This window comes from Acinonyx jubatus, chromosome C1, assembly GCF_027475565.1.
Source record: "Acinonyx jubatus isolate Ajub_Pintada_27869175 chromosome C1, VMU_Ajub_asm_v1.0, whole genome shotgun sequence".
Lineage (NCBI taxonomy): Eukaryota > Metazoa > Chordata > Mammalia > Carnivora > Felidae > Acinonyx > Acinonyx jubatus.
The window spans coordinates 4,303,787-4,431,207 of NC_069381.1; the positions used below are offsets into that span (position 1 = coordinate 4,303,787).

The 127,421-nt window shown below is 48.8% G+C and overlaps 3 protein-coding genes and 1 long non-coding RNA gene across 8 annotated transcripts; 3 read left to right on the forward strand and 1 right to left on the reverse strand.

The window, feature by feature from the left end:
• Positions 1 to 5,334: 5,334 nt before the first annotated feature.
• On the forward strand, positions 5,335 to 11,273 carry PHF13 (PHD finger protein 13). The gene is made up of 4 exons (XM_027060547.2): positions 5,335 to 5,688; positions 8,093 to 8,194; positions 9,458 to 9,992; positions 10,509 to 11,273. Exons 1-4 carry the CDS (start codon positions 5,650 to 5,652, stop codon positions 10,733 to 10,735), a joined length of 903 nt encoding a protein of 300 aa, XP_026916348.1. The 5' UTR covers positions 5,335 to 5,649; the 3' UTR covers positions 10,736 to 11,273.
• A 2,866-nt stretch (positions 11,274 to 14,139) lies between these two features.
• Positions 14,140 to 21,817, forward strand: THAP3 (THAP domain containing 3). Of its 4 annotated transcripts, none has more exons than XM_053206383.1 (5): positions 14,140 to 14,271; positions 17,260 to 17,452; positions 20,544 to 20,630; positions 20,969 to 21,067; positions 21,340 to 21,817. In XM_053206383.1, the coding sequence occupies exons 1-5, from the start codon at positions 14,198 to 14,200 to the stop codon at positions 21,598 to 21,600; spliced, it is 714 nt and encodes a 237-aa protein (XP_053062358.1). In that variant the 5' UTR covers positions 14,140 to 14,197; the 3' UTR covers positions 21,601 to 21,817. The 4 variants fall into 4 exon arrangements, with proteins under 4 accessions (XP_053062358.1, XP_026916349.1, XP_026916351.1 ...); XM_027060548.2 differs by having other exon boundaries at positions 20,544 to 20,606; XM_027060550.2 differs by having other exon boundaries at positions 20,544 to 20,606; positions 21,469 to 21,817.
• A 1,225-nt stretch (positions 21,818 to 23,042) lies between these two features.
• On the reverse strand, positions 23,043 to 93,481 carry DNAJC11 (DnaJ heat shock protein family (Hsp40) member C11). Its single transcript, XM_027060545.2, has 16 exons — positions 93,325 to 93,481; positions 69,186 to 69,315; positions 65,952 to 66,025; positions 59,267 to 59,368; positions 41,649 to 41,777; positions 40,551 to 40,673; positions 39,534 to 39,607; positions 36,239 to 36,428; positions 35,558 to 35,643; positions 35,193 to 35,309; positions 27,918 to 28,073; positions 26,797 to 26,866; positions 26,234 to 26,291; positions 25,958 to 26,100; positions 24,969 to 25,098; positions 23,043 to 24,574 (listed from the first exon to the last, which is right to left on the reverse strand). Exons 1-16 carry the CDS (start codon positions 93,394 to 93,396, stop codon positions 24,549 to 24,551), a joined length of 1,680 nt encoding a protein of 559 aa, XP_026916346.1. The 5' UTR covers positions 93,397 to 93,481; the 3' UTR covers positions 23,043 to 24,548.
• On the forward strand, positions 92,120 to 111,826 carry LOC113599567 (uncharacterized). Of its 2 annotated transcripts, XR_008291816.1 has the most exons (3): positions 92,120 to 92,964; positions 107,552 to 109,477; positions 111,540 to 111,826. It is a non-coding gene; the product is annotated as an uncharacterized LOC113599567 (long non-coding RNA). The 2 variants fall into 2 exon arrangements; XR_008291815.1 differs by lacking the exon at positions 92,120 to 92,964 and having other exon boundaries at positions 107,419 to 109,477.
• Positions 111,827 to 127,421: the final 15,595 nt, after the last annotated feature.

Sequence of the window (127,421 nt, forward strand, 5' to 3'; positions counted from 1 at the left end):
AGTCCTGAAGAAATAATGACGCATATATTTATTGGAATAAGATATTCGTGCTACTGTGTCGAGCAAAAAATCCGATTACCCGTAGTATGGCCCAGTTTGTTGTCTGTGTTCATATGCCCACAAAGCAATTGTGAAGGTAACATATTCTGAGGTGGCAAGGTTTCATTGTTTGTGCTTGCCTGGGTTTTTCTCTTTCTGTACTAGGTAGACATACTCTGTTTGGTGAGATAATAGTTGAAAATACAATTAAGAATTCAGTTCTTGAGAAAAAAAGGTATATTATTAATATCCTGGACCTAAAAGGGGAGCATTCGAAGCCATGTGTACATATCTAAGGCAACATAGGAATGTGGTTAGAAAATAAAGGAACAGATTTAGACCCATCAGCTGTGTTTGGAAATTTGAATCACCCACTAACCCAGGCATGCTATCTAGTTCCTTTTCTCACTCATCTGATCAACCATAAGAGTTCAAGATGGGGGTGGGGAGGCACCTGGGTGGTTCAGTTGGTTAATAGACTCTGTTTTGGCTCAGGTCATGATCCCAAGGTTGTGGGATGGAGCCCCGTGTTGGGCTCCACGCTGAGTGTGGAAACTGCTAAACAATCTCTTTCTGCCCCTCTCCCCTGCTGGCTCTCTTGAAATTAATTTTTTTAAATGTTTATTTATTATTATTTTTAACATTTATTTATTTTTGAGACAGAGAGAGATAGAGCATGAATGGGGGAGGGTCAGAGAGAGAGGGAGACACAGAATCTGAAACACGCTCCAGGCTCTGAGCTGTCAGCACAGAGCCCGACATGGGGCTCGAACCCACAAACTGCGAGATCGTGACCTGAGCTGAAGTCGGATACTTAGCCAACTGAGCCACCCAGGTGCCCAATGCTTATTTATTATTGAGAGACAGAGAGAGACAGAGCATGAGCATGGGAGGTGCAGAGAGAGGAGACACAGAAGCCGAAGCAGGCTCCAGGCTCTGAGCTGTCAGCACAGAGCCCGACGTGGGGCTCGAACTCACAAACTGGGAGACCATGACCTGAGCCAAAGTCAGATGCTTAACCGACTGAGCCACCCAGGGGCCCCTCTCTCGAAATTAATAAAAAAAAAAAAAAAAGTTCAAGATGGGAAAGTGAGAAATTCATTCACGTAAGTATGACAATATATGATCGAGCCAGCAAATCCTTCCAATGTCATTCCACATCTGGGCACGGTAGAAACACTAGTGTTCAGTGAGAAAGGTGTTAACTCTAGTCAACAACCCATAGTTTGGGGGGAAATGTTTGTATTTCAAGATTAAACTTCTGGAGGGAGGCTGCTGAGGCAGGGGACACAGAAAAAAAAATTAAATTTCAACCATGAAAGTTTTTAAAATTTACCTCTTCCAATATCATGAAAATGGTCTTTGTCTGAGAAAGTAATATGATTTAACAAATAATGGTACCATTTCATTTCTAAAAATTTAAACTATGCAATTTTGATATTTAAATTCTAATTTTAGGCAGACAGGACAAGAGGTCATGGAGATCATTTTATAAAAGCCGGTTATCCTGGGTTTTTTTTTCCTTCGAGAACATTTAGAAGCACATACTTACACATTTATACCATTAAAAAGAGAGTATGCCTTTTCTCCTATTGTACACCCAATTCTTTACTGATTCTGAACCATCTCAAGTGTGATTTGTAATGAACTTACTAAACTTTCCTTTAAGGAACGCTATAATATTCTCTATTTATTAAGTACGTTATTATAAGTAAATGAGATACAGTAGGTAAAAACGTTTATTTTTATTATTAGTTTTTTAATGTTTATTTTTGAGAGAGAGAGAGAAAGAGAGAGGATGCCTATGAGTTGGGGAGGGGTAAGAGAGAGAGGGAGACACAGAATCTGAAGCAGGCTCCAGGCTCTGAGCTGTCAGCACAGAGCCCCACACGGGGCTCAAACTCTCGAAACCTGAGATCATGACCTGAGCTGAAGTCAGAGGCTTAGCCAGCTGAGCCACCCAGGTGCCCCTGTAGGCAAAAACTTACAAACAATATCCGGCACAGTGTTAGCTATGAATCCTTGTATGAGAAGTTCATTTGACTTATTTGTGCATAAGTTATTTCCCTCGCTATATAAAGAGGTGACAATACATGGTATAAAAATTATTTATTAATGACTTAAAAGATTATTCACATGTATATATTCATACAGTGGTCAAGGTACTAAAAGTTAAAAACAAGATGATTTTGAGGAAGTTTTACTTTTTTTTTGGTCTCTTGGGGATGGAAATCAGAAAAATCAGAAAACGGGATGGGAAAGATCCACACGAATTCCTAAGAATATTCTATTAAAGCTGAACCACCAAAAAGTCATTTTGGGAGAAAGAAACCTCTGGTTATGTTCATACCCACACTCAGGTACTGAGTTAGAATGGTAGGCAGAAAGCTTTCCAGAATGTTCCCTAAATGAATGTGGTATAGCCGTGAGATTTAGAAAGGTGAAGCTATATTTGGTAACCCAATTAAAATAACTACATTCTCAAGTTACTTACTGGGAAACTATGGTATTCTTAGTATTTTAAAACTTGTCACAACCTGTGCTAACGTTGGCTTTTTTCTTCCTCTTTTCCAAATAACTGTAATAATCAGCAGGTATAATAATAATTTTTTTTCCCCTAAAGGCAGAAAACAAGGAATCACAGTCTCCTAGTATCTGGCTACTGTGGCTAATGCTCTTGCATTAATCCTTGAATTCCAAATTTGCCCCCTGGAGCCCAGGAATAGTACCAGGACACCTGAGAAATAAACTAGACAAACCAACTACATTACTTCAGTGTTTGTGCTTGCCTGTATTTTCTGCCTTTCTGTACTAAATACACATAATCTGTGTATTGATGAGATAATACAAGTGCATATTATGCTACTGACTTTGGGTCAATTATTGGTATTATAATCCTTCCTTGAGTCTAGGGAAGGGAAGGTAAATATTCACGTCTAAACCTCCTCCAGAGGGCTAAACTTCTAAGAGGAATCAAAGGAAGGAGACCAAGAAGGTCCTCCAGGAAGTTTTTGGGAGTGGCAGGCGGGGAAACAAGCAGACATCAGGCAGTACTGGTCATATCTGTGTACCAAGAACTACTGTTTGTTAATAAGTTATTCAAGAAGTATCTATCGAACACCTATTCTGAGCAAGAATGATCCCTGTTACATGACACAATTCAGGTTTGGAATTTTCTTTCCTTAATATGTGTGAGTGATTCCATTCAATATAGATCCCTGAATTCTAGGCTTTTGTTATCAAGTCCATTATTATTACCAACAAGTTCTTCACTTCAATTTCTTAACAGGAGGAGGATTTAATTAACATTTACTCTATGAATTTACTATGGGAATAATTAGCAGTTAAAAAAATTCCCTTTTCGTTTACTTGGACTTCACCTCCAATTAATACTCTTTTTGGCATTTACACTTTTAAACCAACAAAAGAATAATATCCCTTCCTGGCCCTTTTTAAAAATTTTTAGGTGTTTATATTTGAGAGAGAGAGAGTGGGGAGGGGCAGAAAGCAAGGGAGACAGAGAATCCCAGGCAGGCTCCATGCTGTCAGTGCAGAGCCCCATGCAGGGCTCCAACTAAAAATGGTGAGATGGTGACCCGAGCGGAAATCAACAGTCAGACTGAGCCACCCAGGAGCCCCGGTCTTTTCTTATTCAGGCAAAACAGGTTGCTGCTGGTAATCTGACCCTGGGCAACACTGGCTAACCTCAGGACATTTGCTCTGGCCATAGTGATCAGTTAGCATTCTAAATCCTGCTAAATCACCTGAATGTGACAACTGGGTAAGAAGCTGTTGATGATGTTTCCACAGGCCAAGTTCAACGTCTGTTTTTAATCTAACTTCCTAGATCACCTCATTTTGTTATGGCCGCTGTGGCTCTCTCCAATCCGGGAAGACATTGCTGAAATTACATTAAAAAATAACAGCAAAAATAGTAAACTATCATTTTTTGAGAAAGGAACTGCGATAAAAATTTTAGAATTTAGGAAACTGTGGTTCAGAAAAGCATTTCTAAGACAAACCCTGGTCCTTTAACTACTAGTTTCCTTCGAAATTATTTTAACAATCTCAATAGTGATAGTCAACCAACATAGCATTCACTCCCGCAGAAATAACCTGCAAGAGATTCTTCCAATCATCTTTTTCGATTTAGTGAGTCAAGGAGTCGTTTTTGTGATTCAAATTAAAAATTTTATGTCACTCCTCTTTAACACAGTTCCTTTGTCTTCGAAGCTACCAAACATTTATTGAATCATCTATAGGCTTTTTTCTTTTAAACGCTTATCAAAAATGTTCAAGAACGATCAGGCCTCCTCTGGTAATTTTATCAGAGCGGTTAATTTTCAACTAAGTGTTCAATGTCAATCAACCTTCAACATATAAAGTTGTAAAATACTCAGCGGTCCAGCGTTTAAACACCGCAAACTTCTCAATTAAATATCAATAAAATCAATGTCAATACCAAACATCTTTACTAGGTTTCTCCCTCACCCACTGTTGTAATCCTGTGAGAATATATTCAGAAGATAATGCCATTAAAGTAAGAAAGCAGGGGCAGTCCCAAGATGAGGCAGAGAGAAAAAAGAAAAAAAAATCTAATTTAAGGCTAACATCTTCCAAAACATCGATGATGCTAGCACAGTTTCTAAAAACGCAGTAACTCGGCACCCCAAAGTGGATCCTACAGATACCAGGAGGTCCTCGGTCCCGCCGCCCCAGGACCCGTGGGACAGGAGGAGTGGGCCAGAATACCCCCACCGCGAAAACAAGTTCGCACCGCCGACCCGAGCCCAGGGGCGGCCGCGACGTCAGCGCCTGTCGCCCCCGCCGCCCCCAGTCCCGCCCGGGCCGCGGGGACCACGGTCCCACAAAGGGGCCCGAACCCCAAGTCCCAAAGGAGACGCCAGTCGCCGCCCCCGCCCTCCTGGTCCAAAGCCGTCAGCCCCGCCCCCACCCGCCGAGGCGACCCCCGCCCCCGCGGAGACCGCGGCGCTACCGCTCGCACCGCCCCTCCCCCACCGCCGAGCCGGAGCAAGCCTCCGCACCTCCCCCGCTCCGGAGCCTCAGGTCCCGGAGACACCGCCCCCAGAAACGGGGCAGTCGCCGCGGAGCTCTATGGGGCTTGTAGTCCGCGAGGAGGCCTTTGTGCGCCTTAGAGGCGGAGCTGGGACCACTACTTCCACAGTGCCCCGCGCCCGCCCCCGCGCCTTTGGCTTCCCGTCGCCCACAGACTACATCTCCCGACAGCCCTCGCGGCTCTCCCGCCCTCCCTCCCGAGACACGAGCCGAACTGGGCGTCAGGTCGGGGAGCGGGTCGGGTTCCCGCTCGCCGCCGCCACCGCCCCCCGCAGCGACTCTCCCGCCTCTCCCGCCGCGCCGGCCGCAGGAGCTGCATCGCCAACTCTGCTCGGCCGTGGAGCCGCCGGCCCGGGAGCACAGAGCCCGGGACGCAACACGCCGAACCCCTCATCACCTCCAGCCGGGGCGACCCCTCCCGGGTCCGCCCTCGTTCTGCGCTGCCGCCGGAGCCCCCAGCCCTGAGCGGCTCCGCGGCCCGGCGCCCGCACCCCGGCCCCTGCACTCCCGTAGCCGCCGCCCCCCACCCTGAACATGGACTCCGACTCTTGCGCCGCCGCCTTCCACCCGGAGGTGAGTGAGGGCTGCGTCCGGATCGCCCCTGACCACCCCCACTCCAGTCCTGGCGCTCCCCGCAGCCGGACCCCCGCCGGCCCAGCGCCGCCCTCCCCTCCCCCGGCCTTCCCTCGTCGCCCCCTTGGGCGCTCAACCCCGCCCCCCACTCGGGCCCGCGCCCGGTCCTCCCAGCCGGCCCTCGCCTCGGCGTCCCTCCCGCGGGCGTCCGCGTCTTCCCGGCGCCCGCTTCCCTCGGGTCGCCGCGCCCACCCCTCCCCGGCCTCGCGTAGCTCCGGGACCTGTCTGCGCCCCCGGCCCCTCCCCGCCGGCTTGGCTTACTCCTTCCCCGCCCCCGGGGACTCGGTCCCAGCCGCCGCCTCGCGTTCCCGCTTCTCGGACGAGCCCCCTCCCCCCCTCCCGGAGGGGCTCGTGGTCCCCCTCGGACCGGGACTCCGCTCCGCGCGCCCCCGCCTGCTCCCTTAATCCCCAGGGCCCGGTAGTCCGCGCCCCGCCCCCTGACTCCCGCGCGGCCCCCGCCCCCTCCGGCTCCGGGGGCCTACTCCTGCCGGGTCCCCACCCCCGCAAACACCCGAATCGAGCCCCCCACCCTCCGCGCGCTCTCCTCCCCCTCCGGGGCCCCCGCCCCCCGGCCGCGGGCTCTCTCGCCCCGCCCCGGCTCCCCCTCCTTCCGGGGATCGGCCCTCGGTTCTCCCGGGCGGCCCCTCCGGCGCCCCCGCCTCGGTCCCCTCTCGCTCCCGATGTCCGCCGGGCTCGGGTGCGGGTCCCGGCTCGAGCGGGTGGGGGAGGCGGCGGCGGGCGCGTTGGCTCGCCGCGCCGCCGCCTTGGGGGTTCGCGGGGCCCACCAGCCCCGGACCCCGAATCCTGCCCGGCCTCCCGCGCCCCCTCCCCCGCGGGATGGGCCCCGCACCTTCCGGGGCCGAGTGTCGGCGGGGGGCGGCTTCCGCGGAGGGCGGGGAGGGGGCCGCACCGCCATCTGCTTTTCCTAAAGGCGGCGGGGCGGCGAGGCGGGCGGGCGCGGTGGGGGCGGCGCGGGTCCCTCCGCCCCGGGCCCGAGGGCGCCGCCGCCTTGCGCTCCGCGTCCAGGCCCCTGACCCACTTTTGCGCGTTCCCCGCCGAAATAAAAGTTCGCCCCGAGAGTTTGAGGGCCGAGGGCCGCGGCCCTCCCACCGTGGCCGGAGCGCGGGCGGTCAGTGCTTCCCGGGGATGGGGGCAGGGTCTCTGCGCCGCAGGAAATGCCGGGTACCTCTCTGAGGCCGGTGCTCCGCCGACCTGCGCGCCCCTCGGGTCCCAGCGGCGGGGGGGGGGGGGGGGGGCGGGGGGGAGGAGGGGGTCTGCTAGAACCAAGTTGAAAAAATAAGCGGAGCCTTTGGAAGGAAACCTGCGGGCGGCGCGCCGGTGCCGCGCCGCTTTCTGGGCCCACCGTCCTGGGGAGGGGCTGGGCTGGGTCCAGGAACCCACCCCCCAGCTTTCTGTCCCGCTTTCACCCTAGCAGGGTAGGGGGTCCCTGGGTTCTGGAAATGGGAGCTGAGCACGTAAGGATGGGGTTGGGATGGGTGCTAAAATGCCTGAAGGAAATCTCGGTAAATAAGCTAGCCGAATAAACCAAAATTAAGGAGAGTTGTTTTGCTTTTTAGCAAATAAAGGTTCGTTCTCCCCGAGCTGCTCTTTTTCGGGAGAAAACCCCTTTTTGTTAAGGACGTTTCTAGATTGAATGGAGACAGGACACACAAGCCAAAATCCTCTAGTATTTCATCCAGTATTTCTTCTTCCTGCAAGTTAAGCCTAGGAACAACGTTCCTGGTTTAATTTCTGAGTCGGGGAGCATTTGGGTGCTGGCCCCCTGGACGCTGGGTGTTGCAGCAGCGGAGGGCCGAGCGGAAGTGGCCTCTCCTGGAGGAGAGCGCCCAGGAGGAGGAGGAGTTCCTCCCTGGCTGGGGAGGGGTCAGACCTGAGTTGAGTTCTGAAGGGTAAGAAGTAGTTGACTTTGAAATCACTTAAAAATATTTGGATTACAGCTGCAGCTGGAGTTTATTTTCAAAATGGAAAATCTGTAGCAAAAACACAGTTATTAGAGCTCCTGATAGGTCTGCAGACAGTGATAATGTTGGAAAATGCCACAGGAGCACAAGAAATAGATTCTTGCGCATGTTGTTATCTGCCCACCAGTGCCCCAGTGTTTGCCCTTGGCAAAACACCACAATACCCTTCTTTCAGCCTCCTGAGTACAGTGCTATTTCTCGGACCCAAACCTACCTTATCTTGTTTCTGGAGTGTTTGTAAATCTAACCGTGTATTTTCAAGTGGTTGACGAGAACATCTCCAGCTGGCTTAGTTTTGTTTCTGTGGTTCCATCTCCAAGTGCCTACTTTCAAACACACCCCGTTTTCTCGCCTGCTAACAGGAGTGCTCCCCCAGTTACAAGAGGCGCAGGACTGTGGAGGATTTCAACAAATTCTGCACCTTTGTCTTGGCCTATGCTGGCTACATTCCTTATCCGAAGGAGGTAATCTTCAGGGCCACCCTTCTTGCTGGCAGTGAAGCCAGTGGCAGGGTGGGGGTCTGGAACGGGTGGGGTGGGGGGACTTCAGACGGCTGTCAGGTAGAAATCTTTCTAGGAAACTTAGACCTGTCTGGGAGGTGGTTTCTAAAACTCAGATAGAAAACATAGGCTTGTCTAAAAATGGTTTAATAAACTTTAAGCGTTTGCTTGCAAATAACATGTTTCCTGTCCGCCCGCTCTGAATGTCCGGTGCAGATGCAGTGCCTACAGTGGCCGGGCGGCGTTCTTGGTCTTTATGATCTATGAGACAGGTGCTGTTATTTATCCCCATTTTAAAGACGAAGACGCTGGGGCACTCCTCGCCCTGGGTTCCAGGCTAATTACAGTGGCAGAGCCTGGGGTTCAGCCGGACGGTTAGGCCCGGTCTACACTGTTCTGGTGAGCAGCTCTCCACTTGCTTTGCACACCATGTTACAGTGTCTTCAGGGACTTGTGGCCCAAATCCCCTGTGTTTTAAGGGATTTCTTTTCTCCTTGCTAAGTAACTAACGGGCAGGACTGAGGACCACCATGGTCATAGTGTTGAAGCTTGTATTATACAGGTGTCAAAAGAAAGGAAAGTTTATTAAGAGGTCAGAGTCCAGCATTGGCTTATGACTTCTGTTTGCCGTGGACGTGGATAAGTGTGTCTTTTGTACCACGCAGAATGTTGCCACTGTTTGTAAATAAAATGCTTGACTGGTCTGAAGGAACCACAGAGATTAGCTCATGGCTTTGGAGCTATGATTACCTACTTTGATTTTGCAGTATTTGGGGGGATGTCTCCAGTTTTGAAGAAGAGTGTCAGGAAACTCCCAAAACTAATTTAAATTCACTTAATTAAAAAAAAAATACACCCCTTGGGAGGACAAACAGACAGGAGGTATTACAATCGGGGAAAGATAAGGGGCTTTCAGAGGGTGTCCTTGGCACTTTTCTAGATACTTGTTGGGCATCGAATGAGTTCCTGGCTCTGGTCCAGGGGCTGAGGGTTCAGCAAGAGAAGGTTTTCCTCCTCGGGGGTTAACATTCTATCTGGAAGGTCACGGTAGAGTGCTCATGACACCATTCCTAAAGAGTACTGCCTGTGAGAGCCGAGAAGGTCACGGTTCTGATAGCCCTGGTCTGTAGGCCTGACCGGCTGCGGACACTCTGCCTGTGGCTAGCTCTTGTTGCCGGGGACCGGCCGAAACACTCGGACCCCACGCCTGTGCTTCTGTCCTTTCAGGAGCTCCCTTTGAGGAGCAGCCCCAGCCCTGCCAACAGCACCGCTGGTACCATCGACAGTGACGGCTGGGACGCTGGTTTCACCGACATGGCGTCCGCGGTACCCTTGCCGGTCTCTGACCGCTGCTTTGGCCACCTGCAGCCGAGCCTCCTGCAGCGAGCCAAGCCCAGTAACTTCTTGCTGGACAGAAAGAAAACGGACAAGCTGAAGAAGAAGAAGAAGAGGAAGCGGAGGGACAGTGATGTGCCTGTGAAGGAGGGGTACATGGGGAGCTTGCTGAAGCTGGAAGCCGCTGACCCCTATGTAGAGACCCCCACAAGTCCCACCCTGCAGGATATCCCCCAGGCTCCCGGCGACCCCTGCTCGGGCTGGGACTCTGACACTCCTTCCAGCGGATCTTGTGTCACAGTGTCACCTGATCAGGTCAAAGAAATAAAGACTGAAGGCAAACGGACTATTGTCCGGCAGGGAAAGCAGGTGGTGTTCCGGGACGAGGACAGCACCGGCAATGATGAGGACATAATGGTGGATTCGGGTGAGTGGTCCCCGGAGGAGTGCCACGCGAGTGGCTGGTGGTCCGAAGAGCAGGGGGTGTAGGCAGCAGTTTTGGAACGGTCCCTTCCTGGCAGTGGGACAGCAGAGTGTGCCCCGCCATCTCTAGGGGAGGAAGGGAGAAGAAGGTGGACACTGAGGTGTTTAGGAAGTGGTGGGGGAGGGGGTGATTGCGGCTGGAGACAGCTGAGATTCCGGGACAGGCCTCCAAATACAAAAATAAGCTAGCTTCTAAGTCCACCTCTCGTGGCTAATTCCTGGTGCCACACATTTCAGTGGCTTCGTTCACGCATTTGCTCCGCTTTCAGAGAGGGGAGCACTTCCGAGGGCCCTGCCCGTCTGATAGCCCTGCCCTTAGTGCAAGTTGAAGTCCGTGCATTTGGTGAAGATCGGGCTTTACTGCAGCTCAGCTGCCTGGACCCACTGGAGGAGCGGGTGGGATGGGGAGAGGTCACAGGAAGGTTCTTCCCCTCCCCTTACATGTGTCTCCCCTTTTCAGATGACGACTCCTGGGACCTCGTCACCTGCTTCTGCATGAAACCGTTCGCCGGCCGCCCTATGATTGAGTGTAACGAGTGCCACACCTGGATTCACCTGTCCTGTGCGAAAATCCGGAAATCCAATGTTCCGGAAGTGTTTGTCTGCCAGAAGTGCCGGGACTCCAAGTTCGACATCCGCCGCTCCAACCGTTCTCGGATGGGCTCACGGAAACTGTTTCTGGACTGACTGTCGGTGCGCGAGGAGACCACGGGCGAGGAATCGGAAGGGACGATGGGCTTTTTGGCCCGTCTCTTAGTTGAGCACAGAACTCTCAGCTCTGGTGTGGGTAGACCCCTGCCATTCAGGTGCCTAAGCAAAAGGACAGGCTGTCCAAGGTATACCCTGTATATAGCCAGTGACTGAATAAAATCCTCGTTGGCCAAAGCTGCTGCCAGAGCCGTGTTCTCTGCAGTGGAGGTGGACTCAACACTCAAGTACAGTGGGTTTGGTTCAGCTGAAAAGGAGGGTACGTGGTAGTGGTGAACCCTTGCTGTCATTTTGTTAACAAGCTCCCTCCGCTGGGAACGGGTGCGAGCTGTTACCCGCTTCCGCTGTCTCGGGAGAGGAGATGTTCGGTTTCCCGGGCCTGTTAGTGAACAGCCATACGTGTAAGCTTTCTCTCGAGTGTAAGTCTTTGACCATAAGTGTCTGTACAGCAACCATCAAGCTGCCCCAACCTTCGTGGTCTGCCCTCTCTCCCTGCTGTGGTTGCTGCTGTCCCCCCCTCACCCCCCCCCACCCCCACCCCCACTGCTGGCTGCCAGCTAGAGTCCTCTGGTCTTGCTCTGGGAGGAGCCCCGGGGTGGAGGCCAGCTAACGATCCCTAGGTTTCCTTCTGTTTGTTAAAAGGGACAGTATGTGGCCACTTCTCGGTGGAAAAGGGGTTGGTTGGGGGGGTTGAGGTGGCCCGTGTTCATAACTCAGTTTCCTGTTTTGCACGATGTAAAAAACCTGTCTTTTTGCACGATATAGCCAAAAGTATTGGCAGTTTTCTGCCTGGGTGCCCTTTTCAGTTGGTGGATGAGGTCCTGGGGTGCCCGGCAAGCTGTTCTCCAGCGAGAGGGCCCTTGGATCCGGTCCTCCTCTTTCCCTCACCTTACTCCAGTAGCAGCAGGAAGGTTAGGCAGTCACTGGGGAATGGTGTTCCTCTACATAATGAGGTAAGGAAAACTTGGGGGGAGGCCTCTCCTGTGGTTGATTCTCAGTATGCTCTCACACAGGCTGGCCCGCTGGTTTCACGGGGCAAGGTTAGGATTTGAAGTCTTTTTTTTTTTTTTTTTTTTTTGGTTTGAATTGGTGTGTGAGTGATAGGGTAACATTGGTCTCCAGGAATATACCATTGGACGGTGCAGACCTCCTTAGATCTGAATCAGGACCCTGGACTGGGGAGACTCCTGTGCAGGCCAGCTCTGGAGAAGCCAGGGAGTTTGCGCCTGCAGCTCCACAGGGCTCTGCTCAAGGGCAGGGGACACGGGTGGCTCTGGGGCCTGGAGGGAGAGGAAGGCTTCCGCTTTCTCCGAAGTTGACAGTGCTCTTGAGCAGTTCAAACACTCTTCTCAAAAATTTTTTTTTTTTTTGTAAATGGATGGGTGTGTTTTCATACACATTGTTTCTTGTGAAGCATGAAAAGGGAAGGATGCCCAGCTTGGTGGGTCATACTTACATTTACAGTGGGGGTGGACCCCCCCAGTCTCTCTGTGGGGGGGGGGGGGTTGTCTCCATGTGGCACCCTTGTGTGGGGCCACCACGGACGGGGACTCTATTTGTATTCTCTCCCTTAGGCACAGTGGGGGGAGGTTGAACTCGAATTGGCTAATCAGAGCCCATTTTCTGTGCTAGTATCTTTCATGCTTCACCAGCCAACTGCCTTTTGTTTTGTTTTGTATTCTGTTGCGCATATTAACACAGAAATAGAAATAGTTTCTGAAACCTAGTTTATTGTGAAGATCCCCAAGGGGGAAGTTCTGCTGTAGAGAAAAATGGTGAGAAGCGGGCTTAGAACCAACCTTCTCCCCAGACAACTGTCTGGCTCTGATGAGGGCAAACGTCCAGGAAAAGTCGGAGAGGAATTTGCCAAAGATCTGCCCCATGACATTGCCTGTCCAGTGTCTTCACCATGAGAATAGCCAAAGTTCCAAAGTGGTTTTTTTTCTTTTTTTAAAACTCCACAAACTTTTAAAAGTGCATTTAAGAATATGTGTGATTTTACAGTGGGACTACCAGCCTGGGCGATTGCTGTATTGCTTTTAGAAGGTTCAATGCCTGGTGACGCCTCTGGAAGGTACTTAATACTCATTTTGATCTGTTTCCTTCGTTTCCTTTTTGTTCTTTTAACAGATCGATCTATCCCTGTGGGTGGTGTCTAGGAAGTCAAGACACCTTGGTTTTTGTGTTAGGTTGAGCTGGGCAGCTGCAATCAGCTTTATGCAAATTAGGCATGGCCCATCTAGGGGCTCCTGGTTGGTGGCTGATAAAGGGAGGGGAGGGAAAGATGTCACCCCAAAAGTAAGCCCCTCGCATTGGCATTGGCCAGGCCAGACACTTAACATCGTTTACATGGTTCTGTGTAATTATAAAGTTTATGTGTATAAAGCGAAGCTGTTTCTGTGAAACTGTATATTTTGTAAATAAATATATTGCTACTTTGAGGTTCCTGACTAGCTTCAGGTGTTTGTTTTCTGTGCTGAAGGGCGTAGCTGTGGCTGACCCCCGCCCCCCCCCCCCAACGGTGATCACACAGAGACTTGGGGAGATGAAGCCTGAGTTTGGTTTGGCAGGACGAAAAGTGCCCACAATGCTTCATATACCTCTCTAGTAAATTCTCCAGAAACAAACCGCAGTGTGAATAGCTTTCACCGTTTCATCACACTGTGTGCATCAGCCTGAATCCCCGTGAGTGGCTACCTGCTTTGTAAAAACTGCAGCCTCCCGTGAGGTTATGCAAGTGGGTTTGCAGTCTCCCAGGGGTGCTCGTCCTGCCCCTTTACGCTCTGGGGTCCCCATAGCCTGCTCCTTCTGTCCGCTGTGTCTGCCTACCTCTAACCTGAGACCCAACTGGTGGTCAACTAGTACCTCCAGTGACTTTTGAGCAGCCCAAATCTACGTTATTAACACCTGTTAAAACCTTAGAAATGCTGGCCAGCTTGGGCCGCGAGCCCTTCTCTGGTTTCCAGGTGTCCAAGGCTGTTTGGTGGGTGTGTCTTGATTCTTCAAAGCAAGGACCACGGGCTTTTTCGCGAATGGGTGGAACTTGCACCCGCGGCGCTTTTGGGGTGTCGGGCCTGAGCTGGGTCCGGGCGCACCCCCTTGACGGGGCACCCCGGAGCCCACCTGACTCTAGCGAGGCGGGCGGCAGAGAGAGCTCGCGAGGCGGGCCCAGGAGCCGAACAGAGGCAGGCCTGCCTCCGCCTCCCGGCGGTCCCGCCCCGCTCCCTGGCTCCACCCCGTCCACAGCCCAGCTCTCGTCCGCGGGCCCGGCAGTGCCCTGCAGGCCCCGCCTCGCCACGGTCCCCTCACTGCCCGCCGGCTCCGCCCCGCCCCGCCCGCAGGCCAGGCTTCGCCCCGCAGGCCCCGCCCCGCCCTCTGGCTCCGCCCCGCAGGCCCGACGCCGCCATCTTTGTTAGGGGCACCTGGGTCTGGTGTTTGGAGATGCCGAAGTCGTGCGCGGCCCGGCAGTGCTGCAACCGCTACAGCAGCCGCAGGAAGCAGCTCACCTTCCACCGGTGAGGGGCGGGGGCGCCGTGGGGCGCGGGGGCCCGGCCGCCGACACCCCTCGCCCGTCCGACCGGCCGCGACCCCCCGCCGGAGCCCAAGGCCTGGCGCGCTGGGCGGGGACGCCGGAGCCTCTGCCCGGCAGCCGGAGAGGCCCGAGGGCGTGTAGCGGGGCCCTTCGCAGAGGGGCCGGCGGCCCGGGGACCGGCGGGGTCACCGGCGGCCCTGTGCCGCCTTAGCCGGCCTCGGCGCGTGGGGAGACTGTCGGAGAGGCTGAGCAACCTGTCGGAGAGGCGCATCGGGAAGGTCTCGAGCAGAGGGGTCCGGCGTGGGCCGCCCCTCCCCAGGCCGCGCCCCGCAGCCCCTAGCACCCTCTGCAGTTCTGGTGCCTGTCGTCCCCGGGACTTGGTCTTGTTCGCGGGTGCATCCTGGAGCTTAGGTGCTCAGTGTGTACTGGCTGAATGCATTTCCAAATGAATGAGTGATGGTGACGGCCATCGGGTTTGCCTTGAGCTGGCCCCTTCTTAGCCCTGGCCAGACCTCCTGTCGTGAAGGGAGGGTGGCGTGCAGGAGTGAGAACGCTCCAGGGTGTCGGGGGAGTGGGGTCTGTCGCCGCGCTCGCAGCATGTCGGGCCTGGTGGGGTACCGGCTCTCTGCCCAAGAGAGCTCAGGTTCCAGCCACTGCCCGTGTTTGTGCTGCCTTTCGAGCACGACCCCGGGGCCAGCTGGGCACACTCTGCCCCCACTTCCTTTCCTATTATCATTTTCCTTTTCAAAGTAAATCTTTTTATTGAAGCGTAACATCTACAGAAAAGCGCACAAATCGTCTGCAGTCCGGCCCTTTCCACGAAGTGAACGTGGCGTCACTGCTGTGATTCATAATCTCACCAGCCCCTAGGGAACCCCCAGCCGCACCCCCTCCCTCCCCTCCTTCCCTCTCATCCCCAGGGGTGACCCATATCCTGCCATCTGTCAGCGTGGGGCGCTTTGGGCTGTTTTGAACTTCACACGTGGACTCCACTGTGCTTTTCTTGTGTCTCCTGCTCTGCCCGCCGCTGGCTGTGAGCCGCCCGCATGGAGCGCGGTGCCTTCCTCTCCGTCTGGAGCAGCGCTCCGCTGAACGAATATACCAGAATTGACCTGTTCTACAATGAAGGGCATTTGGGTGCCTCCGGTTTTTGGCCATTTCAAGCACGTCACCGTAGACGTTGCCGGGACAGGTCTTCCCCGTGCCCGTATCTGTTCCTTTCAGCCGGGCTTACGCCGGAGTGGACTTGCTCCGATTCTCTCTCCAACTCATTCAGGCTCTTGCCGCGGCCACTCCCACAAAAGTGCCCTGCCAGGTCCCCAGTAGCCCTTGGTGGCGGCCATCCTCATCTGCAGCATTTGGCCCAGCTGACCGCAGACCCCCGTGACACTCTCCCACTTGGCTTCTAGGGCACCCCATGACCTCTTCCTCTGTCACAGTGTCCCTTCTCAGACTCCTTTGCTGGGTCCTCCTCGTTTCCAACACTAGCCTTGGAGCCCTTCGGGGTGAGGGCCGTGGTCTTGTACCCTCCCCATTCCCTCTTACTCCCCAGGGCTCCGATCTCTCCCAGGCTTATGGCTTTACCACCCTTTACATGGGGATGGCCCCCACATTGACATACACCTTCTGACACGTGTCCCCCACCACTCCAGCGGGGACATGTAAGAGGTGCCTCACGTTTAACAGTTAACATAGAGAACCAAAATTCTGGTCCCCCAAACCTGCCCCCTCCCCCTCTACAGTACCTCCCTCTCCCATCTTAATCCATGAAACTCCTTCCTTCTCTTTTATTTTATGGCCCACAGGCAACCTTTGCCACACAGCTTTCAAAATACATCCCAGCTCTGCCTGCCTGTCACCCCTCTGCTGACATCCTGGTCCCGGTCACCAGGTGCCCTCCCTCTGCCATCACCGTCTGCCCACAGCCCCCACCCCCCTCCCACCAACTGCCCGCCTGCCAGCCAAGCCTGCCTCTGACCACAGCCCCATCCCGGTGCCTTTGCTCTTAGCCCTTCCCTCAGATATCCACGGGCTCATGCTCCTGCTTCCTTCCGCTTCTGCTCAAAGGCCGCACGGTGAGGACCTTCCCAGGGCTGGGTGGCCGCTGTGTTACATTCAGACCTTATCCTTTTTTTTTAAGTTGATTTTGAGGCGGAGTGAGGGGCAGAGAGTGAGAGGGAGAGAGAGAATCCCAGCCGAGCTCTGTTCAGCACAGAGACAGATGCGGGGCTCGAACTCATGAACCGTGAGATCATGCCCTCAGCCAGAATCAAGAGTCACATGCTGAACCGACTGAGCCACGCAGGTGCCCCTCGACCTAGTCCTTTCCTTCCGAGTGGCCAGCCGGGGCCTGAGAGCTGTGGTCAAGGCCCCGGGGGCTGTGCCGCTGCCGCTCAGGGCCCCCTCCGCGCCGGCTGAGAGCTCTGGCCAGGGCACGGAGGGCGGCCGCAGGTGCAGCGGCGGAGGGGGTCAGGGGCTGTGTGGGCAGAGACTTAGAGAGAGAGGGACTGGGGCACGCTCACGAACAGCATCACCTCACGTCTTAGGAAGCCTTCCTGACCACTTCCTACTCTTTATTCCTACACAGTCCAGATCTGTTTGGTTTACCGTCTGTTTTCCTATTCTCGAAGGTTGGCTCTATGAGGGTGGGACTGTCGTATTCATTCTTCCCTCCCAGTGCCCGGGGCAGGGCCGCACGTGGTAGGCTCCTGAGGGAGCTCACATGGGCTCACCCTGCAAGTATACCGTCAGAAGGTTTTCTGGCCACGTTCATGGCCCCAGGTTTCCTAATGATGCCATAACCGGCCCTGACAGAAACCTCCAGAAATTGGATGTGGATTAACAGAGTGAGATTATGGGATTTTCCAAGCTGTCTGCTAAAATACCTCGTGGGATTTTTCAGAGTTCAGAAGTCTACAGGGCCCACATCAGCTTTGCAAGTTCCTTCCTGTCTCCCTCCTTTGCCTCCTAGGTTCCCGTTCAGCCGCCCGGAGCTGCTGAAGGAATGGGTGCTGAACATTGGCCGGGGCAACTTCAAGCCCAAGCAGCACACGGTCATCTGCTCCGAGCACTTCCGACCTGAGTGCTTCAGCACCTTTGGAAACCGCAAAAACCTGAAGCAGAATGCCGTGCCCACAGTGTTTGCCTTTCAGGACGCCGCGCAGGTGAGCACACGGGGGACGGCCCAGCACGCGGGGTGGGGGCGTTTGTAGGGACAGCAAAGGTGGAGGCTGAGAACGAGCGAGCACAGTGCTGTCAGGCCTCCAGGGTTCAGAGCCCAGGGGCCCCACTGGCCGTGACCTTTGCTTTAGGTAATTTGCAGTTTGGAGCCCCTTTAAAAATGGATCACGCTTGGGGCGCCTGGGTGGCCGAGTTGGTCAGGCGTCCGCCTTCGGCTCAGGTCGTGATCTCATGACCTGTGGGTTTGAGCCCCCACATCGGGCTCTGCAGTGAGCGTGGAGCCTGCCTGGGATTCTCTCTCTCCCTCTCTCTCTGCCCCTCCCCCGCTCTTGCTTTCTTTCTCTCAAAAATAAATAAAAACTTAAAAACAAATATATATATATATATATTTGCGACCAGAAGCTGTTGAAGCAGCTGACTGGTGGGTGTGCCAAAAAGCTTGGTCCTCGATGTGTTTCACGTGTGCTGGGCTTGAGGCTGCACGGTGAGGACCTTCCCAGGGCTGGGTGGCCGCTGTGTTACATTCAGACCTCACCCTTTTGTTGTTTTTTTTTTTTAAGTTGATTTTGAGGCGGGGCGAGGGGCAGAGAGTGAGAGGGAGAGAGAGAATCCCAGCCGGGCTCTGTTCAGCACAGAGACAGATGCGGGGCTCGAACTCATGAACCGTGAGATCATGCCCTCAGCCAGAATCAAGAGTCAGATGCTGAACCGACTGAGCCACGCAGGTGCCCCTCGACCTAGTCCTTTCCTTCCGAGTGGCCAGACAGAGTGGCCAGACGGGGCCTGAGAGCTGTGGTCAAGGCCCCGGGGGCAGTGCCGCTGCCACTCAGGGGCCCCCCCGCGCCGGCTGAGAGCTCTGGCCAGGGCACCGACGGTGGCCACAGATGCAGTGGCGGAGGGGGTCAGGGGCTGTGTGGGTGGAGACGTAGAGAGAGAGGGACTGGGGGGCACGCTCACGAACAGCATCAGCTCGGGCCGGTCGGGGGGTGGCAGGGGCCGGATGGTGCCGGGCCTGGATAGACCGTGGCTTGTTGGGGGAGGCGAGTGGGGACGCGGCTGTGGCAGGCCCCCTCCGGCCGGGGCCTGTGGTGTCGCAGGGAGGTGCAGGTGGTCGCGAGAGCACGTGGACTCTGCAGACCCAGGAGGTGGGGCGGGGGGAGGGCAGCGCTTGCCGAGCCCCTGGAGGGTGGGGCTCCCGGGTGAGGCGGGCCCTGTGCACCCGGAGTTTGATTTCCCGGCGAGACACCGAAGGGCCGTGCCTGGTGGCGCGGGACGTGCAGGTTCGGCTCAGGAGAGAGCTCGCGGACCTTGGGACGTCGCGGCCACGAGGGGGATTATACTGAACTTCGTAAATCCCAGAGGTGTCCCGGAGTGTGGGCCGCACAGCGGGCACCTGTGTGAACCGGGAAGGCAGGGTTGTGGCGGAGCAGAGCCGAGGCCGACCCACCCAACCGCTACGCGTGCAGCGGCTGCTCCTGGGAGGGAGAGGGAAGGGAGTTACGGGGTGAGGACGCGTGAGCCCGTGTGCGGCCGTGAGCCCGGCAAGCCCCGCGTCGGGGCCTCTGCCCTCACGTGCCCTGGAGGGACCTCCAGCCGCCGTGTCCGTTGCCCCCACTGGCCTTCCTTCCCTTTGGGCCGGCTCCCTCGGGCACCACCATCAGCTGCCGCACTCGGCTGAGGGCAGGGATTTGTTTCACCAAGACTATGGCCTGAACAGACTAGGTTTTCTTCCTTCCTTCCTTCCTTCCTTCCTTCCTTCCTTCCTTCCTTCCTTCCTTCCTTCCTTCCTTCCTTCCTTCCTCTCTTTCTCTCTCTCTCTCTCTCTCTCTCTCTCTCTCTTTCTTTCAAGTTTATTTTGAGAGAGAGCGAGAGCGCGAGCTGGCATGAGCGGGGGGTGGGGGTGGGGAGGGAATCCCAAGCAGGCCCCGGGCTCATCACGGAGCTGACGCGGGGCTCGAACTCACGAACCCCGAGGTCATGACCTGAGCCAAAACGAAGAGGCAGACACTTAACCGACTGGGCCACCCAGGCGCCCCACAAAGCAGGTTCTCCATGCGTGTCTGTTTTTTTTGTTATTTCAGCATGGAAGGCCGTTTATTTTTGTTTGATATATATTCAATTTTGACTGGTAAGAACACTTAACGTGTGATCTACTCTCTTGACAGACGTAAAAAAAATTTTTTTTTTAACGTTTATTTAATTTTGAGACAGAGAGAGAGCACAAGCAGGGGGAGGTGCAGAGAGAGAGGGAGACATAGAATCCAAAGGAGGTGCCAGGCTCCGAGGTGTCAGCACAGAGCCCCATGTGGGGCTCGAACCCACGAAGCATGAGATCACAACCTGAGCTGAAGTCGGACGCTTAACCGACTGGGCCACCCAGGCGCCCCTTGGACAAACTTTTGAATGTACAACAGAGTACTGTTAACCACGGCACGATGTTTGTGCAGCAGAGTCCAGAATTTCGTCATTTTGCTTGACCCAAACTTTGTGCCCTCTGATCCGTCACCTTCTCCGTCAGTGCGTGTCGCTGATGGGAGTTTGACAGCTTCGCACGCGTTTGTGGTAAAAGGTTTGCCCCTGAAGTGACATTACAGTTTAAAGCTCGGGGGACGTCTGTGAGCCTGCCCCTGGGTGCTGTCCGTGCCTGGGGCCGGAAGCTAGCGTGGGCAGCTGGTTCTGGCCCCGTGGCCGGTGGCTCGGCTCCGTGGACGCCCCGGGACTGGCCGCAGGCCCTGAGTGGGATGTTGTCTCCTACGTGGCTGCCACTCAATGAGCCAAATGTGAGTCACCTACTACCACGCGCCTAGCATGTCAGGCCCTGGGGTGACACGTAGGAATTCGGTCTGTGGCTTCACGGGGCCTGTCCATGGGCCTCTGACCTAAGATTCGGGGAGAGAGAGAGACAGAGGTGGTGATGACAGCTGGGCCGGGTTCAGAGCGTCGTTTGAACACTCAGGGCTGGCTGAGCAGTGGGGACAGATGCACGCGGCCGGGCACCCGGTGGGGTTCTCGGGGTCTCCTCGGCCTCCCAGGAGCAGAGTCCGGGGCCTGTGTCCACTGCTCTGTCTCTTGCAGCTGGTGAGGGAGAACACGGACCCGGCCGGTGGGGGTACAGATGCGGACCCGGAGAAGGAGGAGGTGAGTCCGCGCTGGCACCCCCAAGTCAGGACCCCGGCCTCGACGGGGACACTGCGCGGCAGCACCTGCCCCGGGGCTGGCCTGCAGGGGTCTGTCCGCGCACTCCGCAGAAGCCAGGGTTGAGGATTCCAGGTTTTCCTAGAAAAGGGGAGGCGGAGCCTCCCGGGCCTCCTTCCTGTCTCACTGCGAGCATGGCGAGCATGTCGGCGTGGCTCGTGCCCGATTTCCGAGGGTCCGAGTCCAGGCCCCGAGGGGCAGGCTGGCTGTTAACTGTTTGCACCGGTCCCCTGGCCGCGGCCGTCCCCCGGGACGGCGTGAGGGGATCCCGGGTGTGCTGCCCGCTTCCGCCCTGCTGTCCCTAGGTGGTCTCCGAGGCGGGGCCCGCGGAGTGTGGCCTGGGGAGGAAGACGGACGCCGCCCTCGAAGCGCTGCCCCCGCACGCCGGCGGCCCCGTAGAACAGGTAAGATGCGGGGCCCGGGTACGAAGGCAGCGGGTGGTCGCTCGGGCTCCGCACGGGGGTGGGGGCTCCCTTCAAACAGAACGAAGCAATCCGGTGCCCAAGTGGGAGCCCCACAGCCCGTGGCCCCGATCTCGGACCCTCCGAGTAGAACGGGCAGGTGGGGACGTCAGGGGTGCTGTGGCATCAAGGGCCGGGCTGGGCCGTGTCCCCGCCCGCCACGCCCCGGCTCTCGGCCCTGGGCCCCGCCTCGCCTTCACGCGCTGTGTCCTCAGGTCTCGCCGCAGAGACCGCAGGGAAGCCGGGCGCCTGGTCAGCCGGCCAGCCCCGCACAGCCGTCCGATCACAGCTACGCCCTTTTGGACTTAGATGCCCTAAAAAAAAAACTCTTCCTGACTCTGAAGGAAAACGAGAAGCTCCGAAAACGCTTGAAGGCTCAGAGGCTGGTGATACAGAGGATGTCCAGCCGCCTCCGCGCCCACAGAGCGGGCCAGCTGGGACTCCAGGCCAGGCCGCCGCCAGAGCAGCAGAGCTGAGCCGCACGGCCAGGCTTTCCTGTCGGAGCCTCTCTGGGGGGGGTGGGACGGTGGCTCTGGGGCGCTGGCCGCGGACCTTTCAGTCCTGCCGCTGACAGGCAAAGGGACAGTGAGGCGTGCCGGGTCAAGCCCAGGTGAGGAGCCCGGGCCACCTCAGGGGAAGTTTAGTGGCATCAGCCCCAGGACAGGGCGGGACCGTGATCAAGAGGAGCTCGGTGCTCCCTTTCGACAAAAGCTTGGGCGGGGTCTTCAGAGCCACTGCATGGGGCGCCCCGGCTGGGGAGGAAGTGCACTTCCTGGCGGGGCAGCTGGGCCCAGGCCCTGGGTCACCTGGAGGACGGCGGCTGGAGCGAGATCAGGCGTGCCTCCTTCCCCCCTTCCCCGGCCCAGTCTGAGCGAAAGACCTAATAAAGCGTCTTCCTACGCCACCGGTTTTCCTTCTTTACTTGAAAACCAGTGTAGGAGTTCTGTTTCTCGAGAGCCTGGGTTACACCGTTTGCTTTCACAGTCGACCTGCATCAGTACCTGCTTTCGCTAACCTAAAGAGGGAGGAGGAGGATTTCCACTCTCGCGAGAAAAGGCGAAAAGCAGAACTAGCAACCGGTGTTGGTTCTGCACCGGGCACTGCCGGGCCGGGCCCCTTCCCCGGGAGCGAAGCTTGGCTTCGAGCCGCCGAGCGCCCAGCTGTCTGCGAGCCTCTGTGCTTCAGCTCGATTTTATGTGTCCTGTCCGTTAGTAAGATGTGGCCTAAAGTATCTGAAAAACCTGGGATGGTTTTTTTGGACTTGGGAATGCTCAGAACGTTTCCATACAAACGAACAGTAATTGCCTCTTCGCTTTATGCCACTGTGGCTTAAGGAAGGTTTCACAGGAGGGCTCTGTTCAGAGCGGTGGGAAGAGATCTGGAGGTGCTAGCTGGAGGCCCTCTCTCCTCCCGTCCTTTGTGGCTGCTGAGAAGACTGACTTCGTGTTTCCCGTTGAAGCGCAGGAAGGGCAGGGCATGACCACCTTTGGCTATCAAAAAAGGTGACTTTAATAAAAACAAAACCAAACAAAAACAACAAACGGGAAAACGATCCTAAGTGATGTCCTGACTCCCGTTTCTTGGGCAAATGTCTAATGTGTAAAACTGAATCATGGCTTCAAGTTCGGCCTCACGGTTAAAAAACTAGTTAAAGGGGTACCTGGGTGGCTCAGCAGGTTAAGCATCCAACTCTTGATTTTGGTTCAGGTCATGATCTCATGGTTTGTGGGATTTTTCCCTCTTGCTCTCTCTCTGCCCCTCCCCGGCTCTTTCTTTCAAAACAAAAAAAGAACTGTTAAAAATGTGGTTTAAATAGCAAAGAATAAAGGATGGAATGAGGCCTTGGGGGGGGGGGGGGAACACTTACTTTATTTTGCCCATCCCTGAAAATGAACACACAAGATGCATTAAAACACTATCCCGTTTTCAGGAAAGATTTATTACGATAAGAGAGCGCCTTCCGTACAGTCCGTTTCAAACAAAATTGCGAGAATCGGTGCCCTGACGAGCCACCTGCCGCGGAGGGAGCGCACGGCCGCGCCCCAAAGTCCGATGTTTCACACCACGCTTATTGCACGATTTACATTCAGAGCAGCAGCAGCTCAGAGGAAAACTTTTTGAAAGAGAGATAAATATTACAGAATTGGACAACCTGAACTGTTTTTGAAAACTGGAGGAGAGGGGTGTTAGCGATTACTCCGGTACCGGCGCTGGGGAGTGAAGCCTGACTTCAGCGACAGCTACAGGGGGGCTGTCACGGCCACCACCGTCCAGGGGGGGCTCTTTGCTCAGCGGTGACTCTTGGTCAACACTCCGGGCTGTTCAGGAGCATCCCGGCTCGTAAGTATTCTGCATCCACAGAGCGAACCGAGTGAGGGAAGAGGACCCAGGGGGGCGGACACCGGACCCCCGTGAGGTGGTGTGGGAGCAGCAGCGCCACCTGCTGGCCGTGAGTGAGAGAGCAAGCGAGGCCCGCCTGGCTCTCCCTGCGCTTGGGATTTGGCACGTACCTGGGCCAGGGTCTCCGCCCGGGCTCCCCCTCTCCTCCTGGCTCCGGGTGCTCCAGTGTGGGGGGCAAAGGCAGGTCAGGCTGAGCCGTGGGGGGCGGGGAGGGGGGGGCAGGCTGAGAGGGATGGCGGATGGCTTAGCTCGCACCTGCCTCTCTCCACAAGGACACGGGTGGCTCCTGGGAGGAAGTGACCTGTGACAGGGATGGACCCTGGGACCGGGGGTTATACCGCTCTGTCCCAAGCCACCTGCCAGTGGAATGATTCGAGAAGTTCTGGGAGGGGGGAAAAAAGACACTAATTTCCAAAACCATTCGTTCTGAGATAAAAAGCAGATTTATAAACCCACACAATCCTCTCCAGATTCACTGAATAATATTTCAGCAGGAAAAAGTGGTTTTGGGGAAGTTGACCGGACAGACGCTCACTCGTTCTGGAGGCCTCTGCTCATGAGACTCATGAGAACACCTTCCTTCTTTTCCATTTTGTTTTCCATGCTCTGTGGATTTTAGGAAAAGTAGTTCACAGTCCTATGTGTGAGGCAGGACATTTCATAAATACCTCAAGACAGACTGAGAGCTACTGGGTGGCTGCAGTCAGCCCTCGGGCTCAGGAACCTGGGGATGGGCTGGGGTGGGGGCCGAGGGCCCTTCCCTCCGGGGACATGATCCTTGGGAAAACAGCCACAGGCCACGCTGCGGCTCTGGTCCAGGTGGGGCTGCCCGAGTCCTACCTACAGCACCCATGCAAGCGGGGTGTCTGTGTGTCCCTCCACATAATTGATACGGTACCACCTTCTATAGGAGTAATATAAAATAAACACATCTGATGTCTGGGTTTTTTCCCTGCTTCCGAATTTGTAGACTCCCGGGAAAAGATTTTTTGCAGCCTCTTGGAAATCTGGTTTCTCAAGCAGTTTATCCGTCTGTATCAATCCTGTGAGCTGTAAGAGACAAACTGAATGTATCAAAAGGCAACTGTCCCCACGCCCTCCTTCCACTGGGGGCTCTGCCATCCGCTGCCCAGAGGCCGCCTGGCCTCCGGCTGAGCAGCGTGCAAGGCGCTCGACAATCAACCGGTTCCGGAGCACAGGAGCAGCCGGGTTTGCTTCCTACCCGGCCACCCAGGCTGCAGCTTCCAGGCCACGGGCTCACTCAGACCCCCCCCGGGAAGGGCCGCCACCCCTCCGCCGGGCAGCGCGTCCCGGGCTCTGACAAGTCATCGCTCCCAGGCGGATAACAGAGGGAAGGTGGCTGTCATCCACCTCGATGTCCCGGTCCCCATCAGTGGCTGAGGGCCTCTCCCTGGCCCGCGCCGGCCAAGGCGCAGCTACTCACACTGCTTTGGTATCCTAAGCGCCTCGCCGTCTGGCGCCATGACCTGGTGCAGGACGCCGCGGAACTGGTAAAGCACTTTGAGGTTCTTCTCCTCACCTACACACGGGTCATAGAACCCGGGCAGCCCGGCCTGTAACAGACACAGTCTCACTCGAGTTGACTTGAGGTGGTCATTTAAAACCCAGCACCGTGAGGGGCGCCTGGGTGGGCGCAGTCGGTTAAGCGTCCGACTTCAGCCAGGTCACGATCTCGCGGTCCTTGAGTTCGAGCCCCGCGTCAGGCTCCGGGCTGATGGCTCAGAGCCCGGAGCCTGTTTCCGATTCCGTGTCTCCCTCTCTCTCTGCCCCTCCCCCGTTCATGCTCTGTCTCTCTCTGTCCCAAAAATAAATAAACGTTGAAAAAAAAAAAATTTAAAACCCAGCACCGCGGCTGTCCGCTGCCACCTGAAGGCGCAGTGTGGACGGGCCTGGACTTTCCCTCAGGAGCCACCCACGCAAGAGGCAAACTTTGGTGCCTGAGAATGTCAGAAAGCAGCCTACGTGGGCCTAGACTTTTCTCTCAACACAGACCCCCCCGTCCCACGCTAGCTCTCCCGTCTGGCCGGAGCTAACTGCATTTTAATTTGCCTTTACTGTCCCCGCCCCGGGCTCCAGGGTGAGTGTCAAACGTGCCACAGGAGAGCTCACGCTCTTTCTGGAGAAAGGCAAGGGGCATGCAGAACGTAGGCATGAAGGCAGGACGTAGATTTTGTTCACTGCTCTACCTGCCACACAGTAGGTGCTCCATAAACACTAATAGACACTTGCTGCCTGAACGAACGAAGGAATTAGCTCCAGTGTAAACAGAACCTGGGCGCGGGCCGCACCCCACACAGCAAGTGCCAGCAGCATGAGGGATTCCGCTGCGATGGAACGGCCGCTCCGAGGCGCCAGGCTGTGCCCCCTCCCCAAAGGCCCTTCCTGACCGAACCCCGTGGGCGCGTGCTGTACCTTGGAGGCCTCCGTGAGGATGAGCTTCGAGTCCTTCACCAGGCACTGGAGGGGCACAGTCACGTCGATCACCTTCACCTTCTCACTCTTCTTGCTCTTGTCGTTGACGAATTTGCCGTACCAGGCGTTGACGATGATGAGCCCTGGGGACGGGCTCAGTCTGAGCAGAGGCAGGTCTCGGCCGGGCACCCCTCGCACAGCCGGACCGTGAGAACACGGTGCTCCTTCGAGACCCCCGGCGCCCACCCTGCCCCGAGAGAGGCCACGCCTTCTCACCCATTCTGGACTCCTCCGCCTCAATTATTCTTCGGACAGATTCTTGCATCAACCGGACCTGCAAAGAACAAGGATGGCCACCGTCAGGGCCCTCCCCGGGCCCTGCGTCCCTGTGCAGAGCTATAGTCCCGGGCCTGGCTGCGCTTCAGCCCCTCCTCTGCTCTCGGAGAACCCGACGGTACCCCTACACTTAGGCTGGGAGTCTCTGTGAGGTCACATAGAAACAATTCACGTACAGGGAAGAAAAGGAAGACAGTACCTTCCAGTTCTTAGAAAACCTTGTTATGCCTTTTGAGGGTAAGTGCATCTAATCTGTAGGACAGGGACTGAAGTTCCCGGCAGTGCGTCCCATAAGCAATACAGAGACTAAAATGACCAGTGAAGCCGTTGGCCCTGGAGGCCCACACGCAGAGCGTGAGGTGATCCCGGAGCCCGGGTCCCAGGCGTGCGGGCCGGCAAAGGGAGCGGGGCCCGCAGCGCGGTCTGCTCTGTGCGGCAGCGCGGCGACATCCGGAGGCCCCTGGAGCAGGAGGACTTCCGGCTCGTGTCTCTACGGCACTTACGGCAGCTTCCGCCTCTTGTTTCTTCTGGAGAATGTCAGTGGCTGTGCTTTCCCTTTGCTTTTCCAACTCCCTCAAGTGAGAAAAACACAAGGCACATGTTAGCGTGGAGGGAGGCAGGAGAGCCCCTGGCTGGCCCGGCGCCCAGCGAACAGTCGGAGATCTTCCTGCACGCCTCGTTCCGGAGCCTTAGAAAATATTTCCAAGACAGTCTCAGGCAAGTCTGTTCATTTTAGGCCTCTGCAGCTTCCCCTTCTTTCGTCCCTGGACGGCTCTGCCCGCCCTCCGCACCGGAGCGCCCGGGAAGCCCACTGCTGTGTGAAGAGGCCCCCACCCGACAAGAATCTCAGCACAGTGAGCGGCCAGAGAGGCGAGGGCCACGGGGGATGCCGCCTTCTGGACTGGTACGTAACGCTCTGGGCGGGACAATACTTACTGCTTTGGATACAAAATATACTTTCTTGCAGCAAAGCACAGGGACTCGGGGTAGCATATACCCGTCCCCTCAGAAGACTGGACCCCGCATGATCTTTGCTCGAGGAGCCTCCTGGGGAATCAGGGCCCCGAACTCCAGTGATTCAAACGCTAAGAGGGGCCCCACAGAGGAGAATCTCTAAGCTCAATGACTTACTACCCCAGACTGGTGTAAGTTACGAGTCTACACCACCTCTCAGACTGGGTGTAATGTTCCAGTGGGTTATCTACAAGCAACTGCAAAACAAATGAACGTTCCTGTAACTTCAGAGACTCTGGTCAACGCGCGCCTATATGTAAGAACGCAAACCCACTCCTCCTGAACTCAGCGCCACGAAAAGATGGGGACCGGTGGCTCTGTCTCCTGTGCTGGTGGTGCACAGTGTGCACAATTTTGTAAACCAGTTTCCCTTCCTGGAAGTAGGAAGGAGGAGCGATGGGCCCGCGGCAGCAGTACCGCCGTGAGAAGAGCCTGCACTGAGCACTTACTACGGACCGGACACCATGCTGGGCCTTTACACGGATTAGTTAATGGAATTTTCCTAATAACCCTCTGAGTAGGTTCTAGTATCATCATCTCCGTCTAAAAGGCAGGAAAACCGAAGCACAGAGCTGTCTACGGACGTGCCCGTGACATGCTCTGAACTCACTTCTCTTTTTGAGCCCTGAGGTACGGCTTGATGACCAGGCGGTGAAGAGCGAAGTAGACCACGAGTGGCCCCACGGTGGCATAGAACACGGCGCTGGGAAGGAGCTGGTCCGTCAAATGAATAGGGAAGAAGTAGGTCTGACTGGCCCTGTTTAACCTGAAAACAAAAACAAAACAGAACGCCCAGGAGGAGTCACGTTTCCAGGGCAGGGTTACGGAGACCGCAGTCACGGAAAGAGACGCACTGAACACCACCAGTTATGAGGAACCCGGAGCCCACTGGCTTCGTGAGCGACACACCTTCTGCTCTCGATTCCAAAGCGCAGTTGCTGGATTTGCAGTCTGTGACGGAAGAAAGGTCACACTACCTGCTAACCTCAAGGGCAAAGCAACGACAACCACGTGACCAGAGTGAAGGTGGCCCGAGAAGACGGGAGCGCGCACCTCCAGGGGTCCTGGAGGCAGGGTCATCTCAGCCCTCAATTTATCGAAGTGACAGAAGCGTGTGAAGATTTCCAAAGGTGGCAAGTTCAAGAGCTTCCGCGTCCAGTAACGGTCAAGTAGCGCCTCTGGGAGCAGTCACCCCACAGGGAACCCCTGCAAACTCCGGCCACTAACAAGATCTCTGGGCAGAGCGGTGGGGACACAGGACCCTGAAAGTCTAGAGCGAGGAAGAGCACTGGGAAATTTCCCGGTTTTCGTTAACAGCTTTTAGCCTGAGGACAGGTCTCGGCGGGCTACCGGTGGCCAGGTAACATTGGAAAGAACTCGGTGGTTCTAGGAGATTGCAGACCCAGCGCTCAGAGTTTGGAGGCAACCACAGCAGATGGGAAGAGGGGCCCTCCAACAAGGGGAATCAGAGATGGGGAACCCCACATTCTTGGTATATATGTGGCACAAACCCCCAGCGGTCCCTGGTCTATCCATGGCCTTAGCGGACAGTGAAATAATTGTGCTGGCCTAGCTGCTGCCACACAGGTGAGTCCCAGTTTGCAGTCTGACTTCAGCCAAATTAATTACCTTAAAAAGGAAAAATTAACGCTTCTCTGGGAATCATAACAGACTACAGAGTCTCTACCATGTACTGTTCACAATACCCACAGTATATTTGTATTTGTTTTTAATGTTTTAATTAATTTTTAAAATTTTATTTATTTATTTTTAATTTATTTTTAAGAGACACAGACAGGGACAGACAGAGCGTGAGTTGGGGAGGGGCAGAGAGAGAGGGAGACACAGAATCTGAATCAGGCTCCAGGCTCTGAGCTGTCAGCACAGGGCCCGACGCGGGGCTTGAACCGACGAACCGTGAGATCATGACCTGAGCTGAAGTTGGCCGCTTGACTGACTGAGCCACCCAGGCGGCCCTACCCACAATAATATAAACCACTCTATACATCTAGATACACAAGAGAAAGAGATAATGAACTGAGACCAAACCCAGACGACCCAGATGCTGGAACTAGCAGATAAGTATTTTATTGTTTTAAAATGTTGTTTATTTTTGAGGGAGAGGCAGTAGGCAAGCAGGGGAGGGGCAGAGAGTGAGAGGGAGACATGGGATCCGAAGCAGGCTCTGGGGTCTGAGCTGTCAGCACAGAACCCGACGTGGGGCTCAAACTCACGAACCATGAGATCACGACCTGAGCCGAAGTTGGATGCTTAACCGACTAAGCCCCCCAGGTGCCCCTGGATAAGGATTTTAGAGAGCAGCTTCTTTATGCTCAAAGACAATATTCAGTGCATGGCCTGAACAGCAGACTGGAGAGGACAGACATCTGTGAACTTGTAGACAGATCAACAGAAATTATCCAATACAAAGAACAAAGAGAAAAAAAAAAATACTGAAGACTAATGGGCAGAGCCTCAAAAGGTTTAGAGTTTAAGTAATTAGGGTCCCAGAAAGAGAGTGGGGCAGGAATAAATATTTGAAGAATTAATGGCCTAAAAGTTCCAAATTTCATGTAGGAATAAATTTACAGATGCAAGAGGTTTAGCAAACCGCAAGCAGCATAAATATAGCAAAAACACATGTAGGTACATTTTAGGTGTGGACTGTTGAGGAACAAAAGTGAAAAACAAACAACAAAAAAACAGAACAGAAAGGTGAACAGCCAGAAAAAAAAAAAAAAAAAAAGACCTCACATGCAGGGGGATAATGATTCAGATGACCACTGATGTGTCATCAGAAAGAATGGAGGCCAGAAACCAGTAGAATAACATCTTCAGAGCACTGAAAGAACAAATCTGTTAAGGGACAACATCCTTCGGAAGAAACGCAACTCCAGAATTGACGAAGAACAGGCAAAAAAAAAAAAAACGCAAAAAAAAAAAAAAGAGACCAAACAACCCGAAAACAGACAAAAGATCTGAATGAAGACTTTGCTTAAAAGAAAAAGAAAAAAAAAAAAGGACGGATGGCAAACAAGCACCTGGAGATGCCCAGCGTCATGGGCGTCAGGCAGACACTCATACACCTGCTGCAGCAGCGAGTGCTCGCAAGGCGAGCGGCCCAGGCGGCGAGGGTGCGGAGCAGCCGGAGCACGCGTGCGCGCTCGCTCTCGCTCTCTCTCTCTCTCCCCCCCGTCTCTCTTTCTCTCTCTCACTCTCATGGCAGGCCACTGCTGGGGAAGTAACACGAAGCCACCACCTGGAAAGTAGCTGGCTACTTTCTCACCAAGTGGAACACACACCTACTTTCGGCTCAGTGGGTGTGCTCCAAGGTGTTCACCCAAGAGAGATGGAACCTTCTGTTCACACAAAACCTGCATCTGAAGGTCCGCTGGCTTTATTTGCAGTTGGTAAAAATTGGAAACAAATGAAATATGTTTATTAAAAAAAAACCCTTTTTTTAATGTTTGTTAATATTTGAGAGAGACGGAGTATGAGCGGGGGAGGGGCAGAGAGAGAGGGAGACCTTGAATCTGAAGCAGGCTCCAGGCTCCAGGTGTTAGCACGGAGCCCCATGCAGGGCTCGAACTCACGAACTATGAGATCATGACCTGAGCTGAAGTTGGATGCGTAACCGACTGAGGAACCCAGGCGCCCCCAAATGAAGTATCTTTAAACTGATAAGCAGATAAACTGTGGTACATCAACAATGTCATTCCAAACAGCGATAAAAATAAAGGACACACTACTGACGTATGCAACAGGAAGGGCAGGGGCGCCTGGGTGGCTCAGCTAGTTAAGTGTCTGACTCTTGGTTTTGGCTCAGGTCACGATCTCACGGTTCTTGAGTTCGAGCCCCGCACTGGGCTCCATGCTGACGGGACAGACCCTGTTTGGGATTTCTCTCTTTCTCTCTGCCCCTCACTGGCTTGCTCTCTTTCTCTCTCTCTCTCAAAAAGTAAATAAACATTTGGGGCGCCTGGGTGGCTCAGTCGGTTAAGCATCCGACTTCAGCTCAGGTCATGATCTCGCGGTCCATGAGTTCGACCCCGTGTTGGGCTCTGGGCTGATGGCTCAGAGCCTGGAGCCTGCTTCCGATTCTGTGTCTCCCTCTCTCTCTGCCCCTCCCCTATTCATGCTCTGTCTCTCTCTGTCTCAAAAATAAATAAACGTTAAAAAAAAAAATTATAAAAAAATAAAAATAAAGAAAAAAAAAGTAAATAAACATTAAAGAAAAAAAGAGAGAGGGATTCATTAAAAAAACAAACAGGACAATGTCAAAAGTACTATACTCACGGAAGAAGCACAAAATGCTTCACACTGTATGAATCCAATCATATGACATTTTGAAAAAGGCGAAAATACAGGGAGTGGAAACAGAGCAGTGGTTGCCAGGGCCTGGGAGACCACACAAAGACCAAGAGGCAATTTCTGGACACGATGGAAATGTTCTAGGTCTTGACTGTGATGGTGGTTCCAAAGAGCGCTGCTCGAGATAAAATACACAAAGCCAAAACTGACTGGGGAAGAAACCGAGGATTCCACACTCATAGCAGGACATTTTAACACTTTCTTAGCACCTGATAGAAATCTGCCCAAATCCGTGAAGTCCTAGAACTTCTGATTTCTGGTGAATGTTGTCAACCCCCCTGACCCATGGGTATTTAAAGAATGCCGCATCCAACTACAACAGAATACACGTTCTCTTCGAGTGCACATGATCACCAAGGTCAATTACATGGTGGGGCATGAAACAAGTCTCCATATATTTAAAATGACTGGAACCATACACAATATTCTCTGACCAGAACATTCTCTGACCAAAATAAGATTAAATTGAAATCACTAATCGGATATACAAGAAAAACCCAAATATTTAGAAATTAAGCAATACATTTCTAAAAGTAAAATTAGAAAACAGTTTGAACTGAATGATAATGATACAGCATATCCAAATTTGTGGCATGGAGCAAAGCAGTGTGTGAAGCCTCAAAAGTTTATATTAGAAAAGAAGGAAGATGTCAAATTAGTAACGTAAGGCTGGGCTTTAAAAAGCCGGAAAAAGCAGCAATGTGAAACCAAAATACGTAGAAGGAAGAATAAAGAATAAAGAAATAGAAAACAGAAGCTGGTTCTTTGAAAGTTAAGTGCCCCGGCCAGACTGGTTACAAAAAAGGTAGAAAGAACACAAATTACCAATGTGAGGAATGAAGGCTCATCTACGGAGAACTACAGACATTAAAAGGATAAGGGCATATTATGAGCAACTTCATGCTAAGAAATCCACCGGGTGAATTCACCGACAAATTCTGAAAAACACAGTGACAAAGCTGACATGAGATGAAAGAGAAAACTGGAAAAGCCCCGGATTTATTAAAGGTACTGAATCCATTCTCAGAAACCTCCCTACAAAGAACCTTCAGTCTCTGCTCATTCCACTAGTGAATTCTAGGAAACCTAAGGAATAAATCATTCTTACACAAGCCCTCCCGGAAAACAGAGGAAGAAGGAACACTTCCTAAGTGAAGTGTGACACTTCCTAAGTAAAGTGAAGGAACACTTCATTTTATCAGGCTGCCATAACTCATCCTAAAACCTGAGAAACACGTAACAGAAAAAGAAAATTACCATCAGTGTCCCTTAACATAGATACAGGGGTGCCTGGGTGGCTCAGGTCACGATCTTGCGATTTGTGGGTTCGAGCTCTGCATTGGGCTCTGGGCTGACAGCTCAGAGCCTGGAGCCTGCTTCGGATTCTGTGTCTCCCTCTCTCTCTGCCCACCCCCACCCCCGCGCCCCCCCCACTCCCCGGCTCACACTCTTTGTCTCAAAAATAAATAAACATTAAAAAAAAACTTACCAAAAAAAACCATAGAAAAATCCTTAGTAAGATATTAGTAAACCAAATCAAGCAATATATAAAAAGTATTATATCGTGATCATTATGATATCATTATGATATCAAGAATCTTCCTCAGGAATGTAAGGTTGGTTTAACATTCAAAAATTATTGTCATTCACCAAATAAACAGAACATAAGAGAAGAGTTAGCAAAGTCAGATCACATGTTATTGCTGAACTCCAGGGCCTTCTGGAAAACTTTGGTTTATACAACAATACAGTCTGGACATTTCAGCCTGCTGACACGGGGAACTCAGCTGAAACGAAATGAAAATGTTTCTTTCCGAGAGGCAGAGCGGCACTCTTGGGATGAGAATTCAGATTGTGTCATGTAATGCCTGCATGGGACACGTGTTTAAAAACAGAAACGGAATCAGAGAACTGTCTCATCAGTGGTCCCAATTTGAGAATAAAATTCTGTCGGCTCTCTGTGTGCTCTTTATTAAGTCTCAGGGGGCCTCAGATCACTGGGAGGAGAGAGGCCCGACGCGGCTCTGATACTGGTGGCCCGCTGTGGCTCTCCTCTCCCACACCGTGATGAGGTATGATCTGCTTCCTGTCTGCCTCTCTCTCTCTTGCAGAGTTTCTCTCGAGTGCCAGGCTGTGTTCTAGGCTCTAGGAGTACCGTACAGAATACAACGAAGTTAAAGAGCTCCTGATGAGGGCCGGCGAGGTGGACGGCTGATCAGAGGGAGGGGGTGCAGTGGAGAACAGACAGGGTTAAACGGAAAAGGTCTGCCTGGGGCAAAGTGAGGGGTACAGCTCTTACAGGGTGATGAGGGATGGTTTTGCCCAGGTGACCTCTGGGCAGAGCCCCGAGGGAATCAAAGGATCCAGCCGTGCTGGCATCTGGGGGCCAAGGAAGGGCGACTCACAGTCTGGTTGCAGGAGTGGCTTGCTGTTCTCTGGAGCGGCGCGGGGCCAGGGCGGCTGGAGTGCAGAAGGGGTATATGGGAGAGGAGGGGTCAGCAGGAAGTGAGGGCCTGATCACGGAGAGTCCTGAAGGACTCTAGCTTTGGCCAGGGATTGAGGGAGTCACGGACGGTTTGAGCAGCGAGTGACAGACACTGACCTACGTGCTCTGCCCGTGTGGAGAGCAGGGTCACCAGGGGGTGAAGGACGTGGGCCAGGAGGACAGAGCAATAACTCAGACACGAGACAGTGGGAGCAGAGAGCATGTGAGGAACGGCCCCACTCAGGAGATGCTTCCCGAGGACAGCCCAGGTGGGTTTTGAGATACATTAACTTCGGAGTGTGGGGAAGAAGAGCGGCCAGGGCCAACTCCAAGGTTTCGCACAGAACACCTCGAAGGCTGGGGCTCTCACGACCGGCACAGGGAGGCTCCGGGCAGAGCAGCTTTGGAAGCATCGAGAGTCGAGACAGGATGTCCGGGGGATCCGAGCAGTGGTCTGGGACACAGGGGCTGCAGGTGTGGGGGAGGGCCAGGCTGGGGCTGCAAACGTGAGCTGTCAGTGCAGGAAGGTATGCGGCCACCTGCGGAGGGAGTCTGCACAGACGGAGCCTGGGGTCCCGCCCGGATGCTGCCATTTAGCAGCAGCCAGCCGGTCAGGTAACCGAGGCGGCAGGGAGAGGCCGGAAGGAGCGCCACCGGGGCAGCGGTGAAGGGTGTGGGCAGGCGGCAGCGCTCTGGTACCGAGGGAGACGCGGCTGCTGCATCCGCTGATGGCGACCCTGTACGCGTCACACGCGTGACCTGTCGATGAGTGGGCGGGTGGGGCCAGCACGGGGGCCTCCGGGGAGGAAGAGATGCAGGCGGGCCACGGAGCACGTGGAAGGTCCCTGACCACAGACTCAGACCCTGAGCGACTCCCTGACGTTTGCTTACCCGCCCGAGACGGAAGCAACCGTCTCTTTAAGAACATAATCACAAAGCAAAGTCCCTTGCATCCTTAAGGTGGGTGAAGCCCCGGTGCGTTACAAGTTGCCAGATAAGCCTGGGCCAGAAAGATCCGGTTCAACTTACTTGACTTTGAGAGACACGCCCTGAGGGACTCCCACGCTGACAGCCGCGCCCAGGACGCTGTGCCTGGAGATTTTCCTCTCCGCTCCGTACTCCACCACCGTCCCGAAGAAGCCGGCCCTGCAGGGAGCATGCGGCCTGAGCAAGTCGGGCCCCTCGAGGCCACCCCACCCCCTCCTGTCCTTCCCTCTCGCCTTCCCCACCCCCACCCGGAGGGGATCGCGAGTGGCACCCAGGGGCGCAGTTCTTCCACGAGCCTCAAGTTCCTCAGGGCGGGGACCGCGGGGTGGTCAGGTCCGGCCCGCCATTTGGAAGCCCCCGTACCACGCGCAGCAGGCCTGCTTCCGGTCAGCCGGGCCAGGACTTACTTCAGGGATCCTTTCACGCGAGTCTGATCATCATCCTGGAATTTGTGCTGATAGCTGATCAGTGCAAAGGAGTGAGGGATTCCCAGCTGGGAAGACACAGGGAGAGAAGGCAGGGCTAGCGGCCGCGACTCTGCGGGAAGGTGGGTATTGTGCGCACACCGGCCGCGGAGCTCCCTTCCCGGGAAGCCTCTCAGGCAGGGGCCGCGCGGTCTGAGTGTGATTTATTAGAGGCCAATATTTAAAAGCTGGGAGAGTTCACTTAAAAACCCAGTTTCCTGACTTCTCACGGAAAGAAAACGTTCTGCGACAAGGAGCCTGCGTTCTTCTTACACGGCAGCAGGTGGTGAGGGCTGGGGGGGGGGGGGGGGGGGCGGGTCCTCTCACACCCTGTGCTCCTGCCCACCGCAGTGGCATCTGAGTGCATAGCTCTGCTGCTCTGGGGGGTCGCTTCCCAACCTGTGCTCTTTCTCACCCTGATTCTGTGGGCTTCTCCTACTAGAAGATGTGAAAAGGGCATTTTGCTTTAGGGTAACTGGAACACAGGTTCCCTGGGAGCCCGAGAACAACAACAGCATTTCGACACCGAGCGCGTGTGAACAGCACCTGCCCCCCAGGGCCCCCACGGGTGCTCAGATCCGGGTGAGGGACGCAAGGGACACGGGGCGGCGGCTCTGTCCCCACCTGCAGGGCCACCGTGAAGTGGCTGGTTTTGGTGTCCCGGACGATGCTAGTGTTCATGGCCGACTGGATACCCCACCGCCACTGCAGGTAGCCCACAGTGTTCCTGTCCAGGTTCCGGGCCAGGGCGGTGGTAAGGCCAGGCCGGATCCCACGGGAGGAGAACTGCAGAGCACAGCTTGTCGTCACGAAGCTGGGGGGACGCACAGACCGACAGGGTCCTGGATGACACACCTGGTTCTCGGCCGTCCTTGGTCCCCTCCTCTCTGCCAGGCTAAGACCCTGCTCACCCTCCCGCCCATGAATCCCCGAGCCAGCGGCCCAAAGGAAAGCAGGACACTGAGCCTGTCCTTGAGAGCGAGCGAGCGAGCGAGCGAGCGAGAAGACGCCTCGCGGTAATCTTCCTAGCAACCTCCCTGCCGATGCGTACCGCCCGCCCCATCCTACGCCGGCTGTAACTACAGCCAAAGAGTCCCCTGAATGTCCACGTTCCGAAAGCCAGTGGGTCTAACCTGACTGCAACTGAGAATGAGGTCAGGGCGGGAGCAGGGGAAGCGGAGGCTGGGGCGGGCGGGCAGGTCCCACAGCTGGCCACACACTGGAATCACCTGGCTGATCTAAAAAGTACTGACGGTCAGCTCCCATGCCCCAGGGAGCTGATTTACAGGCCTGGAGTGTTTTTAAAGCTTGCCAAGCGATTCTCATGTGCAGCAAAGTTGGAGGACCCCTTACCCAGAGACCACCCCAGACCAATGAGGTCAGAGTTCTGGGGTGGGGGACCAGGCATCAGTGTATTTTTTCCAAGACTGCCCATGTGACTCCTGTGTCCACCCATGGCCGTGCACATGAGAAGCCAGTACAGTAAAGGACTTGCCCTGAAAGGCCTCGGAAGTTGGTTTCCAAAGGACTCAGCCCCATCTTCTGGTTAAAAAAAGGTATTTCATTTCAAAAACAAAGGAATTCACACTTTACCCAAAGCATTAAAAGGTGAGCAAACAGCCGTTCGACTCAGTCAACAGCCCAGTATCTACCAGATTGCCAAAGTCTCTTTCCTAAGCTTGCAAGGCGTCACTGTTGCATTAAGTAATAATAAACGTGACAGCTGTGATCACAGTGTTCCTGCAAACTTTCAGTAACCGCTCATGCCCAAATGAATTAAGAACCTACTCCTCCTCTCTACAGGGCCCCTAATCCAAACTTTCCCTGGCTTCTCTCAAGTCACACCAGGTGACAGCTGTGTTATTCTGCTTCAGCCACAGCGGGGTCAGGGGAGGCAAACAGGGAGGAGACAGACTAAAGCCTAAAACAGTGACATTTAAAAGAATCAAACTGTAGGGGTGCCTGGGTGGCTCAGTCGGTTAAGCGTCCAGCTTCGGCTCACATCACGATCTCATGGTTCGTGAGTTCGAACCCCACGTCGGGCTCTGTGCTGCTAGCTCGAGGCCTGGAGCCTGGTCTGTGTCTCCCTCTCTCTCTGCCCCTACCCGGCTCATGCTCTGTTTCTCTCTCAAAAATAAATAAATGTTTTAAAAAAATTAAAAAAAAAAATAGAAGAATCAAACCGTAAAGACTGAGATTCCTGTTTAATTAAAGTAATACGATTTAGTATTTTTATCCAGCACGTCCTACACAGAGAGACCAATTCGAGACAGAGATCGGCCAGGCAGGCAGGCAGGCAGGCAGGCACTGGGAGACGGAAAACACTCCACAGGCCGTCTGCCTTTTCGGGGCTGATTCTACACCCCAAACCAACCTTCTGATCGCTAGTCTGGACTGCAAATAGCCCGACCCTAGGATCAGGGCACCCTGAAGAGCAGACACTGCATCAACGCCCTGGTATCCCTGTCTACACATTTGCATTCTCAAGTCTCATAAACTACTGGGCACTATGATGAAATTTAGTTTCCAAACCTGTAACGGCTGGTAACCAGCCAGCCCTAGCCCCCCTCCCTGGCGACCACTCACTCTGAGGCTCAACCAGAATGAGATGGCCAACAGATTTCCCTCAGTGAAGTGTCTCCTAAGTGCGTCTGATGACCTGGGTGCTTGATAAAAGTACAGATTCCTAGGCCTCTCAGAGGACCTGACTGGTGTGGAGGGTGGGGGCAGGAATCTGTGCTCTAGGTTGGCATCAGGGGTGACAGAAGTATGCAGACAAGCTTAGGACGGGTCTTCCCCTGAAGAACCTGGTGGGTGTGCAGATAGACACCCGACTGCAAGTGAAAACCCTGCTTTGCAAACACAGACTATCTATCTCAGGGCTCCTTTAAAAAAATGTTTCTTTAATGTTCAATTTTTGACAAAGAGAGACAGAGTGAGCGGGGGAGGAGCAGACAGCGAGGGAGACACAGAATCCGAAGCAGGATCCAGGCTCTGAGCTGTCAGCACAGAGCTCAAACTCACGAACCGTTAAATCATGACTTGAGTGGAAGTCGGATGCTTAACTGACTGAGCCATCCAGGCACCCCTATCTCAGGGCTCCTTTAACTGTTTTCTCCTCCAAAAGAAAGAGGTTTTATTTCACCTTCCACCCAATTCTTTTATCTGAGCTCACACAGGTGGGAAATAAGGACATCTCTGTGGTTCTAGAAGGGGAGTGATGTACAGTTCTACGAGTGGGCCTTAAAGTGCCAGCATCTGCACATCTCACTGACTGCCAGGCAGTCTCACAAGTGCTCAGTGTTTTGTTCTGAGACAGTGAGACAGAGTGAGAGAGACAGAGACAGGGAGAGAGAATCTTAAGCACACTCAGCGCAGAGCCCAATGAGGGGCTTGATCTTACGACCCTGAGATTAAGACCGGAGCTGAAATCAAGAGTCTGATGCATAACCAACTGAGCCACCCAGACGCCCTCTCACTGTTTAATAAAGACCCTTTTCAGAACTTGAAACATTCTCAGGACAAAGAAACGATCCCCACAAGTTCATAAATATTTCAGGCCACTGACCAACTTCCCCATGAATATGCTTTCCCTCCAGTCTCTCTCTCCTGGTCCTCAGTGCCCCCGGTGCGTAGGCAGGGGCCTCATCCCCACAGAGGAGGAAACCTCGGAGCATGGAGTGTTAGCCTGGCCCGGATGGGGACGAGCAGCAGACGACCCCTCCCCGCGCCGGCCAACCCAGAGCTCTCTGCAACAGGTACCCTGCCTTGGCCCCACGCCAGGGCCACAGGGTCTGCCCCCCGGTGACTTTGTATGACAGAAAAGCGAAGTCCGGATGACCTTGGCAAAAAGAACACACAGGTTCTAGTCTCCTAACCCACAAGGACCAACAAAGAGGATTTCTCTCTTTATATTTACCATCTTGGCGTGAGATTACGGAACAGCTTCAGACCAAATAAAGGTCCCTGCAGATCCCCTGCTCCAAATTCTAACTGTTCAAAAGAGAAAAAGAGAAGGTGTTAGTGTTTTCTCTCACAGCAGCAACCCAGGTCTCAGGTAAGCACCTCTGGTTATAATTCCTTTTCATTCACTGCCATCAGCCCTTGCCAGGGCTCTAAGAGTAGGAGCTGGAAGACTCTTAACACCTCTTCCTCACCTTTGCCAAATGGAGGACTGTTTCCACAGATCCAAAGGAGGCACGTTTCAGAAAGGAGCCCCTCTAATGAAAACGCTGCAGGCCTCTGCTGGTCACAAGGGGAGACTGGCTCCCTGTGGCCCTCCCTGCCATCTGCACAGCTGCCCACGGCGGTCGGATGCGGGGGAGCCCCCCCTCCCTTGCGTTCCCGGTCTGCTCTGCTTCACTGCCTGAGGGTCTCCTGGGTGACTGGAGAGAGCCCTCAGGCGTCTGGAGCTAAGTCATCAGTGGTCCCTCACTCAGCCCTGGAGGTCCAGCCCATTCTGGCTGCCTCATTTACTTGTCTGGGTGACTTTCAAGGCAACTCTTCAGTGTTCATTTGGCGCAGTTCAATGTGCTCAGCAAAGCTGGCTGTTAAATGACCGCCAATCAGTGGAGCAGAGCACGGACACAGCACCTGCCTTCTGAACTGGGCAGGGGGCGGGAAGAGCCTACAGGTTTCTGCCAGAAGGGAACAAAGATGCTGAGTTTCTCGAGGCTGGATTTCTGTAAGGTGGCATCTCAAGGGAGATCTTGCTGCTCTGTCCTGCCTCTGAGCTGTCCAGCAGACAGAGGATTCCTTCTCAGGCACGAGACAGACTTTTCCCTTGGGGACAGTCAACTCACGCAAGTTTGACATCCACCTTTTATACAATGATGAAACCAACCCAGGTCTTTTTGAGGGTTGGCATTTAGAGTATAAATGTTCAGAAATAAGACTTTGCAGCGGACAACACGATCCCGCCAGTCGACATTCTTACCTCTCCCCATCCCTTTGCGGAAGTGACTCGTCTAAGTGCAAAGTTAATGGAACCCCCTCCATTTCCATTCTGGGTTGAGAGGCTTCCGGAGAGGATGGCTGTGTCTGTAGCTGTCAAGGGTGCCTAGGAAGTGAGATTTGCTGGTAACGAATGAATCAAAGCACTAGGAAGCACAAGGACAGCAGCCTAATGAATACGCTGTATCTGCCCGGCCAAAGGTGCAAGTGACCTACAGCTCAGGTGTACAGGGATGCACGGTGTGACCTCAGCTGGTTCGCTTCTCTCCCACTTTGCCATCTGAACTGCACGTGGCCACCGAGGTAATGTTTTACAAAAGTGTTAATAGGCAAATTAGAAATAAAACCAGGGAAAGACAGGGCTACATCCTGGTTCCCGGTGTACCGATGGCATCAGACTGCACAGTGACTGCCTCATGTGTCTCTCCTCCCATCGTGGGATGTCTGCACCTCTCCAGGTCTTGCTCGCCACCGGCACCATGGAAAGGACTGAACCCAGGGCTGTACTAACCCTGGAAGCTCCACCAGAGGGGCCGGTTTCCCAGAGTTAGGACTTCATGTGATGCACTTGAGGATAAACATAGGAGCTGAGGGGGCAGAGAGACCTACTGTTACCCTCAGCAGACTGGCCCACCAGTGCCACATCCAAATCGTGGGTAGAAAGACGACATTTTAGTGACCCTGGGTTTAGCTGAATATTGCGTTTTCTGCACACAACAGAGTGTGCGTTAAAACTAAAACTGGTTCTTGGAATCACCCATGGAGGTCTGTTTTCTCGCCCCGAATCATCCTGAACTTGGCCGCTACTTCTTTTAGACTGCTCGCATTTCTGCTGGGGGAGCCCTACGACCTTGGAAGCTACGCGTCCCCTGGCACTCATGTTGCTAACACGTCAGCAAAGCAGTAACAAAACAAGGTTATGCCTGGAACTCTCTCTCTCTCTCTTTTTTTAAGTGGCTAATTACATCCTTTCATAAATAAAGATGAGAAAAACCACAGCTGCGCAGTACGTTGTGCCTCGTTAACCCGAGCCTCACTGCACTGGGGGGCGGGTTGGGAGTGGGGGGAGTCTGGGCTTTACCTCAATGGACTGGGATATGTGCATCTTGTTAATTTCAATCTGCGGAAAGCCACTTCCGGACACATCTTCGTACTCTTCCTCGTAGCGATCAAAAAGGTCAGTGGCATCGATGCCAACACTGATGGTCCCCTGGGGCAGAAAAACAAGCAGTCAGCAGCAGGGGTGGTATTTGTGGAACGAAAGACAATCTACGCTTTGGCACCCGGCGGTTCACTGAGTGTGGGCAGGACTCCGCCAGGAGGCCCGCAGAGCATGAATGTCACAGTTCACACCAACCAGCAGCACAGCTCCACCGACTGCGAGGGTCAGAAAACCAGTCGCGTCTGCAGGTGAATGACGCGCCAAAGACAAGGGTCAGGGAAAGGAAAACAGTCTACGCAATTTGATTTTTAGAGCCCAAACAGGACCCACTTCATGGCTCTAATTTTAGATCATCTCTAGATTTAACCCATGGATGCAGAAACCTAGACACAAGCCACATGGACCAAACATGTTCATGTTTGAGTCTAGACACTCTTAAATCATACAACTACCTCAAAACTCTTTAAAACTTAAAAATAACTTCAGAGATGGGGTGCCTGTGGGGCTCAGTCACTTAAGCGTCCGACTCTTGGTTTCGGCTCAGGTCATGATCTCATGGTTTGTGAGTTTGGGTCCCATGTTGGGCTCTGTGCGGACAGCCTGCTTGGGATGTTCTCTCTCAAAATAAATAAACTAAAAAAAAAAAAAAAAAAAAAAATTGCACACAAAATCAACTGTGGACAAACGGGAGATTGAAAAACTCTTCCCACCTTCTAAATCAGGTTTTGTTTTGTTTTGTTTTGTTTTGTTTTTCCAGAGCTAGAGAGAGTGAACAGGGGAGGGGCAGAGGAAGGGAGAGAAAGAGAAAGAGAATCCCAAGCAGGCTCTGTGATCAGTGTAGAGCCTCATGCGAGGCTCCATCCCACGACCCCTGGGATCATGACCTGAGATGGAATCAAGAGCCAGATGCTTAACCACTGAACCACCCAGGTGCCCTTCACTTTCTAAAATTAATCTGAGAATTAAGTTATGAGAAGTGGAACACCATATTCTCTCAAGTAATGTGAAGCTAAAATTTGCTGACTGATATAAAATGCTCCACACTCAGAAAATCAATGTTTATTATTTTATTGTCATAAGATTTTTCAAATGGGCATATTTCTTAATCCCACATATAAATATCTGACCACGCACACGTTTTTATTCAGTTCCCTGCAGCCCATTAAAAAAAAAAAAAACTGTTGGGCGCCTGGGTGGCGCAGTCGGTTAAGCGTCCGGCTTCAGCCAGGTCACGATCTCGCGGTCTGTGAGTTCGAGCCCCGCGTCGGGCTCTGGGCTGATGGCTCGGAGCCTGGAGCCTGTTTCCGATTCTGTGTCTCCCTCTCTCTCTGCCCCTCCCCCGTTCATGCTCTGTCTCTCTCTGTCCCAAAAATAAACGTTGAAAAAAAAAATTAAAAAAAAACCAAAAAACTGTTTTGAGGTTTTCTTTAAAAAAATGTTTATTTATTTTGAGACAGAGGGTGCGAGCGGGGTAGGAGCAGCCAGCAGAGAGAGAGAGAGAGAGAGAGGGAGAGAGACACAAAGACAGAGACAGACACACAATCCCAAGCAGACTCTGCACCATCAGCACAGAGCCCAATACAGGGCTCGAACTCATAAACCGTGAGATCACGACCACGACCGGAGCCAAAGGCAGGTGCTCAACCGTCTGAGCCACCCAGGCGCCGCCCCCCCCCCCCCCCCCCCCCGCCCCCACTGAGGTTTCATTTACATATAATAACATAAACTGCACCCGCCCAAAGTGCCTAGCTCAGTGAGTTCGGACAGACATATAGACTCGCAAAACCACCTCCACAATCACGACCCAGAACACCTACCGCCCCCGAAGTAGCGTGGGAGCATGTGTTTCTGTCCCTGAGAAGGGGACATGCGAACAAAGGCGGGAGAGGGGAACGAGGGAGGACGACGCTGGAGCACTAACAGCGCAAGGCTTGGGAGGAGCTGGGGTTGCTGCCTGTGGCTGATCCGTGGACATCACGGGGAGGGAGGGGGGAGATCCAGGAGACGACCAGCCGAGTCCTGCAGCTTTGCTGGTTTGGCAGTTATCCCAGATTTTCACGTTTACATAACGTACTACCATCATCATCACTAGTATTCTCCTCGTCAGCGGTTGACTTAAACTAAGAAGCCAGACTGGGTTTGGTGGACAGGCCTTCACTCTCCACTCCTGACATCTGCCACAGTCCCCTCTAGGGGCGTGTGGGGTGCACGGTGCGCTCCCCGTCTCAGTGTGGGTGCGAGCCGTAGGAGACACAGGCAGGTGGCTTGTGCCTTGGCCCGGGACATGCGTGAAGCCGCGGTCAGCCGTGTGCCTGGACAGCGGCAGGTGCATGTGAACACGGGCGGAGACAGGTGGCCAGTCCTGCGGTCCTGCTACGTGGAGAATTTATCAAAAAAGAAAGTATCACCTCCCGCAAAATAACAAAACCCCTGCATATTTACATCAGATGGCAGTCTGAATACTCTCGCCAGTGTCTTCCTCCTACTGAATGGTATAATCAGGCGGTGGCATGCTTTCAGTGAAGGGCCACGGTGACTATTTTAGGTGTTGTGGATCCTACGGTCACTGTTGTAGAGGAGAACAGCCCACACCCAGCTGACCCCGGCTGTGCTCCGGTTCCAGTAAAACTCTCTTCATTCACCTTGAAATCTGAATTTCATACATTTTTCATGTCTCAAAATATAACTTTTTCTTTTGATTTTTTTTTAATCATAAAAAACATAAAAACCATTCCTAGTTCATAAGTCACTTAAAACTGGGCAACTCCTGATTCGGTAAATACGCAGGGGTTTTGTTGTTTTGGGGGGGATAATTCTTTTTTGACAAATTCTTCAGGCAGCAATAAAATTAAACATAGTGTATATTTAACAACAAAAACAAGCACTCAATTTCCATTTTCTCAGTAAGTCGATGAATTTGTAACTTGTATGAAATGTTTTTCAACATCGACCATCCATCCACAGTGCTAACTCAGACCACATGAAAATTAAGTCTAAACTCCGGTGTCTCCTTTAACAGTTAGTTCATTGTTCTTTAAAGACCATGCCCGGAAGTGAAGGGTAGCAGCAGCAGGGATTTACAGATCAAATGGTAGTTCCTCTGTTAATTTCACTATTTTTCCATTCTAAGGTTTGTAATGCACACATGAAAGATAAAGCCATAGCTGTATGTGTGTTCGTTCTAGTAGCAAAAGAACCTCGCAGCTGCTAATGATGCCACTTTTATGTGAGTGTTAACCAGATGCTTCAAATAGAAAATCAGTTAATGTTAATAATTGTTTGATTAGAATTATAAATGTACAATGCTGTGAATTATAAGAAATGTATATTTGGTCATCTGAATGACTAAATGTATTATTGGTCTTCATCCACAAGGTTCCAGGCTCACAGCTCCAGAAACCCTAGAAATTTCTGGTGATGAGGGCGATAAAAGTGTCTTGTGTTATGTTAATGAAGGCGACTTGTGGTCTCCACCCAAGTGCGGGGGCGGGGGAAGCCAGAGGCTGAATCAGCCAATGGCCAATGACTTAGGTCAGTCTGACTGCGCAATGAGGCCTCCATAAAAATCCAAAAGGACTGGGTTCTGAGAGCTTCGGGTTGGTGAACACAGCGGAGGTACAGGGAGAGTAGGGTGTCTGGAGAAGGCACAGAAGCCCCCGTACCCATTCCCCAGACCCCGCTCTGGCTGCTGATTTGTAAACTGAAGTGTTTTCCTGAGTTCTGCAAGCCCCTCTAGAGAATTAAAAGAACCCAAGGGGGCGGGTGTTGGCATCTGCAGCCCTCAGCCATAGGCCTTGGGCTCGGGACTGGCATCTGAAGTGGGGGGTGGGAGCAGTGTTGGAGGACTGAACCCCTAACCTGTGCAATCTGATGCCGTCTCCAGGTAGACGGTGTCAGAATGGAGTTGGATTCTCGGACGCCCTGTTGGTGTCCAAGATTTGCTGGTTGTGTGCTGCCCTCATCCTCGGTGTGGGAATTGGGGGAACTCTATGAGAAAATGTTACTGTAAACTCCAGTCAGAACGTTCCACAATGAATGTAAAATTTTGTTTTTGTGGTGACACTCAAATACCAGTTTTGGTAAAGTACAGCGTTACAGTACAAGTATCTTATTGAATCAAGAGACCTATGGAGTAGAAACAGTCTTGGGATTAGTTACAATGCACACAGATGCATAACCCTGTCAAAACCTGGGTAGCTCAGTCGGTTAGGCCTCTGACTCTTGATTTCAGCTCAGATCAGGATCTTGAGGTTGGGGAGTTCGAGCCCCGCGTTGGGCTCTGAGCTGACAGCAGGGAGCCTGCTTGGGATATTCTCTCTCTCTCTCATTCTGTCCTCCGCTGCTTGTGCTCTCCCTCTTCTCTCTCAAAATACATAAACAAACTTAAAAAATAAAATAAAACAGACAGAAAAAAAAAAGCTGTGATAGTCTACCTATGGAAAAAAAGCTAAAGTTGTCAAAATGTACAAATATTTTTGTGTATGCAGAGTACCAGCAATTTTTTTTTTGTGAAGCTGATTCTGAACACAAAAAAATGTGGCGTGCCAGTGCATTAAAAATTGAATATTAGGAATGTCTGAGTCTTTAAAGGACTCCTTTTTAAAATGGCACAATAAACCCTGTAGCTTTTAAAATATTTAAGAAATTGCAATCACTGGAAATAAAGCACGTAACTCTGAAATTGAGCTCCTGAGGAAGGACAGACTGCATAAGAGAGCTCCAACAGTTTTTTTCATTTTGAAATTCCATAATGGTATTTTGGAATATCTCAATTTTTGGTAAGAATCGTTGGGTGGAGCTGTCATCTTTAATTAGTTAAATTTATCTTCTTTCCTGGAACGGAACGAAAAGGCCTTGCCTGCAGCTTTGTGGCTGGCATGTAAATTTGATGAAGCAGTCAAAAGATCATAAATAAAGACAGTTTATAAAAAAAAAAAAAATGTGTCAAAGAAAAATATTCCAAATGGAGGCAAAAAGACAATATCTATGAAAATACTTGGGCCAAAATATATGCTCCACAAGGTAGAAATTTAGAATTTAGACTATTTTCTTCTCAATTAATAATACTATAGTATACAGAGAAGAATCAAATATGTTAAAAATTTCAAATTTACTAAATACAAGTGTAGAAGATGGTAGGCAATGTCATGAAAGAAAAAAAAAAACACTAAAGGTACATTCTTCGGAAAAACAGTGGTGCCACAGTGAATCCAAAGAAGAAGAATCCAGAAGAATCCAAAGAAGGCCTCCCAGTGGGTCCTGCCTGCTGGCATGTGACCCTTGCACAGAGCCCTCTCCTTGATTCTGCACAGGACTGGGACTTGCTTTTGTCCAACAGAGTGCAGTGGGTGTGAAGGTGTCGCCTTCAGAGCTAGGTCACAGGAAGACTCGAAGCTTCTTTCAGGCCTTTGGAGGTGCTTTTCTGGGGAAGCTCACTAACACAGGACAATCTACGTCCCCTGAGACTGCTATGCCGTGAGGAAGCCCAAGCCAGCCGGGGTTAGGGGGAGAAGAAGGAGAGCCACCTGGGAGGCACAAGAGTGCAAACGTCATCTTCAATGTGACCCAGCTGCCACTGGACTTCACCCATATGAGGAGACCCCCCAGGGAGAACCATGGTCAACCACAGAGAACCTGGTCAACCACAGGACCAGGAGAGAAAACCCAATTGTTCACGCGAGCCACTAAGTTTTGGTGTGATTGGTTATGCACTGATACATAACCAGAATGCAGAATATCAGAGACAAACACAGCTGATATACGTACGTGAATGTGTGCCAAAAATGATTCTGCTTCTGCTACTTTTATTTATTTTTTTAAGTAGGCTCGACATCCAACGTGGGGCTTGAACTCACGATCCTGAACTCAAGAGTCGCATGCTCTACCAGCTGAGCCAGCCAGGCGCCCCCGCTTCTGCCACTTTTCATGTTCACATAATCAATATAATTTTTAAAATCTGCTTTAATATACACAGGTATGTGTTTTTTTACAGGAAATATTTTATTTTTGAAAATAGGTTTTAAGTAAACCATTTCATAGTTTCTCCAATATAATAAAATCAGTGTTGATCAATAAACATTTCAAAAAGCTGTAAAATTTTAATTATTTTAAGTACCTCTTTTTCTCTCTCAAAAACGTCCTGGGGTTTGGATGGGGAATGACCGTCACCCTATACGGGCCACTGTCAGGATGCTGGCTCATAATGAATGATATAAGCCACTGGAGCGCCTCAGGCAGGATGGTGTGGTCCCACCCTAGTTTTGCAGGCTCAATCGGGCTGCTGTGCTGAGGTGAGGAAGGAGGCAGGGAGAGCGGTCAGGGGAGCCTATTTGGTGATTCGTGCGGCAGGAACGGTGGCAACCACGGTCTTATCTCTGGGGGTTTCCTGACGGGCCGCCTCATTCAACTTGTTGGTCTCGGCAGGTTTCAGTTGGTTCTCTAAGGACAGGCAATCATATCCTACACAAAAAACTACAGCCCTTTCAATATTTACATCTCCTTTATTATCTGTCTAATTGCATTGGGTGAAAACTTCCAGAATGTTAAGTATGGTTTTCTTTCCTTTCCCAAAGAAAAATTTTAGAATGATACATCTTTGTGTTAACTTCACACTGACAATCAGCCTGTGTACCAAAGGGTAGAAGAGCCCTTAAAAGCCAAAAATATTGCTCAAGTCATCAGTTTTTCAACTATTTTGTTGTTTCTTTCCTTTTAATTTAAAAAAATTTAATGTTTATTTTAGAGACAGAGAGAGATCGAGAGAGACAGACAGACAGACAGAGTGCGAGTGGGGTAGGGGCAGAGAGACAGAGACAGAGGGAGACACAGAATCCGAAGCAGGCTCCAGACTCCGAGCTGCCAGCACAGACCCCAACATGGGGTGTGAGCCCACCAACTGTGAGAGCATGACCTGGGCTGAAGTCAGACGTTTAACCGACAGAGCCACCACCCACGCGCCTGAGCGGTGACTTCTGAGACTCAACAGGCTTTGGTCCGAGTCTATGGAAAAGGACTCACCCAGAAAGGTCAAGAGAGCCACGGTACGGGATGTTAGGCTCAAGAGCCAGCCACACCCAATGAAACAGACTGTCCCAGAGCATGAGCGATCACATCATTCTGGGTGCACAAGGACATGTCTCTTAATATTTTCAAGAGTGGTTTGGATGTCTGCCTTCCGCTGTTCTCCCATTTCAAGGCGATAACCTTTTGAAAATGGGCTGGTCACAGTACCAGAACCGGATAGCTTTCTTCTCCGTGTGCTAACGAGGTATTTGGTGGCAACTTACCAACTCACTTTCAGGAACTTTCAAGACAATACGCTTTTATATGAGAAGTCACAACTCTGAGGGGTGAAAGATCTGAATTCTGACAGAAGATCAAAAAGATCAAGGAAAAGAGAAAGATAAAATAGATCTAATGCCGGGGAAATTAATGAGCCAGCGCTTTCCCAACAACTTTCCATCCAATGTATGGAGGTTTGTGTCCTTTTATTATTAAATTGTAATTAAATCACATTTTTCAAATCAAAAGAGTTTACAAAGGAAAATACTTGCACACTTCACTTTAGTTTTCTAGAGCAGGGTCATCGAACTTTTTCTGTCAAGGGCTAGATCGTATTTTAGGTTTTGTAGACGGTTATGGCTGAAACCACTCAGTCTGTGCTGTTACTGAAAGCACAAAAAAGCCACGGGTCATACTTAAATGAATGAGCTTTGCTGTATTCCAATAAAACTTTATTTCAGGATACTGAAATTCAAGTTTCATTTTTATTTTTGACAGAGAGAGCAAGACAGAGAGAGCGAGAGCGAGCTCGAGCAGGGGGCGGGGCACAGAGAAAAGGACACAGAATCCAAAGCAGGCCCCAGGCTCCGAGCTGTCAGCACAGAGCCCGACTCAGGGCTTGAACCTATGGACTGTGCGACCATTAACTTAGCCGAAGTTGGACGCTTAACCGACTGAGCCACCCAGGTGCCCCAAGTTTCATATCATTTTTATGTGTCACAAATTCTTCTTCTTCCTTTTTTCTTTTTTTTTTTAAAGTAGGCTAAATGCCCAGCATGGAGTCCAGTGAGGGGCCCGAACCCATGACCTGGAGATCAAGACCTGAGCTGAGATTAAGAGCCAGATGCTCAACCAACTGAGCCATCCAGATGCCCCTCTTGTGATTTTTTAAAAACCATTAAAGATGTAATAAAAACCATTCTTAGCTCACGGGCTGAAGAAAACTAGACAGTGGGCCACGGTTGGCTGAGCCTCGTGTTAGGGTACTCAATTCTGCCATCAGAGTATAAAAAGACAACACGATGATAGTTATAAAGTCCTTTACATGCATTCATGATACCGATGAAACACTGTCAGTGGGACAGGCAGCAGCTACAGATTCCCAACTAAGACCTCTGTGATCTGTTCCGGAGATGGAAGAATCAGTCTGTCGCGTAGGGCAGTTTCCGCTGCCCAGACCAGAAGCGACTGGGCTCCAGGGAGGACACTCCCCGTGGTTTCAAACCATTTTCAATTAGGCCACGGTAGTAAGAATATAACACGACTTAGCAAATGAATCTGATTTACTAGTTTCTCAGGTTTTGAACTACTTAATAAAAATCACCAACTCTTAAGATTCAAAGGTTCAGGGAGGTAAACATAGGAGGAAGAGATCACCTTTTAAGCATCTATTCCAACCTCTAAACTACAACCACACTGGACCACCAAATGAACCATTCTTAAGTCAACCCTGTTTTCTTTAACCATGAAATAAAAATAAGCACTGTAAGCAAGATGGCTTTTTGCCCTCACGCCTGCAGACTACTGCAGCAGCTCCAAGTCAGCCGCCATCTGACCTCCCTGGGAGCCTGCTAGTTTAGATGCAGAGTCCCCGGGAGCAGCCTGACAGACTCCTGTGCAGCTCCTCTGAGAATCTGCAGTTAAAAAACAGTTTTTTTTAGTGTTTATTTATTTTTGAGAGAGAGAAAGATGGAGAGTGAGCAGGAGAGGGGCGGAGAGAGGGAGACGCAGAATCCGAAACAGGCTCTGGGCTCCGAGCTGTCGGTGCAGAGCCCGACGCGGGGCTGGAACTCACGAATCCCGAGATCACGACCTGAGCTGAAGTCAGATACCTATCCAATTGAGCCACCCAGGCGCCCCTCTTCCCGACAGACTTTCAAACGAAGAAGCTGTGGTTGACAGAGTTGTGGCTATTTTCTTTTTTTTTCTTTTGTTCTTCTATCTCGATGATGACGGACAAACAAAAGGCTTCTGGTACAATTACGTCCAATAACCAATGTGGATTTTTGGTTAAACCAATAGTATTGTTGTCTTGAAACCCTCCTCCCTCCCAAAGTGAGGCTCAAGGAATAACAGAGGTGATAGAGAAGAGGTGCTAACCAAGCCTTAGAAACTGGAAAAGGATGGAGATGGTCACTGAGCAGAGGAAGCTGAAACCAGGCCTCTGCTGGTTGAGGCACCGGAGGGACCAGGCACCCCAGGAGTTGCCTGCTTACTAAGGGGACAAGTGACAGAGGCCTGATCTTTGAAGACATCAAGGGAAGGCATGCCAGCTCTGGCGGGAGGGGTGGGGCAGGCCCTGGAAACAGGGTCATCTCCCAGCCCGCTCCCCCCGACGCCCCTACCGCAGCTAGGCCAGAGACTGGGGGTTTCCTCTCCAGAGAGCAACCACCCACTGAGTAGAAGAGGCCTTTCAACACTAAGCTCCGTCGAGGATGGAGGGAGTTAAGGCCGTGAGTGACAAACCCTGCCAAGCCCGGGCTTTTCTGCCTCCCTCCTCGGGAGCAGACAGCCGGAGATTATTACCACACGTTCGAGGGAAATCTCCAACACGGAAGTCGGAAACCAAGTAAACATCAGAAAGAAGGAGAAAGAAGCAGAGAATACAAACGCCAAAGAAAATGGCAAACAACCTGTAAGGAATATCCTTAGAAAAATAAGAGATGTTGCGTTAATCGTAAAAAACAGCGTTGTGAACGCTATGTGTCAGGGACTCTCCCAAGTGTTCAACACGTGTTCCGCTTCAGCTTTTCACTGACGACACTGCCACTGTCTCCACTTCACAGATGAACACGCCGAGGAACAAAGAGGCGAAGTGTCTGAGATGGGATGTGAACGCAGGGCATCTGTCTCTACAGCTCAAAGCACCAGAGCCCCACTTTGCACCTTCCCATGAATTAGAAAAACAACACATCTGAGAAGAGGAAACTTCATGGATGTTAAAAAATAGAGCAGGAATATTCACGTTAAATATGAAGCTGTAACTAAATAGTAAGTTAGACTCACTTCATAACACGTGTCTCGACACACGTATACTGTCCAACGTATGCACACACACGCGTTATACTTAGCTGAGGATAAAGATACAACCAAGACTTTCTGAGGTATGCAGAGTCTGGAAAGCAAGGTGGCGACATCTCTTAAGAGCTGAACATCAATTTTATATCTAGGTGTTTGTGGACACCCCTGCACGTGTGTGCACGAGGAGACAAGCACAAGAACACGCGGAATGTTCTTTAACAGCAAAGCCCCAGAAACGAGGGTGGGTGAGCTGATTTACAGCAACGACAATGAATGAGCCACAGCCTCACGAGAAACACACAGACTCCAAAAGAGTATGAGGTGTGGGTAGAAAACAAGTCCCAGAGGACTACTGATAGCATGGTAGCATTTTTATAAAGCTGAAAAATAAGACCCAAACAGTGTATTACTTAAGCCTACATCCCCCCCCCGCCTTTTTTTAAATGCTTATTTATTTATTTTTAGGAGAGAGAGAGAGCGTGCACGAGCGGGGGAGAGGCAGAGAGACAGGAAGACAGAGGATCCCAAGTAGGCTCTGCAAAGTCAGGAGAGAGCCCAGTGTGGGGCTCGAACCTTGAGATCAATGACCTGGGCCGAAGCCGGACACTTAACCGACTGAGCCATCCAGGCCGTCCCAAGCATACACACAATTTATGGCAAAATTTAAAAAGCAACACAAGGATGGCCATTTGGATTGTGTTTCCTTCTGGCAGGGAGGTGGGGCAGGCGGGGGCCATGGAAGCAGATGCAAGGTGTGGGCAGTACTCTTGTCCTGGGGTCAGGCGGTGGGGTCCTACATGTTCCTCACTCCTGTTACGGTTTATACATTACACGTAATCCTTTGTATGTGTATAGATGCGTAGTCCGTACGTTATTTTTTCTTTTAAAAGAGTTAGAGCAGAAAAAAAAGGACACAGAAATTTGCCTTCCAGGCATCTTTTATAATGAGCTACTGGAGGATGCCCAAAAAAGGATCAATCAGGAAGACAGGGAGGCGGAAAGCCAACCCAGGAAAGGGTTGGGCCTCCGAGCTCCTCGAGGACAGGGAGGTTCTGTTTGGTGCAGCTCAGGATGTTGACTGAACGAAAAGGCATTCCTAGGAAGCTGGTGAGGAAAGTCCTGGGGCCCCAGCTATACGCAGGCCTGGAAAGCAGGGTCCAGACTGGAAGGGGAGCAGGGAGGATGAAGCGGGGATCCTGGGGGCGGGGGGTGCCACCAGGATGGGTGAGAGTATCTAAGGAGTGCGATGGAAGGGGGAAGGCTGAATCCAACAGTCTGGAAACGAAGTAGTGACAGATTTATAGAAAGCTCGTCAAAGGAACCTAGGGAGAGAGAGAGTTACTAACACCGTGAGGAAAAGGCCTTTCGAGAAAGGTCTGGTAGTCGTGGTACGCCCGCCTGGCTCAGCTGAGCATTTATTTGGTGAACCTTCACTTAACCCCAAGGGCGATTATAACCGCGCCGGGTGGACAAGGACGCTGGGGAACTGCATCCTTATCTTTACTGAGGGGGGGAAACCGGAAAAACAGAACAGTGTAAACGTGCAACTCAGGAATACAGAAGAAACGTCTGAAGCAAGAGCTCAGGGGGCAGGAGAGGCACGTCCCTCCTGGGTCAGGTGGGGTGGGGGCAGGAGTCAGGTGGGAAAGACGGGTGCTGGGAGGGGCGGCTGCTTGTTTCTGCAGTAAGCCTGGTACCCGACTTCGTAAACTACTTACGCGCATTACTCTGACCACAAAAACCTGCAAAAAATTTCCCCACACCTTAGACTGCAAAACTAGCATCTACTTAAAAATGAGTAAAATCTTAGCAAGGTCTTACATGCATATTTAAACATCCGTCGACTTCTTGTGCCGCGGAGTCTCAGAGGCCTCCTCTTCAGGAGGAGCTAACGTAACCAAGGGACACCACGACTCCCAGGCAGGGCCTGGAGACCGCCAGAGGTCATCAAAGCGCTCCAGCCGGGACGGAGCACCACCCGCCGGCCCGGCACCCACTCCCACACTGGCTCTGTGAACAGCCGGGAAAACTTATTTTTATCTTAATTATGTAACTGCCCCCCTTCCCCCCACTTGGAAGATGCAGGTCCCTGCTGCTCTGTGTTCGGGACGAGATGGTGGATGAAAGTGCGGTTTCCTTCAGCCCCCAGCAGCCCACCGCATTCACTGCTCCTTAGACGGAGCCAAAATCATCTCCGTGCCGTCGGTTCTGTTCTCTCGAACTGTCACAAATTAAGGCCAGTTGCTGCTTTTCAACAGGGAAATGGAGATGTGCCTCTTGGCCCTCAGCTGCTAATAATTTCCACCATCACTGTTCCAGACACACTGGTCTCTTTGCCTCTACTCGAACATACCAGATCCAGCATCCCTCTGCACTGGCTGCTCCCTCCATCCAGAAGGCTCTTCCCCGATATCCACACGGATAACTTGTCTCATCTTTGTTCCAATGTTATCCTCTCAGCAAGGCCTGACCACCTTATTTCAAATTGCTTTCCTCTCCCCGGACCCTGACCTAGCTTCCCGCCATAGCACGGTCACGTTCTAACGTATTATATGCTTTTATGTATTGTGTTTATGGTCTCTCTCGGCTAGTACCCAAGAGGGCAGGGTCTTGTCTGTTATTCTCTGCTGCACGTCCACATCTGGCACAGGATCTGGCTCCTTACAGGCACCCAATTTAAACTGCTTTGTGTATAAATGAATCATCTTTATCGTACTCATTCCCAACCTGCAAAATACTCTAAACTGTTGTTAACACTAAGCTGAGCCAAATAAAGACCACCATTTCCCCGTCTCCCCTGCTCTTAGCTAGCATGTCTAACCTTGCCATTCTAGTTCATTGGGATCTTTTAGAATCTTGGTTTTGTCCTTCGGCCTTGGGTCACCTGTGAATATGACAAACACATCCTCACTGACATCATTTACAGAAATTCTGAACATGACAAGTTACAGCCTTTCTCCCATGAGGAGAAGCTTCTCACCAGGCTGGGGATGATGCATTAATCAACCCTCTTTGAGTAGAATCAGGTGTTCATTCAGCCAGGAATGTTTCATTCTGAATTATTTTCATGTTTGTATTTTATCTGGCCATAAGGATAATGTGAGAAATTTCTGTCAAATGCATTCTCAATTACTAACTGAAAATTCCACCCAAAGAGGCAATTGCTTTAAGAGGCACTGTGCAGTTTGCCTGTTTTATAGCTGACGAGCCCATGGTGGCTCTTGTGAGATGGTCTCTGCAGATTCATTCTGGGATCAAAGTCAGAACCCATGTTCTCTCATGTTGGAGGATCAATCTCAAACTTACCAGAGTTTCCAAGGACGCCACCCCCCCTGGGCCGCCCTCCCTGCATAAACCGAAGCCTCTAATTCTGACGCCTTGTTTCCAAGTGGTTATGCCACCAGGATGGGGACAGCAGCCGGCCCTTCTCTTCTGCAAAAGCTCTGCTTTATCCAACAGCCTTCTCGGACTCGGTCCCCTCTTCTGTGCCAACTTCCCAATTTCTTCACTCTCGACAGCTGCCCATTTCTGCACACATTACGTCGCCCCTTCCTGACATTGAGCGCAACCAACATATGGGCTCGAACAGCTTTTCTTCTGTATGGCTTTCCTGTCAGCGAAGCCGAGTCAGTTTATGACATCAGAGTCCTTTCCACCGAACAGACTGAAGTCATAGCCACAGGCTCATTCGGATGCCTATAATCATTAGCCATGGCAAGTGAAACACGGCTTTTCAAAAACCCTTTAAAAATAATTGAGTAATGTAATCCTGTGTCTTTATGAAAACACTCTGGGATTTAAAACTATTTTTACTGTTACAGGTCTTCCTTGATACATTTTTTAAATGTTTCCTGATACAGCTGGATTCTATTTTTAAGCTATTACAGGAACCAAACCAATAAGCTGGCCTTTCTAAAATCAGAAAGGAGGTCTTGCCAGGGAGTTTACGTTAAGCTCTGTACAGCGAAAGGAGAATGGAAGGTCCAGGAAATAATGTGCCGATCTCCAGGAACTGTTATGTAAAAGGGACAGAAAGCAAGCAGTCCATACGCCCAGAGGCAGACAGTGACGGCCCCCCAGCAGTCTTTGACTTAACAGTGTGCTTCACACGGGATGGGAACAAGTTCATTAGGAGGCAGTAACAAAGTCCCGACTGCGCTGCCTGAGACCTGTCATCTTTAGACTCCCAGAGTGGCTGCCGTCAGAGAGACAGAAGGTTTACGGGCATTAACCAAGAAAGGAATGAAAATTATCAGTATGAAGTGAACATGGCACAGAACAACCCTACTGCATCCTCTTAAGTCTCTGAAAGTCAAGACGCGTCGATGGATTAAGCAAATAAAACCAAGATCTTGAAGAGGGAGGGAGGGTGGCCATGGCGGTCCAGTCACGCACGGCGCACTCGGTGTGGAGGAGCCTCATCGTCTGTCCGGCTGCAAACTACCCCCTACGCCTGCTCAGTGTGAGGGCCTGGGAGATCCCAGGACACCAGCAACCCAAGCCTCGCGTTTTCCAGCAGGGAACACGACTCTACTCTCATGCAGCAAAGACAGAAAACAGGGGCAATTAAACTAAGGACTTTGGAGTCTCTTGACCCCAAGCAGTGGGCTTTGTGGCAAACCTTTCATTTCACCCAAGAGGAAACAGAGCGAAGACTGGAGAAGTGACCTGGCCCCGGGCCCAGAACAAGAGGGTGGAATCAGAATCCCAGTGCAGGGCTCCGGACTCCAGGTGGAAAGCGCTATCGTGCTGCCTCTGGCGTCTGGGCGTCTGGGCGTCTGTGTGTGTGTGAGTGTGCGTGTGCACGCGTGCCATCAGTGGCTCCCACGCGGGAACTGGGGATTCCGCTCATTGTTTCTAAGCACCACTGTGCTTTCCAAAGCTCATTTCACACAAACCAAGACTCACAGGTAGCTGGCCACACCGAGACACCACAAGGCCAAGGCCACGGGAGAAGGCTGACGGTGTTGTCAGAGGGCCACTTTGAAATCCCAACTGCCAGACCCCATCCAAACCCAAATGGGCCCAGAACTACCTGACCAAACCAAGTATCTCCCACGCAGTGCTGGAGGAGACACAAAAACAAAAATTCTTAACCTCGAGGGTACCTAATGAGTACCACTTTGCATCGACCCAGCACGTTTGTCTGGTTCCAATAAATTAACACCTATTTCCTATTGTTTCAATCATTTCCCAACTTGGCGTGGTAGTCAGGAAGGTCAGGCGGCTTCGTTTTACAGATGAGAAAACTAAACACAGGTCACGCGCTTAGCTTCGGGTCCCACATCACTGTGTCGGAATATTTCCCATCTACCATTTTTTCCCACCTGACCTCTTTGCCCGCTCTCATACATACATCCCACCGGCACATCCCCGCCCAACAAACTCTTACTGGTAACAACGGAGAGAAATGCCCATCCAAGTCTCAGACAGCAGTGCCACAAATGTGCTCGCCTGCCAGTCCCCTGTGACAACAGGTCGGTGCTGAGCCCGATGGTCATCGGCAGTGTCCTTCCCCTGTGGCCTTAAGAGAGGCGATCTCCCCTTTCTTAGGATGAGAACATCCCAAACCTTTCCACTCATCATGAAAAGCAAAACCCTCAGAAATGGAATAAAAGCTCTCCTCAAAATGCTGCATGGCCAAACATCTGGCTATCACTCACTATTTCTGGTTAGAAAATGTCTTATTTATTTGGAAGCAGTTTATGGAAGTAGCGAAGTATTAGGAATTTTACAATAACTCGCACGCTTGTGTGAAATGGTCACAGCTGTGCTCTCTCATTCCACGGAAACATGGCCTGGAGACACGTTTCCACAGAATCCCAATAAGCAATCACTGCGCGCACCCAGATGGCCAATTTTATCGCAGGCCACGGAGGCTCAGGCTACTGTGACGTTCTCTTTCCCCTTCGTTGCTCGGAGTGCAGCATAACTCCAGCCAGAACGGCAAAGATTCCACAGCAACAGCTTGCTCCCGCCAGGCCCCACCCCGTCTCCTCAACCCTCACTCCATCTGCCGACACCGACTTTCAAACCAGACCTCCCGCGGCGCGTGGCCCTGAGCACTGGCTCCGCGAAGGGAACCCCCGAGCGCGGCTCAGGGCGCCGCAGAGACCTTTGGTGCGCCCCACCGTGTCACCCGCCCCGAGTCGGTTCAGCCAGCGTTTCGATTCTCCGCTCTCCTACGACCGTAAGACGGCCCCGCACCACTGACGCCATCATCTGCTGCAGGGAGGCTGGGCAGGAAGGAGAGGTGTTGGCATTTATAAATATACTTTGAAATGCAGGCTTCAAATAGATGGGAGTGTTCTGAAGATACGGTCCTCTAAACGCTGTAGGAGTCTTGAAAAAAAATTCCCCTTTCTAGAATGTACTCGATCAGAAGTTCGTATTATCACAATGCCCGGGCTGTAAGCCAGCCTCTGTTCTTTCTCTTTAGGAGATCTCAGGCTGCCTGCCAGGCCATCGGGCCACACTGAGGGAGTCCGGCTGCTGAGGGCCCTTGTCAAGTGCAGCCGAACAGGACACCGGGGCCACATTCGACTAGACATTCACACAACCGGCACCTCAAGTTGACGGAGACACCCCATTTGCCACGGGGCTGGCGCGTGCACTCTGGACAATCTGCTTCTCTAACAGATCAGAGGAAAAGGTATCATCCACAGGACCGAAAAGTAGCTCTCAGACTCGGGCCCGTCACTAGGTCACGGGACTCAAACTCCCTTGGGGACTTGATGTTGTTAAAGGGGGTCACCTCGTTGCCAGAACAGCCTGGTGACTGGTGCTCACGGCACCGGTGTCCAGGCAGATCAGAGCCGGGGCCCCGCGTAAGGCAGTTTGGAAACATCCCACACCCCCAGTGCTGCAGGGAGTCCTGCTGCTTTGGAGCAGGGTCAGGTGGCTGCTGACAGTGTCCCTTGACTGTCACCCGCCAAGGGCTTGGGCGGCACGACTGCAGGAAAGGGCCTCAGGGACCTTGCCTGTGCTGCCGCCTGGGAAGTCTCCTCGGCTCGGGATGGGTTTGGTCTTCCCTGCACATGGTTCAAGGGTTCAAGACACTTTTGTCCAGGTCCTGAGCCGAAAGCCACCAGGAGCTGCTCTCCCGAAAGAGGCTGCTCTGAGATAAAATAGGCACAATTTTGTTCCACCAATTCGGTCCGCTCTCACCACTGACCTCAGGCCTGCCGCCTGGCAGTGAGGCCTACGCCATCCTCACCGCCGCGGGCCCGGCTCACCTTGGGGTTGGTGCGCTGCTGCAGCCTCCTGTCCTCCCTCTCTCTCTGCAGTCGCTCAAACTCTTCCCTGATTTCAGCTGGCGTTCTCCTCCTCTCCACAACCTGCAGGCACAGTCAGGAGGAAGAGGCAGTTAAGGACCCAGAAAGCGAGGGAAACATACACCAAGAGTGGACATCGCTAACGCGGCGCATTTGCGTGGCCCAGGTCCGGCTGTTCCTCGCCCTGGGATTCCGAGAGCAGCAATGACACCCCGACAAGCCTTTCTCCCACGGACCCAGGCCCTGGTGAGCTCAGGCTCACGGTCGTATCCGCTCAGCTCTGCCCTCCGATCATCCCCAAGGCGATGCTTCCCCTCAGCTCTCCAGAGAGACGTAAGCGTGGTTTCCTTCGTTTCGGTAAACTTCTCTCTGATGCTGCAGGAATCTTACAGAGAATACGTCGCCTTAAGTCTCGTGGTCTAAATTTCCTAATGAGTCCCAGCCCAGTAATAAACGTTGAAGATGAAAGCAGAGGACGAAGGTGCTCACAACTGCCCTGTCATCTCTCCCCAGTGTGCTGGAGCCATCGCTGGAGATGCCTTCTGAGCTTCAGCCATCAGGCCTGGGCGTTTTTACACCGTGGGACTCTTCCCCCTTCAATATGATATGACCCTGAGAATGTACGATGCCAGATGGGCCTTAGCATAAAACAGTACTCAGGTACCAAAAGGCAGGCCACAATACTACTCAGGGATGCACAATGACAAGTCTATGAGAAAATAAGGCGTTCCGTTTTGGCTTTTCTTAGCTCATCACAAAATGGAGATTTCAAAGAGGCAGGAAAAGGCCACCAGGGGCCTCAGGCCCCACATCTCTGAAAGAGGGAACCGCACCACATGATTTCTAGGGGTCCAGGATGCCATGGCCTGGGAGAAACACCGAGAGTGGGGGCAGGCCGACAAAGTCATGAGATGGGTGGGGGACAAACCCAGAGAGCACATTCCTTGTATCAGTGGGAGAAACACAGAGGCGCCTCGAGAGGCTGCTCACAGAACAGCTAAAAAGGGAGGTGATGTGAGAAGAAGCAATCCTGGAAATCACAAGTTTAAAAAATTGTTTAAAAAAATACATGCTTACAGCAAAAAATCAAAATAGTACAGAAGGATATAAAGGAAAAAAGTACAATTGGCCTATAGCTCACTCCCTCTTCTCCGCCATCCTCCTTCTCCCAGGCTGACATCTAGTTTTTAATGCATCTTCCTGGACACCCTCTGTGCATACATGTATGTGTGTGTGCATTCTCACATAAACCGGGTCACGTTCTAGGTTCTGTGTCCCTTTATTTTATCATTCAGCAATATAGAAAAATAAATACAAAAACTGGCTTAGCCAAAAGCATACTGAGAAATGTGTTTACTATGCTTTCAGGAAGTAAAGAGGAAAAAATAAGGAAAACAGCATTTCCCCCTCTAATAACCAGATGTAATCAATAATTCCTAAAATAAAAACACGGGGCGCCCGAGTGGCTCAGCTGGTTAAGCGTCTGACTCTTGATTTCGGCTCAGGTCATGATCTCACAGTTCATGAGATCAAGCCCCGAGTCGGGCTCTGTGCTGACAGTGTGGAGCCTGCTTGGGATTCTCTCTCTTTCTCTGCCCCCGCCCCAGTCATGTGTGCACTCGCTCTCTCTCAAATGAATAAACTTCAAAAATAAAATAGAACACTTAAAAACCATCCAAGAACAAATGAAAGTCCTAAATGGCACGCCAGTGACTGCTTCGTTACCTCACAACAACACCCTCGGTTGTATTTAACTGACTCACCTACTTCTCTCCAAAGCTGAGGGCGTGAGGCACCCACCCACCCGAAGTCCCTGCCCTGGACAGAGTGGAAGTGAGGCTCAGTGCTTCAGTTTCCATCACCCCCCCCCCTTCATCACAGAAAATGAAGACAAGAGAGCTTCAGGGAAATATAAGTAATCAACTATTCCATTTAACCGTGAAGGTCAAGACGGATCAGGAAAAAAGGATTTAAAATATTTAGGAATTCTTTGTGACCTTGGGACCCAGATTCCGTGGGCCTGTGACTATGGAACCTACCAGTGGCGACCTACGTGACGCATTACCACGGCCAAGGGGGTCTGGATGGGAAGCGGAAGAGCCCCCTCCATGGGTCCCGGAGCAACCGGGCTGTTCTACCTGGACGAAAAGGCTTCACACCGAGTAGTCTGCCCAACGGGACACTGGTGTTGAGAGTGCAGACTGAGCACGAGTCTGACCAGCCAGACTTACCCAGCGACACTGACTCCATGTATGTGGTGTATGTGCCTCTATACTGCTTTTTTTTTTTTTAAGTTTATCTATTTATTTAGAGAGAGTGCGAGTGGGGGAGGGGCAGAGAGCGAGGGAGAAAGAATCCCAAGCAGGTTCTGCGCTGTCAGCACGGAGCCCAATGCAGGGCTTCAACTCACGAAACCGGTGGAGAGATCGTAACCTGAGCCGAAACCGAGAGTTGGATGCTTAACTGACTGCGCCACCCAGGCGCCCCTATATTGGTATTTTTAAAATAGATTCGTAAGATTCCAGGAATTAAGACCAGAAAGTGTCAGGCTCCACAGAGGCCAGAGCAGAACAAGATTTGTTTTCAAAAACTCTATAGCTGCCTCACCTCTGCCGGCTGGATCAATAGGTACAAATCCCTTTCCCTCTCCCACACTCCCTGGTGAACTGAAGAGGCAGATGCTCCACAGGGGTTAAGTCATCCCATTTCTAGTCAATTTTACAGGAGTTTTGGCAAAGAGCTGGCGCATAATCAGAGCTAACTGCAAAGTCAGGACGGCTGGCACCTCCCGAGCAGTGAGGGGCCGGGCAGGGCGTCTCGCTCCAGCTTCCAAGGCCCCCGGCCTTTATGCTCTCCTTCACACGGCGTGCACTCTGGTGGGGACGGAGGAAGACCAGGCCAGGGGCAGGTCACCATCTTCCATCTTGGTCACCCTCAGACATGTGCCCTCCCTGTGCACCCAGGAGCACACCTTCCTGAATGGCACTACAGCTGGTAAATACCAGACGTTCTTGATGACAGAGCGTATCACGTGCAGCCCGTGAATCCACACACCTGGACTGTTCGCCTTAACCATCCATTCACCAACTAGTTCTGTCCCTGCGTTAGCCAGGAAGACTGACTTCCCTTGTGGGAGAGGGGACAGGGACCCTGAAAAGCAAGGCAGCCTGGCGAAAAGCGGGCTGTCCCACACTGCCTCTAACCTCCTGGTGGCCTCAGCGGGGGTCCCCTGATCTCTCACTTCAGATCCCTGCTATAAACTACAGGATTCCCGAGGTACCGTCTGGTCTGAAAATTCTGATTCTAGCTACCTGACTTTTGTTTTGGAATAATTCTAGAAGATTACTTAGAACTTTAGAAAAACGACAAAGATAGTACAGAAAGTTCCTGTACACCCTTCACCCAGCTTCTCCCGATGTTCACACCTTACGTAACCACGGGACGGCTGCCAAATCTCAAAACCAACCTTGGTGCGCTACCGTGAACTGAACTCAGACTTTCTGGATTTTACCAGTTTTTCCACTCGCGTCCCTTGTCTGTTCGGGGATCCGGTCTAGGCTCTGGGACTGCATTCAGTCATCCTGTCTCCTTAGTCTGTGAGAGCTTTCAAGCCTTTGTTTTCATGATCTTGGCCACACTGTAGCTCTTGGTAATGCAGGTTACCTTCTTAGACACGGTAAGACTGACGTCTAAGAGAGCGGAAGCAGTGAAATAAGGACAAAGTAAGGGGCTGCAGACAAAAGTAGACAGTGAACGGTCTGGGCCAAAGGACACGATGGACTGTCTTGCCAGGGCTACTGAGGCATGTGCTCTCCGTTCCGCTGGCGAGCTGTTAGCAGACTGAGCACCACGTAGCCTTCCCAGCTCAGGGTGAGCCCTGCCACTCTGAAGCCAATCTCATTTCCAACGTGGGTATCCACACAAACCCGCTAACCAACTTGGAAAACTGAAAGGGCTGGCTTTGCACGTGGGTGTGCCTGAACCTCTGCATCTCATTCCCGTGGAATCCTACCGGAGAATGACAAAGCCTCTTGAAGGTTAAAAGACAAAAACAAGGGGGGGGGGGGCGCCTGGGTGACTCAGTCAGTTGAGTGTCCGACTTCGGCTCAGGTCATGATCCGTGGTTCGTGAGTTCGAGCCCCGCCTCGGGCTGCTTCGGATTCTGTGTCTCCTCCTCTCTCTGCCCCTCCCATGCTCATGCTCTGTCTCTGTCTCTCAATAGTAAATAAACATTAAGAAAAAGACAAAAACAAGGAATGAAAACTTACCTAATGACTGAATGCAGGGTACTTAGTGCAGCCTGAACAAGCTCCCATTTGCTCCCCAGCGGCCACCAAAAGAAGGGGGTGACCCCTCTGCCGGACAGGGAGTGGCCACTACGCCTGGGGTGGGCTCTTACATCTCTGGACTGAAGGCGCTAGGATTCTGACAGCACCCTTTGGCGACTACCCCATCTGTTCAGACTAACAGATGTGGGGCAAATGGATACCATCAGCAATTAGAAAATAACACCAGCAACAGCATGAAGGGAACTCAGCTTCCTCCCTGGGGAAGCAGCTCTGACTGATGCAGGAGAGTCCTCGTGTGAACCAGCCAGCAGCGGGAGGGGTCTCCTCTTAGGAGTGGCCATGCCAGCCCCACAGAGCGCTCCAGAGTTCACGGAGACTCTTCATTCACAGCCTGAATGAGGGGCTCAATTTTCCCCTCATGTGTTAGACACGGATACATCTCTTAGTGCACATCTGGGAGGGGATCTTCAGGTGTTCTTCCTTGAAGTCATTTTTATATTCAGTGAAGGCTTAGAATCAATGCAAAAAAAGCCAATTCTGATCGATGAGAACTTGATTTTCTTAAAGTAGCTTACTAAAATATATGCATATAAAAACTTACCCATTCACCATCCATGACTGCCTACATACTTGTATGATCACTACTGTGCATGCGGTTTTGCTCTGTTGCTAATAGGGAGATAATTTGGTTTGGTGATAGGAAACCACACAATATTTTGCCAGGAAGATGTTACCCCACCGCTCCATTAGTTGGGATGCTGCTGCTGGGAATGAACAACCCTGACTCTGAAGGGAGGGGCATGTAAGAGAAGTCTGCAGCCTTTCTGCGGCGCTGACTGCTACCACGAAACACTATAACCGACCCACGTCTTCCAAAAACAAGGGAGCTTGAACATGGTGGACACAAGGTGAGGAGAAAGTAAATACAACAAGATTCTATTTTCCTTTTAGGAGGAAAAAATGCTTAGCTATCAGACCTAACGCTTTTGCTACGATGAGCTAAGGTGACCTGAAGCACTGCTATTTCCATCAAACCAAAGGCCAGAGATCGACCGCCTGCTGGAGCCAGGCAGGACACGCGGATGAAGGGCAGGCCCGATGTAAGACCACGGGAGGTGCTAAGTGTCGGGAGGGCCGACGGCACAGCCTTGCCCACAGGGCAGAGGCTCAGGAGATCTGGTGGACTGCTGTTCCTCGCAGGGGAAGTCAGATACGCTGCTACCAGATTTTCTGATTTTTCCAAGAGAAGACAGACAACCGGACTTTTATGCAAAATGTCCCGAGTTTTAAATGACAGCGACTTCAATTTGTTGTGTGGGCAACCAAAACATGGCCACGGGTGGAACATGGCCCACAAGCCACCAATATTAAGCCGCAGTGGAAAGGGAACCAGAAGCTGTCTCGCTTCTCTTGTACTCTTTATCCCACGGTCTGTAGAAGGTTTTAACGCTAGTTAGAGGAGACGGGCTTACAGGCTTGAGATTCAATACCACAAGGACATCAGGGGTGATTTATACAGTGATGAGAAAGAAATGAACAATGGCCAATTTAACATTAACAGCCTCCTACAATATCTGGGGCGTCAAAACCCAAGTTTCTTTAATGCAATTAAGTACTAACACCTGTATGTTCTTACAGCAACCTAAGGGTTTCCCCCTGGTTTTCGTATTCATCTTCTCCCATCTTCCCATCTGATCCTCGTGCCGCCCCTCCCCCTCCCCGCACTCGTAACACGGACCTGCTCGAGGCTCTGTGACTAGTGAGCGACAGAGCAAAGGGAGAACAGAAGCTTGTGTGAATGTGAGTAACTGTTTTTACACAGCATGGCTGCCAGGGGAACATTTTTGCTCTTGGGCAATTCAATCCAGTAGTTGTCAACTTTTCTGTGTTTCCATTTGCTCACACGTACAGCACATTACCAACACAAACACGTCCCAAATGCAGTCACTCGTCACCTGGGGCGGAGGGAGCGGCACAAACCGGTGGAGGGTGGCAGGAAATGCGTGTGGAGACAGAACCGCACCCCTACGGAAACTGTCTTCCATCAGACCCCCAACCAGCCTGTTCCCTCCCGGGGGTTAGAAAATACTGGTACAGCCTACGCCCCTGGCTTTTTACCTGACAGGTTAGGAACCAGGGGACAAGCTGGAGGGCTGACCTGCTTGAGCACACGGAGGTACGCAGAGGCATAGCCAAGCCTAGAAGTCATCTCTTACACTGAAATATGAAGCCAGGAAGGGACTCTAGCAGCTTCCAGTGTTCTCAAGCACGTGGTCCCAGGCTGTGGGATCAGGGGGTTGGTGCTCTGCAGATGTTTAAAGACTTTCCTGGGATGCCAGATGCACAGGTTCTCTTACCTCCCATCCTTCCATCTCCAGGCCTCTCTTCCCATAGATGTCATAGATGGCCCTGGTCTGGGGGTCGCTGAGCACTGCAAATTAAAAATCACACGTTTACAAAGCACGGAATTCACCTTTCAGAGCTGGAAACGTCGTCAGGTAAATCCACCTCCTCCCCTTCCTCCCTGTCCAAGCACAATCTCACCGAGAGGCACTCTTCACCCCTGTGCATCTTTCCCCCTAACTGCCTATCTGATCTGGTCCAGGATGTGCTTAAAGGTGGGACACAAATGAGAAATGTCGGATTTTTTTGTGTCCGAGCAATTCTTCATTGTGAGGTGCACCTGGTAGGAAGCTGCACTCTCGGGCCACTCGAGAACAGTTATTTTTTTAACAAATTTGGTCAAGTTTCTGCCACAGTCTATACAGTAGCTGGGGATGAAAGAGTTCATTTCAGGAGTTAAAGAAACGAAACAGATGAACACAGAGGAAGGGAAGGAAAAATAAGATGAAAACAGAGAGGGAAGCAAATCTTAGGAAACTCTCAAAGACAGAGAACAAACTGAGGGTTGCTGGAGGGGAGGTGGGTGGGGGGACGGGCATTAAGAAGGGCACTTGTTGGGATGAACACTGGGTGTCACAGGTAAGTGATGAATCACTGGGTTCTACTCCTGAAACCATTACTGCACTATATGTTAACTAACTTGGATTCAAATAAAGAAATAAGCAAAAAAACAAAAACAAAAACAAAAACAAACAAAAAAACCCAAAAAACACAACAATAAGCAAACAAACAAACAAAAAGAAAGAAAGAAAGAAAGAAAGAAAGAGTTAATTCCAGTTTCTAAAGCTTATTCAGACAGGCTCTGATTGTAAAATCAGATTTTTCTACAATCAGAGCCTGTCTGAATAAGCTTTATATATATTTACTATATATATATTTAATATCCTTCTGCTTTTTCGTAAATCATTTTAAGACCCAAACACCTGTCACCACGGTGGCTGCCACATCACCTAAATAAGTACATCAGAAAAAGATTTTTCAGGGAGGGACAGAGCTACTGGAAGGACATCCAAACGGAATGCACGTGTCAGGAAAGCCAGTGGTCGCTCCCTTCCTCACCTCCTCTGCCAGTTTCTGTGCAAGACCTTCGAAACTTCTCTCCCTTGAGACTTCCCATGTATTTTTAGGCCTAATTAAAAAAACGATGTAAATGATTGTATCCATACGCAAATCCAACGGGGAAGAAAGGAGTGCTGACCACTGGAGGATGTGGGAGGCAGACTTCTTGGGCTAATCTGTAGGGCTTCGTAGGGATTTATCTGTTCACGGCTTTCCCTTGGTCTCCCCATGAGGCTGAGCATGGGGGCGGCTCTGCTGCCACAGCACTTCCTCAAGAACCGTTCGGGTTTTCTGTTAACTCTTCCCTGAATCTCCAGGACAACACAAGCTGGCTACGGGGGTAATTTAGACAACGGTAAAGTTCACACAGCCATTCAGACAACAGGATACGATAAAAGGAACAGGCTTCTGAGCAGGAGTTAAATCTGCTAAAGACCTAATGCTGACCACAGACGTGGATCGTGCACTGCAGCCCGAGTTTTCCTCATCAGTAAAATCCAATTTTTTGATAAAACCATAAAGTGAAATATGGCATATGCTTTTATGTCTGTAACAAAAAGTCTTTAAAATAGACAACAAAACACTTTTTTTAATGTTGGGGTGCCTGTGTGGCTCAGTCGGTTAAGCGTCCGACTCCGGCTCAGGTCATGATCTCATGGTTCACGGGTTCCGACCCCACAATGAGCTCTGTGCTGACAGCTCAAGAGCCTGGAGCCTGCTTTGGGTTCTGTTGTCTCCCTCTCTCTCTGCTCCTCCCCCACTCATGCTCTGTCTCTCAAAAATAAATTAAAAAAACCCAAAAGTTAAAAAAATTGCTTAAAAAATTTTTTAATGTTTATTTTTGAGAGAGAGGGAAGGAGGGAGAGAGGGAGATAAAGAGACAGAGCACAAGTGGCAGAGGGGCAGAGAAAGAGAGGGAGACACACGATCTGAAGCAGGCTCCAGGCTCTGAGCTGTTAGCACAGAGCCCAATGTGGGACTTAAACCTATGAACCGTGAGATCATGACCCGAGACTAAGACGGATGCTTAACCGACTGAGCCACCCAGGCACCCAACAACGAGAAGTCTTTATTTCATAAAGAAACACATTATCTAATTTTTGGTCTGTTTAACTAAGGAGCAAATCACCAATCTGTTCTGGAATGAATAACTTATTTTACTTGGCATATATTCTAAGAGTGCATTAATATTTTTAAATTTTTATTTATAAACCTGTGGCAGAATATGCATAACATAAAATTGATTTCAGCCACTTTTAAGTGTATACTTCAGCGGCATTAGGTGCATTCAGTGTCGTGTAACCATCACTGTTAGGTTGCTAGAGCTTTTCCACCATCTCCAACAGAAACTGGACCCATCAGTTACTTTAACATTTGGAAAAAATTTTTAATGTTTATTTTTGATTATATAGAGAGAGAGCGCGCAAGCAGGGGACGGGCAGAGAGAGAGAGGGAGACACAGAATCGGAAGTAGGCTCCAGGCTCGGAGCTGTCAGTACAGAGCCCGATGCAGAGCTCGAACTCATGAACCTGAGCTGAAGTTGGACACTTAACTGGCTGAACCACCCAGGCACCCTGACTTCAATTATTTTATACACAGCTACATCACAAAATTTTCCTTCTGAAGTACCTAAGATGTAAGTATAAAAACCTGAATTACTTGATTCTACTTCCTGTTGGCCTTCCTAACATCATTTTCTTCCTTTTGTTAGAACCTTTCCTTAACCAAATGCTCCGGAGCCAATAAAATGATGTTCAAGTAAAAAAAACATTCTTGTGAATGTTCTCATAAAAAAAAGAGAACAAAGAGGGCCTGTCTGAAGCGATCAGCCTTTTACCTGGAAGAGCTCCCTTTAGAAGAAAGCCAGCGAGCGATTTAGAGCCTGAGTGCTCCCTGCAGCCCGGCCCCCGTCTGCTCTGCTCACACTCGCATGTCCCACTGACCGGACACATTGATTCCAGGGCAAACTACTACTCTTTCAAAGGACCTGTCAGTAAAAAAGCACTAACCTAACCTCCTCTCTCATGCACCTCTAAGGACTCTCTTTCTGTCCTCCACAAATCAAGCCTCTTAAAAATCGAGCAGCTGCTTTTCAGGGCATGTGCGCGAGGCCTGGCCCTCCGCTGACCTTCATAAGCCTGGTGCACAAGGTTAAACAGCCGCTCCGCCTGGGACTTGAGCTCCGGGTCCCGGTGCTTGTCGGGATGGTAAAGCATGCACAGCCGCCGGTAGGCAGCTTTCAGCTCTTCCGAGGAGGCCTACGGAGAGAAAAATCCAGTTAGAGAACAATCAATGCTGCTTGAATATTATCGTGATCAGAATCAGCCTTGAAACGGGAACCTGTCAGCCACTCTCCCATGTGTTTGCTTTCTACATTCTGGACATAATGAAGTTATGCTTTGTGGCTTCAATAAGGCTTCTTTTTTCCACAGTTAATAAAGTGATCAATTATGTACATCAACAGCAATTGTGTTTTGCTGGGAAATGCTGCTATCAGATGCGTCTCTATACTGGCTCAATGTGCTCTGAGCTGAAACTAAAAACGTCACAGAGACCCGCTTACTTTCTAACCCAAGTTATTTGAAATAAATCACGCGGAGGCACTCTCAACAGAAAACTGGTTCAGACAGGAAAAAAGCTATCTACCATCAGACAGAAACGCCATGCATTTATCCAGTTTTCTGACAAAGGAACCTTGATGAAGATTTACCCATAAAAACCACAAATAAAATTGTAAAACCAACACAAGCCTCCGATTCAATCTCTAATTCTAAAAGGGAGCACAGAAAGTGGGCAAAAATGCGTTGCTATCCTATAGAAACAAAAGCCCTCCCCCACAAACCCAGAAGACCTCCCCCCAAGCATTCAGCTCCCCAGTCCTCACATGTCCTCAGTTTGAGGGAAAACATGCACCATGGGAAGAACAGATGATACCAAGTAAGTACAATGGACTGAGTGTATTTTAGCCGCACAGAAGGTGGGGGGGGGGGGGGCAGGGAGGATAAAACCCACACTCTGCTTTGCCTGCCGCACAGCCACCAAGATGTCCTCAGACACAAACTCCCTCGGAGGCCCTAGGAACACCGAGCCACCAACCTGGCCAGCCTCTTGGGTCTATTTTGGGGAAACATTCTGTGTGATTTCATATCAGCCTCCGGGACCGTTTGGGTCTATTCGAGGTGATGCTGAACAGGCAGCTCTATCCAGATGACCGGTCAAGTAAAGAACATTTTGTTTTTGGGAGGCAACCCCCTCACCATTTTGACAATAGAAGCCCACTTCTGGGTTGCCGATGACACACCAGAGGGACCAAAAAACCAGTATGCGGGCAGAGAACGGGACCAGGTCCCCAGTGAGAATGCCAGGGCCGACAGTGCACTAGGAACAGGCCTCAGAACACGTGTCCCCAAGGAGAACCAGTACAGGGACTGATCAAGGGATCAAGGTTACAAGGGAAAACGTCTGACCACATTTTTCTATAATTTCCACAACTTTTCATTACCTTCCAGTTCCAGGACTAATGAGTTTTTTTCACTAAGGAAAAAAGGAAAAACTTTACTGTACTTTAGTAATGACTTTTCGGCATGAAATTTATTTTTATTTTTTTAAGTTTATTTAGAGAAAGAGCGTGAAGCGGGGAAGGGGAAGAGAGAGAGAGGGAGAGAGAGAGGGAGAGAGGATCCCAAGCAGGCTCTGCGCTGTCACGAACCGTGAGATCGTGACTTGAGCAGAAATCAAGAGTCAGATGCTTAACCGACTGAGCCACCCAGATGCTCCAGGCACAAAATTTAAACACTTTATGCAAAACTAAGTTCTTCAGATGTTAGAAAACCAGCAATGTTGGGCAGGTTCCCTAGAGGTTTTAAACAAGGGGTTCTGAAGAACTCCAAAAGAAAGACACTCCATGTGACTGGTAAGATGTCAGTCACACGTGCCCGAGAGGAGAGGCCGTGGGGAGGCCTGGTGCCCGTCGGTGCCATCAGGACGATGCCTTCACCTCCGGGCCCTCGGCTTCTTTGTCTGGGCGGGGAGGTGGCTGGCTGGCTGACCGCTACAAGCCCTACCAGCTCTGACTTCACATGATCGGTTATCCGGAAAAGAAACACCTACACCCGAGACACTCCGCCTGTCCTTTAAACCAGACACAGACCGTTGCTGCTTGTTCGGACAGAGGCTCATCTGCACCCAGTTTTACATCAGCAGCTTCTTGGAAGGGGGTCAAAGACGTGGCTGACCGAGCCAGCCCCTTGCCAGGCAGATGTCTGTCTGCCCTGTTCCAGCACCAGTCTTCCGCCCTCCCTTTGGGGCAGCCCCTGAGCGTTACACTGTTGAACAACTTGTAGCCGGCTGCCTTCCTTCCTTCTCTCCACCGGCCTCCGAGGTTAGTGGCGAAGAACACGGGCTGGGGGCACATGAGCTTTCGGACCCTTAGCTCGTTCATCTGCAAAGTCTCAGGGATGGGGAGACAACGAGGGGAGAGCAGACCCTATGGTGCTGGCTTACAAAGGGTGGCTCTTGGAATACCTTTTCCTCGTTTTCTCAACTTGAAACCGCGGACTGCGGGACCTCCCTCCTCGAAGTTACCGCGAGGAGTAAATGGAGCGGGACCTGCAGCGCACTCAACCATGCTGTGCATTCCGAAGGGGTCCGGGTCCCTGGCTGTCCTGTCACAAGTGAAGCTCGGCATTCCCGTGGCATCACGCACACTGAGACCGGCACAGGACACGGGGTGCTGGCACAGGGCAACAGGAATGCTCATCCAGGAAGCAGCTCGTTCTGAAAACTCACGAGGACCCGTGCCCTTTGCTAGGTGGGCACTCCGTCTCAGTAAGAGCCATGAGACCCCGCAGCAGAGGTGTGCCTCAACAGTCCCGACTCTGCAGCTCTTTCTTCTCTCTCCTACCACAGGCTCCTTTCCTGGCTGACACCAAGCACGCGACGCATTTCTTGCCACCTGTACCAAACCTCACTGTTTTGAGCAAACAAGTAACGGTTAGCTAATAAAACAGATCTTCTCCAGGCAGGGTTACTCATGGAATGATGTAAAAGGGGCTTGTTCCTCCCAAGACAGCAACTACAGGTTATTGTCTTTCTGCAAATTGTAAGTGTTCTTCCCAGTATCTCATAAAAGTTACAGGCGCATGATTAGACAGATCTGGCTGACTGTAGCTTAGACTGCTGTTTCCTGGCTGTTAAACTAGATGACAAGGGGGCAGAGTATCTAATCCGCAAGACCTTCTGTAATCATATTAATAAATGGCCTAATGTGTTATTGATTAAGTAATAGAAACGAGGAGTTTCATTTTTAATAAATATCATGTTCAATAAAAGGTTAGATTGGGCCTTTTATCATATCTGAATAGCTAAGGTCACTGGTTCAATATTTCACAAATGATAAACTCTTTATCATAAAAATACTGGTATCATTTCAAAATCTGCTGTCATTAAAAATGAAACCTACAGTTGCACACTTGTTTCTAAAATCCTATATAAAGTAAGGAGATGTACTGTACCTTAAGTCTGAAAAGTTCCAGCATGTCAATCATCTGGTTATATTTCTAATCAAAGTAAATTTATTATAAATCCAGCCTTAGTGATCATAACATTCACAGTGGAAAGGTCCTTTGTGACCTGACTGTAGAGTTTAGTGGTCTGTTGAAATGGTTGGATTCATCGATGCTATACAAGACAAAAATGAAATTCCTGCGGTAAGGCACACAACTAAAAGGCACACAGATTACAAGGGAGAAGGTTAAACTTTCTGCATTTGCAGATATCACCTATGTGGGAAATCATAAAGCACCTACAAAAAGGCTGCTAAGTGACATCAGTGAGGTCATGGGATATGGGGTCAATATGCAAATATCAATTTTTTCCTACATTACTAAAAACTAAAATTTAAAAAGACAATGCACTTAGAGTACCATCACAGACACGAACTGCTTAGGGATGGACGGGACGAGTGCGTGCAGGACGTGTCCATGGGCAGCCACAACACAACTCTGACAGTGAAAACGATGGAGGGACAAACCATTTTCGTGCATCGGAAGAGTCAACATTATTAAGATGCCACATTCTCCCAAAGCATGCTACAGATACCACGCAACCCAAAACCCCACCAGGCCTTTTTCTGTAGAAACAGACAAGCCAATTCTAAAATTCATGTGGAAAAACAAAGGCTATGGAACAAAAAGGTATGTTACTTTCCTAGTTGTTTTATCAGCCAGAATAGCTGAAACACAACTGGCGGACTTATGTGGCCGGATTTTAAGATTTAGTACAAGGCTATGGGAATTGAGACAGTGTGGTACAGGGGAAAGAACCAATGTAAAAGTCAACGGCACGGTAGTGAGCCCACAAACCGACCCCTACATACATATGGCCATGTGATCTCTGACAAAGAGGTCAAGATGGTTCAAGGGGGAAAAGATAGTCTCTAATACATGATGCTGAAAGAGGGGGACATCCACGTACAGAAAGGAGAACCTGGACCCTTATCTTGCATCAGACAAGAGGTCACGCAAAGACCTCCGGATAAACAAAAACGGATACACAGAAGCCAAGGGAGTTCATTGCCACTAAACCTGCCCTGCAAGCGAGCTCCAGGGAGTCCTGTGGAGTGAAATGAAAGACTGCAACTCAAAGCCATATGAGGAAATATAGGTCTCAGTAAAGGTTAAAGACAAGTGCAAGTATAAAAGCTAGTGTTAACCGCAAAAACAGATCCTAACTCCACATTTTGTTTTCTTAATAATTTAAGTGACTAACACATTAAAAAAGCCTGTCAGACTAAAAGCTAGTCCTTTGTAACTTTGGCTTGTAACTTCACATTTTGTTTCTACATCATGTAAGAGGCTAATGCATTAGGGAAAACAGTTATCAGGTTACTTTTTGGAGACGCAACAGATAAAGATGTAATTCTATGACCTCGATCACTGAAAGGCATGGGAAAGTTTTTGTATGTTATAGAAGTTAAGCTGGTATAAATTCAAATTAAGTAGTAGGAAGTTAAACGTAGTTTAACACACTAAACCACAAAGAAAACAGAATACATGTGAAAAATGAGGAAGGAATTAAAATGTTTCACTATTAAAAAATGGCTAAACACAAAAGACCCCAATTTGGAAATTAAAGGACAAAAAAAGATACAGGGCATAGAAAGGAAATAGCAAAACAGCAGAAATAAGGCCCGCCTTATCAATAATTACTTTAAACTCAACGGGTTGAATTCTCCAATCAAAAGAGATTAGCAGGATGAATTAAAAAAACAAACAAACCACGACCCAACTATTTGCTGTCTATAGGAGACTAGCTTTAGAACCAAAGACACTAATACGTGAAAAGTAAAGGGATGGAAAAACATTCCCTGCAAATAGTAACAGAGAGAGTAGGGTGGCTCCACTAATATCAGACAAAATAGACACTAAATCAAAAAAGGTTGCAAGAAACAAAGAAGGGCAATATATGTTCATAGGAGGTCCAATATAGAAAGAACATATTAACAATTATAACTATTTGTTACCTAATAACAGACCGTCAAAATATATGAAGCAAAAATTGAAAGAATTGAAAGGAGAAATAGACAGTCCTACAATAATGGTTGGAAATTGCACTATCTTGCTTCAATAATGTAGAGAATAACCAGGCAGAAATAAAGAAACAGGACCGGGACAACACAGTAAACCAAGTAGATCCGACAGACATATATAGAATATTCTACTCGTGACACCAGAACACACTTTGGGATGTGTGCAGATGGGATGCCATGTATGTAGGAAATCATAAAGAACCTGCATAAAAGCTACTAAAGGCTCTTAGCAAGGTGATGGGATTGGGGTATCAACAAAAGGTTCAATACAGCAAGAAGATATATATTAAGCTACCAATGAAGTCTCAATAGATTTTAAAAGAGATAACCTAAGTATCTTCTCCAACTACAATGGGATGGAGTTAGAAATCAGTAACAGAAAGAAAACTGGAAAATTCACACGTTTGTGGAAATTAAACAACACATTCTTAAATAACCAAGAAGAAACCACAAGGGAAATTAGAAAACAGATGAATGAAAAGAAACAAAATATACTGAAACTTCTAGGATGCAGTGAAAGCAGTGCTGAGGGGGAAATTTACAACCATAAATGTTTGCATTAAAAAACAGGAAAGGGGAGCCTGAGTGGCTCACTCTGCGGAGTGTCTGACTTCTGCTCAGGTCATGATCTCACAATTCCTGAGTTCAAGCCCCACATCGGGCTCTGTGCTGACAGCTCAGGGCCTGGAGCCTGCTTCCAATCCTCTCTCTCTCTCTCTCTCTCTCTCTCTCTCTGTCTATCTCTCTGCCCCTCCCCTGCTTGCACTCTCTTTCTCAAAAATAAAGAAACATTTAAAAAACAAAACAAACAAACAGAAAAGATCACAAATCAATGACCTAATATATAACTAAGAAACTAGAAAAAGAACACACTAAACTCAAAGCTGGCTAGCAGAAGGAAATAATAAAGACCAGAGCAGAGATGAATAAAATAGACAATACAAAAGCAATAAAATGAATGAAACCAAAAGTTGGTTCTCAAAAACAAACAAACAAACAAACAAAAAACCACACACACACACACAAAACAAACAAAAAAATCAACAAAACTGACAAATCTCTAGCTAGACTGCCTAAGGAAAAAAGGAGAGAAAATTCAAATTATTAAATTCAGAAATTAAAGTAGGGATAACATGACTGATTCTATAGAAACAAAAGGATTATAAAGGAACACTATGAACACTTAATTGTCCACCAACAAGCTGGAAAACCTAGATAAAATGGACAAACTTCTGGAAATTCAAAACCTACCAAGATTAAATCATGAAGAAACAAAATCTGAATAGACCTATAATTAGTAAGGAGATTCAATTACTAATCAAAGACTTCTTGACAAAGGAAAAAAAGCCCTGGACCTAACTGCTTCATTGGTGAATTCTATCAGAAATTTAAAGAAGAACTAATATCAATCCTTCTCCAACTTTCCCAAAACATCAAGGAGGGAACACTTCCAAACTCATACCAAATCTGGACAAAGACACCAAGAGAAAACTAGAGACCAATACACCTTATGAATACCAATGCAAAAATTCTAAACAAAACACTAGCAAATAAAAATTTCACATACTAAAAGGATTATTACACATCATGACCAAGTATAATTTATTTCTGAAATGCAAGGAAGGATAGTTCAACAAAAATCAATCATTATAATAATATACTACACTAAGAGAATTAAAGAAAAACAAAGCACCCCACACGATCATCTCAATTGATGAGGAAAGAGCATGTGACAAAATTCAACACCCTTGAGTATAAATACACTCAACAAACTAGGAACAGAAGAAAACTACCTCAGCATAATAAAAGGCATAAAGAGCTCTTACAACTGAAGACAGACCTATGGTGAACATCACTCAATGGTGAAAGACTGAAACAACTTCCTCTAAGATCAGGACCAAGGCAAGGATGTCTGCTTTGGCCACTTCTATTCTATAGTCCTGGAAGTCCAAGCTAGAGCAATTAGGTAAGAAAAAGAAATAAACGGTATCAAAATTGGAAAGAAGGAGTAAAATAATCTCTTTTCCCAGATTGTATGATCTTGTATGAAGAAAACTAAAGATTCCACACACACAAAAACTGTTGGAATTAATAAATGAATTCAACAAAGCTGGAGGATACAAAGTCAACACACAAATTAGCTGCATTTCTAGACACTAAAAATAAGCAATCTGAAAAAGAAATGAAGAAAAACAGTCCATTTACGATAGCATAAAAAAAACCAGTAACGGAACTAAGGAGGCAAAGGATTTTTATAATGAAAACTATGAAACACTGCTGAGGGAATTAAAGAAGACATAAAAAAATGGAAAGACATTCCATATCAATGCACTGGAAGACTCAGTATTATTAAGATGCCAATACTACCCAAAGCAACTAAAAGATTCAAGGCAATCCCTATCAAAATCCCAAAGACAGTTTTTGCAGAAATAGAAAAATCCACCCTAGAAGTCACATGGAATCTCAAAGGCTCCCAAAGAGCCAAAACAATCCAGAAAAAGAACAAAGTTGGAGGATTCATATTTCTTTATTTCAAAGCTTACTACAGAGCTACAGTAATCAGAACAGTGTGGCACTAGCATAAAGACAGGCATACGGACCAACAGAATAAGACAGAGGACCCAGAAATACAAATTCACATATATGTCAAATAATTTTTGACAAGGTGTCAAGACTACTCAATAGGAAAAGGACAGTTCTTCCAACAAATGGTGCTTGGGGAAACTGGATGTTCATATGTAAAAGAATGAAGTAAGACCCTTATTTCACACCGTATATAAAAGTTGATGCAACTGATTTTGTATGTTGACTTTGCATCCTGCAACTTCGCTGGATTCATTTATTAGTTTACCCACTAAAAATAGATGGGTGCTCTAAACATAAGAGCTATGAGTGTAAAACTCTTAGAAGAACACATAGGGCAAAAGCTTCATTACAGTGGACTTGGCAATGATTTCCTGGATATAACATCAAAGGCACAGGCAATAAAGGAAAAAAATAGACAAACTGAACTCAAGAACTTTTGTAAATCAAGGGATACTATCAAGAAAATGAAAAAACCACCAAAGAATGAGAGAAAATATTTGCAAATCATATCTTTAATAAAGGATTAATATCCAGAATATATGAGGAACTCCTAAAACTCACCAAAAATAACCAACCTAATTCAAAAATTGACAAAGGACTTGAATAGACATTTCCCCAAAGAAGATACAAGAGTAGCCAATAAGCACATGAAAGGATGCTTGATATCACTAATCATTAGGGAAATGCAAATCAGGCCACAATGAGCTATCTATCACTTCACACCCATTAGGATGCTATTATAAACCAAACTGACAATAACAAGTGTTAGCAAGGACGTGAAGAAATTGGAATCCATGTACACTGTTGGTGGGAATGTAAAGTGGTATAGCTCTTGTGGAAGACAGTATGGCAGTTCCTCAAAAAACTAAAAATAGATTTATCATATAATCCAGCAATTCCACTTCTGGGCATATACCCAAAAGAACCGGAAGCAGGGTCTCAAACAGATTATTTGTAAACCCGGTTCACAGCAATATTATTCACAATAGCTAAAATATGGAAGCGGCTCAAGTGTCCATCAACAGAGGATTGCTCAGCAACAGCATGTGATAAAAACATACAATGGAATACTAAGCCTTAAAAAGGTAGGGAACGTTGACATATGCTACACCAGGGGTGAACCTTGAAAATATCATGCTAAGTGAAATAAGCCAGTCACAAAATGATAAATACAATGTGATTCTAGTTAGATGAGGTACCTAGAGTAGTCAAAAATCACAGGAAAGTTGAATAATACTTGCCGGGGAGCAGGGGAGGGGGAGTAGAGAGTTACTGTGTAATGGGTAGAATTTCAGTTTTGCAAGATGAAAAGACTTTAGAAGATAGGTGGTGGTAATGGTTACACAACAATATGTATGCACTTATCACCACTGAACTGTATACTTAAAAACGGGTAAGATGGTAAAATTTTATGTTATTTGTATTTTACAGTTTAAACAATTGAAAAAAAAAAACCTCAAAAATGGAAAAAAAAAAAACCTAAATGTGAAAGCTAAAACCATAAAACTTCTAAAAGGAAAACATAGGAGATCATTTTTGTAACCTTGAGTTAAAGATTTCCTGTCAGAATAAAAGAAAAATATTTGTAAAACATGTATTCAATAGACTCGTATCCAGAAAATACAAAGAGCTCTTACAACTAAAGAAGAAAACCCAATAAAATAATGAGTAAAAGATTTAAACAGAAACTTCAACCAAAGGTGATACAGTAATGGCTAAAAAGTACATGAAAAGACATTCAATATTATTAGTCATTACGGAAGTGCAAATTACAAACAAAAGTAGGTATCACTACACAACCGTGAGAATATCTAAAATGACAAAGACTGAGAATATTAAGTCTGGGTGAGGATATGAAGCACAATAAACACCAATTTCAAAAATATGAACAAAAGCTTTGTCATCAGCATAGAGATAAAAATGGCCATCAATTCTTCTGGTCAAAATAGGCTAAGGAAATGAGTCAAGTGCTAGGTTTTTCCCAGTTGAATTACCTTAAAAAAACCTTTATTCTTATTAGAAAAGTATACATACTCATCATGGATAAAATGAAAAGTACATAGCACCCAGCTGGCTCAGTTGGTGGCAAGTGTGACTCCTGATCTAGGGGCTGAGTTTGAGCTCCACATACAGCTTACTTAAAAAAAACAAAAAAACAAAAAACAAAAACAACCTAAAAAAATAAAAATAAAAATAAAAATAGGGGCACCTGGGTGGCTCAGTCAGTTAAGTGTCCAGCTCCTGGTTTCAGTTCAGGTCATGATCACGGTTCCTAAGTCTGAGTCCTGCGTTGTGTTTGCGCTGACAGTGCAGAGTCTGCTTGGGATCCTCTCACTCCCTCTCTTTTTGCCCCTCCCCTGTTCACATGCTCTCTCTCTCTCGAAATAAATAAACTTTTAAAAAGAAAAAAGAAAATTATAGACAAAATATTTGTTTTTCTATAATTTTGTCTTTTTTTTTTCTGTTTAAAGGTCTTTATGAGGTTTTGTTTTTGTGACTTTTATTGGTCTTTAAGTATTTTCCACATCATTTCAATTTTTTTTAATTTTGAGAGAGAGTGCACAGGCATGTAAGTGGAGGAGGGAGAGAGGGAGAGAGAGAGAGAATCTCAAGCAGGCTCCACACCCAGCGAGGAGCCTGACCTGGGGCTAGGCCTCACAACCATGAGATAATGACCTGAGCCAAAATCAAGACATTGAACTCACTGAGCCACCCAGGTACCCTGAAACTTAATTTAATTTTTATTATGACTATGAAAATATAGCTCAAAAATGAATGAACCAGATACTGTGATTGTTATTTCTTTTCCTGAACTACTTTTAATTTTTCCTGGAGTTAGTAACTGCCTAACTTTTTTCCATTTGCTTTAGCTTTCTAGGTATCTATCACAGATTCTTCTCCAGCTCCTCATAGTAAAGCACTTATAAGTAGAGACTTCTAATACTCTTTTCACTACAAAAATACAAAACAGTTTACCAAGTCCAAGTTTTTCTTTTTTCCTAAGAGGTATCCCTCCCAGAGATCTCTGCATTGTGTCCAATGTTAGGCCTGCTAGACAAACTTCATCCTAGGATTTCCTGTCACCATCCTCCAGGGTATCTCCCTGAGTCAGTCTCTTCTGTTCTGTATCCTACAACCTTTCTCTTTCCTGGTTTTCTTCTTTATTTTAGTAAAGCTCAACCTCCAGTAGTTTCCTTTACAAAGGTTGGCTAGGAGGAAAAATATTTTAGACTTTGCAGATCTCAAAAATATTTTTTTGGAGGGGCGCCTGGGTGGCTCAGTTGGTTAGGCAACTGACTTCAGCTCAGGTCATGATCTCACAGTCCGTGAGTTCGAGCCCCGCGTCGGGCTCTGTGCTGATGGCTCAGAGCCTGGAGCCTACTTCAGATTCTGTGTCTCCTCCTCTCTCTACCCCTCCCCTGCTCACACTCTGTCTCTCTCTGTCTCTCAATAATAAATAAACATTAAAAAATTAAAAAAAAATTTTTTTAAAGTAAGCTACACCCATCATGGGGCTTGAACTCAGAGCCTTGAGATCAAGAGTTGCACGCTCTACTGACTGAACCAGCCAGGCACCCCAAAATGTTCTTATATTCTGCCTTTATATTTGATAAGTAGTTAGCTGAGGATAGAATTCTTGCCCAGAAATATTTTTTCCCTCAGAACTCTTACTGTATTGTTTCATTGTCTTCTAGTTTACAGTACCACTGCCGAGATAGGTTAATGTCATTCCAATTTCCAATACTTTGTGATCTATTTGGAAACTTTTCGGACGCTCTCTTTAACCTATGATTACCCTCAGCACAGGTCGTTTCTCTTCCACCCACGGTGCTAGTTACTTCATTGGCCCCTTCCATCTAGAGTCTCATACTTTTTGGTTCTGAGAATCTTTCTGATAATAACTGTTTAATACTGTCTTCCCCTTTTTACTGCCTAAGAGTTGGTCTTCTAAGTTTTAAATTTTACTTTCATGGAGATTTCCTCATTTTCCAGCCCTCTATAGAGTTTTAGCTTCTATCTTATTTTTAAGTTCCAGGAGTTTCTTCATTTGTATATATTTCTTTTAAAAGTATCACCTTGTTCTTATTTCTTACACCTAATATCTTCTCTCTCTGAAGACCATCTAGTTTTCAAACTCGCTGCACTGCTTCTTTTATTTCTCTTCGCCGTCTGCATGATCTTAGAATTTCAGACTGGAGCATTCCTTCAAATATTCAATGGTTCCTTGATATCAACGTATATGTGACAGTAAGATACTAAGAAAGTATTTGGAAGCCTTATGTGAATAGGCCTTGTCATCTGATGAGCCTCTCTGTGGAATGGCTGGGAGAGGACCAGGAAGGGAAGTTTCACTTGGCAGTGTTTTCTTTTTGATAGGTTAGTTTTTTCAGGAAAGAGCACAGAGAACAAATGGGAAAAGCTGTAAGTCTCACCATGCGGGATACAATCGCTCATGTATTCCCTGCTTTTGTAAGGGTGCCACTCTCGCCCTCCACTGCGTCTAGGTCTAGGCTCTGAAGCTTTCCTGGTTCAATTTCTCCAGGGAATAAACGTCACATCTTCTGGCTGTTGGGGGGGGGGGGGGCAGCAGACCCAGCATATCAGCACTGAATGTTACCATAAGAAAGGAAACAATCTTTGTCCATCTGGCAGACCAAAACGGGTACCCTGTTTTAAATTACATGTTTGTTTACATTAAAAAACGGGGGGGACCTGGGTGGCTCAGTCAGTTAAGCATCCAACTTCGGCTCAGGTCATGGTCTCCTGGTTCAGGAGTTCGAGTCCTGTGTTGGGCTCTCTGCTGGCAGCACAGAGCCTGCTTCAGATCCTCTGTCTCCCGTTCTCTCTGCCCCTCCCCCACTTGCTCTCTCTCTCAAAAATAAACATTAAAAAAATTGCACATTTGTTTACTATTGAGGGTGGATATTTTTCCATGTATTTATTTGCATTTTAGATTTCTTCTTTTATGAAATAACCTATTTGTTTCCTTTGTCTTGTGTTCCTATTGGGGCATTTATCCCTTTTTTTGTTTTTTGTTTTTTTTTTTGCTTAACTTCCAGGAGTTCTTTATATACATTGGAAATAGATGAATTGTTGATCAAATAAATATACTGTATACTCCTTTTGAGTTTTTAAATTGTGTTATGGGTTTTTTTTTTTTAGGTTTTGGTTTTTTGTCTTTAGCAAACACAGAAGTTCTCCACTTTTACAAAACCAAACCTATACATTGTCTCTCTTCTGATCTCTGCTGTGGCATCATCCTCAGAAAAGTCTCGGACTCCAGTTTCATCCTATTTGCTTCCGTTGAATAATGAAGCCACTGAAGAAGCTACCACTACCTCCACCTACCCAAAGTCTAGGGAAGACCATCTTTGGAATCAATGTGATGCACACACTCAAAGAGCATACTGCCACTCTGCTTCTGTTTTCTATTTTCATTTAACGAAGTAAGTGGAAATGGGTGAGGAACACCCATATGTCTGAACGGAGACCGTATTGGTCATGATCGGGGAGGGCAGCGGTTCTTGGGGTGTGGCGTGGGGCCCCCTGGGGGTCTGAAAACTAGTTTCAATAAAACTAAGCTACCGCTTGCCTTTTTCTCACCGTGTCACGCGTACAGTGGAATTTACTTAAGGCCAAATGATATGTGATGACATCACTGTTTTGATGGTTAACAAAATGTGTACTTGTGTATTGTGTATTGTGTTTGCTAGTAATTTCTAAGGTGGTAGTTTTACAGCACAAATATAAGAGATTTCAGAGATTCATTCAACTGGCTCTCAGTTATTTCACTGTGTAGTTACTAGATATTTTTCATTTTATCTGCTGTGATGTCTGTATCTCTGTAATTTCATTATTTTTCAATACACAGCTATTTTGAAATCCTTCAGTCTTCCTGTGCCTTACTGAAATACTAGTACACTTTATGTCTCCTTTTATATTTTATTAATTGAGCTTTAATTTCTTCTTTTTTAAGTTTATTTATTTATTCTGAGAGAGAGAGAGAGAGAGAGAGAGAGAGGGAGAGAGAGCGCGCACTCATGTGCAGGAGGGGCAGAGAGGAAGAGAGAGAGAATGCCAACGCAGGGCTCAGACCCATGAACAACGAGATCACGACCTGAGCTGAAACCAAGAGTCGGAGGCTTAACCGACTGAGCCACTTTGGTGCCCCTGAACCACTGCCAGTCTCTAAGGCAGAGGGAAGGGCAAGAGACAGAGACTCTCTGGCTCTCAGACCAGCATTTAAACCCCTCAGCCTGAGCAGGACCCACATCACTTCCACTCATATCATTGGCTAGAACTAGTCACAGGGCCTCGCTCAGCCACTAGGGGACCAGGAAGCATAGTCCTGGCCGCAAGCAAAGAACCAATAAACGGTGTGCAGCACTTAAAACTAACGCAATGACAATATTTAATTCAATACTTTGAAGCACGTAAGCGGCAACTTACACCTCACCACGCTCATTTTAGGAAAAGGAAAGCCACGAGGTCTTTAGTTGCTGAAGCCTATACTTTCCAGCCCAAACCTCCAGGCTGCATCTATGTTGCTGTATTTCCGGAAGGAAGTCTCCACAAACTATGTTCTATTGGATTTTGGGAAGTTTGCCTAATTACCACAATTGAAGATTCATTATTGTCCATATGTTCCATGACAATCTGATTGAAATCAACTGCATCAGCTAATAAAACCTGTAATTTTTTTATGATACTTGGTGCTCATACAATTTAAAGGAAAAAGCAGATTTCAGAGCTAATTGACAAGAGAGTCTGGGTTCTTTGTGCTGAGTAAGAGCTGCTTCATGGAGGAGGGCTGTTCCAGATCACTTGGTGTCACTGAGGAGACCAAGTCCTGTCCTCACCAAAGCACTACACCGGACTTGGAAAAATTTCCTACTTCATTTTGCAAAGGTTCCCACTACGTAGTCCGAAACTCCACACAATAAAACCACGCTCACACACAGTCCTGCCATCTTCTACTCTCATCTGCCCTGCTCAACACAGCCTTCTACATTTTCATTTGGAGGGTCTGGAAATAAGCTGGGGTTCATCCGCAAACAGCAAGACCCCAACGGTGCACGCGGACTCACCCTCAATCTCAGGCATGGTGCAGACTCATTCCGCCCCACCCACCTTTACAAGAGCGTCTCAAGCAGAACGGGATCTCAAGTGAGACTAAGCCCGTGTTGTCCATCCTGAAAACTGAGCTCCGACAAAAGAAACTACAATCGAATCCATCTGAAACGCATTTACTTTTACCAATATCATCACTGATGCCAGAGCAAGAGATGAGAAAGAAGTAACCGGTTCCCCCTGCAATAAACAGAAGAGGAACAGGGTGTCTCCCAGGTGAAAAAGCACCAGCCCAGCAGGACAAGCCCTCGTTCGTCTCCCGGCCTGGTACCCAGTCTCCGCAGGGAGCGAGCTCCAAGGCCTGCATTTCAATTTGCTCTCTTCCTCCTGCATCTGACTTTGAGCAGTTTTTATGAGTGAAAATTTAGAAATGCCAAGCTGATAACTGATAAACTCCTTCCAAAAAATTCCTCTAGAGCGGTTTGTTGCCAAAGCCGCAATGTGATCTTCGACACAGGTTTTCCACAAAGTAAAACGCGTCTAGACACGTGAATACGATGTTAGTAAATACTGACCTCTTTGAGTCGGTCCACTGATCGAGTGCCAGCCCTGTCCTAAGTACCACAGGAGGTACAAGAGAAATATATTAAGGAGTTTACAAACTAGGTGTGCGTGTGGATGTGCGCTTCCCCTAAAAAAACCCCACATGTGTGGATTTAACTAAACGATACAAGACAGAAATGCTAACATTAGTGGGGGGGGAACTAAGTTCGGGGCAGTGAGAATGCGAAGAAAACTTCATGGAGGTGGAGGGACCCACATGGGAATGCAAAAAGGTGGACTGTGATTTGCTTTGGTATCTAGGACGGGCTGACGAACAGGCCAGTGTTGGGGACAGAGACAGAACACTGACCAAACTGACAAGAGCTAAGAAGTATAAGCAGGAGGCTGGCAGGAAATGAACCTGGACATCCATCCACTTGCTCATTCATTCAGTAAACATTGGTAGGTACTTGTCATATACTCACACTGTCCAAAGGGATATAATGGGGAATCAGACAGCTGTGGTCCCAAACCACATGACGCTTACTTTGCAGTGGAGAAAAGCAGAACATCACCGTACGATAGGCAAAAAAACATAAAACATCTAATTTATAAGGTGCTTTAAAACGGAGCCGAGAGTTTGACCCTGACCCGATAAACAATGGGAGGTCATGACAAGTTTCTGGGCAGGGAAATAATGCGATTGGTACTGTTTGTTGATATTAATTTGGTACAGTCTGACTAGAACTGACAAAAATCAAAATCAGAGAGACCTAAGGAAAAGTGCAGCAGAACCACAGGGTTGAGGTTAGAGGGTTGGTTGGGAGCCCAGGAGTCAGAGTGGAAATGAAGGATCAGAGTTGGCAGGGGGTCAAGGGGAGGCTTTATGAGCTGAATGCGTTTGTCAGACAATTAAAAGGGGCTCAATACCGTAAGGAGAAACAGACCAAAAAGCACTCCAGGAGTTCTGGCTCAGATGCATGGGTTGGGGAGAAATTGGAAGCATCGGGCTGGGGGGGGAGGTGAATCTGACCACCACGTACAGCCCAGAAGGCACACAGAGATGCAGGAGAAGCAAGAGATTTTAAAAAGAGCCAAGCTCACAAGGACCAAACCTGGGGGAATTCTCAGGACGGAGAATGAGCACCTGGCAAGGTAAGAAAGGAGGACAAAGGGAGCATCAGAGGAGCCAAAGCCGAAGGGGACTTCAAGGTGGCACACAGGCACACATGTGGTGCACACACACACTTGCACAAAACACTCCCACTGGTATTTCCTCATTTGGTGCTTTAATACTCACAGAACACCTTGGGGCGCCAGGGTGACTCAGTCGATTGGGTGTCCGGCTTTGGCTCAGGTCATGATCTCACCGTTTGAGAGTTTGAGCCCCGCATCGATTGGACTTGCTGCTGTCAGTACAGACCCCACTTCAGATCCTCTGTCCCCCACTCTCTGCCCCTCCCTCATTCGCAGTCTCTCTCTCTCTCTCAAAAATAAATAAACATTAAAAAAAATACTCACAGAACACCATGAAATTGGTATTGGGACCTCCATTTAAAAGGAGGTAAACACAATGAGGATCAGAAAGATCTAAAAGTGTGATCTGAGGTGGAGAAGGAGTTTCCCTGACCTTGGACCCCTGACCCAAAAGCTGGCTAGAGAGCGAGCGCCCGTGCACCCGGGCCGGGACCACACTGTGGTTCATGAGAGTGAAAAGCTGCAGAGAGGGGACAGGTATTTACAAAACATCAATCACTCAGCGGGCTCATCCAAACTGTGTGAGGAACTCTGACAAATCAATAAGCACATTCCTTGTTAACTTTTATGCTCACGATACTAATAACAACATACTGACATTTACTTTACATAATAACATGCCCATTACTATGCTGAGCACTTACATGCATTCTTGCTTAATTTCCCCCAAAGCCCTAGGACAGTGAAATTATTGTCTGGAGTTTATGGGTGAAGAGAGAGGCTCAGAGAGGCTAACCGGCTTGCCCCAGATAAGGCTGCTACAAAGTCAAACTCAAATCTGAGCTCAAGGACTTCATCTTTCGAAGCTCCACCACCATCTCTGCCTTTTCAAATCATCACCGACAAATGTGCACAGGGCTTTCTATGGAAGGTGCTGGGCTCAGTGGCCCCAACTGTCCTTCTCTTGAACCCCTGAACATGGCCACAGCTTTGTAGAGCATAGGGGGCAGGTGGATACAGTCCATGTCATGGGATTTTGAAGAGTCAACCTCCTACACCCATCTTAGATGCTGCTTCGGGAAGGTGGGCTTCAGAGAGAGACAACAGGATCACGAATAAGTCAGAAAAGTTAAACGGGGTTGATCAAGTAACTCCAAGACCTAAGTTGTCTTACACAGAAGGAAAACACTTACAAAATCTACACAACTCATTCCCCCCAAGATGGCAATATAAATTCAAAAACAGAATAGGCGATCAGTAATGACAGAAGTCTACATACTAACAAAGAAAAAGCAAGCCCCTGGTCACCTTCAAGGTTCATGGGGCAGGGGGAGGGGCTTTCCTCCAAGCCCACCTCTACAGACAATGGAATGTGAGGACAAAGGAGCCAGTGGAGCAGAAAGTTCGATTCCTGACCAGAGGTCATTCCAAGGGCTGAGGGGAGACTTTTCTGACCGCTGTACAATTTGGTGCTCATTTCTCTTCCTGGTCATGTCCATATGCGGTTTTGGTGCCCTTGAGACACAACAGGAAATAAAGGCCAGCGTCTTAGAAAAATGAGCTCCAGTTCCTTTCTGGGTCAGAAGTGATGGTTCGGATCCTGTCTTTGCATCAAGAGCTTGGCTTATTTTTCCCTAAAAGCCTGACCTTCTACTTGCTCTCTCCGTGTCCATCTGTTAAATCCTGCCCACTCACGCAGACTTCTTGTGGTTGATGTCTGCTGGCATTTTACCACTGAAGAATGTTCTGGCTCCTCCAAACGAGGGAGGGAACACTGTGCACTCATCGCATGCAGATATGGTTCTAACGGTACAAGAGCCAAACGGGAGCCGGCCGTCAGGCTATGAACTTGGAGGAGGCTCCAAGCTCTGAGCTCCTTCAAGGGAAAAAGGGACCTTGATAACTCTGATGATAAAGCGGCAGTGTTCCCGACGGTCTTTCTCCCAGTGGGGCCCCCTTTTAAACTCTTATGCCCTTTTATTTATTCATTCCTGTTAGTTGTCTTAAATCCTTTCTCGAACAAGGTAGGGTATAAATAAAATAAAAGTCAAAGTTTAATAAAAGTTAAACACTAAAATTCCACAGCCAAGGGAAACGCGAAAACATGTTGCTCCCTTGTCCTGTATTCTCTTACCCACTGTTTTACTACTGAACTCACAGCAAATATAAAAGCTTTCAATTGAATTCTCTTTAGCAAAGAAAAAAAAGAGAGGTATTTTGGTAGATAATGCAGAACTAAGCATTAAAATTTCAAGAAGCAATTGTTTGAAATGCCTGAAGCAGAAAGGTAATAACTAGCCTGTGGTTCATTAAAGAAAACACGTTTTAAAATTTAACCTCATGGTGTTTGCTAATCATATTATGACACTGGAACCAACTGGGTATCCTAAGAGCTCCCTCTGCACCCAGAAGCCTCTCTGAACTCTAGCTGGGAACTCTCCTGACCCCAGTGCTCTGTCTTCTGATCAGGCAGGTCCTCCCCTTCCTGCCTGGGCCCTTAAAGGCCGACAGCTCACGACAGTTATATTTTTGGGTCCCTCTGTGCCTTTACCACAGATACTCACTGTCTTTCTGGATTATCCCTTTCACCCTACTCCCACACTTGGCTCCACCTTCTGGGAACCCCTCCCCACTCAAACTCATGACTTTGCAGGAAGCAGAGTTCAGAGGGATAACTGTCTTTTGAAGAGAAGAAACTCAGTATTTTGAACAGAAAGAGAAAAGAAAACTTTGGGAATTCATAACCTAACACTTAGCACAAATCCTGGCACTGTGTTTTTTATTTTATCAATATAACAGACGAATAGCAAACTTAGCCAGGATGAAGCGTATCGAAGCTTTTCTATGTTCATGCATGTCCTTTTTTTAAAAAAAAAAATTTTTTTTAACGTTTATTTATTTTTGAGACAGAGAGAGACAGAGCATGAACGGGGGAGGGTCAGAGAGAGAGGGAGACACAGAATCCGAAACAGGCTCCAGGCTCTGGGCTGTCAGCACAGAGCCCGATGTGGGGCTCGAACTCACATACTGCGAGATCGTGACCTGAGCCGAAGTCGGATGCCCAACCGACCGAGCCACCCAGGCGCCCCACGTATGTCCTTTTAAAATAAGCAAAACCTCATGCTTTATCAAAATTCAAGAAATAACAATAAATATTAAATGAACATCCACCTATACAAAGGCACTGTATGCATATCCTCATTACCTTGCCAAACTCCAGTATATGGCATGCTGGCTCACAGTAAGTTCGTAATAAATTATTGCCTGTCACCTACATTTCAACATCAAAGAAAATGGGAAGCAGGAAGAGTAAACTATTGGCCCAGAGGCAGGAACCCGCTCCTGCCAATAGTAAAATGGGGATTCGAACACAGGACATTCTGGCTGCAAAGCCACAGTGTTGCCTCTTTCTACTCTCTCAATAACTCTGAAGTACTATAGCACATGAGTAAATGGGACACTTTAAGAGATTAAATGACTTGTTAAAAAAAAAAAAGAGGTTAAATGACTTGTCACTCAGGGGCAATGTGGGCTGAGACTCCAGTTTCTAATGACCTTCCTCCTCAGCCTCTTACAGGTGACCTTAGGGATGTGATCATGTGGATAAGACAGGTTTTTGGACAACCAAGGCTTAACACTACTTCCTGAATGCACACGTTTTAAGCAGAGTCACGATTACAAAGTATGGTAACTTTGAACATAGGAACAACCTCAGACCTATCTTGATATCCCTCCTTAAGACTAAATTAGCTGCTCATCACAAAGTTAGATAAGCAACGGATGAGTAAACAACACCTCCCTGCTTCGGGGACTGGAGTGTGCGCCTGGCTGAGCCCACACCACCACACTCCACCTTCTAGACGGCCAGCCAAGCCATCCTGTTGGGTTGTGTGACATCCCTCTAGGTCAATCCGGACAGTGGCCAGTAAACCTTCCTCTCCTGCTCTAGCCCTTTCTTCCCATCTGCAGTCCAAACTTGAATGTTTAGCTCCACTCTGTGACTCTCATCTCCAGCCAGAGAAACCCAGACAACCAAAAACTTTGGAAACAACAGCGTGCTCTAAACCAGGGAACGAAAAAAAGTGCAGGGACTCCGGGGAAACTTTTTATTGGTAGGTGACAGTTTTGCAATTATAGTTTTAAGGCTAGTGTAGAAGACTGACCTCCATGGGTGGATTAGCAAGGAAAAAAAACTTTTTCACGTAAGTTTATTTTTTTCCTTAACTGTCATTTTAAAAAGTGTTTAAAACTTGAGAAGGAGATTAGCCCCTTGAAAGCTAAATTGATTGGGATCAAAGATCTTAAAATGGGTTAGGAACACTGCTGAAAGGCATGCGTAAAAATGACAGAGCTTCTTTTAATGGTAATGCCACATTGATAAAGCAGGAATTTCAGTCATTTACTTAGAAATAAATTCAGCTTAAAAAAAGGCATAAATTCAGTGTAGAATGTGTCAGTTAAAATGTCTATAAAATGTATAAAGATCAAGAAAAGTTCACTGATTGGTCAGGAATTCTTTCTCCAAATTAAGTCTTGGAAAGTCATCCCAGAAACCTCAGATCAGTTAGATTTTAGGCACATGATGACACATTTGACTACACTAAACCAAAGATGCCAATCTGGTTTCAGAGTGCCGGGTTAATGATAAATTACTCCCTCCTCAGTGTGATAATGGCTCTACTCTGCAAATAGGAAATCCAGAACACTGGAGAAAAGGGAATCATTAAAGATCACAGAAGTCTTGTTTAGAGAAGAATCTGGTCCTGTCTAGCTGCCTGCTTCACTCTCTGAAATACAATACAAGTGGATATTTTGAAGTTTAAAACCTGGAAAAAGAGATTTGTAAGCTGGTTTTTGACATTTCTGTATTACTCCAATTTTAACTATGTATCAGGCTTGTAATTTTTCAAATTTTAAATAGAATTCCCCGGTTTTGGGTCAGGTTGCTTCCATTTGAGGTTTCTAGGGAAAAGTCTCTGAACTTCCTGAACACAGAGTGTTGAAGGTACTCTCTGGAAGGTACTCTGAATAACTGGTGGGAAGAGGACCTTGCCTCCTACAGGTATATTTAAATGGCGTCAAGCTGCAGAACTGACAGCAAATAAACAGGTGTTATTGTCTCCTTCCAACCACACATGTAAGAGTTCAGATTACTTCTATTTTCCTCTAACTCTCCAACGAAATCATGCTATTTCAACTTCAGGTTGATTTCTGATTTCACAAAACAAATCCTAGTAAATATCAAGTCCAGAGATCACCTTCAGAGCTTCTCTTCCAGTAGAATCTTCAGAGATAAAATCTGCACACACTTGGTAACATTTTACACAGAGCTTGTGGACACAGGGAAGAGCTTGTGGACACAGGGAACACAAAGTGACTCTAGCAAGAGAACATGTTTCACAGGAATTTCACCTACAGCCATAAATATGAAAAGTGCCTCAACTCATTGGGAGAGATAAGACTTTTCTTTTTTTAAGAAATAAATCTTTGGCTCCCACTCATCAGTCCAATAACAATGACAAGTCCTAAGACCCCAGCATTTTTAAGGTATACCTCTGACAAATGCTCACCAAAGACTCTGGCCAAGTCTATTATTCTAGATCTTTTTGATCAACTGCAGCTGCCTAAGATTCAGTAAGCCTGGAAAATGGGATACATTGTTGCTCAATTACTGATAAGGCCGACTATAAACCAGTGGTAAGAAAGGCTGGTTCAGAAAAGCTGGTTTCATATACTGCTTTGCTTCTAAGAACTGGAGAAAACTTAGTAACTAGCCAAACAGCTTCATTCAAAGGGAAAGAAACCCAAGGCCAAAGAAGTGATTCACCCCAAGCTTTACTGTTTATGACTTATGAGAACCTCCAGGTGCCTATGGCAGATGATAACATGACTTGCATTTCCCCCCAGACAGTTCATTGTTCATAATGCACGGTGGCTAACACATTTGGGGGATTTTAGGTGGGTGCCCAAGCTCACAGTACCAGAACTAGCAGCTCTGTAGTCTGACTAGTTACGACAGCAGAGCGGAAGCTGCGCCCGGACTTCCCAGGGATGAATTCAGGCTCTCGCACTTTCTACTGATGTGACTCTGGGCAAGTCACTTAACCTCTCTCTGCCTCAGTTTTCTGAGCTGTAAGTCAAGGATTATCATAACATTTCCCTTAGGGGCTGGGGTGAGAAATGAACAAGATAATGTAACATAAAGTGTTCACTCCGCACGGGGCCCTGCACAAAAGCAGTACTCAAAAAATGTTGGCTATTACCGACAGACACGATGCACACCAACATTTACGCACGACACACATTTGACTGGTTTTGTCTAGAACTTTGTCAAACTTGGCTAATTACGATCGCTAGGAAAAATGAGAGGGAATTAACGGTTCTCTAGCAGGGCTGGGAAGACCGAACCCGGCAGCTTAGAGATAAAAGATCCACCTTATGACCTGACCTTGGAAGCCTTCCTGCCCTTCACACTGATGTCAACGGGGCTGGTCAACAAGAAATGAAACTTCCTGGGCCCCTACTACGTGCCAGGCACAGCGTGAGACCCTATCTCTTGCTGGGTGAGGAAACAGGGTGCAAACACTCGGCGTGTGGAAAGCGGTGCGCGTGCTGAGGCCGTGCTTGGGGCACCGCCTGCTTTTCCTGGCTTTACGGCTTCTTCCTAAACTGAGGCCTCCGAATTGAGGCTGTAGGTACGGGAGGCTCTTCCTTCAATTTCGGGACAGCAGCTCAGGGGACAGGAGGACACAAGCCACGTGCCTCGGGGCCTGAATTCACTTCAGAAGCCGGACGTCCCCATGGATACTCGGGAACCGGACAGACCCCCCTGGGAAGGTTTGCTGGTGGCTTTGACCTTGGTGCCTGAGACTCAGTTTCCCATTCTGCCGGCCGGGGGCGATGACCTAGCCCCTCAGCCAAGGTGAGTTTGTGAGCCGGACGAGGCACCAGGTCCTGGAGGGCCGGGAACCCCACTCCAAGAGCCTCCACCTCGGGGAGCCTTCTTCCTCCTGCGGGTACCGGGGCCTCTGGCCTTGCCAGGACGCGGCGCCCCGGCCGCCGAGAGCAGGGGCAGAGGCCGGCGGGACACCCCCAGTGCAAGGGTCGGGGCAGTGGGGACCGCCCGGTCGGCGGCCGGTCGCGCATGTCGGACGGGGTCACGCGGCCTCCCCCGCCGGGCCCCGGCCGCCCGTGGCGGGGACGGAGCGGTGGCCGCCAGCCCGGCCCTCCCGAGCCACCGGGCGCGGCCTCCGCCCAGACGGCGTCCCGCCGCAGGCCTCACCTCCCTGCGCACGTTCAGCAACGAGTAATAGTCTTCATTGTCCAGCTCCTCCTCGCTCAAGGCCGTCGCCATCTTCGCAACCTTTCACCCCGCCAAACCGGCAAGGCCGTGCCCAAGAGGGACCGGCGAGCCGCGGCCCCAACAGCGCGGGCCAGCCCGCCTGCGCCACAGCGGCCCCTGGCGGACCGGAGTGGCGTCGCCGCCGCCCGCGCATTGCGGCAGCGCGCCTGCGCCCTGCGCCCCCGCGCGGCTGAGGGCGGGACGCGGCGCCGGGGGCCAGCCACGTGCTGCTCGCGATCCTGAAGCCAGCCCGGCTCAGCGGGGACCGGACCGGGACTTTGCGGTCACACCTGGGGACTCCCTGTGTGCCCCACGACCTCTCCCTTGTCTCACCACCCCCTCCTCCCGCCGGCTACCAGTGCGGCGAGCATCCTGTCCCAAACAGCCCCACCGAGGCCACCCCCGTGAGGCCACCCCGGCCCGAGACTCCTCGAGGCCCCACTTGCTGGCTCGTCTTTGCACAGGAAACCCCCAGAACGGAATTGGCTCCTGCCTCCGTTGTTCTTTGTCTTTTCTCGCGGCCGTCCAGAACCCTGCCCAGAGGACCAGCCTCCTCATTATCGTTTTTTATGATTGCCCTATATTTAGGAGCACCTGACCATTTTTTCTGCTTCTTAACTGACGAGGCAATACCCATTTGGTTCCTAACATAATTGTCTCTGGCAGGCATATATACCTTCAGTCCCTATCCCAGAGCCGTCCTCTTGTAAATTTCTACCTTATAATTTAGCGGTGGAGTCTAATTGATTTCAACCTGGTGCCTGCTGTTTGGTGCATTATTAAAGACGTCTCGGTTACAATCATCTAAATAATTTAAATGTCTTCGAAAGGATGCAATTATCAAGAGAAGGTGGACAGCAGAGCTCCCATACTCTTGCCACCTGTTTGGTTCATGCTGACCTGTATCCATTCCTCATTATTTCTCAGGAATGTGTGTTGTTCCTTAACTAAGGATCAGTTTAGAACCATCCCTGTTGCCCTTCCTAAGCAGGTCCCCTGGGAAGCCCCAAACACCTGTCTGTGGATTTGAGAAGTTGATTTCTTTCTCTTTCTAATTTTTGGCCAGATGTTCGCCATCTGGGCCTGTGTGTGGTCCCTTCCAAGTTGCCCACCCCTCTCGGGATCTTTTGGCATTGAGACACATAGGTGTGCTGAGGCAGGTTTATTGAGTCAGTCTGGAGCCGACCTCTGCCCGGGGTTGCAAAGGAAGAGCTGTTTCTCTAGCTGTGTGAGGCTTCTCCGCAATAGCTGCCGCAGACCCTCACGTTCCGCAAGCTATCACAGCAATTTTTTACGGTCTTTCTTTTTTCTCCTTTGCAGAACAGTGATTAGGGCTAAGCTGCTTGCTGACATTTGCTGGTCTTTAAGAATTTCTTACAGAGAGGCTGGGGGGAAAAAAAACTACAATGTTGAGACATTCCTTTTTTCCTTAGGTTTGTAGACGTTAATTGGGCCATAATGCTCAGTTGGGTAGAGAAATTCCTTGCTATCCTTCTGCTTTGGAAAACACCGCCTCTAGGAATTATATAAACAGAACCTAACATATGTTTCAGAACGTTCAGGTCTGCGTTTCTATGATTGAGGATGACCTGGTTTTTATCATCACCCGAACAAAATAAATAGTGACTCAGGGATGCTCTGTGTTTGTCCTCTCTCGGGCCCATGATGCTTTGTAGTATGGTTACTTGGAAAGTGGTTGTGACAAATGGAAAATAACTTAGATACACCACAGGCCTGAGAGTAAATTTATTTCGGAGGTTGGCTGTTTTGTTTCTCCCTCCAAAAACCCTAATCTCTGATGGGCAAAATAATGGAAACCAGGAACAGTACAAATTGATAAGTTACCACACCCATTCAGCCGTTACTCGTGCCAGAGCAACGGACGAAACTCAGCCACATTAACTCATTGCCTTGCATTTTTTTAACTTTATTTATTTATATATGAGACAGAGACAGAGAGAGCAAGTGGGGGAGGAGCAGAGAGAGAGAATCCCGAGTAGGCTCCATGCTGAGAGTGCTGATGCAAGGCACAAACTCGAACTGTGAGATGATGGCCTGAGCTGAAATCAAGAGTGAGGCATTTGAGGTGCACCTGGGTGGCTGAGTCCGTGAAGTGTCTGACTCTTGGTTTTGGCTCAGGTCACGACCTCATGTTTTTTTGTTTTTGTTTTAAATTTTTTTTTAACATTTATTTATTACTGAGAGACAGAGAGAGACGGAGCATGAACGGGGGAGAGGCAGAGAGAGGAGGAGACACAGAATCTGAAGCAGGCTCCAGGCTCTGAAGCTGTCAGCACAGATCCAATGCGGGGCTCGAACTCACGGACGGCGAGAGCATGACCTGAGCTGAAGTCGGACACTTAACCGACCGAGCCACCCAGGTGCCCCATCGGATTTTTTTAAAAAGAGTCAGGCACTTGGGGCGCCTGGGTGGCTCAGTCGGTTAAGTGTCCGACTTCGGCTCAGGTCACGATCTCACGGTCCGTGAGTTCGAGCCCCGCGTCGGGCTCTGGGCTGATGGCTCAGAGCCTGGAGCCTGCTTCAGATTCTGTGTCTCCCTCTCTCTCTGCCCCTCCCCCGTTCGTGCTCCATCTCTCTCTGTCTCAAAAATAAATAAACATTAAAAAAAAAAAAAAGAGTCAGGCACTTGCCTGAGCCACCCAGGTGCCCCACTGCCTTGCATTTTTGTTTTCTCTTTATTGGGTAAAGCCACAAACCAGTTTGTAATTTAGCTGCAAAGCCCAGCCTGGTATACTTATGTAATATATTTATATATACATGTGTATGTATTATATATGTATATATAATCATTTTTGAATTCTCTTAGCTATATTTAAAAAAACATTTTTTTTAACATTTATTCATTTTTGAGAGACAGAGAGAGACAGAGAATGAGTGGGGAAGGGGCAGAGACAGGGAGACACAGAATCTGAGGCAGGCTCCAGGCTCTGAGCTGTGAGCACAGAGCCTGACACGGGGCTCGAACTCACAAACTGCGAGATCATGACCTAAGCCGAAGTCGGATGCTTAACTGACTGAGCCACCCAGGCACCCCAAATTCTCTTAGCTTTAAATAGAAAAGATAAAAACCTGACCTTCACCACCATTTGTTTTTTATTTTTAATTTTTTTTAATGTTTTTTATTTATTTTTGAGACAGAGACAGAGCATGAGCAGGGGAGGGGCAGAGACACAGAGAGGGAGACACAGAATCTGAAGCAGGCTCCAGGCTCTGAGCTGTCAGCACAGAGCCCAACGCGGGGCTCGAACTCACAGACTGTGAGATCATGACCTGAGCCGAAGTCGGATGCTTAACCGACTGAGCCACCCAGGCGCCCCTAACCTTTACCACCATTCGTATTCAGAATGACCCAGAACATGTGGCCTTCCCAGGACTGCCTATCGGGAAGCTTTCTCTGTTTAATGGCTTTATCTAGTGCTGGGGCCCTCCTTTCTAGCACTAAATACAGGACTCAGTTAGATTTGAATTTCAGATATGCAGTGAATAATTGTTAGGATAAGTATACTAATATTGCATGGGGCATATGCATATACTAAAAAAATCCATTGTGTGTCTGAAATTCATTTGGACTGGGAGCCCTGTAATTTTTCTTCCTACTCGCGGCATCCCCCAACTGGAACCCCTTCACTCCTTCCCCCTTTTCCTGAGTCGGACTCCTGAGAGATGAGGTTAGCAGCCTGACCCAACCCTGCACAGCTGGTCTGGATCCACACCCTTTCTCTATAATTCAGGAGGAAAAATTACCTCTAATCTTTTTTATTATTCTCTTGTCACTGAGTCCAGATTGGGACTCAGTGCCTGTTTGCCATTCATAGACTGTTCTCTCTTTTCCTCCTGAACTCTGATAACCCTGTTAAGAGGAGTTAGGGGGAAAATATCCCTCAGCTAAAGAAAAGAAGGGAAAGTCTGCAGGCACGCAAGGATTAAATTTTCTTGATGGTATCTCCCCCCTTAGCATTTCAGGGACGTGTCATTTACATCTTTAGCCAAGATGACAATTGCAGAAGGGTTGAGTCAGCCAGAGGAAGGGCCACTCCTGCAAGAACTGAGACAGTCCCACACCCCAGAGGCAGCCTGGGGGGGGGGGGAGGGTCTGGCAGCAGTGCAGGGACGGACAGGGGGTGGGGAGGTGGGGTCACGCCTCACCAGGTTTAGACCTCACCATCCCGACGAAGTGTGCATCTCCGCAGTCTCCGATTCAGAGCTCCTGCCTTTGGAACTCAGCATTTCACCTGCAAGGTGATCACCCATTGTGCCGAGGGTACCGGTTTCCCTGCCGTTTGCAACTTTAGGTCCCTGGTCCCTGTGTGTTAGTCCATCCTAATCCATCAGCACTCAGCTGGGGTCCTTTCCGAGCTGCTTTCTTGGTCATTCAGCGATTTCAAAAATCCTTTGACCTTTGGCTCTGTCCACCACATCCACTCTCTGGTTGGTTCTCTTCCTTTTTGTGGTTCTCCCGGGCTGTCGGGAGTAGCTGGGGGAAAGTCTTGGAAAACACACAGTTGATGCTCTCTGACTTCAACGAGCCCCCAGTGTTACTTGGTGAACCTATTGCATTCACCTCTTATTAAGCCTCTGTGAATTCCCCCACAGTGTCTCCTCAGCTTATCTTTAAGTTGGAAGGCAACATCCAGGAAAGGGCACTGGCGGTTCAGCAATTCACGAGAAGGACATGTTTTCTGTTTTAGTGGAATTAACCCTCCAAGGGGACCGGGCGGGGAAGTGGAGACAATAAACCAGTTACTTAATAAACAAGATAATTTCAGATGCTGAGTGCTGTATGGAAAATAAAACACACTGATGTAACGGTGGGACATCACAGGTGGGGGGAGTTCACGTTAAGTTGGTTGGTCATGAAAGATCTATCTGGGAGGTAATTTTGAACTGAATGACGGGAAGGATCCAGCTTGCAAGACCTTGGGGAAGAACGTTCTGGTGCAAAGGCTCAGAGACAGGAAGAAGTTTGGTGTGCTCCAGGAACAGGGAGGGTGAAGCATAAGACTGATCGTTCAGTGAGCATGAAGCGTATCAGGTGGGGGCGGGGGGGGGGGGGTGGGTGGGGGTGGGGAGGAAGCGTTAGGAAAAGGTGTTAGAGAAGCTCGGTTAGGGCTCATGGAGGGCAGTGTTCAAGAATTCAAATTTTATTCCAACCACGATGGGGAGCATGGAAGGATTTTAAGCAGGGAGGTGACATGGTCCTATTTCCATCCCCCCCTCCGAAGGATTATTCCAGGGGGATGAGGCTAGAGGGAGCAAGAATGGAAGCAGCCCCTCCCCTCCTCCCCTGTTAGAGGCTATCACAGTGTTCTGGAAAGAGAGGGAGGTGGGCTTGCACTAAGACAGACGGGGCTGCACGGGGCTGGCAAGCATGGACCACTGGTTGCACTGGGGTCAACAGGAAGTGACGATAGGTTGGGTCTGGAGGGGGTGGGGGTGGAAGAGCGGAAAAGGTGGTTAGTTACTCCTCCATTTTGGCTTGCGGTGCCAGGGGGTGAGGCCATCTATGCTCCCGAGGAAGCTAGGGAAGCGGCAGGGTTTGGAGGGAGTAACAAAAAGTTCTACTTTGGAGAAGTAGACCTAAGTCTTTCTTAGACCTCCACGTAGAGGAGGTACCTGCTCCTTCTGCTTCCTTTCCGCTCACTCTTTCCCTTCTTGCCATCAGACCCTCATTCCCATCCTTCACTAGAATTCCCTCCTCAAAGTTTCCAGTGACTTCTTGAGCCCCAGAGCCAATGGCATCTGTTTCCTCGCCATTGGCCTGGACCCCAGGCAGCATTAACAGCGTTGCCTTCTTTTTCATTATAAGCTCTCCATCCTCCACTGCTCCGCTTTCTCTCTCTCTCTCTTGACCTCCATGTTGCTCTGTATCCATTGTCCTTACTTCCTCCTGCTGGTATTCAGGACCCGTGTGATCTAGGTTCACCCATCTTTCAGCCTTATAGCTCCTGACTTTCTTCATGGAGCTTTGGTTCTAGCCAGAAAAAAATTTTTTTAAATCTCTGAACCATTCTTGAACTTGGTTCTGAACCTTTCTTGCATCTCTGAGCTTCCATGAAGGGTCATTGACCTACAGCTTAAACAAACACCGTGTGGAATTTTTTTGAGTATGGGGTCTGCTGTTGAACAGTGCTCTCAACTTTTGTTTATCTGAAAAGATCTTTATCTGTCTTTATTAATATTAAGGGATTTTTTTTCCACTCAGGGTAGAGGAATCTAGTTTGACAGTTCTTTTGTTTTCCAGCACATTGTTCCCAATACGGTTTCACTTCCTTTAGATGTCTGGGATTACTGCCGTGACATGATTCTCTTGTTTCTTTGGGGATCTCAATTAAGCGTGTTAGACCCTCTCAGTGTATTCTGTATGCTTTTTATTCTCTTTTGTATCTTCCTTCTTTTTGTCTCTATGGCTTCTTTGTGGATAGTTCTCCATGACCAGTCTTCTACTTCTCTATACTTCTCTCATTTTCCTAAAATTTTTTTTTTTTGCTACTTTATTGGAGTATAGTTGACGTGCAATAAATGCGCATGTTTAAAGTGAAAAATTTTATGAGTTTGACACATGTATGTGCCTGTGAATCCATTACAGTAAATAAGATGATGAACTGCCAATCCGCTACTTATCATTGTAGATTAGTCTGCATTTTCTAGAATTTTATATATGGAACATACAGCCTGTCCCACAGCTGTCATCTTGCATCTTCCCTAGACTGTCACTGTAGGATGACCCATTCCCTGTCTTCACTGTTGGCACCCCTGTTCCTGAATGCCCTATTTCCTATTTGTTTGTTTCATTCCCCCCTTTTTTTTAATGTTTATTTTTGAAAGAGAGAGACAGAGCATGAGCAGGGGAAGGTACAGAGAGGCACACACACAGAATCCAAAGCAGGCTTCAGGTTCTGTGCTGTCTGCACAAGCCTGATGCAGGGCTCGAACCCATGAACGATGAGATCATGACCTGAGCCGAGGTCGGACGTTTAACCGACTCAGCCACCCGGGCACCCCTCCTTGTTTTTAATGGAGTAAATCTTTCCAGGTTTTTGAGAACTTGGATACCCTTACCCAACTTTATATTTGATAGTGAGTTTGCTAGGTGGATAGTTTGACTGGGTACAAAAGTCTAGGTTCTAAAGATTTTTCCTCATAATTTTGAAGGCATTGGTTTACAACCTCAGTTTCCCAATGTTGCTGGCAATAAGATGGACCCTGTTCTAGTTCCTATGGCTTTGTAACTGGTTTTTTTTTCTTCTTTCTTTGGAAACATTGTTTTTATTCCTGGTTTTCTGAAATTACATGATGATGTACCTTGTATAGATCTTCTAAAATGGATTGTGCTATGCATTCAGTGGGTTCATTTCTGTCCATTGGAGAAATATATTCGTTTGTTTGTTTGTCCGTTTGTTTCGAGAGGGGGGAAGGGCAGAGGGAGAGAGAGAATCTAAAGCAGGCTCCACACTCAGCACAGAGCCCAACATGGGGCTCGAACTCACAAACAGTGAGATCATGACCTGAACTGAAATCAAGAGTTGGACACTTAACTGACTGAGTCACTCAGTCAGAAATATCTTAGACTGATATATCTGGATATATCTGATATATCTGGAGAAATATCTTAGACTGATAACTTAATTCCACTTAATTGGTTTTTTTGGTTTATTCTTATTGGAGCTATGTTTGTTGTGATGCCAGACCTCCTGGACTGATTCCCACATGCTTTTATTTCCATCCTTTTGTTCTTTTAGTCTTTGTTGGAGATGCAACTATATCTGTCAGTTCTTCTATTGATTTTTGAAAAATACTTGTCATAATATATTTTTTAAAAATTTCCAGGGGCACCTGGGTGGCTCAGTCAGTTAAGCATCTGACTTTGGCTCAGGTCATGATCTCGTGGTTCATGCGTTTGAGCCCTGTGTCAAGCTCTGTGCTGACAGCTCAGAGCCTGGAGCCTATTTCAGATTCTGTGTCTCCTTCTCTCTCTGCCCCTCCCCTGCTCACACTCTGTGTGTGTCTCTCTCTCTTGCTCTCAAAAATAAGTAAACATTAAAAAAATTTTTAAAATTTTCCAGAGCTCTTTCTTGTTCTTTGATTATTTTATCTTTAAAATAGGTTTGTAGGGGCGCCTGGGTGGCGCAGTCGGTTAAGCGTCCGACTTCAGCCAGGTCACGATCTCGCGGTCCGTGGGTTCGAGCCCCGTGTCGGGCTCTGGGCTGATGGCTCAGAGCCTGGAGCCTGTTTCCGATTCTGTGTCTCCCTCTCTCTCTGCCCCTCCCCCATTCATGCTCTGTCTCTCTCTATCCCCCCCCAAAAAAACAAACAAAAAACAAAAAAAAAACGTTGGAAAAAAAATTAAAAAAAAATAAAATAAAATAAAATAGGTTTGTATATGCAACTTGTTCTCTTGTATTTCTGAGAACGTATTTAAGTTTTATTCTACCTTTTCACTTTTTGTATTTCCTCCTAGTTATTTTTCCCCCTGTTTGTTTTGGCCTTTGTGGGTATGTGTGGGTGGGTGGAAGGGACTTTTGTCAAAACTCTGGTGATCCTTGGCTGTCTATTCATGGGAGCCCCGTGTACATGTTCAAGACTACTCTTCAGGGGGGCTCTTAGAGAGTTGTCAGGTAAGGTCCCCCACATGTCAGATCTGTAGGTCTTTTCTCTTGGGTGTATTGGTTTTCCCAGGGGGGAGTCCTACTTTTCCCTCTGCCTGGGGTAGGTAAAGGCTCTGTAGGAAAGGGGACGGGAATAGCATTTCATTACAATATCTGCTATCTAGCTTTGCTTTGTTATCTAGACTCCAGGGCCTTTCCTGTCGAGCCTCAGCAGATAATAAACCCCCTACAGGGTGCAGGTGGGGCTGTAGTTGCCTGACTGGCTAGATTGGGGAAAGAGTTGGGGTTCTAAACTATCTGCACATAGACTAGCAACACGCATGTCCAGCCTCCAATTCCTGAGTCACTCCTGGATCCTGTAGCACAAACCAGCCCACTTTTCAGTTGTCTTCCCTGACCTCACAAGCATTTAGCCAAGTGGAGAAAGCTGTAACCCAAGTTTGTTACAAAGGGCCCCTCCATTTTCCGTCTTCCAAATTTTTGTCGCATCTTTTGTCCAATGTTGTCTCTTACATGCATTGTGTCCATGTGTATTTATACTTAGTTCCTTTGTTACCCTTTCATTGGGATTTCTGGAGGGAGCAAAGACAACCTCCTATCTGTGTCTCATCAGGTTTAATCTCAGTCCTTTTGTACAACGTAATGTCCATTCGTACCACTTATATTCCACTGACAAATTTCCATCGTTTACACGTTTATTTCCTCTGTTAGACTGTAAGCTCTGGAGGCAAGTGCTTGAAATAGTTTGTATTTTATTTCCAACAGCGTTGTGTGTCTGTGTGTAATAAGAGCTTAACGTACATGCATGTATTTAACGTGCACTGAAACCAAGAGGAAAGAGAGCTCGAAGCAAAAGATGATGGAAGTGGGGAAGCAGAGAGATGTTTTCATCCACTGATAGGCAGGGCGACAGAGCTCAGGCTGAGGTGCCAGGGACCCCAGGAGCCTAGCAGAGCGCCAAGGGAAACTCTAAGCCTTTCTGAATTGGGGTCGGTCAGCCTTCTTCACAAACATCCCTGATCTCAGGAAATACGTGGTTCTGTAGTGTGATAAGCTGCCCAGCTCCCTTACCCGTCGTTTCTTGGGAACCCCAAGGAGAGACAGGTGGAGGTGGCTTTGTCACAGAGGGGACCCGCTTTGACCATAGAGTCACGCTGGGTTTGAAGAAATGTCTTCTTTTTAAACTTATTTGCTTTTTTGAGAGAGAGAGCACAAGTGGGGGAGGGGGCAGAGGGAGAGAGAAAGAGAGAACCTCAAGCAGGTTCCATGCTCAGCACAGAGCGCAACGTGGGGCTCAATCTCAAGACCCTGGGATCATGACCCGAGCCGAAATCAAGAGTTGGACACTCAACTGACTGAACCACCCAGGTGCCCCAAAGAGATGTCTTCTTTTGAATTAAGTGCCAACTTCGAAGAAAAACCTATGGGTATTTTGTTGGTTGGCTGGTTATTTTAATTTGTTTTTACATGTTTTCTCCCTGAAACAGAAGTTATTATCTAGCAAGAAGCCAGGGGGTTCCAGAAGTAGATAGATCAGCAGCTCAATGATACCAAGGAAGAAGGCACTTTCCAAGTTGTCTCTGGCATTCTTGGGATTTGTGTCTGCTTAGGCTAGATCCTCTTACAGTGCTTGGATGGCTGCTGTAGGTCATTAAAAAAAACACACATGAGTATTTTATCTTACAGAGATAGCAGGAGTCCTTGTAGGGAGGGGAGATGAAGAGTTGTTTAATGGGTGTAGAGTTATAGAGTTTCAGTTTTGCAAGATGGAAAGCGCTCTGGAGATTGGTCACACAACAACGTAAATGTACTTACTCTATTGATCGGTACACTTAAAAATGCTTTAGGTGGGGGCACCTGGGTGGTTTGGTCAGTTGAGCATCTGACTCTTGATTTCAGCTCAGGTCACGATCTCATGGTTCATGAGTTCGAGCCCCCCCTAGGGCTCTGCACCGTCACAGAGCCTGCTTGAGATTCTCTCTCTCCTTCTCTCTCTCTTCCCCTCCCCTGCTCTCGCTCTCTCTCAAAATAAACAAATAAATGACAAAAAATGGTTTAGGTGGTAAATTTTATGTTATGTGTATTTTATTACAATTAAAAATTTTTTAAAAATATATTGGGAGTCTTGATCTCTTGACTTTGGGTGGCTTTTAAATCCAGAAGATTTTACCCTTGATTCTTGATTCCACTGTCGTCAGGAAAGCCAAGCAGTTAGCAGAAATGTTGCCTGCCAGAGATTGAAAGTTCTAGAACTCAGGGGCGCCCGGGTGGCTCAGTCGGTTGAGTGTCCGACTTTGGCTCAGGTCATGATCTCACGGTTTGTGAGTTCGAGCCCGCATTGGGCTCTGTGCTGACAGCTCAGAGCCTGGAGCCTGCTTCGGATTCTGTCTCCCTCTCTCTCTGCCCCTCTCCTGCTCATGTGCCCCCCCTCAGAAAATAAAAACAAAATAAACATTAAAAAAATAAAAAAAAAATAAAACTCAAGACGCTTCTAGAAAGGTCAGAGCAGGGTCTCCAACCTCAGTGCTATCAGTATTTGGTGCTGGGTAATTATGGGGCTGTCCTGTGCGCTGTAAGGAGCTTAGCACTACCCTGACCTCTACCCCCTCGATGCCGGTAGTACCCCTCCCCAGCCGCAACAACCAAAAATGTCTCCAGATATTGCCAGAATTCCCTTAGGGGACAAAATCACCCTAGTCAAGAACTCTGGGTTAGAGGTGAGGACACTGGTCATGAACCACAAGGTCATGAACCCCTCTTCTCTGACATCGGCTTCTCCTACTTTCCGCGCGCAGGAGAAAGATTTTCCAGCTTCTAGAATTAAATGGATTGAAAAAGGAAAATATTTAAACTACCATTTATAGAATATTTGCCATGTGCCAGACACTGTGCTAACGGATTCCTCTCATTTAATTTTCCAATGTAATTACTGATAGCTTCACTTGACAGAGGAGGCAGCTGGGCTCAGGCAGGTTCTCGTCCCAGCCCTCAGAGCTCGTAAACCTCAAAACGGATTCAGACGCAGGTCTGTCTCCTTTTAGGACTGCCTTTACGTTCAATCGTTATTTCGCTTTTAGACTGATTTGTATAATGATGTTTCAGAGGACCTTGAGCCGTACGTGTGGTGACGTCAGTTTTGTCTTCTCCTTCCCTCGGACACGTGGTGTGTGAAGATGTTATCAGGGACCCGTGAGGGCGGGGAATGTTCTCTTGCCCGCTTAACAGCTCTGACTCCAACATGAAGTGTCTGCGAGTGAAGACACCTTGCATCCCCTGGCCAGGCAGGTGGCTAAGGGACCCAACATCATCCCCTTCCCAGTCGGAACGCTGCTCGAATGTCCCTTAACCAGCAGAGGGCAGACCTGTGGTCCCGATCGGCACAAGTGGGCAAAGAAAATTGTTCTTGAAGGTTTGGAACGGAGGGGGAGACGTTTCAGGACAGTGGCAGCTGCAGCCCTCGCTTGTCCAGAGGCGGGGCTGTTTTTCTGTTTTTGTGGACAATGCATTTAATCGTCCTGTGCTCTCAAAAATGCATAACCTCCTTCCGTAAAGATAACGTCAAGTTGCCAGACCACCTCGACTCTGCTTTCCTACTCCTGACTCCTCACTAGTACGCCGATCTTGGTCTGGAGTGTGGTGTTATAGGAGCGGGAATTGCCTCTGCTGTGAAACACCATTAAGAAGGAGGGGCTTTTCCTCCGCATCCTCCTATCTGGTAGGCTCTCCAGGGCTCACTGAGGCCATGTGTTCAAGCCCCAGCACGCTCCCCCCGGCAGGACGCTGAATCCAGAAGGGGATGGATGCATTGAAAGAGTTCATGAGAAAGGAAATTACCCACAGGACCTTTTGCCAAAATTCTATCCGGGCTGAAACTCTGACGAATCCCCCCAAATCTTCATTTTTACAAGCTCGCCTGCGCGAAAACCGCAGGAAGGGTAAACAACAACTTCTCCAAGTTGGTGCAGTTCCCTGGAGAAGCCGGCTTTCACCCGCTGCCTGGCCCTTCTGCTCCGTGCCTGGCAGAGCCGTATGAATCATGTTCATGCAGAGGCTTTTCCCTTCCCGTCCCTGTGACCACCCGCATTTCTGGGGGGTCGAACGTTTTCAGAATCTCTTTTGCACTGGCGGGGTGGGACGTGGTGAGGGTGAGGAGGAGCGTTTATTTCCCCTTCCCACTGGGCTGTTGTCCTCACTCCCAGATGCGTCCGATTACGATGTGCCTGATTATGTTCAGCGTTGTGACTGAGCCTAGTACAACGGTCGTCTGGGAAAAATCCAAAGAATGTCACAGATTCTGCTTGTCTGATGAGGGGAGAGGAAGGTCCCCACTCTGAGCAATGACTTGCCTGCAGAAACACTCCACCTCTCACATTCCTGTGCTTCCAGCGAAGCTTCAGTAATTAGTTCCTTGCGAACAATGCAAAAGGACAAAAGTTTCAAGGTGTGGGATCACCATGGCAACGACGCAGCTTCCCCGCTGGGGCCGGGTCTCAGAATGATAGGAACTGGTCATGGCATTCCTCTGAAATTGGCCAAAGCCTCAAGACCCGCAGGATCGCCAATTCGGGGCGAGAATGTGAATCTTTGCATCTCCCCGGGCACAGTGGGTGTTGCTGGGTGGCACAGAGGCCCCCAGAAAGGTACGTCCATGTCTTCATTCCTGTGAATGTGACCTTACTTGGAAAAAGGGTCTTTGCAGATGTCATTAAGGATCTCGAAATGAGATCATCCTGGATTTGGGGTAAGCCCTAAATCCAAAGGCAGGTGTTCTTACGAGAAAACGTAGAGGGAGATTTGAGACACGGACACGTGGCTCCACGTGAAGACGGAGGCAGAGGCTGGAACCACGTGTCTGCGAGCCAAGGGACACCAGGAGCCCCCAGAGGCTGCAAGAGGTAGGAAGGGTTCTCCCCTAGAGTCTTCAGAGGGAGCATGGCTCTACTCATATCCGGATTTCAGACTTCGGCCTCCAGAACTGTGAGAGAATAAATTTCAAGTCTCGAACCCCCCCCCCCCCCCCCCCCCCCCCAGTTTGTGGTACTTTGTGACCGTAGCCACAGGAAACTGATACCATGGGTGATTTCTGCTCCCTCCATCCCACACCTTCCTATGCTTGAGTTACAGCAAAGAGCCCTCTCCCACCCACTGTAGAACACGTTTTTTGCATTAGAAAAGAAGAGGAAAAAAGTAAAGCAGATTCGGGCTGGGACATGTAGCCGGCCAGGTCATCAGAACCAACTCTGGGGTCAGTGGGCTCTACTCGGGCTACCAGGGCTCATCCTGGGGACCCCGAGAGTGCTGCTCTCCCTCTAGTACGGCTCCACGCTCTGGTCAGAATCCCCATTTCTGTGTGTGTGGCATCATGAATGGTTTCCATGGAAACGAAAGGTTGAGCTAGAACGGTGCCAAGGCGCATCTAAACTTCAGAACTGAACAGGGGCTTTTGTTTTTGCCAGCCATGGGGTTTCATTCCTTCTGAAGATGTCACGGGGATTTTGGAATGTGTGCCCATGACTTCCTGGTTTTCTCTGCTTTTCCAGCCCACCTGGCTCACAAAACATGGAGTGACTGACGTGGGAGCGCCTCGGATCCTCACATCCCTAGCTCTTCAGGCTCTCCCTTAGTTTTGCATGTGCATGTAAATGGTAACGAGTAAGGCGAGATTTGCTGTAAATAACCAGATGGTCCCCACAGGGTAGGCTGCAGGTGAGATGGAAATTCTAGCAGGAGATCTCACAGCCCAAACTTTGCCAATCTAAACTCATCTTTGGTTTAGCGTATCAGAACCAGCAAACAGAAGGGGAAAGTGGACCCAAAGCTCTGTGCTTGCCCTCATGACCCTGAGGTCAGGGGCTGTGAGTTGACACCTGCTTCCTGTCAGTACCAGAGGCGTGGCCTCCGATGCGCACAGACTTTTCCTCCACGGGTTAGTCACGGGGAGAAGCAGACCATCCCCAGCCCTCTAACTGGCTCCCGGTAACTGGTGGAGGAGCCCAGGTATGGACTATGTGGATCACTGAAGCTCCGCACCCCTGCTTTACAGGAGACGCCACCTGGTAATTCTTACTGCAGAGTAAGTAAGCGTGGAGTGGGGGGTAGGTAGGGTGACCATATTGTCAAAGTGGAGTGCGTTTCAGAATTTAAGGAGCTGCTGTTAATCATCTCAGACCCACAGGCACAATCTGGACTGTCTCTGGAAAAGAGGGCCATCAGGTAACCCTACCTTTAGGCCAACCTGTACCCCACTCCACTAAAGATCTCAGTGTTGAAGTGCCCTGTGATTCAGTGCTTGGACCTCTTTTTTCTTTTATTTATTTATTTTTAATGTCTATTTGTTTTTGAGAGAGAGAGAGAGCGAGAGCAGGGGAGGAGCAGAGAGAGAGGGAGACACAGAATCTGAAGGAGGCTCCAGGCTCTGAGCTGTCGGCACAGAGCCCGTTGCGGGGCTCGAGCTCACAGACTGCGAGATCATGACCTGAGCCGAAGTCGGACGCTTAACCGTCTGAGCCACCCAGGCGCCCCCCCCACCCCCTTTTTAAAAAAATCTTACATAGTCCCCATACCGGTGCTGTCCAGTGGAATTGCAATGATGGAAATGCTCTACATCCGTACTGTCCAATATAATAGCCACTAGTCAAATGTAGCTGTCGAGTACTTGAAATGCAGCTGATGTAACTAAGTAAGTCAACTTTAAGTTTTACTTAATTTTAATTAATATACATTTAAATGGCCGCATCTGGCTAGTGGTTACTATTCCGGACAGTGCAGACCCAGATAATTTTTTTTTTTCCCAGCCAGGCTCATGGCTTTAAGTACCACCCACAGATTCTGACCCCCAAATCTGTCTAGCCACCCCAACCTCTCCCCTCACATCCAGATCCATATATCCAATTTGATGTATTTACTTGGATGTCTAATAGGCATTTCAAACTTAACACAGGCAAAACTAACCTTCTGATCACAATATGATACCACTTCAAGCCCATTTAGTAGGGCTATTAAAAAACAAACAAAGAGAAAGCAGCAAGTGTTGGCAAGGACTCCTGCACACTGCTAATGGGAATGTAAAATGGTGCAGCTGCTGTGGAAAATGATAGGGCAGTTCTTAAAAAATGTAGACAGAATTATCATATAATTGAGGCATTCTACTCCCAGGTATCTATCCCAAAGAACCAAAAGCAGGGACTCGAACAGACATTTGTACGCCCATGTTCAGAGTAGCGTTATTCACGATGGCGGAAAGGTGGAAGAAGGCCAAGTGTCCGTCCACGGACGAACGTGGTCCATACACACAATGGAATATTGTTCGGCCTTAAACAAGAAGGGGATTCTGACATGCTATAATGTGGATGCACCTTGAAGTTCATCCATGATGCTGAGTGAAGTAAGCCGGTCGCAAAAGAACAAACACTGTGAGAGTCCTCACTGACGTGAGGTTCCTAGAGCAGTCAACTCACAGAGACAGAGTAAGGCTGGTGATCGCCAGGAGCTGGGGAGCAGTGGGGGTGTTTAAGGAGTTCAGCGTACCTGTGGGGAAGATGTAAACATTCTCGACATGGATGGTGGTGATGGAGGCACAACACACGTATCAGGTGCCCCAGAGCCGTAGCGTTAAAAGGTGGTCAAAATGGTAAATTTTGTCACGTAAAACACCCGAGTCTTCTCATTCCAATAATTCCTGATCTTGCTTCTGATATTTCCTTCATACCTGCTCCTTATGCAGACTTCTCGTCCCCCTTAATGCCACCTCGATTTTTCCATTGGTGGGAGCCAAAGACCCCTTTTTTCTCTTCCAGGCCACCTCCGGCCCACCACTAAAGCTCAGCTGTGCCTTCAGATATGCGCTCAGAACCTCGCCACAGGCCCTGTCACCCACCATGCTGGGCCAGGGGTCATCCCTCCACACACGTGTCCGCTGATTTTTCGTGTCACCAGGAGTGCCAGCATGTCTTTGCTAGGACCCGGAAGCCCCGCCTTATCTGTCCTGTTGCACAAGCCTCTTCCTGTTCCTCACACATCCCAGGAATGTCCCTGCCTGCAAGGTCTTTGCTCCAAATCTTTGCGGCCCAGCCCCCAGCCCCAACTTCTTAGGTGTGTATCTCCGTGAGCCCTTCCCAACCCTGTCGAAAATTCCAGCACCTCTCCTGCCAACGCTTCCTGTCCTCCTTGCTCGCTTTCGTCTTGCGCTCATCCCCTTTCATCAATATCTAAACATATTATATGTTTTATTCATCTTGTTTATTTTCAGCCTCCCCGCTAAAATGTATGATGTTTAAGGCAGGGGTTTCAAAATCTCTTTCGTCCTCTGCTTTTCTCACCGTGCCCAGTAAATGCGTGTTACATTAATGAAGGAATGCAGACGTTTAGGGGACTCCTCAGGACCCATCTCTTTTAGGGACTCTTCTTTGATTGACATAGAACTACCCTCAGCTCTTTAGGAAGCTGCATGAAGCACCTTCATAAGCTTGGTTTACATTTCATTGAAGTCATTGGTCCTGTCAGGGCGACGTTGCCCCCTCAGGGGACTTCGGCCGGGTCAGGAGACGCTTTTGGTCATCAAAAGGGGCAGGAGGTGGCTACCTGTACCTCTAGTTGGTAGAGGCCAGGGATTTTGCTGAACATCCTGCAATACACAGGACAAAGAATTATCCGAACACGATGTTACTTGTGCAGAGGTCAAGAACCCCTAATTCAACCCAACCGTATGACAAGTTATCTAGTCTGTGTGTAATAAGAGATGAATTCCTTGAGGGCTGTTTTAGGCTGAGTTGTGCCCTCCAAAAAAGATACGTGGAAGTCCCAATCTCTAATACTTCACAATGTGACCTTACTTGTCAATAGGGTCTTTAAGTTGAGGTCACCAAGATGATTTGGCAAGCGGTCGTCAAGTTGAGATGAGGTCATTAGGGTGGGTCCTAATCCAATGTGACTGGCGTCCTTATGGAAAAGGGAAACCTGGACACAGACATGCAGCCAGGAAAGACCACATGAAGACAGAGGGCGGGGTGGCCGTGCGACTGGAGCCCTGTAGCTACAAGCCTAGGGTCACCAAGGACATCTGTCTGCCATTGAAACTGGAAGCTACAGAGAAGGATCCTCCCTCCCCTCTCCACCCCACCCCCCCAAGGTCCTCAGATAAAGCTCAGGCCTGCTGACTGTGAGAGAAGAAATTGCTGTTGTTTTAAGCCACCTAGTTTTTGGCACTTTGTTAGGGCAGCCCCAGGAAGCTAATACAAGGTCAGAGCCAGTGCTAAATCCGAACCTGATACTAATGGGGTTTATAACCTGTGACAATTAAATTAGTGTCTTGGAAAAATGAGAGCGTTCACCAGGATGGTGGTTAGATTCTCATACGGAGGAGAGACAAGGATATTTAGTCTTTTGGGTATTATGAAACTCATGACCTAGAGTTGGCCAAGAGCACTTGGATGATAGATGTTCAAAGCCACCAGTCGCCAAAGCCTTTCATGGGAAAATTACCCTAGCACAAAGTGCTTTTTGCTAATATTAACTTTGGTTCCATTTCAGATCAATGGAGGCAAAAAACCAGGAGATCCCATAAATCCCGTCGAGCTCGTCACAGCTGCCAAATTATGCCCTGATAAAGCTTTTGGTGGCTAACGATATGGCCGTTCACCCGGAGTGGATGCGGCTGGGAGGGAGGTTTCTGGAGAGCGCCTGGACCACGGTGGAGACACTTGTCATGAAGCGTTATCTGAAGGCCCTCTGGCCCTAATGAAGGGTGAAGCTTTGAACGTGATTATTTCTAAACAAATAAATAATAAGGATAACTTAAAAATAAACAGAGATCTCGATTTAAAGGCTACTTATTGTCTCAGGACCAAGATTAACAGTGAGTGGCAAGTTTTTGTGAGAGATAATGTCTTTTCACATATAAAAGATCCTATTGATTTCCTGTTGGTATTATCCCGAGAATGTGCAGTGTGCATCTATGGAGCAGAGACAATCTTCCATCACTTGCTTTATGGGAAGAGAATGGTTATTGTATCTCTTCCCATAAAATATAATCTCTTTTCCTCTTCCCAAAAAAAAAAAAAAAAAATCTACCTGTTCCTCTGGGAATTTCCAGTTGTAATCTGGGGAAGTGAATTGATTTTTTTTTCTTTTCTTTTGCATGTGCCAGGATTTTTATATTTGGCTTCTTTGCATTTTCTCATTGTTCTCTGGAGTCTGGCTTTTCCAGATTGTTATTTGAGCCCGTCTAAAAATTCCTTTAAAATCAGTGCCATTGAAACACACGTCATGGTGGATGTCAGGTTCCCTGTGACTTGCTTAGAAGGGGTGCCCCTCCTTTATCCTCCAACCGGGGGCTGGTGTGAGTGCCTGGGAGGGCTTTGGAGGCAATGAGAGCTTGCCTAGTGTGTTGCAACAGGATAAAAATGCAAAAAAAAAAAAAAGAACCCCAAAACCAAAACAAAACCCAAAACCCAATCACTGAAGGAAGGAAATGTTCTTCTTGAGGATGGGGGCTCTCGGCATCACCTCCGGGCATGTCTTCAGGATCAATGCAGATGTCAGGGCAAAGTCCTTCCTATTTAAATATCGTGCTCTGAGAAGCAGTGGCTTCCTAAGCTAATGAGTGTGGCTATGTCCAGACCTCACACATGGAGGTCTGCGAACTGTACAGGCAGCTGCAGAGCCTGTCCTGTGGCTCTGCCTTCACCTCTTTATTAACACAGACCCTCCCCTCATTGGCCTAGCCCAGCCCTGCCCACCCTTCCAGGGTCAAGTCCCGCACAAATGCCCACCACACTTTCTGCCCTCTACACTGTTCTTCCTTTCTTGCCTGAACTCCTGTGGTGCTCTAGAATGCATCCTCCCGCGGGCACCAGATGACAGCCACCTCTCCTTGCACCTGCGCTGGGGTGCAGCTCAGCCACGGGGGCTCAGAGCCTGGAGCCTGTTTCAGATTCTGTGCCTCCCTCTCTGTCTCCGCCCCTCCCCCACTCATGCTCTGTCTGTCTGTCTCTCTCTCAAAAATAAACAAACATTAAAAAATTAAAAATAAAAGAGAGAGTGTGTGTGTGCTTTACATTATAAATCTCAATGTTATGGGCTGAAATGTGTTCCCCCAAATTCATACATTGAACCCCTAACCCCCAGCACCTCAGAATGTGACTGTATTTGGAGATGGGGGACTTTGAAGAGGTGATGAAGTCAAATAATGAGATCATTAGGGGGGGCCCTGACCCAGCGTGGCTGTTATCCTTCTAAGAAGAGAGGAGACACACACAGAGGGCTGACCGCGTGAGGGAGAAGGTGGCCATCCATAAGCCAAGCAGAGAGGCCTCAGAAGAAATCAGCCTGCCAACACTTTGCTCTCAGACTTCCAGCTTCCAGAACTGTGAGGAAATAAATTCCTGTTGTTTAAGCCCCCCAGTCTGTGGATCTTTGCTATGGGAGCCTTAGGGAACTAGTCTAATCAACTAGTCACAGAGCCTAGTGACACAGGACAAAGGCCAGATTGCTTAGCTTGGTATTCAAGACCCTTTATAACCTTGTCTCCTCCCAAATTCCCAATCTGTCTTCTTCCTTCCTATCGTATCATCCCAGGCACCCTCTCTGGGTGACACCCAGGCTCCTTCCGCCCCAGATTCCCTCCCATCCCTGCCCCTGGCCCTCAGCGCATTCTCTTCCCAGACAGCTTTCTCCTGGGCCAGCCCATGCAGACCCAAACCAAGGCCAACCCAAGCCCAAATCCTCCTGAAGCTTCAGTGATAGTCCATTAACTAGGAAAGAATCGTGGAGCTCCATTGTGGATTGTGCAGTGGTTTTCAAACTGTGCTCCCCAGGATCCCCCCAGGGGCTACTGTGTGTAACAGCGGGGGCAGGGGTGAAAAGGGTCAGCCCCTCCTAGCCATTCACCAAGCAGAGAGCCGCCTTTCTTCTGGGTGATTTCCAGGTATTTCCATAGATTACTTTAAAAAATAAAGGGGGTTCTGTGGGGTGCAAACGGTGCTGGAGAACGCCACTGAACATCTTATTCTGGATGTAATGACAACAAAATGTCCAAAAAACTGATACAGAGCTAACGGTCCTTGTTCAGGAAATACTTAGGCAAACAGAGCCCATAACACTTTTATCTAGATTTCCTAGAACTGTACTCATCACAAAGGATAAACTCAATTATCAAAACTCATTGACTCCGAAAATGTAAGTTCCATATACTTCTGCCCATTCCGATTCATCAGACTGGCAGCTGTCGTGTTGTTAATGTGATCGTGACTTGCCTTGTTATTAATCTATTTTCTAAGTACGAAAGGATGGCACTTTGGATTCTCTGATACAGATGTGGACATTTGCCAGGTCACATCTGGCCAGGGGTTTGTTGAACCATGACTTCATGAGAAATCCATTCCCGTCCCCTTCGGCTGACCTTAGGGCAGTCTTCTCAGGCTCGCTTTTCTCTCTTGTAATCTAAAAATTAAACTTCAGTCTTTATGATTTATGCGGTGCGATTTCTTTCAGATTTTAACAGCACATCCTGTTATGTTAAGGAGGTCTCAATGAGGCAAGGAAGGGGAAAGTCTGTAATTCTGTCCCTCAGAGAATTAAGCTAATGTCCCCCTCCAAAGTTTGGAGCAAATTTCCTTGGACCTTTTTGCTTCAGAGTTCTGACCGCAAGATTTTTCACCCACGGGACCTAAGGCTTTCTTAAACCAGCCTTTCAATATCAAATATCAGTCCGTGAATGTGCAGTGGGTTTATTGAATGCCTGTAGGATAAGTGAATCAGGAAAGTGTGGCTCAATCTTCCCCACAAAAATAGGCAAGTTCTTCCTCATGCCCCATCCCCAGCCGGCACCAACCTGCCAATACGCACGCAATATCCCTGGATATTTTCAGAGAGAAAGGCGAGTCCCTTGGAATCAAGGTGAGGTTATTTATTCTGACGTAGATGGATGTTGTGTTGAGAAGCAAACCCCCTTCCTTCTCCCTCCTCTTCTTTTTCTCATAAAATTCCGTAACTAGATTCATAAGTCACTATCATCCATCTGATTACTCTGTCTCATCAGAGATTCCTATGTCATAGATTTCCTATGTTTCTGATCAGTTACCATGGATATGGTTTTGGTTATCAGCGTTCTCAGTATCTGCAAGCCGTACTTTTGTGGGCTTTACCCACTGCAAGGACTAATCTGTGCAAAGCTCTCTGGATAAACCTTGGTTATTTGTTTTTAATTCTTTTTCATGAAAGTGGAAGGATTACAGATCCAGGGGAAACAGTGGGGAGGGGAACCGGAGAAATTTGCCATATGCTTGTTTTTTACTCAATATTTCCATCTCACGCTGGCTCAGAGCATCCATTTCGAACGTGGTTTAAGCTTTGGGGACACTTCCCTCAGAGAAGGAGGAGTCTGGGGACTCTGAATCATTTCCTTCCTCTCCCTATCATCGCACCACAGGGTAATCACTTGCTCACCTGTCTTGTCCCCTCCCCCAAGGCCACACCGAGGTCCTTGAGAGGACCGGCCGCCCATAGCGTCCCCAAAGCCTGGCAGAGTGCTCGGCTTGGAGTTCTTGGTGCGTGTTGAATGAATGAAGGGCTCTTTTCTTGTATGTCTCTCCTCTTAGCTGAAAAGTGCAGTTAAATCTAAGATCCTTGTTTGAAGCAGGACTCCTCTGGTTGTGAGAAAAACCTACTGAGCGAATAGAGGAGAAGAACGAGGAGGGCTGGCGAGGCTGGGCAATGCCGCCAGAGGCTGGACTGCCCTCAGGCCCTCGGGAGCAGGACTCTGTGGGCTTCACTCTGGGGCTCCGCCAGGCTACTCGGGGCCTCCGTTCCTCCACTCTCCTGCTTCTCACCTTTTGCTCAAGATCTCTACCCTATGGCTTCTGCTGGACCCGGATCTTGTTCATGATTTTGGTAGCATGAGACCCTCTGTGGCCTCCCTGACTTCTTTTCATGTTGTAATGTTTAAACTTCAGTTTTGAACATTAACTGGTCCTCCTTCTCTCTGAGTCCTATGGTTTCTTCCTTCAAATGCCCAGAGCAACAATCTGGTCTAATCCATCTTTCTATACAGGTCAATATATAACTGATCGGTTGCTGGTCCTCAGGTTGGGGCACCCGTGTCCCAAATAGATATGGCTCGAGGTCAATGTCATATGCTAGAGAACATGGCAGCTCATGACAGCTTTCACCAAGGAATGTGGGCAGGGCACTGGTGCAGTCGTGTGGCTTTGTCTCTGCAACACCCAGCGCAGCAGCAAGGTGGTCTGGGGGCTGAGCTCAGCTGGATGGGGAGGGAGCTGTAGAGCCCCCTTTCTTGCTAGTTCTTGGTCAAAGAATCCAAGGTTGGGTCGGTGCACGGCATGTTGTGCACAGTTGCGGGGGGGGGGCCCGATGTGCAGCCATTCTTGCTTCCAACCTGAGGATGATGTCATTACCCAAGAGGGCAGAACCCAGAGCAAGGCAGGGAAACTGAGTCACAGCCAGTGCATTAGGGACGTCCTGAAGCCCAAGCTTTCTCTTGACTCTCAGTCATGGCACCCCGTCCATTTCCTTGTTGCTTAAGCCAGTTTGCTTTGGGTGTTTGTACTTCGCAGCTGGAAGCACACGGCAGGGGGATGAGGGGGAGGGGGGCATGGGAGACAATGGGTGGTACCTATGCCTCAAATGGTAAATTCTAAATCTTCGCAGGAGCAGGGCTACTTACACAGGCGGCTGACCCGGGCAGTCACAGAGCGATCTGGGCTTGGCTTAATGTTCTGTGGTTGCCATCTTCAAACTCTTAAAATTAAAAAAAAATTTTTTTTTAATGTTTACTCATTTTTGAGAGACAGAGACAGAGCATGAGCTGGGGAGGGGCAGAGAGAGAGGGAGACACAGCATCCGAAGCAGGCTCCAGGCTCTGATCTGTCAGCACAGAGCCTGACGCGGGGCTCGAACTCACGAACCGCAAGATCATGACCTGAGCCGAAGTTGGACGTTTAACCGACTGAGCCACCCAGGCACCCCAAAATTCCTAAAAATGTTTAAATGGGGCCTGTACCAGCCCCACAAATTATATTAGCCAGTCCTGGGCAGGCGATACAATGAACGGAAAAGGAGTTGTAAACTGGAAAGCACTATACAAAACATTCTTTTTATTATGTATGAGCCTCCTGTCCTTCCTCCCAGGGACACAGTGACTGTGTGGACCTCCTAGGTCCAGTGACCAGTCTTCCTGCCAGGAAACCTTCTGTTCGACAACCCTACTGTCTGCTGCCAGGCCCCCGATCACCTGCAGGGGTGGTGGGTGGGCTCAGGCCCTCTGGGCTCCCATGGGAACATGGAGAGAAAGGTCGGCAATGATTGCTGATAGAAATTTCTTTTCCATTTCTAGAAGTTTGGGGAAGCGTATGGCCAAAGATGAACTGATTGTTTAGCTGCTGAACAAACAAGCAAACACATACACACATGCACACGTGCACAATTGCACATGCACGTGCACACACGCACACACGCACACACACATTAGCTTTGCTGGGCCTGCATTAAGTCACCTGCCCTGTGTACAATCTTCCCCCGCCTTGCGGTGACCTATGTTGGACCCACGGGCCAAACCGTCCTGTCCCACCCTCCGCGTGTGCACATACGTGTGTGTGCTCACGTGTCTCAGGTAGGAGGATTGGCTGACTGGCCCAGCCTGCCCTTTCATCCTGCTGATGTTGTTACTGAGCGAGTGTTACTTTGGAGATAATTAATGCGCCCCATTTTAGTGCAAAAATATACCTTGTCTCAGGTCACATGACAAATGTAACCATAAAAAGTTTAAAATGCTATTATTTAAAATTTATTTTCTCGTAAAAAAATGGTTCCTGAAATGATCATAATTTGAATAACTTACTCCATAGTTATGATCCATTACACCCTGGCCCGGGTCCAGGTTTGGTAATCCGGGAGCCGCGTGCGATCTCAAGGGCTGCGGCCACGGTCTCCATCATCAAGTCCCTCCTGGGAGGCTCAGTTCTGTGTCTGCCCCATTTTGCATCAACCTGAAACTCAAGCTGCACATCATCCATTTTATACTCTTTCCTCCCCACCCTAAAATGGCATTTCTTTGTGAAATTATTGTGGAGGTATAGAGATTTTTACAAAGTGGGCTTTAATCCTTAGGTGAAAGGGAAGTGCATGATGCTGGCTGGAACCCTCAGGACTGAGGTCCTCTTTGCGCTTCATCTGTGATTCTAAAGCCTTCGCTTTGGGGATCCTTCTCCGCCAAGCTTGTCTGACCTCTAGGCATCGGAGGTGCTTGGAAGCAGGAAGTCCAGGGTCACCACTTAGTAATGACCTCCATGCTCCTGGCCAGGCTGAGGGTGGAACATGGGCGTCCCCCACCCCCACCAACAGCTGCAGCTGCCTGAGTGCCTGGCACCGTGCTAGGAGCTGCTTACGCAGTTTCATGAATCTTTACAAACTTCCTGTGGGAAAGCGTACTTGTTTCCTATGATTGCTGTCACAAATTACTGCATATTTGGTGGCCTAAAACAACACCAGGTGGTTGTCTTACAGTTCTGGAGGAAATGGGTTGTGTGGGGTTAAAATCAAGGTGTGGACAGACTTTTGTTCCTTCCTGAGGCCCTGGGGGTGGGGAGTGGGAGAGTCCGTTTTCTTCTTTTTCCTTCCCTTTTCAGCTTCTAGAGCCTGCCTGCATCCCTTAGCTCGTGGGTCCTGTCTCCACCCTCCGAGCCAGGAGCATAGCACCTTCAAATCTCTCTCCCTGACCTCTATTGTCCTCACTGTGTCTTCTTGTCTGACTGAGCCTCCTGTCTCCCTCTTAAGACTGGTGATGACTTTGGACCTACCTGGATAATCCAGGACCTTCTCCATAGGTCAAGGTTTATTTATTATTTTGAAAATGTTTATTTATTTTGAGAGAGAGGGAGAGCGAGCAAGCAAGGGAGAGGCAGAGAGACAAAGAGAGAGAGAGAGAGAGAGAGAGAAAGAGAGAGAGAGAATCCAAAGCAGGCTCCACACCATCAGCATGGAGCCCGATGTGGGACTCGAACCCATGAACTGTGAGATCATGACCTGAGCCAAAATCAAGAGTCGGATGTTTAACCGACTGAGCCACCCAGGCGCCCCAAGCCACAGTCTTTAACCACAGCTGGGAACACCCTTTAGCCATGTAAGGTCCCACAGTCTCAGGTTCTGGGGATTAGGATACCTACTTCTTTGGGGGCCATTGTGCTGTCTACCACAGAAAGGTACCATTATTCACCCCATCTTATTATATTTTATTAAAAAAAATATTTTTAGTCTTTATTTTTGAGAGAGAGAGAGAGACAGAGTGAGAGCAGGGGATGAACAGAGAGAGAGGGAGACACGGAATCCGAAGCAGGCTCCAGGCTCCGAGCTGTCAGCACAGAGCCGGACGCGGGGCTCGAACCCACGAACCGTGAGATCGTGACCTGAGCCGAAGTCGGACGCTCAACTGACTGAGCCACCCAGCCGCCTCTCTCACCCCATTTTATAGATAAGGAAACTGAGGCTCAGAATGGCTTGCCCAGGGTCACGCAGCTGAGGTAGAACATCTGGGGCTCGAACCCCTCTGTCACACTCCTCGACTTTCCCATTTGGATCAGCGTGTACCCTCTCTGCAGTGACACACTTCCCCTAGTGGATAGTGGGTGCTTGCACCCTCCAAACCCACAGGGGTCCCGGGCAGTGCCTACGCTGAGGGAAATTCTCACATGTGCTGGATACAAAATCATGGGCCTTCGGCTCCAATGCCGACGACCTGCACGGACAAGGTCAGGATTTAGAAAACATTCACCTTCCAAAGCAGGAGTTCACCACACCTGAGTAGCCCGCCGCCATTGGCTTCACCGCCCCCCCCCCCAACCCCGCCCCTGTTTGCTCTCTCTGCCTGGTGGCCTTTCGTTTCATTCTCGGTCCCTGATCCAGCAGCGGCCGCATACCTGAGCCCTTGTTAGAAGTCAGGATCTCTGGCCCCGCTCAGACCTGCTGAATCAGAGCTGCGTTTTAACCAGCTCCCCCCGCTGAACACAGGCAGACTGAAGTTTGAGAAGCGCGGGTCTCCAGGGCCAGACCCCTTTTGGGCCACCCCCTCACACACCTTCATTTCCTTCCCACCCACCCCCTGTGCAGGTGTCTGGGGCTTGGACTCCAGCAGCTTGGAGGAAGCATCAGGGAAACGTCTGTGTTGCTCTTTCTGTCTCAGCTTCTGTGAGTTGGCAAGCAGAAAAGGCACCGCCTGGCAGGGCTCAGCGAACCCTGCAGCTGGGTGGGAGCGGGGACTGCGGCCGGCATGCCAGTTGGGGGGGGCACTCGTCCTGCACCTCCTCTCTCCTGGGCAGCGGCTCCGGGCAGCTGGCTGGGGCGGCGCTGGGCGCCTGGTCCCTCCTCCTGCGCCCCACCCTCTCGGGAGGCGAGGGGAAGGTGTGAAATGACTTTGACCTTCGTGTCTAGTCCTATCCCTCCCGCTCTGAAAGTGCTTCTTCTACATGTTGGCCTGGTACGTTCTGAGCGCTGTGGAGTTTTGGCAGGGTGTCCGATAAGTATTTTTAGTTCCTTCCTCCTTAATGTTTGCCAGAAAACCACAGTCATTACTCATGAGCAGGAAAAATTTCTTCCCTCCAGGTCTCCAGAAGAGTTTGGGTCTGCCCTCCGATGCCCACGGAGGGTCCCCCACCCTGGCTTCTAAAGCCGCCTCTGAGATCAGCATGAAGCTAACACCTAGCAGAAAGCACAACGCTGTGCTATTTTTTTTTTTTTTTTTGCTAGCATGAGCCCTAACTTAACATATTTTTGAAAATCGTAGTAAATATATGTAACGTAAAAATGACCATTCTAACCATTTTAAGTGTATGCGGTTGGCATGAAGTACATTCAGAATGTGGTGCAGTCATCACCACCGTCCGTCTCCGGAACTTTCTCACCCTCCCAAACTGAAACTCCGTTCCCGTGAAACGCTAACCCCCTGCCCCCGTCCCCCAGCCTCTGGCGCCCGCCCTTCTTCTCTCTGTGTCTGTGAGTCTGACTCCCCGAGGGACCCCACAGTGTGGATCCCACCGTATTTATCCTCCTGTGGCCGGCACTTTCCACTGAGTAAATGTTTTCAAGGTTCATCCACGTCCAGCATCCTAAGCTTTTAAATAAGATAAGATAATGCTAAATGAAAGCACAACTCCATTTTTTGTTTTAAGCAAGTAGTTTCTTTCTTTCTTTCTTTTTTTTTTTTTACATTTATTTATTTTTGAGAAACAGAGAGACAAAGCGTGAGCGGGGGAGGGGCAGAGAGAGAGGGAGACACAGAATCCGAAGCAGGCTCCGGGCTCTGAGCAAGCGGTCAGCATAGAGCCCAATGTGGGGCCAGAACGCACGAACTGTGAGATCATGACTTGAGCCGAAGTCCGACGCTCAACCGACTGAGCCACCCAGGCACCTCTAAGCAAATAGTTTCTGATCAACCCTCACCCGTGTCTGCTAAGACAGGGCAGCTCTGCATTTAGAAAAGGGATAGCAAACGAGGAGGATGCCAGACGCAGACCACCCTTGGGCTCCTTCGTGGGAATGGTCTGGGGAAAGCTGGTTTGGCCCCATCAAAGTCTACAGGATTAGGGCTCAGATCTTTCCACAAATGCCAGGATGCCAATTACCTCTGCCAAGGGGAAAGTGTCTGAATCCTCAGCATCTTCAATTCTGGTTCCCTGTGTGGATCTTATTTTAATGGCAGTACCTTCCAGACCACAAGGGACAAGGCTCCCTCAGAAAAATCTCACCATTGGTGGAGGGATAATGGCCCTAAGGATCTAGTTCAGTAAACACAGGATTCTTTGTGATGCACTTTCCAAATGAAGTGCACACTTTGGGATTAATTAAACTCTTTTCTAGCTGCCTGCCAGTGTAACCTTTCTTTTATGCTTCTTAGGGGGGCACGCGATGTAAAAAGTCAAATCTATTATGTTCATGACTCGGAGGGAAAGATCTGGGACAAAATTACCTTACACTCTGTTATTTTTTTTTTTTTTTTCGCCCCCGAGTGTGGGATCAAATGGAGAACTCTCTGAGCTGTGTGGTAGCTGAACAACAGGTTTGACCCAGAAGAAGAGTGACTTGGAATGAAAGCCATAGAGACCACCGGTGACAGTGTGAACCCCCAATTTGCTGGCACACTTGGGGGGCTGTTCAAGAGATACGCAAAAGTGGAGTGCTAGCTGCTTGAGCCACAGCCACGTTCTTGTTCCAATCTGGCTGTGATTCTGATGCATGACATTTAATTAATTTTACAGTTAATTCTTTTCACTGTTCCTTCTTTGATGGTGTCACTGTCTGATCTCTCAGCTGGTTGGGAAAAGTCTGTATCAGTCATTACCCTTGCTGGAGCCCAGACAGGGTCATCTGGCCGCAGCGGGAGGCCGCAAGGAGCAACAGCAGGTGTGCAGCAGAGACAAGATTTCAGCACGAGGACGGTTCCTGGAAGAAGCTTGGTCCAGAAGCTCCACCTCCGTGTCCCATGAGTACCTTGCAAAGCTTCCCTTTCCCTGGCCTCGATCTCCAAGAGCTTTGAAAAAAAATGCTTGCATTTTTAAGATTTTTTTCTGTTGTGTCAAAATCACACACACACACACACACGCACACAGCAACAAATAAGTAGAAAAGAGATAACGTGGCAAAGCAGCTTTCTTCTTCAACACTTCCCAGCCCTCTCCCAAAAGTGACTTTACATTCCTTGTTTTAATTCTTCCAGAGCTTCCTGTGCTGTGCTAGGGTCACACCTCTACTGTTTGATTTATCATTTTGGGGCTCTTACCTTTTGACTCCTAACTGGAAAGATAAGGCTTTAGTTCATCATTTCCCCTTTGCTGTCTTCTTCTTTTTTTTTTTTTTTAAGTTTATCTATTTATTTTGAGAGAGAGAGAGAGAAAGAGCAAGCACATGAGCAGGCGTGCACACACACACACACAGAGACGCACACAGGGGAGGGGCACAGAGAGAGAGGGACAACATCCCAAGCAGCTGACAGCACAGAGCCCGACACGGGACTCGACCTCATGAACCGAGAGATTAAGGCTTGAGCCAAAATCAAGAGCAGGACGCTTAACCGACTGAGCCACTCAGGTGCTCCCCCCTTCTGTCTTTTATGTTTATAACTGCTTTCTTGAGCTAGCATTCACATACCATAAAATTTACCCTGTTTAAGTGCGCAGTCGAGTGGATTCTTAGCGTGCTCACAAAGTTGTGCAACCACGTTTAAAGCCGGAACATTTCGTCCCCCCGCGAAGAACCCCCATATCCATTAGCAGTCAGCCCTCATTCTTCCCTCCTCCCAGCCCCTGGCAACTGCTCATTTCTCCACATCCTCACCAACACAAGATATTTTTGTCTGTCTTTTTTCTCATGGTCATTCCAGTGGATGTGAAGTGGTTTGTGACTGTGGTTTTTGTCTTGTATTTTCCCTAATTACTAATGATTCTGAGCGTCTTTTCATGAGTTTACTGGCCATTCATAGATCTTCTTTGAAGAAATGTCTATGCGAGTCTTTTGTCTTTTTAAATTGGATTACTTGTTTATTGTTGAGGTGGCAGAATTCCTTATGTATTCTGAGTAACTAGATCCTTATCAGATATATGATTTGCAAATATTTTCTTCCCCACTTTGTGGGTTGTCTTTTCTCTTTCTTGATGGCGTCCTTTGAATCACAAATATTTTACATTTTCACAGTGACCGATGCATCTATTTTTTGTTGTTATTGTTCATATTTTTGGTGTCATATCTGAGAAATAATTGCCTAATCCAAGGTCAGGAAGACGTACTCCTACATTTTCTTCTAAGATTTTTATAGTCTCAGCTCTTGCGTTTAGGTCTGTGGGGGATTGTGTTGACTCTGTGGGCCGGTTTGGGGAGTTGCCATTTTCACGGTTAATTCTTCTAGTCCATAAACAAGGACTCCATCTTTTCAGTCTTCCTTAATTTCTTGCAATAATATTCTGTGGCTTTCAGCTTTTGATGTCGTTGTAAGTGGGATTGTTAATTTCATTTTCAGGTTGTTCGTTGTTAGTGTATGAAAATATAATTGATTTTTATATATTGCTTTTGTATCCTGTAGCCTTGTTGATCTTGTCTACTGGTTCTGATAGTGTGTGTGTGTGTGTGTGTGTGTGTGTATTTCTTAGAATTTCCTATATATAAGAGCATAACATCTGTGAATTGTTTTACTTCTGTTTTCCCAAACTAGATGCTTTTTTTTTTTTTTTTTGCCTAATTGCCCTGCATAGAACTTTCGGTTCCATATTGAATAGAAATGGTGAGAATGGTCATCCTTGGGGCGCCTGGGTGGCTCAGTCGGTTAAGAGTCCGACTCTGGCTCAGGTCATGATCTCATGGTTCATGAGTTCGAGCCCTGCATCGGGCTCTGTGCTGATGGTGCAGAGCCTGCTTGGGATTCTCTCTTTCTCCCTCTATCTCTGCCCCTTCCCTCACTTGCTCTCTCTCTTTCAAAATAAATGAACCAAACCAATTTGACAATAAACTTCATGTTAAAAAAAATAATAAATGAACCAAAAAAAAAAAAAAAAAAGAGAAGAAGAAGAAGAAGAAAGAATAGCCACCCTTGTCTTATGCTGATCGTAGAGGGGAAGTGTTCAGTTTTTCATCATGAAGTATGCTGTTAACTGTGGGTTTTATATAGATACCTTCATCAGGTTGAGGAAGTTTCCTTCTTTTCCTAGCTTGTTAAGTGCTAGTAATGTGATGGAGTATTGAATTTGGTTAGTTGCTTCTTCTGTGTCTATTGAAGTGATTATGTAGTTTTGTCCTTTACTCTATTTTTTTATTAAAATTTTTTTTTTAATGTTTTATTTGTTTTTGAGAGACAGAGAGAGACAGAGCATGAGCTGGGGAGGGGCAGAGAGAGAGGAAGACACAGGATCTGAAGCAGGCTCCAGGCTCTGAGCTGTCAGCACAGAGCCCAATGCAGGCCTCGAACTCAGGAACCATGAGATCATGACCTGAGCCAAAGTTGGACGTTCAAACAACCAAGCCACCCAGGCACCCCTGTCCTTTACTCTATTAACATGGTATATGACATTGGTTGATTTTCATATGTTAAACCAACAGTGCATTTCTGGGAGAAATCCCACATGGTCATATAATCCTTTTTATATGTTGCTGGATTTTATTTGTGAATATTTTGTCGAAGATTTTTGCATTTATCTTCGAAAAGGATGTTGGTATGTGATTTTGGGGGTGATGCATTTACCCAGTTTTGGTATCAGGGAATGCTTGTCTCAGAATGGGTTGGGAACTGTTTCCCTCTTGCTTTATTTTTGGGAAGAGTTTGTGAAGGATTGGTATTCATTCTTGTTTAAACATTTGGTGTAACTCACCAGTGAAGCCATATAGGTTGGCTTGTAGGGGTGGTGGGGGGTAGTTTTTGATGACTAATTTAGTCTCTTATAGGTCTGTTCATATTTTCTATTTCTTCTTGAGCCCCTTCTTGAGTTTTCCCCCTTCTCTTAATGTTTGACATTTACATTATTATTAAATCTTCTAAAATTTTCCTAACTTTAAATAATGGGCTTATGTCTTGATTTCTCGTGTATCAGCTGTCCATAATTTCGTTTGATCCTTCACTTTGTCAGGTAAGGATATTTATACCCACCCTTTCCTTCCTCCTTCCTTGTTACAACTATTAACTACATTTCACAACATCAAAGTTGGTAATATTTGCATTCTGACAACACAACCAAATCTTGGATGCTATGTCTACAGTTTGAATTGAAAGGCTAAAAACCAATGAGTGGCTTTACATTAAAACGACATCCCCGGGCACGTTTGATGCTAAGAGCAAACTCTGTGCCATTTTCCCAAATATTTAAAAAAATCATATGTTATATTCCATGGACGACTTAAATTTATGACACATCTTGTTTGCTTCTTTTTCTTACTTTCTGTTGTTTTTCCCTGAAGGTCTAATTGCCTGCCCTTCTCTCTTTCTTTCTTTCGAGTGTGTGACTTGTCTTCACCCTACTCTCAACTCCTTTTCAAGCTCTCAGTTATTCCATTTATTTTCACCAGAGATCTTCTTCCTGGAGCTCCCTGCTTTCCTGCTCCGAACCGGATGGTTGCTTGCTAGATTCCCAGCAGCTTTTGAAAGCAGTTTTCTGCTCCAGCTCTAACCATTTGGACCTCCTTCTCTTTGCCAGGTAATGTCAGCTCCTCCGATCTCTGCCTCTTCCCTCCTTCCTAGTTAAGCCCTTCCTGAATCATTTCTTCCTCTGATTTTTCATCCGGTCACCATGGAACTTTGCTCTAACTTGGCTTTCCTGTCTCTAAAAGGAAAAGTCTAGATCTTTCTAGAATATGACTTCAGCAGAATTTAGAAGAAGGAAATGAGCTCATATCGAAAATCTGCCTCAGAATGCCCAGGAGAAAGAGGCGTGACACAAAATCAAGGAATTGATTTCATTGTTAATTTCTTGTGACTTTTTCCCTGCTTTTGACTAATTATCCATCCTGCAGGCTAGATTAATTTTTGAATTTAATATCATTGTATAGCGTTCAATCAGAAAAAGGGATAATCAAGGTTAAAATTGTTATACAATTAAGTCATAGGTTTCCTTTCCTCCTAAAATGGAAAGATTCAGAATTTACTTCTTTAACATTAAAATTAAGCCCGGTATTGATAAGTCTATCAGCAAGTTTTTGAGGAAGATAATTTAATGCATAATCCTTGCTGAGTACTTATTAAACATAAGACTGCCTACTTTACTGGGCAGAATTTGTATTTGGATCAGGTGCTTCACTGGAAATTTTTTGGCTAACTTCAACACGTTTTTTAAAAGGGAGAAACAAATTGGATGTGCAACTCTTCTTTGTAAGAAGACGGAGAAATCATTTTATTGTGAGCAGTACATCAAGAAATCAAGCTTACACCTATGAGCTGTAGGGGTAGGCTGAGCGGACACTCCAATTCTGACAGACCTCATGGTATCTCGCTTCATATTATAAAGCAAATGGCAGTGATCAAGTTTTTCAGCTTGCATGAAAAATTCAGGCCAGAAACAAATTAAGGTAAACTGGAGAGCATCAAAATCATATAGAAATTAAGATATTTGAGACCACATGTGACTTTCAAGATTTTTGCAAGGTACTTTTGCCTTCGTCAACACAAACCTTTGGGCAACCATTAGATCAGACGTGCAAGTATAAGAAAAATTGCCAACTCGTAAAATGTTTTCCTCGCGTGCCAATCCCTCACGTGGTAAACAGGGGGCACATCTTATCTTTTGCCACCTTCCCAGCCAAAACAGCTCAAAGCTCTAGGCAGGTGGGTCAGTTGCTGTTTGTGAAGCAGATTTGAACAGATGCCATCCCAGAGATAATGCAGGTCAGTTAGGACTTGAAATTGACACAGCGTAGGTTTCCCCCCTTAATTTA

What these genes read in the sequence shown, in the direction of transcription:
- PHF13 (XM_027060547.2), top strand. Translation starts at nt 5,650, where the DNA reads ATGGACTCCGACTCTTGCGCCGCCGCCTTCCACCCGGAG. An exon ending in CCGCCGCCTTCCACCCGGAG is followed by an intron (nt 5,689 to 8,092) that starts GTGAGTGAGGGC and finishes GCCTGCTAACAG; the next exon opens with GAGTGCTCCCCCAGTTACAA. An exon ending in ACATTCCTTATCCGAAGGAG is followed by an intron (nt 8,195 to 9,457) that starts GTAATCTTCAGG and finishes CTGTCCTTTCAG; the next exon opens with GAGCTCCCTTTGAGGAGCAG.
- THAP3 (XM_053206383.1), top strand. Translation starts at nt 14,198, where the DNA reads ATGCCGAAGTCGTGCGCGGCCCGGCAGTGCTGCAACCGCTACAGCAGC. An exon ending in CCTTTCAGGACGCCGCGCAG is followed by an intron (nt 17,453 to 20,543) that starts GTGAGCACACGG and finishes TGTCTCTTGCAG; the next exon opens with CTGGTGAGGGAGAACACGGA. An exon ending in CCGGCGGCCCCGTAGAACAG is followed by an intron (nt 21,068 to 21,339) that starts GTAAGATGCGGG and finishes CTGTGTCCTCAG; the next exon opens with GTCTCGCCGCAGAGACCGCA.
- DNAJC11 (XM_027060545.2), bottom strand. Translation starts at nt 93,396, where the DNA reads ATGGCGACGGCCTTGAGCGAGGAGGAGCTGGACAATGAAGACTATTAC. An exon ending in TGCTGAACGTGCGCAGGGAG is followed by an intron (nt 69,316 to 93,324) that starts GTGAGGCCTGCG and finishes TTCTCTCCGTAG; the next exon opens with GCCTCCTCGGAAGAGCTGAA. An exon ending in AACAAGAGGCGGAAGCTGCC is followed by an intron (nt 26,292 to 26,796) that starts GTAAGTGCCGTA and finishes TGTTCTTTGCAG; the next exon opens with GTCCGGTTGATGCAAGAATC.